The following is a 121,896-nucleotide window of genomic DNA, read 5'->3' as shown; positions in this document are numbered from 1 at the left end:
GAAATAGGTCCCTTGGTGGGCCTGGGACTCACAAGTCTGTCTGCTTGTGCTTATCATGAGTATTGGAAGTAAAGGTGTAGGCCACCACACCTAGTTACAAGATTTTTGTGTGATTCTTGAGAGTCCTCGGTCCCTTAAGGAGGAAGAGAACAACCTCCATACTGTTAAAAAAAACTGCCTATGAAAGCCTATATAAATGAAGATTAACTGAATTCGTACTTGTCCTAATTGCAGCTATTGTCAACTAAGCTTAGGCGTCAAAGACCCATCCTCAGCAAGCAAACGGATGCAGAGACAATAACCTCACAGAGCTTATTTCCGCTCAGTTTTGTTTTCAAATCATCCTTCAGCTACAGGGCCGGGGGTTCTGCAAGCCCCTAGGGATGAGATGGGAGAGGTCCGCAGGGTACCTCGCCATTTTAAGATCGGCCGCACGCACACAGGAGCGCGAACGCAGTCTCCAGGCGCGGTAACCAATGCCAGCACGTCTGCTCTTAGCCTAGCAACTCCGGGCCAATGAGCGGAGGGCTTTCTTTTGCCCTGTTCTCTCCCAGCCAATAGAAAATGTTCCTAACCCCGCCCCCTCTAGGAGCACAGAACTCAGGCCTCACTTCCGGGCCGCTGCGTATGTTGTCATAGCAACCATTTAACGTTAACTGGTTTGTAGTGTTTAACCTGGGGGCCTGGTGATTCCTGGGACCGTGCAGCCCTCATTCCCGGTCTCTTCCTGCGGCCGAAAGGCCAGAACGGGCCGGGGGAATCCGGCCTAGGCGTCCGCGGCGCCCGCTGCGAGCGGGATGGCTGCGGAAGAAGAGGACGAAGTGGAATGGGTGGTGGAGAGCATCGCTGGTTTCCTGCGAGGCCCGGATTGGTCTATCCCCATCTTGGACTTCGTGGAGCAGAAATGCGAAGGTAGGAACCAAACCCCGAACAAGCCGAATATAACCGTCTCTGCCTGCCGGGCCTAGGACAGTTTTGTAGAAGGAATTGCATACACCCCTTCCCGAGTGGGCCGTTCGTTTGCAGACGAGAAAGTGCGCACCAAGACCTCACCCACCCTGCTTGTCCTGAACACATTAGGCCTTAATCGCAGGTTCGTCCTGTCACTTCACTTCATCTTTCTACCCTGCAAAAGTGGACTGTTTGGGTAACCAGCATCTTCCCCAGTTATTTAGGAGAAGTGTCGTTTTTCTTCGAGTTGCTTCTGACCCATGAGATGTTGCCCTGTGGATGAAATGAAAACAAACATGACTCTTGCCATTGTATCTGCAAAGAAGGGCATTTGATTACTCCGGCAGGACCAAAGCAGGCAATAGGGAGGAAGACCTTTCTAACAAACGAGATATACAAAAGTGGAGTCCTTTTGAAGGATCATTATTGATGCTTTCTGGTCTGTTTATATCGTGTTCATATCCGAGTTTATATCGTAAAGACGAATTGGACTCTGTTCATAGAGAAGCAATCACAAACGATGTCCTACCCAACCTTTATCGTGGTTATTTGCCTATGCAATACTTGGAGGGTAGCAATATCTTTCATTGGAACTTGTGTCCTAGGTTAGAGGACTTAGGTTAGAGAGGACTACATTTGTTTGTGAAGAGCAGTTCGATAGGGCTGTGGTGAGTGAATGCAAGCTTCAGAGAACACGTTTTAGTGAAGGAAATCATTTATACACTTTTCCAGGATGAGTTGACCGTCTTGAAAAGGTAACAGGCGTTTGAAGTATCTGAATACATCTGACAGTGACTGTACTGCAGTGCAGGTTGTCTGAGATTCAGCTAACAAAGGGTTCTTATCCTGAATTGTCTTGCAAGACTTTTCTTGAACCCAAGGTTCTATGGACCTACCAAAGAAAGAATTTTGTTTGATCATTGAACCTTTTATTTTATTTTGTTAAAATTCAAACACCAGGCAACTTTTAAGGAGATTCAGAAAGCAAAGCAATTGACTTGTGTTCCTCTGTAGAATTTAGAGTGCTGTTAAGAGGTTGATGAGACACGGGAAAAGCCTGACCTCCTGCAGGAGGGATTGTGTCACCCATTGATTTTCATCTATCTTTGAGACTAAATCCTAAATAGAAATCATGTGGGGCATGGTTTCTCTTCTATCCACTTGTGTCAAGAGTGGCTACATCTTGGTAGTAACAGCACTAACAGCACTTTGCATTTTTTACAGAGAAGCAAAACTAGGGCTTACAAACACACCACAATGATGTGGTTTCAGAACTGAAAAGAGTTTAATTAGCATTTGTATTGAATGTATGTGAAGTGTCACAGAGGACAAATTGAAGTAAATAGAAGTGGCATCAGGAACACTTGGAATAACTTTATCCTTCACTTATGTGGGGCTGCTTCAGAACACTCAAAGATTAGTTCAGACAGTTCTTTGATATCAACATTTCAGTGTTCACTGTATTACCTTAGACCAGACACTGGGATACAAATGCTATCCTTGAAAAGTTTACAGTCTACCAAAGAAGGTACACAAATAAACAGTAAAATATAAAGTGTACATAAATGTAAAAAAAAAAAAAAAACAAAGAAAAACGATGCTGGAGCAAGAGTGTTTGTTGGCAGACCTGAGTCAACCCACAACCCACATGGTTGAAGGAGAATAGGCTTCTGCAAGGCCATTTGTAAGGTTATTGTATTTGTACTTAATTAAATGAGTTGTTCTTTTACGCTGTCCTATTATTTTCTTATAAATCTAGTTTTTGATGATGAAGAAGAAAGCAAATTGACCTATACAGAAATTCATCAAGAGTACAAAGAGCTGGTGAGTATTTTTCCCTTGATTTTTATTGTTTGAGATGGGGTATGATTATGCAGCCATGGCTGGTCTGGAACTCACTGTGTAGACCAGGCTGGCCTAGATCACCCAGAGCTCCATGTGGCTCTACCTCCCCAGTTCTGGGACTAAAGGTGTGTCCCACCACAGGGGCTCTGTATTGACTTTTAAGATTGTAAAAAAAAATTGCTTTTTAAAATTAAAATTCTTTGACCTTGTTTTTAAGATTTATTTGTTTTATGTGTATGTGTATTTGCTTGCATGTATGTGTACTATGCATGTGCCTGTGCTCACAGTGGTCAAAAGAGGGGTTTGGGTTCCTTATAACTAGAGTTATGGATGTCTGTGAGCCACCATGTGAGTGCTGAGAATCGAACTTGGGTCTTCTGGATCTGGACAGATGTTCTTACTTCATTATAGGAGTTCCTCCTTCCCAGTGGTGCTGACAGTATTTCTCTGAGCATTTTCTCACATGACTTTCCAACTCCTCGGTGTTAGACGCTGAGGAATGATTTACTGTGGTCATGCCGATGTCTTACTCTTACAGTTTTATTTAGCTGGGGCCTCTAGGCCAGTGTCTGTGCTCCCTTTCTTAGAGTGTTGTTGGGAATTTTATAGCCCCTGCATATTTAAAAGAAGGCAATGGGTAGAGGAGTCATGCCATGTTCATCTTCATAATTCTGGCTGGACTGTAGTAGAAGAAATTAAACTTCATGTGATTCTTTGCAAACAGACAAAAAAAAAAAAAAAAAAAAAAAAAAAAAACCTTCTAGTTAATTTATTAGTGAAAGACATTATTAGTTCTCTGTCTTGTATAATGGTTATTCCAAAAAGAATTCTAAACAGGCAGAATGACATTTAGAATTGTCCTATGTGCATTATAAAGGTTAATTCTTTTCCTTTTAGGTTGAAAAGCTGTTAGAAAGTTACCTCAAAGAAATTGGAATTAATGAAGATCAGTTTCAAGAAGCATGCACTTCCCCTCTGGCAAAGACACGCACATCACAGGTGTTAGCTTTTGTGTTTTACTCTGTTAATATTGAGATGTAACAGACATTCCAAGGCTTTCTTTAAATGTGTTTGATTGTGGAGCTATAAAAACTATTAGACATCAATCAAATTAGACATTGTGTGAGGTGGAGGCAGTCAGCTGCCATGGTCCTTCGTGACCACTTTAAGAAATAATATGAACTCATGGAATTAAAAATAAGCTTTCTGATTCCAGATTTGGGAATCACAAAGTTTATCCATGTATGTATGGGTCCATTTCTGTAGGACCCTGATAATTCTGTTGTTGCCTTTTCTCTATTTGTAGCAAATGTGCAGTCTCTAGTTCTGGGGCGTGGGGGGATGGGGGTTCCTTGTGGAACTATTTTTGTTTATTTTTATGTGAATTGGTGTTTTACCTACATGTGTGTATGCACACTGTGTGCATGCCTGGTGCCCGTGAAGGCCAGAGGGAGCTTTGACCCCCCTGGAATGGGGTTAGCGTTAGCTGTGAGCTGCCGTATGGGTGCTGGGAACGAACCTGGGGCCTCTATAGGAGCCACAGGTGCTTCTAACTGCTGAGCAGTTTCTCCACCTCTTAAGCAAACTGGACTGAGTGGCTAGTAAGTACATTTATATAAGAAATGTTTATTGAGCGTTCTTGTGAATTGATAGGCTGTTTAAACATGTTTGTTTGTTTTGAGACAGGGGCTTGTTGTGTAACTCAGGCCAGCTTCAAACCCATTGTACAGCTTGGGTTGGTCCTGAGCTCAGACTCTCCTGTTTTACCCTTGTAGGTTTGAGATTACAAGGGTCAGTCACCTTGCTCAGTTCCCTAGCTGCCACTTTAGACATCTTGTTGGTGTTATTTCCCTTTATCTTCTTGGCATCATTTGGCTTCATTCAATCTATCAGTGAAAAACCTAACAGCAGAGAAATGGGAAGTAGGCACTGCCCTGGGAGACTGAACATACATCCTAGGCATTCCAACTGCACGCCCTTGCTCGCTTTGCTTCCTGTCTTCTAGTAAATAGACTGACTACATTTGTTTAGCAAAACAGTCCATGAGGATTGCCTATTACGACATGCTAGGCTCTGTTTTCAGCTTTGTCCTTTTATATGTCCTGCCATCCATCCAGGCCCCTCATCAGCATGTGTGCACCTGGCTTTGCTGATACTAACTGTTTTAATTAGGGCTCCATCGATGTGAAGAGACACCATGGCCAAGGCAACTTTATAAGTAAAGGACAACATTAAATTGGGCCTGGCTTACACTTTCAGAGGTTCAGTCCATTATCATCATGGCAGGAAGCAAGGCAGCATGGCAGAGATGGTGCTGGAGGAGCCGAGAGTTCTACACCTTGATCTGAAGGTAATGAGGAAGACACTGGCATCCTCAGGCAGCTAGGAGGAAGCTCTCTAAGCTCATCCCCATAGTGATGCACGTTTTGCAACAAGGCCACTCATTCCATCAAGGCCACACCTCCTAATAGTGCCACTCCCTGGACCAAGTATATTCAAACCACCATACTACCCCCAGTACATTATTATCCTTTTTTTAGCCCAAGGAACTAAAAAAGTATAACTGCAAAACTTGTTTGCACCTTTCAGCCAGTATTGAAAGAGTCAGGGCTCAACATTTGCAGTAGTATTTCCTTTGAAGGGTTACTGTGAACCTTAAGAGATGATGTATGTCAAACTTTTAGTATAATGCCTGTGGGTGTTAAGTGGTTTCTAAGTAAATTGAAGCACTTCTTAATTAGCTGTGGCTATTTTGGTGGTTGATTAGCAGTGTGCTGACAGGCCAGGGTCATGGATTCAATCCTCTGTGGACTAGTCAGCATTATTCTCTGTAGAACAAGATCAGTCACCTGCTGCTGACTGGCAGCAGTGACTCAGCACTGGGCTGTCAGTACTCCTGAAATGCATCTTGGAGCACTGTGATGAGTGCTTCCCAGTCACTGCATTTTCACACATGATATCAGAAAATGAGTCCTAGTATGGCCAGTCTGGGTGCCTGAAATCCAGCTCAAGGAACATGAGTAGTTTAGGAAGTATTTTTTGTTTTGGTTGATCTGGTGTTGATTTTCTAAACTAGCTGCTGCTTTCATTGAATTGCACTGCTAAGGAGGACTTGCAGAAGGATGCTTTTGGTTTGTTTCAACATCATTAGGCCTGTAACACTGGTACTGCCATACTCATGTATTAAAGCAGCAAGAGTGGCAAGCAGTATAAACTAAAGCTTGCATACACGTGCACACAACTGCCTCCCCCCCAAAACAAACAAAACCCGACTTGCCTTGGTGGCCCACACCTTTAATCTTAGCACTCTAGAGGCAGAGGCAGGTAAGTTTACGAGTTTGAGGCCAGCATGGTCTATAGGATGCCAGGACAGAGAGGGCTACACAGAGACACCCTGTTTTGAAAAGCCAAAATCAAAATAGAATACAGCATCCCCCAAATATATATGTGTGTGTGTGTGTGTATGTGCATATACATATAATATATATACATATAATATATAATCCTTCTTAAAATATATACATATATTTGCATTTGTTTTGTATGTGCTCACATGTAAGTAGAGGTCATAGAAACACTTGGTGGAGTCAGTTCTCCTTCCATGTGGGCCCCAAGGATTGAACTTAGGTCCTTAGACTAGAGAGTGCTTTATTCAGCTCACCTTCAACAACTTGCTTTTCTGTTATGTGTAACTTGTAAAAACTTGTGGTTTTTTTAAATTGTGATTGTGCGTGTGTGCATGCACATAAAGGTTATAAAAAAGTGTAGTATAGCAAAAACCAGGTACTTCTCTATAGCAAAGAAAAGAAGTTTGTTTTGTTTTGATGTTTTAGTTGATTTACTTTTACTTTTGTCAGATGCAAACTAATACTGCAAAAGCATTTCAATATAATTTAGGAAAGTTATGCTTAATTTTAATAAGTGACATTATTGAGAAAAAAATATAGTATTTTCACTTAATTTCCAAAAGAACACATAACAGACACTATTATATATAAGTGCTAATTAATATAAAAATAGACTATTTTTAGAGCAATTTTAGGTTTATAGAATATTGAATGGATGTTTCATTTCTTAATATCTTATATTAGTGTAATATGTTTGACATACTATGGAACCAGGATCTATCTCTCTCTCTCTCTCTCTCTCTCTCTCTCTCTCTCTACATATATATATATACATATACACTGTTCATATATCCACTATCACAGCATCATAGAAAATAAAGCTTTCTAGGTCTGCATATTTTTCCCTCCTGGCCAATTCCCTGTCTCTTGACAATAATTTTTCTTTTCTTTTCTTTTCTTTTTTGAACTATTTCATAGCATTTTAAAATTAATTTTTTATTATTTACAGCAATTTAAAATTTAACATATTTTTGATTTTATTCTTCCCCTCTTCCAATTCCTTCTAGTTCCTCTCCCCTTTTATCTATCCAACTTTAAGTTCTTTCTCAAAAAACAAAAACCCCTCAAAACAACAACAAACCCCCAAAACCAAGTAAACAAAATAAAACTACACCAAGAAAGAAAACAAACTACCACACCACCATCAACAACAACAAAAAACCCAACACCTCAAACCCTACCTAACTGTAACCAAATAAAAGCACACACAAGAAAACCAGTGGAGTTCATTGTGTGTTGGTCAGCTGTTCCTGAACACACGTGAGGCCTGTCCTGGCATGGTTGGTCCAATGTTAGATGATACATTGGAGGAAACTGGTATTCCCTCTCCCAGCAGGTATAAGAGACAGTTCAGTTGTTCACATTCATCCTAGTGGCTAGGCCTTCCTTCCTTCCTTCCTTCCTTCCTTCCTTCCTTCCTTCCTTCCTTCCTTTGTTAAAAATATAATAAGATAAAATATAATAAGAATTAGGGCAGAAATAGACCAAATAGAAACAAAAAGAACCATTGAAAAAATCAACAAAACCCAGAGTTGGTTCTTTGAGAAAATCAACAAGATTGATAAACCCCTAGCCAGACTAATTAGAGGGCAAAGAGAGAGTATCCAAATTAACAAAATCAGAAAGGAAAATGGTGACATAACCACTGAAACTGAGGAAATTCAAGAAATCATCAGATCCTACTACAAAAACTTATACTCCACAAAATTGGAAAATCTGGAGGAAATGGACAAATTCCTAGACAGATACAAGATCCCAAAGTTAAACCAGGACCAAGTAAACCATCTAAGTAACCCTATAACACCTAAAGAAGTAGAAGAAGTCATCAAAAGCCTCCCAACCAAAAAAAGCCCAGGTCCAGACTGGTTCAGTGCAGAATTTTATCAGACATTTATTGGGGATATAACACCAATACTCTCCAAACTATTCCAAAAGATAGAATCAGATGGAATATTACCCAACTCATTTTTTGAGGCTATAATAACCCTCGTACCTAAACCACACAAAGACCCTACAAGGAAAGAGAACTTCAGACCAATCTCACTTATGAACATTGATGCAAAAATACTCAACAAAATCCTTGCAAACTGAATCCAAGAACACATCAAAACGATCATTCATCATGACCAAGTAGGCTTCATCCCTGGGATGCAGGGATGGTTTAACATAAGGAAATCCATCAATGTAATCCACCATATAAACAAACTCAAAGATCAAAATCACATGGTCATCTCACTAGACGCTGAGAAAGCATTCGACAAAATCCAACACCCCTTCATGTTAAAAGTCCTGGAAAGAACAGGAATCCAAGGTCCATACTTAAACATAATAAAAGCAATATACAGCAAACCAACAGCCAACATCAAACTTAATGGCGAGAAACTTGAAGCAATCCCACTAAAATCAGGGACTCGACAAGGCTGCCCACTCTTCCCCTACCTATTCAACATAGTACTGGAAGTCCTGGCTGGAGCAATTAGACAGCAAAAGGAGATCAAGGGGATACAAATCGGAAAGGAAGAGATAAAAACATCACTCTTTGCCGATGACATGATAGTGTACTTGAGTGACCCCAAAAATTCCAACAGAGAACTCCTACAGCTGATAAACAAGTTCAGCAAAGAAGCTGGATACAAAATTAACTCAAACAAATCAGTAGCCTTCCTATACTCAAAGGACAAACATGTGGAGAAAGAAATTAGGGAAAAGGTACCCTTCACAATCGTCACAAAAACTATGAAATACCTTGGTGTGACTCTAACTAAGCAAGTGAAGGACCTGTATGACAAGAACTTCAAACCTCTAAAGAAAGAAATTGAGGAGGATCTCAGAAAATGGAAACATCTCCCATGCTCATGGATTGGAAAAATCAACATCTTAAAAATGGCCATCCTACCAAAAGCAATCTACAGATTCAATGCAATCCCCATCAAAATTCCAACCCAGTTCTTCATGGAATTGGAAAGATCAATGTGCAATTTCATATGGAATAACAAAAGACCTAGAATAGTGAAATCCATCCTCAACAACAAAAAAACATCTGCGGGAATCACTATCCCTGACCTCAAGCTATATTACAAGGCAATTGTGCTGAAAACTGCATGGTACTGGTACAGAAATAGGCATGTGGATCAATGGAATAGAATAGAAGATCCAGAAATAAGCCCTCATGTATATGGTCACCTGATTTTTGACAAAGGAGCAGTAAACATTCAATGGAAAAAGGACAGCCTATTCAACAAATGGTGCTGGTCCAACTGGCACTCAGCATGCAAAAGAATGAAAATAGACCCTTTCTTATCTCCTTGTACAAAGCTCAAGTGTAAGTGGATCAAAGATCTCCACATTAAACCAGATACACTGAAACTATTAGATGAGAAAGTAGGGAAAACCTTAGAACACATAGGCACAGGAGAAAATTTCCTGAACAAAACACCAATGGCTCAAGCTCTAAGGTCAAAGATTAACAAATGGGACTTAATGAGATTGCAAAGTTTCTGTAAGGCTAAGGACATTGTCAAGAAAACAAAACGGCAACCAACAGAATGGGAAAAGATCTTTACCAATACCACATCAGATAGAGGCCTAATATCCAAGGTATACAAAGAACTAAAAAAGCTAGACACCAGAGAATCAAATAACCCTATTAAAAAATGGGGTACAGAGCTAAACAAAACGTTTTCAGTTGAGGAACACCGAATGGCCGAGAAACATCTGAGGAAGTGCTCCACATCCTTAGCCATCAGGGAAATGCAAATCAAAACAACCCTGAGATTCCACCTCATACCAGTCAGATTGGCCAAGATCCAAAACTCAGATGACAGCAGATGCTGGCGAGGCTGCGGAGAAAGAGGAACACTTCTCCACTGTTGGTGGGGTTGCAAGCTAATACAACCACTCTGGAAATCAGTCTGGCGATACCTCAGAAAATTGGATATAGTACTACCTGAAGACCCAGCTATTCCACTTCTGGGCATATTCCCCAGAGACACTTTAATACACAACAAAGATATATGCACCACAATGTTCATAGCGGCTCTATTTATAATAGCCAGAAGCTGGAAGGAACCCAGATGTCCTTCAGAAGATGAATGGATACAAAAATTGTGGTACATATACACAATGGAATACTACTCAGCCACCAGAAACAATGACTTAACCAAATTCTTAAGAAAATGGCTGCATCTAGAGAATATCCTGAGTGAGATAACCCAGTCACAAAAGAACAGACATAATATGCAGTCACTGATAGTGGGATGCTAACCCCAGAGGCTTGCACTCCCCCAGAAACAACTCACAGACTGTATGAAGTCCAAGAAATAAAACAAAACAAAACAAAAAAATATTTACAAAACAAGAAAACTTTAACTATTTCCATGTTACATTTTGTTTTACATGTACTTTATGCTCATTGTAACTATTAAGTTTTCAAGGCATACTTTCAAACCTTGAAAAAAATCAAGTACTGACTAAAAAATATATTCATATAGTTTTATGTAAAAATTATTTTAAAATCTGAAAAAAATGTACTGACGAAAATGTATTATTTTAAGCAAAAAATGTTTAAAATCTGTACATTTATCTTTGTTTTGAAAAATAAAGTTGTTTAAAAAAATATAATAAGAAAACAAACTATCGCTTCAAAGTCGGACAAGAAAAATCAACAGAAAAGAGCTCAAGAATTTGTACAAGAACCAGAGATCCACTTGTTCAAAGATCCACACTCAGGAGTCCCATAAAAACACTAAACTGGAAGCCATAGTATGTGGTCTGTAACTTTTTAGAAGCTTTGACATTAGTTATAGTATGTATTCAAGGCGTGTGTTTTGTTTGGCCTTATAAGAAATGGCCACTCTGCTTCCTAGCAGTGGGTTGAGACATATGTAGTTGATTTTAGAGGGTCTTGAAATGTTGGCGATATTAAAGGTTTCTGAACTGAAGTGTTTATGGCTGTGTGGACCTGTGAACAAGGCTTTACTACAGCCAGGATTCTAAACCTGCTCACTTCGTTCTCACTTCGCACTTTGCATGAGGCTGTGTGCCATCACAGAACACTGCCTCAAACACCTTGGCCAAATTAAAGACTATTTTATGTTATGAATTGTGGTATCTTTACTGTCAATAGATCCTGATTGTGCTTACAGAAACATAACAGTTTATAGAAAAAAAGATAATATTTTCTTATTGTTATTTTTTCAGCACATATCAAATTAGTATATTTTCAGATTTTATTGTTTTAGAATGTTTGATTTTAAAAATTGCTATTAGAGTTGCAGTGTTTCATAAAAACACTATTGAATGAATTTTGGCTTGAAATTAGGACAGAATTTCCAACAACTTCTGAAATAGGGCCTAATGGTACTTTCGCCATTTGTAGTACTTATTTATGTGGAATGGTATTCTCAGCATTGATGATTATAGAATCAAAACTTTCATCAATACCGAAGCAACCTGAAGTTGTATGTTCTCTAGTATCAAACATTCAACAGTGATTGATTTTTTTTTTTTTTTTGTAAAATAAGCACACCCATCTTATTAGTATGCAAATCTGCTCTTGCCCTTAACAAATAGAAAGTTATATTCATGGCACATGAACTTTTTGCTTTTGAATTTCTTTTCATGTGTGTTTATTTTGCCTGCATGTGTATCTGTGTGCCATGTGCATGCCTGTGTCCATGGAGTCCGGAAGAGGGCATCAGATCCCCTGGGGCTGGAGTGATAAGTTGTGAGGTGCCATGTGATTTCTGGGAACCAAATCTGAATCCAGACAATGCTTTTACTCATTGAGCTTTCTTTTCTAGGCCCCTGAATATTTTCCATCTTTGGAAATAAGGTCTCATGTATCCCAGGCTAGTCTCCAGTTCACTGTATAGCTGAAAATGACCTTGACCTTGATCCCCTTCCTTCCACCTCCCAAGTGCTGAGATTGGAGACTATCACATTTGGGTTTATGCAGTGCTGAGGACCAAACCCAGGGCTTTTTACATGCTAGATAAGCACCCACCAACTGAGCTATCCTCAGTCAAAGACTGGGCTGGAAAAATGGCTCAGCAGTTGAGAGCATTGGCTGCTCTTCCAGAGGTCCTGAGTTCAAATCTCAGCAACAAAATGGAGGCTCACAGCCATCTGTAATAAGATCTGGTGTCCTCTTCTAGTGTGTCTGAAAAAAAAAAAAAAAGAAATAGCTACGGTGTATTTATATGTAATAAATTATCTTTAAAAATAAAATAAAAAAGATTTACTAGCAGTAAATGTTTGATTTGATTTGGGTTTAAACTTTTTTTTATTATCTTTAACTATGTATATGTAGGTATATGTCTGTGTGAGGGTTTTGTGCACCAAGTCCAACTGCACTCAGAGGCTGAGGTGTTAGAGCTCCTAGAGCTGGAATTACACATTTTGCAGATTTTATAGATGGGTGCTGGGAACTGAACATGGGTCCTCTGGAAGAGCAGCAAGTGCTCTTAACTGCAGAGCCATGTCTCCAGCCCCAAACAAAAAAAAAAGTTTTACTTCTTCCTTCCCAACTAGTTAAAACCAAAACCAAAATCAAAAACCAAACCTATTTTATTAGGTAATTGTGAGTAGGTTATCTTTGCCTTATTTTTTATCTTAGTGGGGAAGATTCTGTTGAAGATGATGTTAGCTGTGGTTTTTAAACATCTTTTTTTCCCCCTTGAGGTAGGGTCTTGAGTAGCCTAGGTTGGCCTTAGACTCACAATGTATCCCAGACTGGCCTTGAACTTCTTATGGTCTTGCCTGTACATGCCAAAAGTTGGGATTACAAGCATTCACACCAAACTGTGTTTAACTGTCTCAGGTCCTGAAGAGATGGCTCAGCTGTTAAGAGCATCTACTGCTGTTGCAGAGGCCCCAGGTTTGGTTCCCAACATCCATGTAGAGTGGCTCATAGCTGTCTATAACTCTAGTTCTAGGGGATATGAACCCCCCTTTTTTGGCCCATGAACTTACACAGGTGCGTACACACATAAATTTTTTAAAAATAAATGTTGGAAATAGGTGATCTTTACAAGGTGAGGAAACTTATGCCTATTCCCATTTGCCAAGAAGGTTTTGGTATGTTTTAAAAGCATGAATGGTTGTCAAATTTTATCAGAGGCTCTTTTTAAAAAAAAATATTTATTTACTCATTTATTTAAATGTAGGAGTTCTGTGTCTACTTGCTAAAGAGGGCATCAGGTCTCATTATACTTTATAGATGGCCTTGAGCCACCATGTGGTTGCTGAAATTGGACTCAGGACCTCTGAAAGAGCAGCCAGTGTTCTTAACCACTGAACCATCTTACCAGCTGCAGAAACTCTTTTCTATGTTTATTGATAGGGTCAATGGCAGTCTTCAGTCTATATAGTGAGTTATTTTTAAATGTTGATCTACTTTGAGTAATTAGAAAAAAAAATCCCAGGTTGTTATTCTATTTATACATTGCTGAAATCAGTTTGCTAAAATTCTTTTGGGCATATTTTTATCTCTGAGCTTTAGTTTTTTCTTTCTTGTAAAGTCTTTGTATGATTTTGGAATTAGGGTAGTATTGGCCTCAGGAAATGAGTTAATATGCATTCTCTCTCTGAGAACTCTAGAAGAATTATAGAGAAGTAGTATAATCTCTTGCTCATTTGTTAGGTGGATTTTTTTTTAAACTCATCTTGACTTTTCTGTTTTATACAGTTACCAGTTATTTTTTTCTTTTGTCTTTCTTCTTCTTTTTCCTCCTCCTCCTCCTCTTCCTCCTCCTTTCCTTATCTTTTTCATTTTCGTTTTTCAAGATGGGATTTCTCTGTGTAGCCCTAGCTTTCCTGAAACTTACTTTGTAAACTAGGCTGGCCTCAAACTCATAGAGAACCTCTTGCCTCTACCTCCCAGGTCCTGAGATTAAAGGCATGTGCCACTACTCTCTGGTTGATTAATCTTTTAAGTAGGCATGATAAATAAATTTATCTGTCCATATCATCATATAACAGCTTATTATCATAGTGTGAGTTTTGGCAAACTGTGGTAATCAAGTTTGGGCACAAAGTTGTTACATCCCTTTTTGTTAAAATTTATTTAACTTTATTTATATAAGTATACTGTTGCTGTTAGACACACTAGAAGAGGGCATCAGATCTCATTACAGATGGTTGTGAGCCACCATGTGGTTTCAGGGAATTGAATTCAGGACCTCTGGAAGAGCAGTAAGTGCTCTTAACCTGTGAGCCATCTCTCTAGCCCTTATTACATATTTCTTTATTATTCTTTTAATGTTTATAGCTCAACAGTGATAGCCTATCTTACATTTTTTTATATCTGATCATACTGAGAATTCTTAAATATGGTGTTAGCTGTGGTTTTTATTTTTCTTACTTTAGTTTTCTTGAGATAGGGTCTTGAGGAGTCTAGGCTGGCCTCAAAATCACAATGTAGCCCAGATTGGCTTTCAGCAGAGAGCTCTTCTAGAGAACCTGAATTTATTCACATTAGGTGGCTTACAGCAACTGTAATTCTAGCTCCAGGGACCTTTTCTAGCCTCTAGGGATACCTGTACTCACATACACAGATGTGTTGTGGTAAAAATTAAAAAAAGGTTCTGTGCTATGGTCCCATGGTCTCTCTCCGCGGGACCTCACACACCGGGGAGCCACTACAATGTGGAACCAAGTGCAATTCCCTAGATGGTTAGTTACCAAGCCTGGCACCCACACATCTCATTCCACTGCCCAGTGCGCCCTCACCTCTCACAGGTAACAGAGCTGGAACTGCACACCCAGTAAAAACATGACTCAACAATCAGTAACTTATCAAACAGATTTATATGTTAAATTCTCAATCCACAATCCCTTTATATAATAACCTTACAACCTTTTGACAAAGTTATAAACCATCCACCTAGATAAGATAAGATAAATTGACCTACAGAAATCTATCCCTTAGATGGCCATTCAGAGCAGTACGGAGGAGATGGGACTTCTTTGTCTTCCATCTTGAATCTCCCACTTCTCCTTCTCATTTGAATATTTGCTACTACCACCAAGATCTGCACCTGTGGTGATTCCACCCAGCCCGAGCACAAGGCTTCAAGGCTTACCGCAGGGGCCCTCCTGCTCATTATGGCATAAAACACATAATTGCAACTAATAAAAATAAAACTTTAAAAAAGACCAGAACAGTTACTTTAATTCTTACTTTTTATTTTATAAAATGTTACTTACGTAATTTAATACTATGTGAAACAGTTGGTAGTATATTTGTTTTATTCAGAGGCAAACATTAAAAAAAATTATGTGTTTCTGTGTACCATGTGTGCAGGGCCTGTAGAGGCTAGAAGAGGGTGTTGTATGCACTGGTACTGGACTCACAGATGGTTGTTAGCTATAATATGGGTGCTTGGAATTGAATCTGGGTACTCTTAACTGTGGAGCCATCTCTCTAGGCCCAGAGACATTTTTATATCATAATATATTTAAATGAGGTTGTTTTGTATAATTAATAGTGTTGTTTCATTGGTACTTTTTTCTAAGTGACCTATAAATCAGTGTCCTATTTTACTACTATTTTACTATTTTTCAGAATCATAGAGTCCATGAAACACTGTATAAATGCTCTGTTCTTTTTATCGGTGGCTATCCAGGGTCACAGAGCCACTAGTGCCTATAGTTACATTTGATGTAGGCTTTTGGTATCAAGACTCTTTTCCTTCCCTAAGATGCCAATGTTTCTGAAACCTTAATGTTTTAATAATTAATTTGTAGAGATATGTGAACACACATCCTGTAAAGATAGTTTTTTATGTCTGAAACAGGGCCCAAGAATATGCTTTATTAACAATCATTTTTCCCTTGGGTCAAAGGTCACAGTTACAAGTTCAATCTTTAACTAACTGTTAGAAAATTTGTTTGACACTTTGCTATCAATAGCAGTGTCCATAGTGGGGCATGGCGGCTCAGACCTGTAATTCCAATATTTTGTCTCAGGAGGCAAATTATAATTGAGTTTGAGGCCAACCTAGGCTACAGAATGAGAACTTGTCTCAAAAGGCCAAAAATTAGACTAGCAATGCCATTTTAAAAGTTAGATAAAGTACTCAGTGTTAGTAATAGGCCAGAAACCCAGCCCCCAAAAGGGGTTCAGACAGAAGCTGTCCATATTGGCTTTAGTACTCTTAGCTCATGTTTGCCATCCGCTGCCTTCAGCTCTCTGAAGACCCAGGCAGAATTTAAGGAAGCATTGTATTTTTTTCTTCAGAGTGTACTCCTTGAAGATGCCACTGAGAACCATTCTTGCTTTTATCTTGTTACACTGCACATTTAGAATGTGTTGAGTTGGTTGGCTCACTGGGGAAAGGGCTCTTCTGTTTCAAATGGAATTCTTTGGTGAAGTGTCTGGCCTGGCGGTCTTTGTAAGAACATTGCTTTGCCTTCTAGAAAACAGTACCCTCTTGGTTACTTCTGCCTGATTTTGTGTGGTCAGCTTTTCCGTTCATTTCAGGCAGAGCTGAAAATCAAATTCTGCTAAGACAAGACCTGAGTGCTTCTTTGGGGTGTTTCTACGCATTTCAGTTCTTATTCTGCTTATTAATTAGCTTAGGAATTACTTTGTTCTTGGCAATATGTAACATTACTAATAGTTAAGGAAATATGTATGTAATATAATGATATTTTTATTATTTTTAAAGATTTATTTATTTTTATCTTATGTGTAAGGGTGTTTTGCCTGTATGGATGTCTGTGTACCACGTGTGTACCTGCTGCCCCCAGAAGAGGCTATCAAATCCCCTAATATTGGAGTTACAGATGTTATGAGCCACCATGTGGGTGCTGGGAATTGAACCTGGGTCCTCAGCAAGGGCATTATTGAGCCATTGCTCCAGTCTCACTTTAAAAAAAAAATTAATTATGTGAGTACACTGTCTTCAGACACACTAGAAGAGGGCATCAGATCTCATTATAGATTGTTGTGAGTCACCATGTGGTTGCTGGGATTTAAACTCAGGACCTCTGAAAGAGCAGTTATTGCTCTTAACCACTGAACCATCTTTCCAGCCTTTTCATAATTCCTAATCTAATATATATATATACATATATATATATATATATCTTATAGGATTTCATTTTTATTTGTTTACTTTCTGAATTAAATCCACAGTAAACTTCAGGAGATGGGATATAATTGGTCTGAAAACCAAATGTGGATACTGAGATGGCAGCGTTAGAAATGTGAGCCAGGTGGCTGTGTTTCCATTTAACTCTAGCTGGCTTGGAGAAGGAGTCTGTATCTGTCTCCTGGACGCTTGCAGGTTGAATGAGGTAGCTCACGAGAACCCTGTTTTAAAGGCTTAATTTTTTTTTTGAAGATGTAAAAAACAAATCTTAGTAGGGTATAGCTATGTACTCTGTGATGCCAACACTTGGGAGGCCAAGGCAAGAGAATTAGGAATTTGAGGCCAACCAGGGCTACACAATGAAACCCTATTGCTGTGGTTTTTAATCCTAATTTGTCTACTTGAGTCACCTAACCATGATAATGATGTAATATCCATGAATTAGTGTGCTGCTTTTCAGTGGAAATGATGATTTGAATGTGGATTAATTTAGTTTCCAGACTTAAGTCTTCATTTAACCTTCAGACTTCCTCCCACAGGCCATTTTGCAGCCTGTGTTGGCAGCAGAAGATTTTACTATCTTCAAAGCAATGATGGTCCAGAAGAACATTGAAATGCAGCTTCAAGCCATCCGAATCATCCAGGAGAGGAATGGTAAAATGCTCGTTAGGAGTCTAAGTACTAACTGAATTTGTTTTTTATTCTAAAAGTCTTAAACATAGTTAGCTACCTTTTATGCATTTATTTCAAATGTGAAAATCTTTGTAAAAGATTTAAGAAAGTAAAATTTCTAATTTATTATATGGCATCTCAAAGGAAGAAGACAATTTGATTTATTGATGCTTTAGTTTTGTGAGAGCTTGCTTCTTTGCTCACCCATTTTGTTAGTTTAGTGTCGGGCTGTTGTCACTGTTATGTTAGAGTAGGTGACTACTCTACTGCTTGTCACTGTTAAGACCTTAGTAGGAAGTGGTTCTGTGTCAGTAAGCACTGGGTCAGCCGTCATGGCTCTGGGGTGGGACCTGGTCGTCTGTATCTCTAACAGGCTTCCAGGTGTTGCTGGAGCTGTTGATCCTGGCCCCAGTAGTGGCTAGCACTTTCCTAGTATGGCAGCAGATTGTTTTAGTGTTTCGTGAACGTATGGGAGCTATATTTAGTTGTGGAGTTTGACCTAAGGGTGTGGAATGTGCAATATCTAGGGTATTTTTATTTTGGGGGAGAAACATTTGTGCCATGGTGCACATGTGTTGCTCAGAGGACAGCTTCCAGGAATGGATCTTAGGAATAAAACTTAGGTCACTGAGCCATCTCACCAGCCCCAACAAATAGGTATTCTGTGGATCTGAGACAAATAACAGAATGTTGTAGACTTTTGGTCACGTGAGCAGAGCCTTACCCTTTGGAGCCAGCCACTACCTTCGCTGTGCTTTAAAGTTAAGCTCCTTTTCACTGTGGGTCATAGGGCTGATATCTATTGTTAAGGGACTGAAGAATGTGTTACAATGTGGTTACTTTGAAGTAAATACATTTGGAGGAGTATGTCTTTTTTTGTTATTCTTCCATTCTTTGTTTTGTGAAGTCCTCTCTTCTCACTACTCCTGAAACTAAGCTTTAATGTGCTTTATGGGCTGACTGCTTTACATTTGTAAGGCTTTTTTGAGAGGACAAGTTTTAATAAAAGAAACAGTGAACTTGACCAGTGGACTATAGTTTTCCAGTTTGGCATTTAAGGAAACTTGATTTTTATAAAAAGAGCAAATACTTGTGCAGTTTACATTAGCTACATGTTTCAAATTGCCAATAATAGTGCACCCCAGTGAGACTGGTGTGAGCAACTAGACACCAGTCTCTGTCTTGTTAGTCAGGCTTCTGTTGTGATGAACAAAGCCGAGCTGAGGAGGACAGGGTTCATTCAGCCTATACTTTCTGAACACTGTCCATCGTGAAGGGACGTCAGGACAGAACTCAAACAGGGCAGGAACCTGGAGGCAGGAGCTGATGGAGAGGCCGTGGAGGGTGCTGATTACTGGTGTGCTCCACCCACAGTGGGCTGGCACCCATTAAGAAAATGTCCTGCAGCCAGATTTTATGGAGGCATTTTCTCAATTGAAGTTCCCTCCTTAGTTAACTCTAGCACAGTCTCTCACACGAAGAAGTCAAAATAAGGAAGACAAGTCCAGAGTTGGTTATTCTGGTGCTCAGTGATGCTTTTAAGGCCCTGACATCCGCCGTATTTATACTGTCATCCCTGCCTCTTTTCTTCTGCTTCCAGTGCAGACTCAGTGTTTTGTGAGGAAAGGAATGTTTCCTGTCTGAATTTCTTTTTGTAAGAAAGGTGACATTTCTTTTGAGCCCTCTGGATTGGGTCACTTGCCTTAAACTGGACGGCATAAGAACATTGTGATAGCTGAACCTATTCAAATGCCACTCTTCTGAGGTGGGGGAGGGTTCGATCTCTTAGTGATGGCTGCCTGATGACTGCATAAAACATGCATCATTGGAGAAGGGATGGATGATGTGGGTAATTACTGCTGTCAGCGCACACTATGGGGTGGTTTGCCCTTTGTCTAAATTTAAACTAACATTTGCATCCAAGGATTTGGAAATTTTATGTCTTGTAAGAAAAATCCAAAGGCTTTCTGGGGTTTTGTTCTCAAATGATTTAGAGAAAATGCAATTTTGATGACTTAAAGGATTTCATGCAGTTGCATTGTTCCTTACTGCTCTTAATTCTCCATAGAAAGGTTGCTAGGAGGAAAAGGATTTTATACCTTTGGCTGAGCAAAATTGTGCTTCAGAGTGATGAGTTTACACGTGTGAGTTTTCTGGTGTGATGCCAGCTGTGGTTTCCAGGTGAAGCGTACATGGATTTTTCTTCTTTACAAAGGACTGCTATTAACTCAGTACAGTGTTTAGCCCAAAATGCACGTGAACATCAAGGGAATTATGATGATAAAATTATGTTAGAGCTAATCCAGAATCGCACTGCATATTCACTTGCATGAAGAAATAGAGGGTAAAATAAAGGTGCACTCTGCTAGTGCTGTAGAACACCGAGAGCACTGGGAACCGCCTGCCTTATCAGGGAGCTACAATCAGTGAAAGCAACAATTAAAATGACTTCCTGTCAGTTTGTGTTTGCAGGGGCGAGGGGAGTGTGGGATGGGGTGTAGCACAATTGTGATTTAAAGATATTGCCAATACTGAACTTGATTCAAGGGCAGAGATAGTATCTTTATGTTCAGCACAAGTTTAGCACATAATAAACAGGGCCTTTTCACTAACATCATAGTTCAGATGGAGAACTTCAGTCACCCTCTAACCTCTTCTCACTTAAGGCTCCCCTTTAAAAGCAGGCTGTTAGCCTGGCTAAGTGGTGTATCAGTAGGATCCTCAGATGCAGTGTGACAGTGGAAGATCATAATGTCTGTGTTCTTAGTGCCATATAGTTTTCTCAAGTTTAAAAATGTTTTTAAGTTAAGTAATTGTGTGTGTGAGAGATAGAAATAGATTGGTTGCTAGAGAGAGAAAACATGAGTGCCACTATGATGTGGAGGTCAAAAAAAAAAAACAAAAAAAAAACAAAAAAACCTTAGAGTTCTCTTCTTACTATGAGGGTCCCAGGACTCAAGGACTCAAACTCAGGTCATTAGACTTGGTGCAAGGGCCTTTCCCTGCACAGCCATGGCTCCCCCACTCCAGCTTTTTTTTCATTTTTTTTTTTTGGTCCTGGGAATTGAGCCTATGCATCATACATGCTTGTTAAGGGTTCAACCACTGAGATACGTATTGGTTTCAGTCATTGATATTTTAGATAGTAAACACAAGTTATTACTTTAGTCCCTAAAAGTGAGAAATTTAAACAGAAGATAATTAAAAAGATAAGGCTTGGAATTTCTTAAAAATGATACATTGTAAACTAATTTGTACTTGATGGACCCTAACAGTGAGAAGAGTGTTTTCAGTTGAGTATTTGGTTTTGAGCAGGTGTGTTACCCGACTGCTTAACTGACGGTGCAGATGTGGTCAGTGACCTTGAACAAGAAGAGATGAAAATTCTAAGAGAGGTCCTTAGGTATGTGTTTTCAACTGTTTTTGAATGAATTGTTAGTATTGTTGTATATGATATGAATGTGTGTGAACATTACCCTAGAAAATACTTCTAACTAGCAAGACCAACAAAATGATTTTATAAAGCTATGTATACACAGCTTAAGTGACCCTTATCCAAATGCTCAATGTTTCAGATTTTGGAATGAGCAACTCTAATCAGAAAATCTGAAATCCAAACCTGAAACCTTTTGAATATTCTATTTCTGTGCCAACATTTTCTTATTTTAGAGCATTTTAGATTTCCATGTTTGATGTCCAATTTATATTATATTTAATTGAGAGAAAAATATTTTCATCTCACTTATCCTGGATCAGTCCATTTGAGATTTCCCTGTCCTCCCCACCCCCACACATCCTTTATCATAGGATTAAGGACTAGCCACCAATGGAATAAAACTCTAATAGAATCCATAATTGATGGGAAGGGTGGAGTGTGACCTGAGCAGAGCTGAGCAGAGCAGAGCTTTCCCTATCTGCTGGATCTCAGTATTAGAGGCCACTCGTGCTGGTGTTGCCAAGCAGGAGGTTGGGCATCTGACAGCTGAGGAGTGAGTACAAGAGTTGAGCTCAGATAGGTACTTGCCAATCACTTCTTCATCTCAAACAGATGCTTGGCATGGGGTGTGCCACCCTTTAATCAAGACAGGCTAGTAAGCATAATTTCCTCTTGTAGTCATTGTGGAATTTTGCAAGGGAAGGGTCAGAGCTGCATGTAATTTTTAAATCTGTGAGAATGTGTTTGGCTTAGAAGAGGAGGATACTTGTATTTACTGTGTAGAAAGATTAACTTAGTGGCAACCCAGTTCCAAGGCTCAGAACTTAGTTTAGGTTGTGGGAACATGACCCTTCCCTGACATACCCTGCCTTGTGGTAGGGGCAGATGGGAACTTGAGTTTCCAGGTGTGTGAAAGGAAGTGTATTTGTCTAGAGGACTGGTAAAGTTTTGACTGGTTGCATTGACTGACTATAGACCAGGCTGACCTTGAACTCACTGTAGCCAAGGATTACCTTAAATTCTGAAACCTTCTGCCTCTGCCTTCCAAGTATTGGGATTTATAGGCATGTCCCTAGTACTGGCCAGAATGAGTCTTTCCTAAAGGAGTTTGTCATTGAAATGTGGGTTTAGACCATTCATTTGTATGCTAACGTAAGAAAAAGCGTTAAGGATTTCAAATCTGTTTGTCGTTCAGCTAGAATTCATAAGGTGAACTGTACTGATATTCTGCTGTCTGTTACAGGGTTGTACAGATAGCCTTCTCTATCAATGTGAGTTCAAGGCCAGGCTGATCTTCATAGGGAGTTCTAGGACAGTCAGGGCCATAGGGAGATCCTGTTTCAACAAAACAAATTTACTTTTTATTTTAATTTTATTTTATATATTTCAGAAAATCAAAAGAAGAATACGACCAGGAGGAAGAAAGGAAACGGAAAAAGCAGGTGCTCATGGGTTGAAAATGAAGCAGAAGTGTATCTCCGTGCCATTGCCAATCATTAAGTCTACATTTGTCTTTTACTGTGAACATTTAAGCTTCTGTAGAGCACCTCAGAGTAGTCAGATTTTTCTTGGGAAGTCAAAGAAACTTCCCAAACTTTAAACATTTATCCTTCAAACTTTTGGTCTGTGCAGGTTCTGTGTGTGACATATGAATGTTTACATGTGTGAGTACGCATGCTTGTAACTGCACACACGGCCGTGTGTGTGTGTGTGTGTGTGTGTGTGTGTGTGTGTGTGTGTCTGTGTGTGTTGTGTGTGTTGATGTCAGATGGCCTCTATATTGAAGCAGGGTCTCTTGCTGAGCCCAGATCCTGTTTGTTGGGGGAATACCTTGTTCATCGTTTACTCAGGGATTAAAGGTTAGCTGCCATGCGTATCTGACTTACATGTGCTGTTTGGGGGATGTGAGCTCTGGTCCTTATGCCATGTGGCAAGAACTACCCACTGGGCAGTTTTCCCAGTCCATTTTAAAAAAAGTTTACTTGTTTGGCAGTTTCACCAATGTATACAATGTACTTTGATCATGCTCACTTCTGTATCGTCTTTAGTCCTTTCTCTTCCTAGCAAGCCCCTTACTTTCCCGAGTTTAATTAGGACTGCTTACATGAGAACTGGTGTGAGGTTACTTTCTTCATCATGGGCTCCTACACCAATGGGGGAAAATGGCACCCAGCAGTCATTAACTGCCAGTAGTTCCTCACTTAGGGCTAGGTCCTCATGAGCCTTTCCCTTTTACATGCTGGAATATTGATTTGTTCTTGTGTAAGACTTGAGTTCCTGTGTGCAGCAGCCATTTTATACCACAGAGAGTTTCACAGCACTCCCCCGTCCTCCAGTTCTTGCATTCTGAGCCTTGAGATGGGGTTGGCAGTATGATATAGGTATCCTGTTTCAGGGTGAACACTCGACAGTCACTTATTCTCAGTACTTGCCATGTGCTTCAACATTAAGTACTGTCTGTTTGTAGAAAGAACCAGGGCATGAGAGATGGCTCAGTGGTTAAGAACTTGCTCCTCTGACAAACTTCCCAAGTTCAGCCCCTAGAACCACTTGTGGTTCATAATGACTCCAGTTTTAGGGGATATCTTCTGGCATCCTTTTCTGACCTCCATGGATAGCAGGAGTACACACAGTATACATACATACATATGTATGCATACATACATGCTTGCAGACAAAATACTTATACATGTAAAATCAAGATAAATCCTAAAAAAAATATTTCTGTGACTGAGAGCAGCTCTAACCAGTGCTGTATTTGACAACTTATCCATTTAGCTGGACGACTCTCGTAGGTTCCCCAGCCCAGGACCTCCCCAGCTATGGGCTTTTGCTGAGGTTTATTGTACCAGGCATGAATTCCCTCCTGTGGAGTGGGCTCAGATCCAACCAGAACAGTCATGCCTCTGTTTCACCAGAGTGCTTATCCTGACTGGCAGGTCAGTATTGCCGCTTTCAGAGATCACTTCTGGATGTAAGAAAATGATTCTTTGTTTTGTTTATTTTTGTTTTTTGAGTCAGGGTCTTACTTTGTAGCCGTAGTTGGCACTTAACTTGCAGATCTGCATGCCCCTGCTTCTCAGCATGTCCCTGCTTCCCAAGTGCTGGCATTAAAGGTGTTTACCACCATGCCTGGTTCAATACATAATTTCTTATAAGAGCATACTTTATACATTCTTAGAAAGTAACTAATGGTGCTCAGTGACAGAGATTATACTTAAGCTCTGTGTCTTGAGGCTAATCCCTAGCCGTTTCTGCACATCCAAATCCAGAATTCTGTCACTTTCAATTTGTTCACTTCATATTAGTTGAGCAACCTACTGGTTACATTTCATGGTAAAGGCCCAGAGTATCATGTCAAAATAGTAATAACACTTATATACTATACTAGAAAATTCTTTATTAAAGTCCATTGTAGCTCTTCACTAGAGCTTGTCTTCATTACTATTCTATTGCTATGAGAAAACAACCATGACTAATGCAACTCATAAAATAAAGCATTTAATTGGGGCATTTACAATCTCAGAGGGTGAGTCTAGGACGATCATGGAGGGGAACATGGCAGCAGGCAGGCAGATTGGCATAGTGCCCAAGCAGTAGCTGAACTTATATCTTATCCATAGGCAGCAGGCAGGGAACAAGACTGGGCCTGGTATGGACTTTCAAAACCCCAAAGTCTACCCCAAGTGACATCTTCAGTAGAGCCACCAAAAGGAGCCAAGCATTCAAACTTAAGAGCCTATGGAGGCATTGTTATTCAAACCACCACAAAGCCTCTCCTACTCTTTGGAGTTCTGATTTATCTACGTTCACTCTACCAAAGAAAAATAAATAAACCCTGTAGTTTCCTGTACCCAAGAAAACTAAGAGAATTTTACTTCCCCTTTATTCTATTGAAATAGCAGGCATGGTTTGAGCACAGGCTCCCTCCAGGCTTCACTGTGAAGCAGGGTCGCAGTGCTTGGTTTATATGCTTCTAATAAGAGCCATTTCTGTGAGTGCCCATTCTGTCCAAGGGTAGGTCAAATATGAACTTGGTGGAGAAGGAAGCTCATTCTGTGCTCCCTGCTTTCTGGCTCTTTGCCTCTAATATTCCCTCCTGTTTTCCTGAAGGGAAAAGGAAACCTAACACAAACCACTGCAGTCATTTCTTTTTCTCTGTCCTTCTGAAGCAAGGATAAAGATAAAGATAGATCCTTGTATCCCATAGTGTCTCACACAAGCCTGCCTAACTCCACTGTACCCAGTGTAGAGAGAGGAGATGCTTTAGGATGGTAAGAGATTTATGCATTTTTGAGTACAGTTTTAGTAAATAGTTAAAGAAAACACCTGGGATTTTATGATTTTTAAATGTAAAATTGTATGAGAAAAATGAGTGTAAAAAGAGAGGACACAAGCATGAAAATATGTGTGCTGATATGATGAACCCCAATTATCTGTCACATAGTAACCAGGGGAGTAAGATTTAGGAATCTGTGAGTCACCTAAAGAGCTAAAAAGGATTTTTTCTTTTATTTTTAATGAAAAAAAGAATTAAAGCTAAACTAACTAACATTAGTTTATTTCCAAGATGAAATTAGTATTTCATTTAATACTTCTCTTCTATTTTGGTAATGGAAATAAATGAACTTGTGGCTTTGTCAGCCACAAAGTTCATAGCATATTTTATTTGGAAAAAATTATAAATCAGTGGTTTCTTGTGTATATTTTGGTGGATTGCTTTGAGTCACATGACTGCCAAGTTCCTTCTAAATAGCAAATCCTACTGCTATTAGTACCTCATGACTTAAACAGGATATTACTTGCCTCAAAAAAATAGGAGCTATAGGGCTGGAGAGATGCCAGCAGTTAAGAGCACTTGTACCTCTTCTAGAGGACCCAGGTTGAATTCACACCTCCCACAACCATCTGAATTTTCAGTTTCAGGGAGTTTGCTGCCCTCTTCTGATCTCTGTGCACACTAGACACACATGTAGTATATATGAAATACACATAAAAATAAACCTGAAAAATTAAGTAAGTAGGAACTATAAAATGTTAACATCTTTAAAATGTATGCAAAATACACATAAAAATAAGTCTAGGGCTGGAAAGATGGCTCAGTGGTTAAGAGCACTGACTGCTCTTCCAGAGGTCCTGAGTTCAGTTCCCAGCACTCACATGGTGGTTCACAACCATCTGTAATGAGATCCAATGCCCTCTTCTAGTGTGTTTGAAAACAGCGACAATGTACTCATACATAAATAAAACTTTAAAAATAAGTCTAAAAAATTAAGTAGGAGCTATAAACTATTAACATCTTTAAAGAGGGAAAATAAGATCTCCTGTCTATGGATCCTTAACTACCAAATTGGTCAACATTAATATTTTTTTTCCTTTTTAAATTGTGTTATGGAATCATGAAGTCATCAGAGGCTAAAATGGAAGAACTGCCAGTATACACTAGTGAAGCTGCAAAAATGAGTAATTCCCAAGGGGATAGTGAACACTTTGTACAGCCACCTTCAGGTAAGCTTGAGGTACTGCACATTAACACGTATACATAGAATGACTGCTATTCTCCAGAATGTAACTTTGTACTTAAAGTTCTTTGCAAGTTTAGTTTGCTTATAGGTAGGAAATACATAGCCTGAAGTAAATGTCATTTCTACATTTCTAAGTGAAGCTTGGAATCTAGAGAGTAATCAACAGTCTCTTTGAGTGAGCCACCAGCTTTTGTACAATGTCAGTAGTGTATAACATTTATACTGTGTGCTGGAAGCTCAACTTAGTGGGATATTAAAAAGTACTTTAAAAATGACTCTCAGGTAAAACTACATAATAAGAGGCAGATTTTTTTAGATGTTTAGTTGGAAATTATGTATGTAAAGGAAATGCTAGCAGATAAACTTGTTGATTATCTGCTTTGAATAGTTGGATTTGAATATGTACAGGAGAACTGCGACAGCACTGAATCAGGATCATTAATTCATTTCATGTTGTCATGGGTTTCCATGGTCTTAAATGTTTTCTCAACTGAAAAGAATATGAGGTAGATGTCATGTTCCTTACTTTTTCCTATTTTCTAAATTAGAAATTCAAGAATGTGTCTGTACAAGATTTCTGAGCTCTTAAGCGGTGAAATTATCATTTCTGACACTAAATACTATTTTCTTCTATACTGGCTGGCCTTGAAATCAGATCCACCTGCTTTAGCCTGGTGAGGTGCTGGGGTTAAAGGCATAGGCCACCATACCTGGCTTTTTAAATTGTAGACGTTTGTGAAGGTTTTCCTCTGTTCTCAGTTTTCTTACAGTATTCATTGGTTTTGAAGAAACTGTAATCTTAGTTTAAACTTGCTAGGAATATGGAACAGGCTTAACAGTTTATAAAGTTCCTTTTTGTGCTTTTATTATGTCTGATCATTTTTTTCATGTCCTAGTTTGTAAGTAGAAATGAGTTCATCTGAATCATATGTGTAACACTTCCTGCTTTAGTTATTTTTCTGTGTTTTAATGTGTGACCCAAATTTAATTTTGTGTTTATACAGACTTCCATGTACCATTTAAAGCTTGTGTCTGATGCAGTTTGAATACATTTTCTCTGTAGTGCTTAAGTGAAAAAATTTCAAGTGAGCATGGTAACGCCTATCTGTAGGGAAAAAGCCATCCTGGGTCACATGGAAAGCTCATGAGTAGTCTGGGTTATGTGGCAACTATGCCTGAAAAATTAATCAACCAGGTGTGGTGGTGTACTCTAATCCCAGCACTCACCAGGCAGAAGGAGGGCAGTTTCTCAGAGTTTGAGGCAGTGGGTTCTATATAGTTGAGTTCTAGACCAGGCTAGGTTACATAGTAAGATCCTGCCTCTAAATAAGTAAAACCAAGAAAAGACAAAATTGCATTACAGGCCATATACAGATTATACATCAATAGCAAAACATAATTTCAAAGTAACTTTTCAGTACTCTGTAAAACTGGAGCATCTGGTGTTCTGTGGATCACTCATGTAAAGAGATGGCACCCTAGAGGGAAGTCCTAAAAGAATCAAGTTGTTTGACTTGCATCTTTTTTGCCTTTCTGTTTATGTCTTCCTTGGTTCCTACTAAAATTAACAAATAGATTTGTTCTCTGATGGAGTTGCCAGAGATGGGCTGATTATTTCATTAGGCTTTCTGATCCATTCTTTAAAAACCAGGAAAGCTAATGTGCTTTGGTGTTTTGGCTCCACATACATTTCTCTTCTAGGCTTTAGACCTTGTATGTCCACATGTAACACATTCAGAGCCTGGAGTGTGTAAGTGCATGAGTTGAGTAGACATGGTTACATGCCAGAGCATCTACCTTCTCCAGTTCTGTGGTTCCATGAATAGCCATTTTAACTTAATCTGAATATTAGCAACAACTTATTTAAACTCATTAGAGACTTAACTTTCTGTGTCCTCTTGCTAGTTTTCTTTAATCACCTAATTTTCTAGTAGAAAACAGACTACAGAAACAACTCCACTGTTAATTATACTATACCCTTTGGTATAACAGACTACAGAATGCTTACATTACAAATGCTTTGAAGTTTCTCCTTGCTTTAGAAATGTTCACTTTTTTTTTTTAGTACATTGGTAATTACTTTCCGTTTGTTATTACAACCAAGCTGTTGCTGTTGACACCTAATGCAAGAGAAAATTTGTTTTAATTAAAGTTGTTATTGAAATGTACAGTCACATACTTGGAAGCAAGTTTGGGAACCAAAGATGTAATTTGTAAGGGGGATCAGTATGCTGTTTGAATTATGAAGTACTTTTATATTAATTATAAGAATTGTAAGTTATATCTTATTTGGTCTCATTGTTCACCAATAGAAGTTAAAGTGCATTTTGCTAATCAGTCAGCACAACCCTTGACAAGAAAGATGGAGCTGTTGCCTGAAACTTCCTCCCTTACACAAAAAGGTCTGAAGATAGCTGGCTTAGAGCATGCAAGCATGGAAGGACCAATAGCAGTAAGTGAAAGCTAACTTACTATGAGCAAGGCACTTGAAACCGTGCAAGTCATATACTTGTCTTTGTTATGATCTTGGAACTTAGATGTCTTGGCCACTTGTGTGAAGTTGAATATAGACCATTCCTTCTCTTATCTGAACCAGAATTTGTCAGCACTTGGAACAGAAGAGTTACGTCAACGAGAGCACTATCTGAAGCAGAAGAGAGATAAACTGATGTCCTTGAGAAAGGATATGAGGGCAAAGCAGATCCAGAATACTGAGCAAAAAGGAAAGTCTACCAGGGAGGCAGAGGTACGGCTAGTTTTGGTGTATCAGCTATGCAGACCAAGGGGAGTTGTTGTTTGTGCAAGAAAGCCTCCAATGAATTGTTTGGTTGATGTACTCAAATTAACTACCAGCTAGTCCAACAACTAAGTCTTCTCAGAGGAGTTTAGATGAGAATTTTGTGAGGCAGAAATAATCATTTCATTATACATTTTTGTTGACTTCCCTCGAATTCCTTAGTGTCAATGTGTCTTATTTCAGCCATCTGAAATGTTTGCAATGGTCTGTTCATACCCCACCCACACCTTCTTCATGCTTCTCCAAGAAGAGATTCAAGAAACTTGAAAAACTTGACTGTTGACTTTTAGTTTTACTGAAAATGCCCTCAATCTTTGTTATTTTATAGTATGTTGATTAATTTTAGACATATGAAGTTAATTGTAGCCATTTTTTTTTTTTTTTTGTCTTCAAGGAAATGACAGAGAAGCCAGAAATGACAGCAGAGGAGAAACAAACATTACTAAAGAGGCGACTGCTTGCAGAGAAACTTAAAGAAGAAGTTATTAATAAGTAATATGAAAAACTAGCAAAACAGAAGCCCAAATTTTCTTAAAAATAAATTATTTAATCCTTAAAGATTTAGTTTCAAGCAAATACTTGCTTTTCTAAATGCAACTGTGAAATAACTACTATTATTTTAAACAGGTAAAGGGCAAGAGGGAAGGCAATTTAACAAATGTCTGCAGAAACCCAGGTATGGTGCTGCATGCCTATAATCCTAGCACCCAGGATGCTGAAGTAGGGATCAGGAACCTCTCCAGTGTCAGAGCAAATTAGAGGCTAGCCAGGTTACATGAGTCTGTCTCAAATAACCAAAATAAATACATTAAAAAATAAAACGAAATTTTGGATGTTTTTCTCTGCAAAAGGGGCTACAGAAAGAAACTAGTTGATAGTGCATGCTTTCATTTTTATGTAGACACTGTGCTAAGCATGACAGGGTCCCAGCTTTCATGGGGCTACTGTTGGCCCAAAGAACCGTGTTATAAGGGAAAAGTGCAATGGTAACATGGCAGGCTGGCTATAGTGCCGAGAGCAAATAAGCTGACGTAAGCTGATGAGGTGGCTGCGTGGAGAAGAGGGGTGTGCAGTAGTTTAGGAACTAGAACATGTGACTAGGAGGGTTAGCATATGAAATGTGAACGGGGTTTGGGTAATGTAGAGCCTTATAGGAAACGTGGAAATCTACTTTCAATTTTAAAGGTATGGCTGCAAGGTAGACAGCTGTACTGGTGTAGTTTTGGGTTTATGAGGTATGAACAATCCATAGGTGATACCTTGGACACTGTAAGAGTTGAAGCAGGACATACAAGACTTGGAAAATGTGAAAAATGTAGGAAATTATTACCTTTTCTACAAAAGTTGTTATAAAAACAGACAAGAGGATCCACTGCCTGAACCTGCTGAGGAAAATGCTACTCACCATAGAGTGCTGGTCTTTATAAAAAAATCAAATCAGGCTTAGCGGCAAGCTCCTATACCCACTTAGTGATCTTGCTGGCCTCAAATGGGATTTTTCTAAAATTTCATCTTACCTGTTTGAATGTAAAATTATACTTTCTAAGTTCCAACCTTCCATCTGTAGAAAAACCAGTGATTAGAAAACACGCAGATCTGTTTCACATAACTTTTTATTAAAAATAGTTTTTTTATTAGGTACATGTTTACAGATATTTTTAGGACCTAAGGCATACAAATGTGTGCTCTGGCTTGAACTAGCTGAGTGGTGATAATGCTGCAAGCACCCCAGCCTGCATGAGGGTCGACACTCAGGACAGCAGCTATTGTGGAATCTTCCTAGTTGTGCCTTCCAAGGATCCTTTCATCATGTGGGTGAGCATATGCATTACACAACTGTTGCCTTTGGACTTTTTAAGAAAACATTCATACTCCCACTGTAAGAAATACTTCCCATAATAATGACTTAAAAGTTTGAAGTTCCTCAAAAGGAAAATTAAAGGAAGTCTTTATATGGTACAGTACTTTAGTTATATAACAAAAGAGTTAACAGAACAGTTTATAGGTCAGGGCTGCTTAGATTCTAAGCACTAAGATGGTAGAGGCTTGATAAAACTTGCTTGAAAGAACGCCTACTCATACAGTAACATTGACGTTGGTTAAAAGTGTCCCAGTTCACTTGTGATACAAGATGAAAGCTTGTTGTATGTGCACCTTTGCTTAGAGGTGAGAATGGCTTTACGCTGTTAGGTTTGCTCGAGGCTTATCTCTTGTGAGCAACACAAGTATCGCCTGACTGTGGTCGAGTCTTGCATAAGACTTTCTGACCTAATGGCTTAAAACAAATCTTTATGGATTTTATAAGCCTTTAAAATACAATGTAAACTGGACATATCTCAAAAATAGTTCACTTATTTTACAACAAAACAAACAGAAGCCTCAATTATGGAATTATAGGGTCACATTTTAATTCCTGAATTTTACAGTTTAGCAGTAATATCACCACATGTATACAAATGGTGTAAAACAAGTACATTGGTATTTTTAATACAAAATAAACATCTGTTTTATGGAAAAAACTATACTTCATATCTACACAGACAGCCCATCTTTTCCAAACAACAGCCAAAATTAAAATTAACTCCAAAATCTCCAACATAGGAAACTGCTTTTAAGCTATTCCAGGAAAAATGGACCCATAACATATTATAAAGCTGATCTAATGACTGGAGCTGGAATTGCTATTTTTAGATTCTTCTTTTCCTCAATCCATTAAATTGTAGTTTGGGGTCATTTTTCTCATCTTAGCAATGATCTTAGATCATAGATGAGCAAACTAACATTAAAATATTTACAATTAACTTGTTCTAAAAATAAAAGCTCCTAATAGCTTACCTCAATTATTTTAAGTTCATTTACATGGAATGTGCTTTTTAAATCTCTTAAAAAAGCAGCGTTCACATTACTTCCCTCCCTCCCCCCGGTCTGTGGAAAAGCTTCCTGGGCTGAACATGACTCTGATACTTAAGTAAGTTCTAGGCGCAAATGACTTGTACACAGTAAGTGCCACTTGACTCGGCACCATCACTGTTGGTCTTTATATATTCATCAGTAGCTCTGTAAAGACCCAGACCTAACTTTACCGAGAAAGCAGAAAGTGACTATACTGAAAACCCCATTCTAGCTACTCCCAAGTTGGTGAAGAGGACCATTTCAGAACATTGCCACTGCATTTCTTGGCTGCTGTTACCTCTAAAAATGTTGACTTTAAATTTCTATAAGAATACTATCCATTTGGAACCCAGCTTTTCCCTTTTTCCTTTTTCAATGTATTAGAAATTCTTGGTGTAGAGAAATTGGCATGTGCTGTTGCCTAGGGTGTATGTCCTGTCAAATACCAAAGCTAACTTTTGTGAAATCTTTAAAGAAATGGTCCCAACAATGTAACTTCATTTCTGATGACAGCTCAATTTGTTTTACATAGAAATGTCTTTTAAAAAGAGGCAACTGATTAAAACAACATGGCCAGCACCATTATACAAGCAATGTTATTGGGTACTGAAGTCTCACAATCTTCTCTAGATTGGACCCCGGGAACAACACTGCATTAAATCAACCCTTCTTCCCCCAAACCTGAGACTTTCTTTGCTGGGAAGCTTTCACCCAGGTTCTAATTATCATTCTTCATTTTTGGATAGCCCAAAAGGCAAACTCTTTAATTACTAGGAATTAAGTTCTTGGAAAGCCTGGTTCTTACACAACTACACTTTCCTACCTGGCAACCGAGAGTCTCTGCTACTCTGTGTGTTAAGTTCCATAAGAAAGCTTTCCCATTCAGACTCGAGCTCAGTGAGCAGCTGCAGCATCAGTAAGACCATGTGTTGGGAGTCCCCCAGCAAGTGTTCTATGAGCCAAGGCGAGGTCTTTTCCTGGGAGATGAGTCTTCTTCCTCATCTTCCTCTTCATCATCTGGATAGTCCACCAAGCCAACCAAACTTCCCTATTGAAGAATGAAAAACATTTTAATGCACATAAAGGAAAAAAACCAGATGAGCATGAAAACATGGTACAAATATCATCACTAAGATATCAGAAGCCATGTTTCTAAATAGCATATCTGAGATTAAGGCCGAATACTGAATTTCCTTTCTGCAACAGAGTACATGATAACCAAGTGTAGTTTCAAGCACACAAGGACTTTTTACTCTCTAATAGTAAAAACTTATACAGTAAGTTTCACTAAATGTGCTAAGCAGTATCTTACAATCATGGTTAAGTAATAGCAACATCTTATCTTGTTCATGGTTAAGTGGGAAAATGCCTAATATTTCTTAAATATAAAATTAACTTCTGGTGTTAGACAGACAGCATGTTAAGAAATTATCCATTTGCTCCTATTTTATTGAGCATCTGCATTTGGAAATAGGGTAATAAACACATTCTATACAGACTTATGCATAGATCTGAAATGATGCATGTAAGGTTCACATGATGCTTATAACTGCAATAAACTGGTAGTTTTCTTTCTTTCTTTAAAGATTTATTTATTTATTTATTATATATATAACTACACTGTAGCTGTTTTCAGACACACCAGATCTCTTTGCATGAGATCCCATTACAGATGGTTGTGAGCCACCATGTGGTTGCTGGGATTTGAACTCAGGACCTCTGGAAGAGCAGCCAATGTTCTTAACCGCTGAGCCATCTCTCCAGACCACTGGTAGTTTTCAATAGGCTCACATATAGCTAAATAAAATGCCAGCAGTGCTTTAATAAAAGTTCTAACAAAAGAAAATAAAATATTTATCCTAAAATTTCCACAATATTCAAGGTAAACCTCATGTATTTGCATGCAATGTTGGGAGTCAGGTTCTGATAACAATACATTTTCTTTCTTTCTTTTTTTTTTTTTTTTTAAAGATTTGTTTATTATGTATAAGTACACTGTAGCTGTCTTCAGACACACCAGAAGAGGACATCGGATCTCATTACAGATGGTTGTGAGCCACCATGTGGTTGCTGGGAATTGAACTCAGGACCTCTGGAAGAACAGTCAGTGCTCTTAACCACTGAGCCATCTCTCCAGCCCCAACAATACATTTTCATTCTTTAAAACTTTTATCTAAATTATCTTCAGCACACACAGTAGTTTATAGATGGAAAAGGAAGCGTTTGTGTAGAGTTCTTATTTTACATACCTTAGTGGCCGTCACTGACGTAGCCAAGTTTGTAGTTTTGGAAGAGGCTCCATTAGAACTTGCTGGTGTTGTCTGAGCCACTACAGACTTACTGTTTGTACTGTTTGTCCCATTAGCAGCACTGGGGGAATGGGAGAAAGTAAATTTGAAGCCACCAGAAGATGTCCTTTTGGGAAGGTTTTCCTTGTCTTCACTTTCTTTTGCTAAAGCAAAAGTAAAATGAGCCTGTATTAAATATTGCTAAATCAAACCACTTGTCAAAGTGACAACATACAACTCTGTCTTTGCTTTCTAAGAGTTGAAAGATAAGTACATGAACTTGTAGGGACCTGAACAGAACCAATCATCTTACAGTAGATTGTTTCAGTGTTAGCTTGGAAAGAAACTCTTAGTCGTCTGATTTCTGTTACTATCTTCCACTTACTAACTCCCCTCTAAAACTGTTCCTTCACAAGTCACCACTGCAAATACCTAAAGAAAACTCTTAAATAAGTTCCTTTACAGCATACGTGTCCAAACTCCTTTAGTCTGGTTAATTTTATTTTGACACATCTCCTAACAACATGCATGCAATAGTGGATGCAATACTTAAGTGTGGCCTTTGTTTCTTTTGAGACTGAAGAAAAAAGAACCTCTGCTAAACAGCACCTGTTCTGGAATGGGGATAGAGAAAGGCCTTGGGTTCAAGAGCTAGCAGTTATACAAATAAAAAGTAAACAATGTTCCTTAGAATACCAGTACTCTTTGTTAGCCTTGAGTGGTGCTCATCGTACTAATAGGAAATGAGTTAGTAGAGAATAGCTGAAAGAAAATATATTAAGTTACCTGAATGAGTTTCTAAGAAGAAATGCCTGAAGAATAAGTCATATCCAAGAGATAATTTTTGCCTTCTAACATATAAATTTCTATTAAATATTCAATTAGTATTTGCAGGCCAGTATTCTTTAGGGCATAAAATTATAGTGATTATATCTCTTGAGAGATACTAGTTATATCTTAGTTCTACATAAGTAGTAAAACTTTCCCCTAACCCCTTTGAGGCAGTATCTAATGTATCTCAGACTGGCCCCAAGCTTGGGTTTGTAGCTGAGGATCACCTTCCATTTCTAGTCTTCTGGCCTCTACCTCAGGAGAAGGCACCAACATGCCTGGGTTTGTTTTGCCTTTTTTGGAGATAGGGTCTTCCTAGGTAGCATGGATTGGCCTCCAGCTCATAGTGCTTCTACCGACTCAGCTCAAGAATGCTGGATTACAGGTGATGCCACCACGCCTAACTTTCCCTTTCTATCTTTATGCAATTTTAAGTAATAGCTTAAGTTTCAAAGAGGAAAATGACTTCTTCGAGTTCACTTTGCTCAGTCTGTAAATATCAGAGGTAGAGTGTTCTAAGCTTCAGTTACTTAATAATAGAAACTGAAAAAAAAATTATAATAGAAATCTTCAATAAAATTTTGGTAAAGATACAGTCAGGCCAGACCTTTTCAGAAATGTAGTTTATAGCAAATTTCTAAACAGTGGCCCACACTGTCACCACAGCATTTGAGAAGCTGAGATTGTGTGACTGTGAGTTCTAGGCTCGAATGAGGTTACATATTGAGACCTTGTTTTAAATATTACAAAACTGAGAATTTCTAAACTCAAAATAAATAGCATAAAAATAGTTTCAAGGAAAGCATTTAAAATATGAATATCCAAAATAACTTTAAAAGGGTATGGTTCACCATAAAATTTTTGTGCTTCTTGTTTTATAAACCTTGGCCAAATTTTCTCAAACAAGTAAAATGTTATTATTATGGTTTATGTGTGTTTGTGTGTGTGTGTATGGTGTTGAGGGTCAAACTCAGGTTGTATAATTGCTTTACTAAGTGAGAAGTGGTAATATGTGTAATTACAGATATGAGTACCTTTTTTAGTCTCCATAAATTTTTCATAACTATCTGGAAAATCATCCTCAGTCTTAGATTTTTCAACTGGTGTTACAACCTTTCCTTCTTCATCATCATCTTCATTAAACCACATTTCTTCATCCTCTTCCAAGGCTTTTGCATCTCTGCGAAATCGGTTACTACGCAATATAGATGGCACACTGTAGGAAATATGTTAGATGTTGAGTAATGACTACAAGGTAAACCCTGGTAAAGATGACTAACCAAGATGAACTAATGTAGTTTAAGGATGTACAGCATATGAAAATAATCTCAGCCATCACATAAGATGTAGCTAGAAATCTTCAAATGTTTTTGTATGTTATAAATTAAGATTCCATTGGCATCAAGTCATCATACAATTAATCAATGTGGTAGAAAGATAAGTTTGATCTATGCTAATGCTAATATAGAAAATTTCACAGGGTAGGATCTAAACTGCGTACAGTTTTGTACTTAATTTTGCTTGCTACAAATGTAATACACTTAAACAATACCTGTTCAGTTTCTGATTTTGTCTGTCTTTTTCTTGTTCGTATTTAGTCTTCAATCCTTTGAATGTCTGAACATATTCAATCGATTCAAGTGCTTTATAAAAGTTTTCAACTATATGTGCAGTAAGAGACTTGATATCTTCCTGTATAGGCACAAAATTCATATTTATAAAACAATATAAAACTTGTTGAGAAAAACAGAAACAAAAACTTGTATAGTTCCAAAAGTGATCAAAAAAGGTTTTTCAAAATCACCTTCTAAAAATAAATGTCCTAGATTCCTTACACATGAGCCAGGACAGGACTCCACAGAAAACTTGGAACAAGGAGAGGCAATTCACTGGAGCCCTTTAGGGGGCTATAAGGAACATTTGAAAAGCAATGGATTTAGTTTATGTCTTAGTGCTTTATACAGTATTTCATAATTTAAAGAAAACTTTTATAATTTTATATACAATTATCATAATCATATGAATATTTTACCATTTTACAAAAAGACAAAATTTAGGTCTTGACAGCTTATTACAGAACAGTATTAAGCCCATATATTCAGTACATGTTAATGGTTTCCTATTTAATGGCTGTCAAAACAGCCTTTTCTAAATACATAGTAAGCAGAGATTCCGAGGTAATCGACACCGCCGCTTGTTTCTAAGCTAAAACTACATGTCTACCTTCTTCATCTATTCAAAAATCATACTCTTGGCAAGTGGCAACTCTCAGAAATCTGACTTGTAAGAAACAAACAAGAGAGTGATTTTGGTTTTCCTCTTTCACATGGCCATTTCCTTGACGAGATGATTTGAGGATGTATATATGCACAAGAGGTAATCAGCTATCTCTATTATTAGCGCTTGCTCTCTCCAGCCCTTCCAATGAGACAAAGGAGTGCTAAAGCTCAAGAGCACAACTGCGTGCTGCTTACTGTCAATGCTACAACAGGTTCCCGAGTCATCTCTGCTGTCTGTTCCCCTCTGAAATACAAGGTAGTTGGCCTGATTTTAACCTCCCAGCTCTCTCATACTTAAAAAGGTAAAATTACATTCTACTGCCTACGCATCTTGTATAAAATTTTAAGGAAAAAATTTTTAATTTTTGTATTTATTATTACTTCTATGAGTTACAAATTTCTTGAATTTCACAATTTTCAATAGTGGCTTGGGGACTCTGACTTGGTACAATGTAACTACCACAAAGAAAGATTCATATGATCCCCAAAAGTGACCCTCCAACAAATAAACTAGTATCATTCTACCATCAACCATGTATAAGTAAGAATAAAAAGTGATTTTTAAAATTTCAGTTTATTAGAAATAGATCCTAAGACACACGGAATAAACAATTTCAAGAAAGTAGGAATGAAGAAATCAATCTTATTACATAGAATTATTTTATTTTTATATAAAACTACTTAAAGTTTACATATGATTCCTAAGAGATCTTAGTAAATCATAAACTTACCACTCTTATAAATTCAAACAATTCAATAACAGCTGAATTTAATAGATTGTACCGAGTTCCATTATCCAAAAGGGCATTTATAACTGGTTCAAAAAGATTTCCTTTGGTGATGTAACGATTATAAAATTCATCCTTAAGGCCAATTATTCGCCTCATGAAGCGAAGAGCACCTAATTAAAAATATGAGGTTAATGAATCTACTAAAATTATTTCACAGATATTTTTGACATAAAGCAATGTTTAAATCTTTCCAGAATAAAAAAATAGTACATTAACAAAAAAAAAAAAAAAAAGAACAAAAAAGATCATAATTAAAAAAAATCAGTATCTATAGAATCTCCTGCTAGTAAGACTTACAGCAAAGTTAGTGTTGCAGTAGGGGAAGCTTATTTGGGTGTTTATTTCTAGAGTAGGGATCTGTAGAGGCAGATGTTTGTGCTTAGTTTTCTTGAAATACAGTCAAAAGAGCTCTCAGTGACAACAGATGTAAAGTTTTAAGTGGTTTCAGTGGAGGCCAAACATCCCCTCCTATTCCTCTGCTCTTGTTTTGGAAATGTCACTTCTGAGTCAATACTACTTTTACATTGACACAATTTCTTTGATTATTAATTATGTATGAACCATAATAGATCAGACTGCATCTGCTAACAGCAGCAACAATAACAACAACAAAACCAACAAACAAAAATACCAAAAAAACTAAGCACTAAACTTGGCATTTCCTATTTTAAAATATTAAAAAAAAATTCTTCTTTAGCTTTTACTAGTTTAAAAAATTAGCAGTATTATTGCTAAAATGGGTCCAGAACACCAAACACTGCAACTTTAATCCTTTATTTTTATGTGTTGATACTTTAACATACTTCTCCCTTAGTTTAATTTCTTCTACAGATATCATTAGCCAGGACTTCCAAATTTTATGTATTTCTCATTTTATTTGTTAAGGATATAACTCCCTAAATGAAGAAACTGTACCCAGTATAAAATCTCTCTCTTTTCTCTCACACACTGACATGTGCACACACAGCATATACACATGTAAAAATTTAAAAAACTGAGACTGAAGCACTGGAAAGGCCTGAGCATAAAGGCTTTTGTTTTTGCTTCTACACAAGCTATTACTGTGAACCTAAAACTCACAAGCCAGAGCTACATGGCCTTGCTTTATGATAATCATGGAGAGCTTGAAACAATACCAAGGCTTATTAGCTACTGGAATTTCATCTCATCAGAATATATTGAGATTAATGGGTATAATCTACAATCATATTTAGGATTATTTATGAAAAACTTATCATGAGAGCACAAATCTTTCCAAAATTATTATAGAAATGTAATTCTAAACGAGATGAACTGAATACAGCTTTTATGTTATCATTAAAGAATGGTGATAAATAACTAAGAAAATTATGAAAATTAGGGGCAAACTCAAATGGCAGGCATTTAAATCTTTTACAGAAATACATAATGGAAAAAAACTGTTACTATTTCATCTGATGAGACTAAATAATAGATATTAAGGAAACAAGGCACAAGTGTTTTGCTAGTTTACTGCAAAGCAAAAATAGCATTTTCATCCGATTGTAAAGTATTTGATGAAGGTGTTAATATAGGTGGCCAGCTACCTAGACTATCATGTTATACTACAACCTAAAACATGTTTCATATTGAACATATTAAACAGAAATAATACTAGAACATATCAAAGAGAATGTTTGAATAATATTAGAACACAGAAACATTTTTAAACATGACAACTCCAAAAAATAAAAGGTAAACTGAATTTGTAAAAATTCATGAAGCATTTAAAAAATGTGTATGTGTTAGTATCCATGTTATGTTTGTGTGTGTGTTAGGTGTTAGTTCTCTGGAGGACAATCTCAGGTGTCATCCATCTTCTCTGAGACATGATTTCTCATTGGTGTGAAGCCCACAAGTTCGGGTAGACTGGCCAGCCAATAAGCCTAAGGGATCCTGCTGCCTCTGCCTCCCTGGAGGTAGTGTGCATACCACCAGCCCTGCACATGGCTTCTGGGGATCAAATTCAGGTTTTTGTTCTTAAAAAACCTCAACTGAGCCATTCTCCAGCTCCAATAAACATTTTTTAAAAGGTACATGGAAAACATTATAAGCAGAGGAAAGCAAGACTGGGATACCTTCTCCTGAAACATAGATCTAGTATTCAAGGATTCTATGAAAAACATCACCTGTACTTCATGTCAGATAAAAATACAAGTTAGGATGAACATGATGACTTGGACCTAAATCCCTTCATTTTCGGGTGAAGGCAGAAGTATTAGCATCATCCAGAGCTATTCAGCAAATCTCATGTCTAACAAGTTACAAGAGACTCTGTCTCAAAAAATTAATAAAAAGGCAAATTATATTAATACATGCAAATATCCTATCATGGAGAGGAGAATAAAACTACAACACATTTTAAAAACTATTTTAGATACTACAATAAAATTGGACAACAATTTTAAAAACTAGCAATATAGCTGGGTGTAGTGGCTTGACCTTAGCACCAGGTTGAGGCAGAAAGCGTTTGTATAAGCCTGAGCTACGTAATGTATACCAAGCTAGCTTGGGATTTCACAGTGAAGTTGTGCGCCCTTCCCCCATTTATTTCTTTATTAGTGTGGCATTACAGGGTGCTGAGGAAATGCCAAGTGCTTGGGAAAGTAACTTGGTAGGTAGGTAGATGTTAAAATTTAAAAAGAATATATAAAGACAAACATTTTGTCTACCAATTCTATTATGAATCTTACAGAAATACATTAGCATAAAACACTCTTGTACTAGGCAGCATATATTGGAGTAGTGAAAGAAATAAAAAGTCACTAATCTCTGCTTTAGAGAATGGTAAAACATCTGTGGAAATCATAGTATGAAATGTTATTTAACTAACTTTAAAAATAAAAAAATAAGACCAAATAATTTATAGTATTGCTGAAGGGCAGAGAAATGTACTAGTATGCTCTAATTTTCATAAAGACAAAAGAAAAAAACCTTTATGTACATATGAATATGCTTATGTATATTTATACAGGGACAGAAACAAAATAAACATTAAAAACACAGGCTGTTAACATTATTTAGGTTTTTGCTTGTTTGGTTTTTTTCTTCTGAGATAAGATCTTCACCCCAGGGATAAAGAAAGATTGAAAAATCAAGGCTACCTTTGGCTACATAATGAATTTGAGGCCAACACACGCATACAACACATGCACACACAAAACATGATAGTTTGGTGAAGCTCCAACATACCAGAACAGTTCTATAATGGAACGCTGTTACTGCACATGTGTTTTTTGTATTCCCAAAAAACCTAGGTTAATTTAACTCAATCTAAATATAAACAATATGCGTGTGGGAGTCCACTGCTTCTACTTCACGTGCTCTTGCCTTTCCAGAACAGAACATGAAGCTGAAGTACTTACTTTTTCAGCCACCTTAGTAACAGCACACATACAGCTAATAAGCCAGTAACATCATATAGGTAACTGGCTTTTACCTTTACTCAAAGTATTTCTTAAACCATTTTTACAAAAATGCTCATTTAAATTGTTACTTACACAAGGCCAGAAAAGTGTGCTTTGAGTTCATCAACACCAAGACTCTTCTTAGCAAGTCCTTGTTCATGATGTAGTTTTTTATGTGGTATGTATGATGTTCCACACAGAATGTGAGTAACTCTAAAATTAAGGCAAGTAGCTGTGCTGTTTGATAATTATCTAGAAAAGAAAAGTATCTTGTGAAAAATAAATATATATCTAAACAGAATAAATACACCCTGCATCTTAGAGCAAAAGTACATTTTTTATCATTTAAAAAGGGCATATACACAAATATATTACTTTTATATATGTATATTCTCAAAATATTATGTTTCAAGAAGGTTCTTGTATAAAAATGTAATAGAAAAGAACATCTACAAATGTGACAGAGCCTTTGTTACAATGACATATCCTAGCACTTCACCCATAATCAGTGCTATCACTGCAAACCTGAACCCATCCATGAAATGGCACAACAGAGAGAACAAGCCTCAGAGTTCTTGCCTGAAGTGGCTCAATACAAATTTCTTTTATACTCATTTCTGCACGTGGGTAGAGCACAAACATGGCTGTAGAGGACAGTATTTGGGAGTGGGTTCTCTCCCACTACCCAAGAGGATCTGGGAACCTACATGTAAGCTACTCTACCAACTAAACCCACTTAGAAGTCTCCTATGTGAATTAGCATTTTAAAATACTCATATTTAAGAAAATGTTCAAGTACCAAGCAAAAACTGTTTCACTGAGGTTTTATTAACAACAGTCTTGAATACACCAACTCCTGACATGTGGATACCTGAAACTACTTTTTGGTTATTCTAGACATTCTGCTTCATGAGATGACTTCAAATTGTACATCAAATTCTAATGTCCACCAAGGACGTAATATAGGTATGTTTAAAAAAATAACAACCCTGCCTACCCTAAGAAGAAATTACAGACCCACAGCCTCATAGAAAGTTAACACGGTCAACACCATCTAGTACACCTACTTTACATGAACAGGAACATTAAAATACCCCCAGCTCAATCTGTGTGTTCATGTCCCATGTGTATGGTGCCCATAAAGGCCAGATGAAGATGCTGGGTTTCCTGGACTGTCCAACATGGGTGCTAGGAACTGAACTGCCTCTCCGATCCATGCTTAAATGGCTCTCGAATGCTACTGGAAATAATGCAGCGTTCTTTCATTTAACAACATGGCCTTCACACAAAAATAAAAGTAGTACTTCAAACACTGGCTTTACATCAAGAAGAAAAAAGATTAAAAAAAAATTTATGTGCATTGATGTTTTGCCTGTTTGTGTATCTGTTTGAAGTAGGGCCGAAGTTACAGACAGTGGTGAGCTGCCAAGGGGGTGCTGGGAATTTAAGCCAGGTCCTCTGGAAGAACAGTCAATGCTCTTAACTGCTGAGCCTTCTCTCAGGTCCTGGAACTAGAAACCGTTAGCGTTTCTCATATTTTTCAAATTTATTTATGTAAGATTTATCTTATTTTTAGGAATATGTAAATTTGTTTGTGCACATGAGTGCAGGTACCTTTGCAGGCCTGAAGAGGGTGTCAAATACTTTGCAGATGACGCTGTCTGGAATGAATGCCGGGAAGTTAACTCAGGCATTCTGCAAGAGCAGAATGTGATCTTAGTTGCTGAGCCATGTCTCCAGCTCTACAAAAAGTTTTAGAAGGTATTGTTTGTGTGTGTGTATAAATTAAGCGGAGGTCAAAGGATAATGTCTCTTTCCACCTTCGTGTAGGTTCTGGGGATGGAACTCAGGTCACCAAGCTTATATGGCAAACATCTTCATGTGCTAAGCCATCTTTCCAGCTGAGGACAAAAGACATTTTATTTTAAAACAGTGATATGGACGCTCACCTAGAGGATTCTGTTTCCTTTGATAAGCTTGGTAGAAAGAACGTAATGGTAAACAATAGCTTCAATCGTAGGCCCATACACGGAATGCATATTTTATGGAGAAGCAGGTGATAAAACAAGTGTAGTCGTGTCCTAAAATGTTGCTTCTAACTGATCTTAGTCAATTATGTCTAACATACAAGAACTATAATAATGATTTCTCATCTTTTAGAGCTGGAAAGCTAGAACTTCTTTATAATAAAACAAATTTGTGCCTGAACTTTATTTTTATGTTAAAAATGTTTTTCTTGTCTTTTAAGTATATACTCATTAAGAAAAAAGAATCCCCATTATACTTTTAAATCATGGATTTATACTTACCAGGGCAAATTGTGTTGGTTTTGTTAGATCCAAGCATATTATCTTTAAAAAAAAAAAAAAATCAACTACTTCAGTTAACAGCATCTTACATGTACCTACTGTTTTACAGAATATAAATATCTTCAATCATAGTTTCTTTTCAGTTTTATAATAACTACTGAGTAGTTTGTTTGGTCAAATATTATACATTTTAATTGAATTAGGTAGAGGTAGATTATTGAAATACAGTCACAGTGAGCATGGCAGAGTGCTGCACACATTTAATCCCAGCCCTTGGGCGGCAGATATCTGAGTTTGAGGTCAGCTTTGTCTACACAGTGAGTTCCAGGACAGCCAGAGGCACATAGAGAAACACTGTCTCACAAATACCATCAAAAAAAAAAAAAAAAAAGTGAAAAAATAAAAAAATCAGTCAAAGTACTCTGACAAAAAAGTGATAAGAAACAGGTAATGCTGACACATTATTTTGCTTTATTTTACTCAACATTTAACAATCAGGATACGTGTCTGCATCACAAAATGAAACTACATAAAATACTGGATGTTTAAAACTTCAGAGCAACACATACCTTAACAATGTCTTTATGCTTAAAAATATGTGTCTGGCAAAAGGATAATTCTTAGAGCCTTAGAAGCTCATTTGCACAGGGAAGTACAAAAATGTATAGAAGAGCATTATTTACAGCCCGAGAAAGCTTGAGACAAATGTACACAGGAAGAAGAACACTAATATGAATAGAAAACTATGCAAAATTTAAAGCAACTAGCAAAAGACATCACTATGAATATATCTTAAAAATAGAGTAATACCTATAATAGAAATAAATGTAAATCAAAATTGAAACCCAAAAACAATACATAGCACACGCCGCAAGAACATAAACCAACACAAGAGATATAACTCTTCGGTATATCCTTAGAAACTCCACTGAGCTGCAGTGGGACTGAGAAATTGAGGGGGCAAATAGAAAACTCCAACTCTACAGGATTTTTCTAAATCAGAAAAGGAGTGTGTTAAGTTAGTGTTGATAAAGGATGTACATGCATATCTATTACTAGAATTAGCTATATTTTATATATGGCAGAGCTGTTAAATATGAACATTAAAAAACATTATTTTAACTCTCATACTGATACAAAAATCTTCTGGTATATGTATATACCTTTCCTTACTTAATTTTGTGGTTTTTAATAATTAAGCTGCAACATCAAAATTCATTTAAATTATTTGTAGTTTTCCATTAAATGCTCTACAATATGTTCATTTTGCTATCACTGTAATAATAGTAACAGCCTGAACTAAGCATGAAAATGTAAAAATACTTAGGGAATATGATCAGAGAACAATGAAAGTTATTAAATAAGGTATGCCTAAGTTATAAATTTTACTAATCTCATAAATTGTCTTGACTGACTCCTCTCACCACCTTTACGACAGTGACAATAGCCCAAACTGGCCATCACTACTAGGTAGCTAAGATGGCTTTGAATCCCTGACCTTGCCTCCACTTTTGAGTATTGATTATAGGCCTTTGCATGGCCACCATATCTTGCCATGGCTTCCTTCACTGTTTATTCTAATAATTGTTGCCTAATTAGATTCATACAGTTATAAATGTCTAAAAAGTTCTACATTCAGATTAGTTCAAAACTATCTTTGTCTCCATTCTGCTTTGATTTATAACTACAAATTAGCATTTGTAAGTTATAAGTATAATTTATGCAATGAATATGGAGAAGCAACAAAAAACACGAGAAGACCCTGTCCCACAAACTATGCACTGATAGTTCTCACCAAAGATACCCAGAAACAAGGACAACATGACTTAATAATGCACTTTATACCTTTCAGTAGTAACGTCTCTATAATATAAAGCACTAAGTAATACTTTATGGTCATTATAAGGAAAAAAACCCAAGAGAACTTACCTTTCTCACTCTTGTCTTCTGATGTGTTGGTCAAGAGTGGAGCTGTGAGAACATGCATACAATGGTTGTAGAAGAAATTTAAGAACTCACTCTTTTCAGTTTTCTGAAATAAAATGTTTAAAAGAATATGTCATTACCTTTGCATTTAAAAGGCATCTTCAAGAGTTAGCAATGAAGGTCATACTTTAACAGTACTTTAAGATAATGTGAAAGAAGCCCAAACAATCTAAAGTGAAAGAAGCAAACTCAGATACATAGATATCAATCTCAATTCCACAGATATGAAGTCTAATAACTCAAATTAGATAGACATCAAAGGGGGAAAAACCCAAACTCCACAACAGTAGAAAGTTTTTCCAAGGAAATTCAGAACAACTTTTTTTCAAAGATGCTGGAGATCTGAAGTGTGATGAAGGAACCAATCTCCTGAACAGTAAGGTAATCACAACTTATAGCAATGCAATGGGGACTTGGAAACTGTGAGGGTCATGGCTTTAAAATTTTATTTTCATTCAGGTTGCTATTGCTGTGTGTTTACACATGAATGTGGATACCTATAAAGGCCTGAAGGGGACTGGTTTCTCTGGTGTTGTAAACTGCCTAACATGGGTACAGGGAACTGAACTGTACTCCTTTCCTGCAAGAGCACCAAATGTTCAAACCTGCAGTTACCTTTCTAGAACTGGGAAATACGATTTTTAAAGATTTTAGGTGATTAAAAAAATTGGAGTATGACAACTGCTTGAATGTACTTTGATGCTTAAGCATTTAACTAGAATGTGCAAGGTCTTGAGGGCTCATTCCCACTCCTAAGAGTGTATGAGTGTGTGACTGTGTATGTGTGTGTATTAGGTAGGGAAGAGGCACTATTGACCTAGTTTTCTGAATCTGAAAAACTACTGAAGCAGCTTATCATTTTTGAAAAGATGAAATTTAAATCAGTTCCTTAAAGACTAAAAGTTGTCATCTAGAAAACAATTCCTAATTTCTATCACTGTTTTATTAAATAACTGAGCCTCTTATAATAATTTAAAAATAATGTATATTTTTTAATTATGAGAAAATTTTACTAGGGAAATGGTCTTTTATACTGAAATAACCACATTATCAACATTCTGGAATCCTTGAACCTTTCATGATTTATATATTTTAACAACCTTCAGTTTACATCAATTTTCTTGCTTTTTACTGTGATAACAACATAAAGCTGCCACTCCATCTGCTGTCTTAAAATACAATTCAGTATTAGTATGTTTAGACTGCTGTACACAATTAAAAAAAACTAGTTATCCAAGGAACAAAAACAAAATTTTCAATCTAATTACTATTTCTGGGCCAGTGAGGTGGTTCAGCAGTTAAAAAGAAAAACAAACAAAAACCACAAAAAAAAAAAAAAAAAACAAAACCAAAAAACAAAACAAAAATACAAAACCCCAAACACTTGCTGCCAGGTACGATCAAGCCTGAGTTTGGTAGAAGTGCAGAACTAATGCCTCAAGCTATCTATGGACCTGCAAGTATATCTCATGGCACACCCTCTACTCCCAGTAAATAAAGAAAAAAGTTAACAAGAAAAAAGGAATTAAACAGATAATGTTGCATCTATTAAAAATTAGTATGAAAATACTACTGCTTTTTAAATACAAATACTTATCAAAGTATTTGTTGTTTCTAAAAATTTTATTTTAAAACTATTTAAGATTGATTAGGCCAAAACACTTTTAATCTTGGTAGGAGTTCTTACATTAGTTGTAGCCAACATGTTCTCTGGATCAATTAGAGTACGAAGAAGTCCCATTAATTGGACAGCACCTCCTAGCTCAGGGTCAGTATCACAAATCATTTGTTCAATCACCACATTAATAAGAAGTATATCCTGAAAGAAAATATGTTTCCATAAGACCTGGATATAAGACAAACACACCAACTGAAAGAATAAAATTAGAGCATAGAAAAAAACATAGGATAGCTTTCTAAAAGTTTTACTGTTTTTCTAAAGCTCTGAAATGTTAAGAGTGAACACGAACACACACACACACACACACACAGAGAGACAGAGAGAGAGAGAGAGAGAGAGAGAGAGAGAGAGAGAGAGAGAGGGAGAGAGGGAGAGAGAGAGAAAGCCTGACAGACAGACCGACAGACAGAGAGGCTGTTTACTGTTAGCATTTAAGGTTTTAGCTCCAGCATAAATCAAGAGGTTAATCAAACACGATTACAGAATATGTGACCCTAAAACCTTTCATTTCAATCTTTAAACAGGAAACTCTTCCTGGAAAAAGGACTAGCAGTAACTTAGGAAGCAACTTTCCACAAGATCTGAGGACAGTTATATAAAGTGACTTAATACTAGGCTTATTGTTATACAAGTTTGTATTCTTTGTGTGTGTGTGTGAAATTGTGGAGGTCGAAGGATAATGTCTGCTTTTTACATTAATATGGATTCTGGGGATGGAACCCTCCAAAGAAAAAACATCCCCAAATCAATCAATCAAAGGAACAAACAAACAAACAAACAAAAAAAAACCCACTACCACAGTAACAATTCTAAACAGTTTTTTTTTTTTTTTTTTTTTTTTTTTTTTGGGATGGGTTCACATGGGTCTTACCCTACAGAGCATGTTAGAAATTGTAGGCTGGCCTTAAACTTGTGGCAACCCTTCTGTTTCAGCCCCAAGAAATGTTCAGATATGAGACACAATGCCAAAAATATGACTTTTTGCTTCCCAGCACCAAGGTTGGGTGGCTGACAATTGCTTATAATTCTAGATTCAAAGGATCTAAAGACTTGTCTTGGCCCCACAGTAGTACCTACTTGACATATATAGACAAAACTTAAAACAAATATTAGAAAAACAACAAAACAAACACCCCCTCCCCTAATCAAGAAACATGGGAAACAACCAAGAAAGACAGAAAGTAAAAATGTTAACAGACATTAAGACAAAGCATGTAAAACTATAATATACCTAGATGGTCACTGTATACACGCCTTTAATCCCAGCAATTTGGAGGCAGAGGCAGGCAGATTTATACCTTCACCTAAATGTTCACTTTGTTCCTACTACAGTTTAAGTGCAGATTTTTAAATGTTTTTTTTTTTTTTATAGTGAGACAATACAATATTTTTCTTATTATTCAGCTTTTAGTCTATTTAAGAGTAGGAAATGAATAAGTAAAATTATTAGTTATACTAGATCTGCACAGTTCCTTAGGGATTAAAATGTCAGCCATCAGTTCTATATTAAGAAATTTTAAGATTATGTTTGAGATTTTTTTCATCAGTAGCACTTCTCTGTGTAACTAAACTATGCAGGGCTGCTACTCACATCATCGCTCTGCTGGGCTTCTTGCATCACAAATTCCCGGACCATAGATGGACTAAACTCTACCAGATAAGAAAATATATCTGTAGCAGCTGATCTGACTTGCAAGTCATCCATGCCCTGGTAATAGGAAAACCAGGTTAGAGGGTAATAACAAAGGCTACCCTTACACTCCTCTCTTCTGTCTCTCAAATCCATAAATAACCTCTCTGATTTTTAATTAAAAATGAACTTCAATTTACAATCTGTCTTCCTTTTCTAAATGGATTTATTACCTCCCAATTTTTGGATTAAGACACCAAACTAAATCAAAATAACCTTTTCTTCCTTTCTTTCTATAAATGTTATCAGCTGGGAGCAGCTCAGTACTAATTTAATGACTTTTGCCATCCAAAAGAAATAAGAGTCAGCATGGAGCTGAATAGTGGTGTACACCTGTAACCCATTGGCAAAGGCACACACGCAGCATTATGTTCATATAAATATACAAAACACTTTATTTAAAATGTATGCTCAAGGTGATTATTTAAATTTTCATATGAACATCTATGAATCAAATCCATGTAACTGAAATCAGAGAACTACACCCTACTCTCATATGGAAGCTTAGGCCTTTGGTTCACTGCTTCATCACTCTCTACTGACTGGACTGGAAGGGAGGACAACTCACCCAATTCTATAAAAGTGTCACACAAGGAAAGACAACAGTTTTTGAAAAACCATTGCAAACACTGATGCTAAATGGTAACTGAAATCATTCCTGTGGTGACTTACTATCAGATCAATGACTAAATGATAAGTTAGTATTATTTAAGTATTTTACCATCCAATTTACAGCTTCAAAAGTACAGAAGCAACCATAATTACCATTACAATTTCAAGAGCTGGAAGAATTCCCAATTTTGCCAAGGTTTTGAAAAAAGCATCCCTGTTCTGAGGTTGCAGTGTCTGAGAAAATGCACAAAACTCTTTGAAAAAATTAACCTGTAAAGTAAAATAAAGTGGAAGTCAATAAACATGAACATAAAATTAAGCACACTATCAGATTAGCTACCAGAGTACAGAATTCATCATTCTGAAGGATCTTATCTTTTCAAATATCCTTGTTCCTCAAAATTTACATTTAAAAAGTATATTAGAAGTTAATCTGAGCACAGTGTCTTATACTATATAAATTACCAGAACTGAGGTGGCTGAAGTGGAAGGGTCAGTAATTTGAGTTCAACCTGGACAACAGTTGAGAAACTATGTCTCTTTAAAAACAAAGCACTGGGTAGACCAGATGGCTCAGAGGGTAGCCACTTGCTGTCAATTCCTAGAACTCACATGACAGAGAGGTCAACTCCCACAAGTTGTCCCCAGAGTTCCACTCATGCATGTGTACACCACCCCTCCAACTGTAAAGTATTAGTATGTATAATATATATATACACACACATATATGTGTACATATATAAATAAAATATATGCATGTGTGTATACACACCCACAAAAAAACAAAAGTCTAGCATCACATTAAAGGTAAACAGCTTTATTTCTCAAACACTGATCTGCTCTAAACAAAAGAATGTCATATAAAGAATTTGCATAAAAACATCCTACAAAAAGCGTCTGGGTTACCAAGGGAACTATAAAAAAGCACAGCAGAGTTTTAAGCACTGACAAGAACAGATGATTCTCTACTTCAAAATGAACTCACTCTGTAGACCAAGTTGGCCTTGAACTCAGATCTGACTGTCTCTGCCTCCCAAGTGCTGGGATTCAAGGTGTGCACCAACATGCCCCAACACCAATTTTAATTATCTTGTATTATTTTGTAAAATCCACAATTTGAAAGCAATATCAGGTTAACAGTATGTTACTTTCACTTCTAAATGTAGTTACCTCTTAAAAGAAAAGCAAAACAAACTCGATGCTTGTTGCAGTAATTATAAAAATGGTTGGTTCTCCAGCTACGCAGATAAACTCCAGTGGGAAGCCCCGCACCCAGGCTGCTCCTCTTCTATGTGGTCCAAGAGCCTCCCTGCTGTCTTTCAGCTGCTTTCACACCCTGTCCCTAGGGAAGCTGTTACCATGCCTGGCACTCGCGCACACACACACGCGCGCGCGCGCGCGCACACACACACACACACACACACATTTCAACTGTGCAGTGGACTTTGTGTGTCTTGCCACTGCATCCTCTTTGAACTCAATTAAGTCACCACATTAAATAACACACAATACTCATAACAACCTGTATTTATGCGCAGAGAAGAGTATCCACATCCGCTGCTATGTTGGCTCCCAGCTTCCTCTACTGCCTCCTCCTGGGTCCCTCTTGATTCTCCTGCTTTTCCTCTTTTTCTCTCTTCCTCCACTTTTCCTAGACTTTTCCCCACCTTGCTGCATAATGACATCATCCTACAGATGCTTTCTAAAACCTCTTTATAAATATATCAAAAAGTCTAAACATTTCTAAGGAACCAAATGATTTATTTTAGAAGTATTTTCCCTCTCATTACCACTATTATAAAATATCTGCAGTTCTGTCATGGTATAAGGCAAATTTCCCCGAGGGACAACGAAGCACATACTATCCTAAGAGTTTTCTGAAACATGTAAAAACAAGGAACTTACCAACTCTCGCCGCTTATCATCATCTGTAGCCTCATCTGTTAGTTGCGCAAAAACTTCCGACAAAAACTTCTCATCTTCCTGCACGAGAGGAAATACTGCTATGAAACACCAGCAGAACATAATTACTAAAATTATGCATATGGCTGGCACAAAGTATAGCAAACAGAGACCAAAATTCAAAAGCATTTTCAGTATGAAACTTGAAGTGTGAGAATGTATGTACTGCCACAGGACTAGGCTGGAAAACAGGAGCCTGAGAGGTTGACAGCGAATTCATTTGCTTTTCATTTGGAGAGATTCTAACTCAGTGTTTGTTTCCTTTTACCTGGAATACAATTCAGATGTGAGGATCTCACTGTCAGTTCATGTGGTACCAGAAAAGAACAAGATGAGCACACACACAGCAGCTGTGGAAGCTGCAGCAGCTGTGGAAGCTGCAGCAGCTGTGGAAGCTGGGTTACTGCAGCCTGTGCCGTCTAACGTGCGAATTTACAGAGCACTTTAACCTACTGGCAAGGAAAACTGAAAGGCAAATCACTATAGTAACTGCACTCCAATGACTCAGGTCTGTCTATCTGTCTGTCTGTCACTGACAGGTGTGAATTTCTCAGAGTGCTCACTAAAAATATATAGAGAGCATAGGATCAAACCCACAGTCTTGTGCATGCTAGGCAACTAATTTACCACCGAGCTACAGCCCCAGTCCAAGTGTGTGTATGTGTGTGTGTATAAATAAAATATAATTTAAAAATTTTCATCATTAAATTAATTTCGATGACCTTTTAATATAAATTTCTATGTCTAAAATGTAGGAATGATGTAAAATCAAATTACCAAATAAAAAGGATGCATTTTAAGAATCTGTCCTTTAAAAATATGGATCATCCATGAACTAAGGCTCTCTTAAACTGTTTCTGAAATAAGGTAAAGCACATATCTGTTCAAATACTGATTTTTCTGCTCTCATATCTTTTTTCAATTGGACAAGGCACTGTAATACTGATGTCATGAATCTCCTGTCTCAAGTTTGTGTAAACAATTCTTAACCATTTATGCTCTGCCTTGTCAATACAAACTGTTCACCCAATGGCTGGGCAGAAGAAAGAATAGGGCTGTACTTTTGCCAGCCAGGAAGAAATGGAGGGAGGAAGGGAGAGAGAGAGAGAGAGAGATAGATTGATCAGGAGAAGGAGGAGTTCATGAGAGTTAAGCTTGAGAACTGAACTAAATGCAAATACTGTGGGCATTTTGGCAGTGAGGTAACCAGATTATTTTAGGGGATTTAAGATAGATCATTTAACTGCCCAGGTATTAAGGTGAAGCCTGAAAATAAGTCTTGGTCTTGTTATTGGGAACTAGCTAGGATAAAGAAACACAGCAGCCATATTAATTTACTACACATATTTATATTAAAAATAACATTTAAACATATCTGAAGACAACGCCAGTAGTTTGAAAGTACCACAGAAAGCATCAGTGGGAAGCACTCAAAGACAAAGTATAAAGAGATAAACAGAGTTTTGAAATCAGTCTGACTCAGAATGGTGCTTCTTTATATATTTCATTGAATTCTTTTAGACATATATTATGGCTTAATACATTTAGAGAAAAAGCATCATTTAAAACCCACTTCTATAAAATGTAATTTCTATTACTTCAAGTGGCTTGTTCTAAAAATATAATTGTAGCATCTGCTAAGTTTGTACCTCCCCCATTCACATCCTCTAATTTGTTTTCTTTCCACATATCTCCTAGACTCAACTGTCATTCTTTCCTCAAAGGAGCAAGTTCCAATGTCTTAATAAATGCAATCTCCCGAAATTCTTTGTGTACAACTCAGCACTTAGGAGGTGACAGTGCAAGAACTAGTCATAAATGTAATCTCACCTCATTTTCTATGAACTATGTGGTACAGGCCAGAGATTGTGACGGGTTGGCACCAATCCAACTCTTACCTGTGGACACTAGGAAATTTGAGACTGCTCTCCTTTGTCATTTCTGGGACAAAGAGAAATTTAAATTTCCTGTTCTGAAAGTGATCTTATCTTGTAGCTGCTTTCTATAAAATAACCTTATTTTACTGGCTGTTAGTAATCTAATTTACAAAATATGTTTAAAGTACATTTTTCAAATGTGGGTCCAAGGGTTTTCATTTGTAGTCAAAAATTTCACATTAAGAAAATTCTTATCTGCTGGGCAGTGGCAGCATGTGTCTTCAATCTCAGCACTTAAGGGGAGGCAGAGACAGGCAGATCTCTAAGTTCAAGGTTAGCCTGGTCTACAGAATGAGTTTCAGAATAGCCAGGGTTACACTGAGAAATCTTGTCTTGAAAAGCTGAAAAAGAAAAAATTCTTATATTCCTATTATGAGCTGAGAGAAGGTCAACAGGTAAATATCAGAAGCTCATAGTCACACTAGTGCAGTGGTTCTCAACCTGTGGGTTGGGATCTCTGGGGTGGTATCAATGACTCTTTTACACCCGTCACAAACCAGATATGCTGCATATCAGATATCCAAATATGATTCATAGCAGTAGCAAAATTACAGTTATGAAGTAGTAACAAAAATAATTTTGTAGTTGAGGGTAATCACAACATGAGGAACAGTCTTAGAGGGTCACAGCATTAAAAAAGTTGAGACCACTGTACCAGTGCTTTCATGCATGTATACATGAAACATTTGGATTGCTGTTCTCTATCATTGGTGGAAGAGAAACTTAACTCCTTGTTCTGAAAGCGATCTTACCCTGTGGCAGCTTTGTATGCAGTTTCATTTCATACACACACATACACGATATGTAATATATAATAAATAATATGTAATACATATATAAATAAATTTACATAACATCAGGTAATTAACCTAACAGGCTATTATTTATATGTACTTTTGTTCTACCTCATTTTGGTTCAATGAGATACAATCAATGTGTTCAATTTCACCTAATTTAATGCAAGCAACATATTAAAACTCACTTAAAAAAAGATACAGGTATACAAACAACATAGCTATAATGATATCTGGAAACATCTAGTGTCTAAACATTTTTTTCACAGAAGCCTTGGAAGTCAGCTTTAGAAAATAAGCATTCAGTACTTACATATATGTGCTAGCACACATATACATACATCTGTACACACAGGTACAATTAGAAATAATAGAAATCAATTTTAGAGGGGAAAAAGAGCATTCAAAGATAACTGGCTACAGTCTTTTTTTTCTTCCCCCTACATTTATTGGAACTAATTTCAGTGTCACTGTAGGCATGTAAAAGATAATTAAGTAGAATATCCTAGAGAAACAACAGGTAGTTTATAATTAATAACAATTTCATGGATCATAAATAAAAAAATTTCTTGGCCAGGCATGGCAGCATAAGCCTTTAATCCTAACACTTAGAAGGCAGAAGTAGGTGGTCAAGTCTACACAGAGAATTTCAGGCCAGCCAGCACTACTAGTGAGATCCACTCAGCCTCAACAAAAACGAAGAACAGAAAAAAAAAAAAAAAAAAAAACACCCAAACCAAAATAAACAAATTTCCTTTCATGTTTTGCTTTATATCAAAAACTCACAAATAAAAAATTTAAATATGCAAAATGACACAAAATTTTGGAAATATTTATAGATTAGTTTATATAACTTATTTAAAGTTTTTTGGCAGCACTGGGGATTGAATCAGGGCCTTATACATGACAGGCAAGTTCTCGTTATCATTCCGCTACATCTCTAGAACTTATTTTTCAAATATAAAAACAAGTTGTGATTTACTATTGTGGATTTGGAAATCCTTCTTAAGTCAGGCAATCAACTGAAAGCCATTCTGACATCCTTTATATTAACTCCACAGTATGACTTTATTTCCAATTTTCTGAGACTGATTTTTCTGTCTGCAAGTAAAATAGCATCCTGAAATGTACAGTAGGTCACATGACTGCTCACATAGTGCTCAGGAGGCTACGAGGAAAATTAGAGAATTCAAGGCCAGCCAAACAATAACACAGAGAAGCCACAATAATACCAGATCCCATTTACCATAAAAACAACCTAACATGTGTTTAACTTTCCTTACACCCATCACTGAAGAATAATGAAAAAATGATAGGTAGGGTCCAGGAGTGGTGGTACATGTGTGTAACCCCAGTAATTTGGAGTTATTCTCAGCTACACTGTGAGTTCAAGGTCAGACCAGGTTTCAGGAGACCCAGGGCCAGTGAGATGGCTCAGTGGGTAAAGGCACTTGTTGCTAGGTCTAATGACTTAAGTAATCCTTGGGAGCCACATGTTGGAAGGAAAAGAACCAACTCCTAAAAGCTGCCCTGTCATGCCCACCCACAAAATGTAGTATACATGAACATACATAATAAATGTAATTAAGAATAGAAAATACCTGAAATATGTCCATCATGCTTTCTACATTTGGTAGAACATTTAAATACAACAAATCTTTATCACCTGATTAAATTATCAGAAATAAAACACTTGAAAATAGTTTTGAAAAAATTTACTTACCTGCAGCATGCTGACTATTTCAACTTTGTTGAAGAAAATAAAAGATGTAAGAGTAGAAAGGAAATTCTCTTCAAAAACAGATGGTGTAGGCAAAATGATGTCCTGAATATACTGTACCCTGTAAGTCTGATGTATTTTTTGCCTTAGTTCCGAGTCTGTTATTGGTATAACTTCCTTAAACTTTGCAGTTTTAGTCAAGAATTCTCTATGTCTTTTTGGCTGGGCCAAAGCAGGATCATATTCAAGGCATCCCACGACATCCATAATACACTCATCAGAAAACATTACCTCAAAAAGAGTTGCCTTATTTAGGAATAAGATTCCTCTAATAATTTCATACAGCTGGTGTAAGCCTTCAGTGTTTTCTAGGTTCTCACAAGCTTGGAACAGCTGCAGTAGTTTTTTGATATAGCCTTCATTTTCCAAGGCCAGAGCCAGCTTTTCCCTACGGATAGGTGAGGAGAGGACTGAGGTAACTAAGTCAGCAATCTCTTCAAGTTTACTGAGTTCACATGTGGGCAGGTCAATCAGATGACTAGTTTCTGGCATTTCTTCAAATCGTTCTTCTTCTGATTCATCGATGAGGTCCTGTGTGACTTCTACTGATGGGTCCTTACCTTGAACCTAAAAACACCCAAGAAAAGCTGGTTATCTTAAAATACAAAGTAAATTAACACTGGAAATCAAACCACAAATCACTGACCACTGCTTTAAGTAAAAATACCTTGAAAACTGAGCACAGCAGTTCACCTCTAATCTCAGTGCTTGAGAGGCTGAGGCAGTAGAATCAGGAATTCAAGGCCAGTATAGTTAAGAAAATGACATTCTCAGGAGTGGGGCAATGACTCCGGTGGTAAAATCCTTGCCATGCAAGCCTAAGGACCTTAACTCCTCAACTGGAGTCCCAGAAACCAACAATTCAGGACACAGCAGTGGGCATGTGTAATCCCACTGTGGGTGAGAAGACAAATGCAGGAGAAATAACAACAGAGGGCAAAGGAATGGTTAGATGATGATGTAATCAGAAACTCAATGCTGCAATCTCTAAGGCTAAGAGCGAGATTATACCAGATGCCTGAAGGGACAAAACCTTATTTATCAAGGCTATCTGTGCTTCTAGAACCTGACAAAAGAAAGCCTTATAAACTCTTGAGTGATACTGCTGAGACATCTTACCATACAAAGCAAATCTATTGACTCTTATATTTTTAGGTGCTTTTAACACCATACTATTATTGTACAACACTGACATTCTTGACTCAACTTTTATGTACATAAATTCTGCGATACTGATAATCAAATATATTGGAAATTTAAACGAAAGTATCTTGAGAATGCAATGTTAAAAGAAAATGACTGGCTTAATTTCAAAAAGAAAATGACAGGGCCTCTTTTTAGTCCTGTGTGTGTGTGTGTCTATGTCACAGTGCACACATGGAGGTCAGATGACAATGTGAAGGAGTCCGTTCTATTTTTCCACCATGTGGAGTTCCAGGAACTGAAATCAAGTAGGCCATTGGAAACAATTCTGAGCAGGTACTGTAAAGTACAAATTGCAATAAATCAAAGGGAAAATAGTAATGGATTTTTTTTAAGTATACACACACACACACACACACACACACACACACACACACACACACACACACACACACACACACAATTAAGTGGGAACCCCAGTCTGTGAGAGACCAAAGTGATTCTGTTTCCACCATGTGTTCTTGGGCTCAAACTTGGGTGATGAGACTCACAGATCTATGCCACCTACTGGCCCATGTTTTATTATGTCCACTTTACCTGGCTCCTTCAAATGTCAGGCGTATTCATACTGCTTCTACTGCTTCTAAATGGACGCTTAGTCAATATGTCTGTTTAAAATCTGCTTTACAGGGCTGGAGAGATAGCTCTGTGGTTAAGAGCACTGGCTGCTCTTCCAGAGGACACTGAGGGTAATGAAAGTAAGGTTGTCAGACTTGGTGGCAAGCATCTTTACCCTTTGAGATATCTCACAGCCCTCTTCTGTGATCCCTTAGGTGGAAGAACACTCTGGTCAAGGTAATGTTGTTACCCAAAGAAAAGTTTGGCAACTGTCCGTGTATTTGCAATGTCCTATCTTAAAGAGGTGACTGATTACATGGAGACATAGGACTACACATTATTCTATGCTAACAATGTGGTTTATGTTGGTTTCCATGGATTATGAGGATCCTGACGTCTGAAGGACCTGGAGTCTAAGGTCAACCAACCTTATGTGACTTATCTCCAGGGACCACCCTGGACACAATGCTTGGGTAAACTGCTCTGGTTGACAATGCTCACTGTGTTGCTATACTTTGGGACTGAGAGATCTAAATGCTGTCTGATGATATCCAGAAGAAAGACTTGGAAACTTAAGTATGGAACTCTCCTGGATCTTTTGCTCTATGCGCTTCTAATCATTTGGTGATTTAAATCTGTATGAGTTATTAGAGTAGTAAACTGTAATTAGAAACAAAATAGCTTTACTGAGTATTGCAAGATATTTGATCACACTGCGAACTCCAAGACTATGTTATTTACTGAACCCCACCTCGAAAAAAACCTGTTTCTAGTTGTGGTATGGCCCAGCCCTTTGCACACAGCTTTAATCCCTCTGGCTAGAATACAGGATGTATTCATGTTTAAAAGTGATGTCTTGTTGAGTTGCAGAGAAAGTGATGAGTCAGAGAAAGATCTGACAGAACAGGATCTACTTAACAGACAAGAAAAAAAAAGGCTACTTAAGAAAGTACCACTGAAAAGACAAGAAGAGAGAAAGGAGGCAGTGTTACTGGGAGAGTTTTACAGAGACAGGTTGTAGAAAGATAACAAGCTAGACAGAGGAGAAGACAGAATGAGCCAGAGAATGAGAAGGAGCTAGAAGATTAGAACAGATTGCTAGAACTAGTTTGAGGTCAAGCAGAGCAAAACGTCAATGGCCAAGAGAGAAGCCAGATCGAATCAGTCATTTTGGAGAGAAAACAGCAGAGCTAAAACAGCAGAGTTGAACAGCCAGAGTTCAGAAAGCAAAAGAAAGGGTGAGCTTATTCAGTAGTAAGTCTTAGAGCCTGAAAACATTGTAGCCCAAATAAGATTATATGGAGTCTAGAAGCGTGCAGGAGTAGGCCTAGGTGAGCAGACTGAGTCAGTGATCATCAAACAATTACATCCAGTGAATAAAAGTCACTGTAAGAGCTGAGTTCCTTTCAATCTTTTCAATCAACCATTGTACCTAAAAGTGGTCTTGTGAACCTTCAGAACTATCCCAGTAAAAATGTGAAAAACAATTTTAGTAAAAATTTCTATGACAGGGACATCAAAATAGCTTAGCAGGGAAAGGCACTTGCTTCCAAGTCCGATGACATGAGTTCAATCTCTGTTACCTACAGGCAGGAAAAGACCCCTGCCCAGTTGTATTCTAACCCCCATACATGTTTTGTGGCATATGTGTGCCCATGCAATACATATAAACACAAGTAAAAACATGTAATACTTCAAAAAAATTAGTACAAATATATGAAAGTCTCAGGCATCTGTGTGTGTGTGTGTCTATTCCAAGCCATATATTAAATAGTAAGGGCTGAGTATAATCTAATATTCTGATTACTAAAAAATATTATCTACCATATACATCTATGTTGTAGTATATAGATAAGCCAACATTGCGATTGTAAATAAAGTGTACATACCTTTCTAATATTTGAAGATTATCATTTAAAAAATACTTTTATGTTATCATCTATATTCCGAACAACTTTGTTTCCATAGTATTATATTATTTTTATTAATTTAGTGATTTTAATAGTTTTGTATTTCAAGTGTTTTTACAGAGATAAATGTCACTTCAAGAATTAGAATGTAAACTAAGACCAGAGTACCAAATGTTTGCTGAAAATACATTACAGGTAAACAATTTAGATCATTTTTTAGGTCTGAAATTATAATTTATAGAGAATTTCATATGCTAAAAACAGATGGCTTTTTAGAGGAACACATGACAGAAACATATGAGAGAAACAAAATAAAAATTATTCATAGGTTTAAAGACAAGTAACAATTTCAATTTTACTCTATGTACATTTTGAATGAATATATGAAACACTGTATTTGATCCTTTCATATCAGAGTTCCGTTATTTAATAATGTATATTACTAATGTTCAGTAATAATACCTAGTAAAAACTGTAAAAGAAACCATCCTGCTAAGAATTTGCTGATCCAGGGCTACACATCACAGGGAATAGGAACATTCACTCTGAATTTTTTTTTTTAAAGATAGCTCCTTGTGCTGTTTAGGGTGGTCTCAAATTCCCCCCCACCCACAAACAGGCACATCGGGAGGGGAGCACACGCGCACACATACAAAATTGGGATGACTACAAACTCTTGATCCTCTGGTTTTCATCAGTATCTTTGGCTACAATTTCTTGAAGTATGTGGCATAAATTAAAAACAGCCAAACAAAAATTATTATGATCAGGCTTATAAAACCATTTAACGAGATTTCAATTAAGAATCATTTGAAGAACCTGGGTGTAATAGTTCATGTTATCCCAGTCCTTGGGAGGCTAAGGATGAGGATCATAGAGAGTTTGAAGCCAACCTTACAGTACAGTGAAATTTGATCACAAACAGAATCACAGAGAAAAGCTCAAGTGAGAATGGTTACAGCCAAACAAAAATAAAATTAACTCATTAGAAATAAAGACCTGCACTGGGTAGTCATTGAAACTGATTTGCCATTTAAAAAAAAATAAGTATTACAATTCCAATTACCAAGTATCGTAATACCTAAAAAAATACCTAAGATGTTGAGGAGATATGAGTGGTACAATGTGGCATCATAAGAAAAGAAAATGGACATTAAGGAAAAGCTCAGTTGTAGACAAAGCATGGGTTTTAGTTAACAGTACTATTTCACTATTACTGTATCAATTGCAAGTAATGTTTCATATTAACTTAGCTGAGGTGCAGCTGAGTGTAGACATTGTCTGGAAGGGAGCTCCACAGGAATTCTATATACCATCAGCACATTTCCCATGCCCCATTTCCCTTCTGAGGTAAGGTCTCATTGCTTAGGTTGATCAAACTTCCTATGAAGCTGAGGATGACTTTCCACTTCTGATCCTCTTGACTTTGCCTCCTGATTGTTGGAATTATAGGTGTTTGCCATCAAGCTAGGCTTAATCAATGCTGGAACTGATCCCAGGGCTTCCTATATCCTTAACCATAGTGAGTTACACTGATAGCCTTATTCATATAAACCCCCCTAAAAATTACAAAATGTTGTTGTTGCTAATAATTTTAAGGGAAATAATCAGTTGCAATAGAGAGTCTGAGACTGAGGATACAGGTCAGCTTCCCAGAAATATCCATGTTAGAACAAAACTTTACACTATTACTGTTCCATCCTTCAATACATCCTTCTGAAGCAGAAAGAAAAAAATAAATAATGTACACAATTTATAGTTATAAAGATATAAAAAAACTTACTTGACAAATTTTTTCCCAAATTTCATCACAGCCAGCTTTTTCCTGAAAACTTAGAGCCAGATCATAGTTTTCAGCTTCTGACCAAACAATTAATGTATCCTGTTAAAAAGACAAAGATACTCATTACCAAACTAGAGAAAAATGTAATTAAACAAAAAGTCAAGAGAGAACTGGCAGTTAAAGTACATTTACCTGATAGTGCATATCTATAAAGAATTCTGCTGTGCCTTTAAAGTTTTGTAATATACTTCCAATGTAGGAGAAACTTTGATATTAAAAATGACACTGAGCAATTTTCTAAATCTAAAATAGGTTAGCAGGCTGTAGGTAAAACTCTTCTTGAGCAAGATTGCAGATACTCTAATCATCCATCTACTTTCTGCTAGCTGGAAAGTCAGCCATTCCATTTATCAAAACCTACATTCCGACCTTTCTTTTTAACTGTTTGTCAAGCATGTAAATACTTCAGACAAATACAGGTTTAACCCTATTTTGGCATACATGTGTGTGCATGTGCGCGAAGGCTTATTTATTTTTGTATGTTATTGTATGTGTGAATGTATGTTTACGTGTGTAGTGTTGTGAATGGCCCGTGACATTGTGAATACTTGGTGTCCAATGGTGGTGTGCAGAAAGCTTAGGAAGTCCAGCCTTTCAGAGAGCCAACACCTGCATCATTCCCAGTTTGCTCTCTATTTTCTGTCCATGGCATGAAGCATGAGCCTTGAGCTCTCAGCTGTTCTTATACATGCCTACTGCCACGATTCCCCACTGTAAGTGTTGGACTTATCACTGTAGGCCCCAATTAACCTTTCTGTAAGTTGCTTTGGTCATGGTGTTTAATCACAGAAATAGGAATGTAATACAGACACTGAAGAAACCTAATCATGTGACTATATTTTTTGGAATACTGAAGAATTTCGGAGGATGGACTAGAAAGAAAGTTGACACTGTAAGGAGAGCTTTATGGACTGTCATAGTAGAAGCCTCACACACTACTGCTAAGAGCTATGTGGACCATGGAGGCAAGGTTCAAGAGGTTTCAGAGGCCGACAATATTAACACCCGGGCTAGAGACCAGTCTTGTGGTATTTGGTAAGAGGGTGGCTGCTTTCTGTTCTGTGCCTAAGGCTAAATTAAAAGGTAATGAACTTAATTTTTTTCCTGAAATTTCAAGCCCAATCCTAACACTGACTCTGTGGCATAGTTATTAGTAATACTCTTATGCAGAAATACAATGAAAAAAAGTAAGTGGGATAAAAAGAACAAAATGTAAGTTTGACAAGAAAAAGAGCACTAGGAAACTTGTTATACCAAAGATTTCCACCACACAAATGAGCGTAAGGAGAGGCTTGATCAGTACTAGAATTAAGGGGTGGCTGCTGTCTTAGTTACTTTTCTATTGCTGTGAAGAGACACCACAACCAAGGCGACTTATAAAAGAAAGCATTTAATCTAGGGCCTAGAGGATAGAATGGAACCCTGTAGAAGTGAAGCCTGAGTTGTGTTAAGACTCCCAAATGTTGAAGACGCCAACCTAAGTCCCCCACTACCACACTAGGAAAACTGCAGTAGTGCAATGAATAAGTCTCATCCTGGGCAAACCATCTTTCTGATCATGGCATCTCCCCCATCAGGTAGTTGAAACTCTCCCTAGGATTGGGAGGTAGGTCAGTGGCAGACACATGTGCAACGTGCTGGACTTGATGATCCCCTCCACACGCTGTGGTACTACAAACAAAACCCAGAATAAGCCACGTCTTCAAAAAAAAAAAAACATTCAAGTTTAATTTTAAAAATAAACGACCCTAAAGACGACTAGGACCAGCCCATAAACAGCATCCTACTAAGTACTGGGCCAATGAATAAATGTGGATAGTCATACAATGCTGTCTTAAGTTTTGTTCTTAATCTCTTTATACTAAGGTGGTGGTCTCTTGTTGGAGCTAAAGTTCATTTTACGTTTCTTAAATGAGGATAAGCTTTATTAATTCAAACCTTACCACTAGCTCTAGATGTTTAATATTAAGGTTTCATTTATTTCACCCACTTTCAAGTTTATAAAAAAAGAAAGAAAAAAAAAAGCCCAGAATAGCAATGGAATGCTATTATGTTGCTTAAGAAATGGAAGGTAAATCTGCAAACTTTTGTTTACATATGTATTAGTGGAAGATGATGATCTGTAAGAAAACAGGAAGGTGATGTGCTTAGTGGCCCAGACCTTTAATTCTAGCACTTAGGAGGCAGAGGCAGGCACATCTTTGTGAGTTTGAGGACAGCTTAGGCTACATAGTGATTCTAGGACTGCCAAAGCCACACTGTGAGACCCTGTTAAAAAAAAAAAAAAAAAAAAAACAAACCCAGCCAACCACAAATAATAAAAACAAACAAAGAAAATGGTAATAAGGGTAACTGTTAGTAATACAAACCCGATGGAGTAGAGGTAGGAGAGACTTCAATAAATACTTTTGAATTACACATGCCAACACATTGCCCATTAAAAAATAAGCTTTATTCTGATAACCAATCCTCAAACCAAAAGATGAATGAAAGCCTGCTCAACTTCACACACTTTCTGGAAAGAACTATCACTTTCTTCACCCCAAACACTAGACAGTAATAGTAATAGTCACAGTCATAGTAACAGTACTACTACTAATAGTAGTAGTAATACAAAACAATAGTTTCTTCTTTGATGATAATCATTCACCATATTCTCTAGCAACTTCACGAAAACATACCTGAGTTACGTTTCTTCAAGTCTACTTACCAGACGCTCATTTCTTCTATCCTGATCATTTACAAGCATTCTCACTCAAAGCTTTTTGCTCCCCCACGCTCCTCTCATCTACTCCTCATGATACTGTCATACTGGCTTTCTTAAATGCTGTATCACTTTCATCATTTTAGGTCTCCAATAAGAATTTATAAAGGCACACTTTACACTTTTCTTTGGTACACCAAACTCTCAAACTAAAAACAAAACAAAACACCTTCCGCAAACAGACTTCCTGCAATTCAATCAGGTATATTACTGGTTATTATCGATTTCAGCAACCAGCACCACTACTGAGAATGAAATTCGTTTACCAATCCTAGCTTCTAATACTTTCTCCTGCCTACACCTGTGGAATACAAGCCTCTGCTTATAATATTTTGTACTGAAATATTCCTGCTTTGCATTCCCATTTGTAATCTTTCTGAACCTCAGCTGCCTCCACCGGAAATGCTTTCATGCATTTTCAGTAAGATCAAGGCTTCCTAATACAATTTTCATTAGCTATCTTATTCTATTATTGTTTTATTGAGGATTTATATTTTAAACCCATGAAAACAAAACTATGTTAAATATGCTAAGTTCTGTCCCTATAATTTTGACAATTGATTTGGTCAAGATCAGCAGGATTGACTTTAAGTTAAAAATCTGAAACATGCATCAGACACTTTGTTTCATGCTGTACTAGGTAATCATTTTCTTTTCTTCCCAATGTGTTTCCTTAAATACCTTAACCTATTGAGAAAGAACACTTCCTATCTATCACCCTTTTCAGTACTAGACATGGCAGGGAAGTACTGTAAATTACTGATAACCTTCTATAACTCAGTTATTTGAAACTTATTCTAATATATTTTAATTAAGCTCATTAATTTAATACTTTCGTTTTGGGAGAAACCCATGTATTCTGAGCAATTTACTAGTCACTTTAGGACTGAAACTGAATACTAAATAGTTACTCTGAATTTATTCAATATATCTTAATTTAGCAAAATATTCTATAAACTAGCCATTCACTCACATTTTAAATTAAAAATCCATCTGTTAATAATATATTTCTCTTAATTTTGGAAATAACTTTCTAGCATAATCTATTTAAAATCTCAAATGTTGGTAATGTGATAATTCTAATAAACTTGTTACTTAGTAAAAATGCAAATTGAGCAAGACTTTGATTAAAATAGGAAAAAAACAGTATATATTACAGAGAAATAAATGGCTGACTTACACTAGAAAGGTCCAGTTTAAGTAAACGTTAAGTAAATAAAACTGATGACTCCATTCAGGTTTTCATTTCTGTATTCACAGCATGCTTTTCCATATTCCTCTCATGCGCATGTATTGTATGTATGGAAACATCATAAAGATATGTACCCCTGAACTATAACTTAGATGTAACTAGTTGCAGCAAACACTTTCAGATGCCATAAATCTTTAAAATATATTTTTCTCCAATGTTTTGTACACTTAGCATATATATATATATAAATCAAATTTATCTGGAAGTAGTTTTCTTTTTTTCTTTTTTCTGAGACAAGGTTTCTCTGTGTAGCCTTGCCTATTCTGGAACTCAGAGATCCATTTAACCTCTGCCTCCTGAGTTCTGGGATTAAAGGAATGCATAACCCCTGACTGGCTTGGAACTTGTTTTCTAGAGAGTAACATTATATATAGAAGTGTGCTTTAAAATTTTTAAGTATTTGAAGAGCCACTGTATATCTTTAAAGTGCTGGAGTACTGTTAAGCCTCTGTTCAATATAGTCTTTCCATAGAAATAGTAGCTAAAAGATTACTTATACTCATCAAGAACAGTTATTTTAAGTAAGTATGAAACAAATTACTCATGACCAGGAGCACGCACTTACATGAGCAAATGTTCTTATCGTCATTTTACATTCATGCAGGTAGGAGAAAAAAACGACAAACTATCATTTCTTCACCAACAAGCAAAGACTCCCAAGCAGCTATCTTGTAAAAGTCAGTGCAGACACAGTAACTATGCTAGTTGAATTAGAAATTAAATTTATTTAAATGTCCTTAAATATATCTAAGATACAGAGAAACACTCAAATGTTCAAGACAAATGTTTTAATTGAATTCTTCACCAAAAAGAGGCATATAAAAATTGTCCAAGAAAAAAAGGCACCAGTTGAATAGTAAAATATATTGAAGAACTAAAAATGTACTGCACGAACAATTTACATCGACATTTTTACCATTAACAAGCTTTACAACAGATGTAATTTTATTTCTTCTGTGTAGTGTTATAGCATCCAATTACAGACCTTGAGAAAAGGTAGACTTGATGCTATAAATATAAACCTAAAATGTCTTTCCTTTACAAAGCCTGTCATAGTGATTTTATTTACATAACACACATCACACCACACCCACACACAAAATAAACCAAATGACTCACAATTGTATATCATATATCAGAATATAATACAGTGTTAAAAAAAAAACCTCCCTAAAGTAACACAAATCTTCAAAGTGTGAAAACGCAAATTTCAGAATACATGTAAAGTATGGTATCAATAGTGTAAAAGTTTAAAAACACAGACTACATATTATTTATGGATACATACATATGCAGGAAAGGTATAAAAAGCACATATACAGAATACACAGAAATTTCTGGATAAGGTCACCATTCGGAGACTAGAGAATAGACAAAATGGGATAGATACAAAAGAGATTTTACCTCTATCCATGTTAAACATTACAAAATGCTGAAAAAATATATTATGTTAATACTATTAAATCTGATGGTGTTATAATAAAGGGAGTCCATCATATTATTCTCTACACTATTTATTATTGATAGTATTTCATAATAAAAAAATAAAAAACATTCACAGATAAGAAAGGACAACTCATGTTAACTAATCAGAAATACTAAAACAGATTTTCTTTTCCAAAGTGACAATAAATATTAACAGGAAATGTTGCATGATTACCAATATGCATATTTGTAAAGTACCCATTTATTACATTAAAATATGCATACAATTAAAAGCAGAACTTAAAAACATCCTTCTCCTTGGCCAAAGGATCCAACTTTGCTCTCCTTGCTTTAAAAGCATCTCTGAATTTTTTTCTTAATGGTAGTGACTGAATACTCTGAATCTTAGTTTAAGCCATTTCTTTCAAAGGTGACTCAGAACAAAAGTTTAGTGTAGCATATATAGAAGAGACCTGGCTCACGTAAAAGACCAAAGAATACATATTACATTGCAATACAAACAGTGGCTCTATTAACAATCAACATTAAATCACCAATATAATAACTACTTTTCAGTTCTGAACTCTCTAACTGAAAGGAAAATACATATGGTACCTAATTTTAGTTACCAAACTTTTTTTCTTGTCTGGAAAGTATTCCCCTCTGTCATATAAATACATCCTGGATCACAGATGAAGTCTTTCAAATTAAAGATAAATAACTACTTGCCTGCTGTTTCTGATATGCAGTGTTTGGATTTATCTTTGACTCCAATAGTAGAGATCCTGAAAGAGTAAAAAAAAAGTCTCAAATTATAAAACCTTCAATAGCACACAACTCATAAACACTTCATGTCTCCTCACCTTCGGAACACCAGAAGCTACAGATGTATTGTAGCTTGCTCAAGACTAACAAAAGCTGTTTCCTGTCTAACAAAACAAATGACAAGGACCTGAGAGACTTACCATACAAATTATACTTATCCTTTTCCCTTGACCATGAACAGCCTCTCACATACTGTAGAAATTCCTCTAACTACTAATAAACTTAAGATTGTTATTCTTTTATTACCCGCATGTATTAGTTGCTCCAATTGGGCAGCTCTTGAGTACGGGCAGTAGCTGCTTTATGGCTGTCTTGTTTTTAATAATATTAAAGTGATTTCTATGAATTCTGCAATCAACAAATACAATTTTTCAGTCTGCTTTAATACTCTAACTTGCCGGGACTGTGGAACCCACTTTTTCACTCCCTACAATGGCAGCCTTGGAGGGATCAAAAAATAAAGATGTACGTTCTTGTGTGTTTCTGGCAACAGTCTGTACTAACTCCAAGAAAAAGTCCGTTTTAGTTTTCCCCAGCACCTGTCTTTTGGAACAACTGAAACCTGTTTTTAAGGCACTCAGAAAAGTTTCACTAAACCTTTTATACCAGACACAACCGGCAAGACTGTACCTAAAGCGGGTCAGGGGGTGGGGTGGGTGTCAGATCTCACGGGCGAGATTTCTATCTGACTTCCCACTCTACAACCGAGCGGGGATTGGAGGGGAAGGAGTGAAATCCTTAATAGGGATAGAGGCAGAGAACTGCGAGTCCACGTCTGAAGGAGAGTAAATCAAGGCCCAGTAGTTTGTTTTTATCTTAAAGGGCAGCCTCAAGACCAATGCGCTGTCCCTAGTGGTGCTAGTCAAGAGTACTGGAGCCCAGAGATTACACCTCAGGTTGTGCCGCAACCGATGCACTGTCCCCTATTCCACCGTTCCAATATCCTTACCGTCGGACTCTGCACGGACCAGCAGCGACATCCCTTTGAGCTCCTCTACGTAAGTGGAGGAGACGTGCCCGGTGCCTCGGTCGTCCCATTGCCGGTCTTCGTTCAGGGTATAGACCTTCACTCGCCGCCGTGTATCCGACATGGTGGCTACTGGCCCCACCGCTCCAGCTGCCACCTCCTCGCTCACCTCGCCCGTACCCCTCACTCTTGAGAGCCGGTAGTGGCTGCAGCGGCGGCGGCGGTGGCTCCGGAAAGGCCCGAGTTTACCATGGCTCCAAAGGTTTACCCGCGAAAATGGGTATCCAGAGCCACTGAGAGCCTTTCGCTCAGGGTCTCCGCTACCCCTACCTTCACCTCGGCGCACAACCACCCTCCCTTCTCTTTGCTCCCCAGAGCTCGCTCGCTCTCCCGCTGCCACCGCCCGCCGCGGTTATTACTACTGATCCGCCATCTTGTAACCCGACTCTCTCTGCCTTTCTCTTCCTCTTCCAGCAGGTTCGCACGGGCTGTCCTAGCAGGGGCTACGGTGGCCGACGAGTCCAATGCACAGTACCACTACCTCCGAACACGCTTCTAGAGAGTCGGACCTCGGCGATCTCGCGAGGAGTGAGCCGCCGAGATGAGACGCCTTAGGAGGGACTTCCTTCTCTTTTGGCCCCGCCTTCTGGCTCGGGAATCTCAGTTGGGCAGTGAAGTATCGCGATCTTTCCTCCCTGCGCCGCGAGAAAGCGTTTGTAGGAGGTTGCTGGAGAGATGGTGTTATTAAATTTTTTTCGGGATTTGTTGGGCGGATGTTGGGTGGCCGGTTGTCAACTCTAGACTTGTTCTCAACAGAACAGAGTCAGGCTGGGAAGTCCGAATGCGCGGACAAATGTAGGGATTCATTCTGTCAGCCCGAAAAGGACTGGGGCGGGTGGGGGTGTTTGTGTCTTTCGTGAAGATGGAAGGTCGTGCCCCTCACCTATTAAAATCCGTTATAGAATCTACGAGGCTTCTTCCGGGGAAGTGTTCCATGGCCACGGTGAGCAGTGGGCAATCTTAAAGTTCCACAAACGCTTTGACAGTTCTTATTTCCCGCCAAAGCGTTCTTCAGTTAGCTTCATAGCACCGACCATTAAAAGGCTCGGAGAGAGACCGGTGGCAGCGAAGAGGCAAGCGCAGGCGGGCGACCTCACAGTTCTCGGGGAGTTCGCTGTCTCGTGTGCGGCAAGAACGAAGGGTTCTCGGCTTCCAGTTAACGTCGCACGGTGCAGGACGCTCGCCAATGTGGTTCAGCTGCCTCTCAGTTCTTTTATATGGCTCCTCAGCTCGGCCACCAGATAGGTGAACAGGGGGCAGGTGCGCAAATTCGTCCCGCGGTGTATTTCGGGAGTTGTAGTCATTATGCTTGTCAAAGTGTGCTTGTGTTTTGACGAGATTAATTAAGTGTGAACTCATCACCAGTACGTTTAAAGGGGTGTCTTATGTACATAGTCGCTTGATTAAAAATGATTTAAAAATTTGATCTATCATTGCTTTTCTTTAGATGTATAAGGGATCAAGAAAATTACACTGGTCTGTTGCCATTTGCCTGTAATGATTGCACATGGAAAAACGGAGACAGCGTTTCATAGGCCAGCCTATGGTATGTATCAGGATTCTGCCTATGATAAGAAGACTTGAATCACTATACATAAATTCCTGATATTCTGTGATTGATATGTACAAAATGTACTTGGAGCCGGGGGAAATATAATTTATTTGGAAAAGCTTTCCACAGTCCGTGTTTGTATTTTAACCCAATGTTAGAGGACACCCAAGGATTTCTAAGCATCTTTTTCATTGCTCACGCTAAAGGACAAAAGAACCTTAGGTAGAGCACTGGACAGATCCTGGAAGCCCACGTATCCTTTAGAACAGAAATTTCAGGTCCCCAGAGCATTCTCTGTGGAGATAGTGTTTTGGCTCCACTAATCCTATGGACTTGTAGAAGCAGGGCAGAAGGCTAGAGCAGGTATGTAGACATGGGTTCCAGTTCATGCTGTAGTCTGGAAGCATCACTGTGCCACAGCCACACCTTTCCCAAGAGTCTTTTACAAGGAAACTACAACTCCAAAGGGTTGTAACCCAGATGAGCCCCTGATGTCCTTGGTCTTTACAAGTAATACCTTTATATGTACAAAATTTAAAGGGCAGAGAACTTCTGCAATGCAAGGTAAGTCTCTAGCTCCTGTTTCCTTGCTATTCAGTTTTTCTCCAGAAAACAGTGACTGTTATCACTTCCCACTAGAACCCCTCTCAGTCTCACTGTGTGTTAGGTTGGGGGCAGTTCCTTGGTGTACAGCTTATATACTTGTACACTTGATTTAATGCTACTATTACCATCTAAAGATATTAAATAATTTTTGAATTTTTCCCCCAATAAGTTTTATGCTGTACCTTATTTTAGAGATAGTTTATCATGTGCAAATTTGTGTTTATACTGTAGTTTTTTGATGCCTTAAATGACTATTTCCAAGACTTAAATCAATCCCAATATCTGTATGATGAAGTCTCTCAAAATGGCATATGTTTTGCTTATAACCTATAATGTCCTGCAGAATAATTTGTATCATCTCTGGATTACATTACTATATTATTTTATATACTTATATTACAACACAAATGCTACATCTTTTTTAAAAAAGATTTTTCATTATGTGAATGAATGTGTGTGTGTATGTGTGTACCAGGTTTTGGATGCTCTGGAAGTAGAGTTACAGTTGTGAGCAGCCAGATGGGTTCTCTGCCAGAACACTTTAACTCATGAAACATCTAATCAGTACCATATAGGCATTTAAAAAAATGATATTTATTCATTTGGTGAGGGGAGAGGCTGTCTTCCAACTTAATGTGAAAGTTAGAGGACAATTTGCAAGAGTCATTTACCTTCTTTCACCATATGTATCCTGGAAATTAAAGTCAGGTTGTCAGGCTTGGTGGCAAGCACATTTACCCGTAAAACCATCTCTTCTGCTTGACACTGAGATATTTTTGCAGGGGGAAGAAACAAACCAAAAATCAAAACCATAAACCCTTCTCAAAACCGTATGAGTTTGGTAGAATGCATCTATGTAATATGTATGTATGCTAATCAGTTTCACTTCTCTGAGGACCAGAACTTTCTGAGAATGATTGTGTGTGTGTATGTGTGTGTGTGTGTGTGTGAAATAAGTATTTCAGCTACAGGTATGGTCCAGCTAGTGATACAATGGCTGTCTACGGATGGAAGGTCCAAGAAAGAATCTAGTACTTTAGTCTATGAGGCTCTCTATCACAGCTGGTCTTCAGTATTTGGTAGATTCCTCAAGAAATAAGCTTCGGTGAAGGACTGGACTTGCCAGTGAGAACAAGAGTAGGAGCAAGCAGGTAAAGAGAGTAAACTTCCTTCTTCCATGTCCTCTATATAGGCTGCTAGCAGAAGGTGAGGCCCAGATTAAAGATGATCTCCCCACTTCAAATGATTTCATTAAGGAAAAATTAATTTCTGTGTAGCCAGGTTACTGTCTTAGTTGGGGTTTTATTGCTGTGAAGAAACACCATGACCATGACAACTCTTATGAAGGAAAACATTTGGGGCTGGCTTACAGTTTAGAGTTTTATGGCAAGAAGCATGGCAGCACACAAGTAGACGTGGTGCTGAAAAGGTGGCTGAGAGTTCTATATCTTGATCCACAGGCAGCAGGGAGAATGTGCCACTGGGCCTAGCTTGAGCTTCTGAAACCTCAAAGCCCACTCCAGTGATATACTTCCTCCAAGGCCATACCTATTCCAACAAGGCCACAAATTCTAGTATTTTCAGTTAGTGACACTCCTTGTAAGCCTATGGGGGCCATTTTGATTCAAAGCATTACTTGAACCTCTCCAGTTGCTTGGGTTTTAGTTAATTCCAGATGTAGTTAAACTGACAACCAAGAATGACCATCACAGGTGGTATACTAAGGCAAGAAAACAAGCAGTAAGATTGGATTTGGGAAATGGTTTTACTTAGTTTTTTGACACAATGTGGCCTCTTTTTGCTGACCATAACCATGTTACCTGTGCTAAATTTCAGGCACCTGAAAAATATGGCGGAAATAGTTAGACTACGATTGATGTATTTAGGATATTTCAGAGACTAAATCTAGGACCCAAGGGATAGACTTGAGCTTAACATATTTCTTGCAGTTTTAAGGGTAAATATAAGATTTGAAGGTCTTGGAACTCTATTTAAAGATATCTAAATGCTCAGCCTAGTCATGGTTATGTAACAAATTCTCTTGTTGAGAAAACATGAAGCCTTAAAATATGGTTTAGAGCCCCTTAGTGATTTTAGTATTGTAGGTATTTTTTTGGATCCTCAGACTTTGTGGATGCAACTCATAAATTCTTGTAAAAGCAAGCACGTTCTTTCCTGTTGAAAGTTTTTTACTACTTGCTGATAGAGAAACTTCTAGCTGTGAAGTCATGGTAACTAGGTTTAAATCTGTGGGGACTGTTGGGAAGATTCCACACCGAAGGAACTAAAATCAGCTAGAATGTGGTATTGGGAAGTCAGATCACACCTGGTATTAGATTTTCATAGTATTCAGTTAAGAGGCTTCAGAGACTTCATAGATATTTAGTCATAGCATAGACTAAAGGCATAGGACAAAAACCATTGCATGCTTAGCTCTTCAAAGCCTGGAAAGGGGATGGCTTTTGCTGAGAAAAGTGGAAGTGAGCTCTCCACATAGCAGCTTTGACTCCTGGAGAAGACAGGTATTTCCTGATAAGCTCACTTGTAAATCTTACTTGTTAAGTGGTTTACGTGGTAATCTGAAAGTGGTTTTGTTTTTCTCTGCTACCCCTTTTAATTTCATAACATTGATAAGACCACTAGAAGTGTTGAATAATAGTGGTGCTTGTTTGATTCCTGACTTTGACAGCCATGCCTTTAGTGTTTCTAATACTTAAAAAAGATTTATTTATGTATATATCATGTGCATTCAGGATCCTGCTGAGGACAGAAGAGGTTGTTGGATCCCTTGGAACTGTAGTTTACTGATGGATGCCATAAACTACCACTGTAAACCACCTAACTGCTAAGCTGTCTCTCCAGCCCATTTCTAATTTTTGACTGATATTTGCCAAATTATGGACATTACATACATTGAATCTTGTAAGTCACTTCTTTGGCAACTGGTGCTATGTTTTCCCCTCAATACTTTTATTATAACTTTTATCTTATAATTACCTACATATCTTATGCTTTTTGTTTTTTAGCATCATTTTCTAGTTTATGAATTCTTGGGAATTGTGGTAATTTTATAGGCATAATTTAAAAACATTTAACAGGCAACTGCTAATGTAGTTTTCATGAAACATGATGTTTTTTTTGGTACTCCCAGCACATGTCAAATAAAGTTCAGCCTTAATTCTAAACTGCTTTACTGTATACTCTTATCTTCATCTGCTTATGAAACAACTACTACTCAACAGTCTGCCTCTCCCATTTGTCATCATCCCTTAAAGCCAGGCTTACCTAGCAAATTCTCTATTAAAAAGCAATTCATATTCCACTGCTTATAAAGTTTTTTTTTTTTTTTCTTCCAGTTAATAGCTTGTTTTCTCTATCCAACTTGTTTTCTGGAAAGATTAGGTTGTACTATGTTCCCCAGACAAGAGTCAACTATTTGGGTTTAAGAGATTTTCCTGCTTTAACCTCCTAAGGAGCTTGGGAAGTGCAGGTGCCTGACACTGTAATCAGCTCTTACCACTATGAAATGAGTGTGAATGTGCAGAGGCCACAATTAAACCTCAGGTATCATTCATTTCAAGATAGGGTCTCTTCACTGGCTTAGAATTTGGCCAGTAGCCCCAAAGTTTCATCTGTCTTTATCTCCCTGGATGACAAGTGCAGGCCACCATGTTTGGATTTAATGTGTGTTCTGGGGATTGAACCCTGCTACGCCACCTATAATAAAAATACATGCTTATGCATTTAGTATGTGTATATGCATATGTAAGTGCCATGACATACATGTGGAGGTCAGGATTTGTGTGAGTCAATAATCTCCTTGTACTATGCTTCTTGGATCAAACTCGGGCTTGACAGCAAGTGCCTTTACCCACAGAAGCACCTTGCTGGCCAAACTTTTTTTTTTTTAAACTTTAATTTATTGTACATGTTTACACTTTCTTGACAGTATGTCAAGAGGTCAGAAGACAACTTGGGGGAATCAATTCTTTCCTTCCATTACATGGGCCTAGGGATTGAACTTAGATGGTCCAGACTTGGTGGCTATCTGCTGAGCCATCTTATTAGCCCTACTATGACTTAAAAACCATCAGAGCTATGATGAATATAAGCAACTCCAACATTTGGGAGGTAGAGGCAGAAAGATAGCTTCAAGTTAGGTCAGCATGTTTTATAGAAAACTCTAGGGAAGTTATGGTTACAAGAACCCTATCAACTTAATTAATAACTAAATTAAACAAGCTTCCAAAGGAAACAAAATATAACATACTGTAGCACTTTACTTATAAAACTGCATTTTTGTTTGTTTTTATTTAGTGTGTATGTGTGTGTTATGTTTTGCCAGGGTCTGAATTTAGGGCCTGTTAACCTTTTCCAGTTGAAAAGGAGAATCACTAGATTCATCCTAGGGCGGGAATTTCTTTTGGAGTATCTTAATGTCTGTTGCCCATTGCTCCCATACACAGACCCAATAAATTCACTTGTTGGTGAACTTGACTTGGATTGAATACTATATTGTCTTTCTGGAGTAGATAGATCAAAAACTTCACAAAAGTCTCCAACTGTTTTCTATAACAGCCATTTATATGTTGGTTGATACTTTCACTCTTATTTAGCTAGTTTTCCACTGATAGCAGATCTATTGTCTTTGCAAACCTCAGGCTAAAGTTAGCAGTGTAACTGCTTCTTTCACTTTTATAGTCTACAAGCTAATGAAGTAGAACTATTTTAGTTTCTGTTGACTAAGTCTTGCTGTCAGTTAAGTATAGGGTATAGGATTAGGTTGTGAAACAAACTCATGGCTGTGATACATTTTCACTTTAACTTACATTTTTATCCCAACAGTGAGTCTTTTATATTTTCTTTCCCATTTCTACTGCCTGCCATCTTATTTCAATTTTCATGAGAAAGCATTTGTCAAAGCCTGTTAAACTGGTCATGATTCTCTTTCCTTGGAAGTAACTAAGCATATGCTTGCTTGATTCAATGTTTTGAAAATATTACCTGCTATCAAGCTATGTAAATTTATTTTTGCTTCTGAATATAGAATACCAAATGAAGATGAAGACCTCTATTTGAAATTCTTTCTCAAAATGTCTTTTTATTTGCTTCCACTAATTCATTCAGGTCTCTTCTTTTAAGTATGTATTCATTGACGTGGCTCTGTATTATTTCATTTGAAACAACTTATCATTTGTCCTGGTGGAGTTGGTGGTTTTTTTTGTTTGTTTATTTTTTGTCAACTTATGTAAGCCAGGATCATCATCAAATGAGAAAATGCTTCCATCTGATTAGCCCATAGGCAAGTCTGTGAGGGCATTTTATTGATTCCATGCTTGATAAGCAAGGGCCCAATTCCTGGGGGTAGTACTGGTACCACCCTCCTTGGACAGATGATCCTGAATGGTATAAGAAAATTCTTTCTTCCCAAAGGTGATTTTGTTCATCATGGACTATACCTAAGCAGGACAAATTATTCCAACCCTTTACCCAGATGCCTTTATAATTTAAAGCATCTGCCACTAACTACATTATGTATTACATATTTGTTTACTAAGCATGTTAAAATGTTAGCTCTGCCTGCTGATATCACTGCATATGTCATAGTGCTTAGTTCATAGTAAATGTCGAATGAATGAATTCAGTGTTTGGCTAAACTGAACGAGATAGCTGCTTATGTTCATGCTTCTTAGATCCAGAAATTTAAGATGTTTAAGAAGGGAAGGAAAATAATCACATAAAACCCACAGTTTGAGCCAGGAAGACTGTTTGGCAGGTAAAGGAGCTTATTGTATTTGTTTCTTGGAACCCATATAGTGGAAGAGAAAACCAACTCCTATAAGTTGTCCTGATTCCCACACATGCACAGTAGTTTGTAAGTGCACAAAATAAATGTGAAAAAAATTGAACACTAATTTATGGTATGTCAAAATAAAGGTCATAAAGGAACAACTTCCAAGTACTATAAGTTTTTGGCATATGATAGTTTCAGGTTAAACTTAGAAATTATGAAAAACTACTAAATAAAGATGGGAGATGATCAGATGCTCTGGCAAGAGTGGTGGGCTCCTGACTTAAGCAGAAGTGAGGGTGCTTCTATTGTTGGTGCTAATGAGCTATCCCTTCAATTCTGTGGCACACCCCCTGGAGCTCCAAGAACTCACTTTACTTTTTCCAGATTGTTAGCAGTTTAGCATACCTTTGAAAAATAAGAGCAAATTTAAGAAAACCAAATTAAAATTTAGAAATCCTACCACTAAAGGTTATTGTCCCTTAAATTAAGGATATGGTGATCACTATTACTAAATAACAGTATATAAATTATAGAAATAATTTCATTGTTCATTTTTACTTTACTATTTCAGAACATGTATCAGTACTGTCTAATATGCTGTTTTACACAGAATAATGGTTATTAACTTATGTGAGATTTATAAAAGGAACATGGTCTAAATTATGTAGTGTTTACTTTTTATGGACTATTAGCATGTTTTAAATTATAGCAATGACCTGGGTATGGTGGCTCACTCCTTTGACTGATGTGGTGTGAGACAAATGGATTTCAGTTCCAGGCTCGCCTGGTCTACTGGGTTCTACAGATCCCACCTATCTCAAAAAAAAAAAAAAAAAAAAAAAAAAAAAAAAAGGCAATGAATTTGACAGTTATCAATTATTTCTAGATATTACATCCATAATCTTTATGTTGATTCCTCCTATTCTTACACTAAGAATATCCACACTGCCAATTACATACATAAGAATGACTTAGTTCTATCTGATGAGTGCATAATTTTTATATTAAGCAATTTAAAAAAACCAAATTCTCTAGCAAGAATTCCATTTATAGGAGTCATTTCACTGTATTTATGGTCTTGTGACCAATTTGAAATACAAATCATTAAAAACTGAATCAAATTAGCTTCTTTAATACCAATTAAATGTGTAATTGCTTTGAAGAAATAGGTTCTGGCTTTCAAAATGCTAAGATAGTAGTAGGCAAGCACAGCTGGGCAGAGATGAACTAAGGGGAGTGGCTGTTATGGCATATGAAGAGAAGGAAAGTATAAAAAAAGGTCCTTAGGAAGGCATAAATGATCTATTATTTTTCAATAGTTCACAGTTACATGAACAGAAAGGTAATCTTTCCTAAGATATAAAAATAGCTTACTTTTAATAAATAAATATTTATTTATAGCCCAAATAAAAATAAGCAAATATAGGTTACTCTTGAAATAAAAAAGGCACATGAAATAAGCATTTTAATACAAATAATTGCTTAAATTATATATGAATCTACACAGTAAGCAGGACTATTAAAATTTGTTTTGCAGAATATCACCATTGAATATCATTTCAAAAAGGAGTCAAGGGGAAGAGTTAGAGGATGACTGTGAAATAGGCTCTCCCATTACAATGCTGCTTCTATCATTTAGAGTTTTGAGAACAGTTGTAGCTGGAGACTGAAGTACTTTACGAGAAAGCCTCATTCTTCCATCAGCTGGATCACGGCCAAAGTATTTGACCTATGTTAAAGAAACAAAGTTGACATGTAACTTCAAAGATATTGAAATTTACATTGTCCAATTATGGAAGTAACTATCTGGTTAAGTAGCTGTTATAAAAAATAAAGAGTCCATGCATATTTCTCTATGCTTATAATCCAAGTACTTGGTGGCAGGAGGCTTGCTTGAATTTGAGGATAGCCTGAGCTACTAACAATGAATTCCAGGCCCACTGGGCTACATATAGTAAGATCTTATTTAAAGAAAACACAAAACCAACCAACTAACCAGCAAAAATTTAGAGACTTCTGGTAAACTAACTGTGCCTTTTAATGATCTCTAGGTTCTTATAAGACTATAAGATAAAAGTTATAGTTATGACTCATATAAGGGCCTATAAATCCAGTTACACCACTCACTTTCTTTACGACTCAGGGACTATTGCACTAGAGTATATTTTTCCATGGAAAAGGAAACAAGGGTGAAATGCAGCAGGCTTTGAGTCCCCTTTGATGTTATGTGGATGAATGCTGTGTTGGGTCTCATCTTTCCTTAAAGCTGCTTAAACAACAGGAGCACAGATTGGGAATAAACTCACGGCCTTAGTTACTCAGTTATAACCAGAACAGAATGTGGCACACCCAACACACCAGATTACAAACAACTTCTATTCACTGATAGAGGACTACAAGACAAGGTCAGTTTTATTATCAGAATTCTAGGTCCCCAACATTACCTTTAGTAAGTTAAAAAACATGTCAAGTACAAAGGTTCAACCACTCAAAGATAGAGCTTTCAACCATGTTATCAAGTCTATCACTAAATGATAGTCTGCACAGATCTAAAGGTTTTTGTTTTTTTTTGTTTCTTTTTTTTTTTTTTTTTGTGACTTGAGGGAAAGAGTCTTATTTTATATCCTTATTTAGCAAGTCTGTTTAAGCCACCATATATATAAAGTCACTTATAAAAGCTCTGTGCAGAGATACAAGTTACAAGTGTTTATTCTACACTTTCAAAAAGACTTGAAGCACAATTTACACCTTTAAAGATGATACACTGAACACAGGTACCTGAATTTCTTGTCCAACCTCTAATCCTAGGGCAGTGGGATGTTTAATCTGAAAAAAAAAAAAAAAACGTTAATAGTTATATATAATTAATAACCACAGAAGTAAGCATCTTTCCCCAAGTGAACAGCTATATTTTTCTGCAAAATCAAAAATGTCAAAGTAGTCAGAAGAAAATGAAAACTACACAAAACTCTTTGTAGATAACTATTGTTACTGCTTAAATGTCTAGTCCTTCAAATGTCTACTTAGTGTGCATTGATAAATATGGACTCAGGAAGCAGCTCGTTCAGTGTTAAGAATGAATAACTGAAACATTCTAAGTGAATATTCAAACTAGTCCTATGAAGAGAGCTGCTCATTTGTTTTACATCTCACTACTGCAGATGTTAGCGGCTAGGGAACCTAAGTGAAAGCCTATGTGCATTCTGTATGCTGAAACTATTAATAGGCAAAATACACAATTCTCAACAATTCAGTTGATTCCAATATTAATAGTTTTTAACAATTAGAAATAGATCTGGGCTGGGGAGATAGCTGAGAATATGAGAACACTTGTATAAAAATGAGGACCCCAGCATCTATAAAAAGCTAAGGATAGTTAAGCACATGCCTGTGACACCAGTGCTGTGAGGATTGAGGACAGAGATAAGATCTCTGGAGCTTGCTAGTCACAGCCTAGATGAGAAATGGCAAACTGCTGGTGTGAGAGACCAAGTTTCAATAGAATTAAAAAATGGGGGGAGGGAAGTCCATTAGGAGGACACTGATACCTTCCTCTGACCTCCATGCACACATGAACATATTAACACAGTGCACATCCACCACACACACACAAGTCAGGCTTTCCTTTTACCTTTCGTTGGTCAAGTTGTGAATTATGAAGTAGCACTGCAGTCATGTTTGGATACAGTTTTACCATTACTCCAGTGTCTCTACAAAAACATACCAGTTTGGTTAAAAACAGTAAGGATGTGTGCTAACAAAGAGAACCTATGGTCTTAAAGAAGAAGAGTGGCAAATAGATCCCAGGTCATATTCTTGGATATATTCTTTTTTTTTTTTTTTTGGTGACAGAGTATCTATAGTTCTTGAAATCACTCTATAGAACTTGTTGGCCTCAAACTCAAAAGAAATCCACCTGCCTCTGCAAGGCATTTGCCACCATGCCTCGCTTCTAGGATATATTCTCATGATTATAAAAATTATGACTATGCAACAAACATAGTTCTCGTATCCCCTCTTCCAGTATTTTACTCTCTGTCCTTCCTTTTTCCTGTCTTCACAGTGTTTGGGATTGAATCCAAGACCTCATACATAAGATATAATAAGCTATTATATCACATCCTGAGCCCAAATCCTTGTTTTCCAATAGAAATTTATGAATCATATTTGAGAATCAAATGACCAAGAAAGAGAGAAAAAGAGAAACCTGTGTTTCTCTTCAGGATTTATGAAATTTTGTTGTTTTAGATTTTATACATGTGAATGTTTTGCACGTATATATGTACCACATGTATGCCTAGTGTCTGTGGAGATCAGAAGAAGGCATTAGATCTCCTGGAACTGGAATTATATAGAGATGGCTGGGAAAAGTTCTCTTTCTTCTTTCTTTAGTATGAAAGCAACCAACTATATTGCTTATTTTTTACCTGTAATGTTAAATAGATTGTCCCATTCCCCCCACCTCCTAAAATGGTATTTTGAGGTAATTTCAGCTGGTAAAAATACTTTGAAGTTGAAGTTGACTTGAAAATACGTGTTAATTAACTATCAAACAATATGTGTAGAAACAATAACAATGAAAATCTGTATGTTTTAAGCTGTTTATGAAGAAAATTAAATTGGGAGGATATGTAGTTTGAAAATAAAATATGGTAGAAACTTTGGTTTAATGAAAAAATTCTGGCAGAAAAGTCTATTATCAGAACCATGATACTGAAAACCTACATAGTGGCATTAGAAAATAAAATTAGCTTCAAAAAAAAAAGTGTTGCATGAGGCTGGGGATGTAGCTTCAAATAGTATATTCATATACCCAAGGCCCAGAGTTTGATTCTTCGCACTGCATAAACAAGTCACAGTAGTAGAAGCTTAAGGATTAGAAGTTCAGAGTTGGTTGGAGAGATGGCTCAGCAATTAAGAGTACTGCTGCTTTCCTAGAGGACCTGGGTTCGGGTCTCAGCACCCACATGGCTGCTTAGATTGGCCTGTAACTCTAGTTCAAAGGGCTCTGATAAAGACACACACACACACACACACACACACAAATAATAAGCACACAACAAAACACAAAAAGGTGGTGCTAGAGGCACAGTTCAGTAGTTAAGTGCATTTCCTGGTCTTCCAGAGAGCTCAGGTTTAAATTTTTAGCACCTGCCTGGTGGCTCACAACCACCTAACTCCAGTCCCAGGCACTGCATGGTGGTAAACATACATGCAGGCAAAACATCCATACACACAAGAAAAAACAGAGTTATTCTCAACTACATACTGACTTTTAATCCATTCTGTGCTAGAGACCTTGTCATATACACAAATTTCCCCCACACCCCCTCACACACACACAGCTATTGGCATATGTTTAAATAGTATGTGAGTCTGGGCTTGCAGTATAAGTCTTTTAAAAGTGAACCTTTATTTTTTAATAATAATTACCTGATTTCAGTTATTGTAGCGGTATAAACTGCTCCAAATTCTAATTGTTGCTCTTGCTGTAAAGTGTAAAATAATCCATTAGACTAACAAAGATAACAGGAAGAACAGGGAAAAACTATCATAAGATGTATACTTACATCATCTCTGCAAATTTCTGTAATGAAGTCTCTTGCCTCATGCATTGCAGTAGGCGTTGGTGCAAATATGGAGAATGTTTCTTCATCAACCTGACTAATTGTCACACCTTTAAAATGAACCCAGAATCATGGTGACAGGTGGAAGGGACAAAAAAAGAGGTAACTTACTACATTAAAATTAAAAATCTCGGGGCTCTAGAGACGGCTCAGCAGTTAAGAGCACTGACTGCCCTTCCAGAGGTCCTGAGTTCAAATCCCAGCAACTACATGGTGGCTCACAACCATCTGTAATGAGATCTGATGCCCTCTTCTGGTGTGTCTGAAGACAGTGTACTTATAATAAATAAATAGATAAATAAAATTGTAAAAAAATTAAGTCTCATTACCAGAGGTGACTAATCTAAAAAGTAAGTGTGAGAATAGGGGAAGGACCTCAAAGCAGCTGTGTTGGGTTCCTTGTATGTTTAATGATTGTTCCTTAGTAAAGGGAATCGCTCACCAGGAAGCATACACTGCTCTGCTGCCAGGTACCTGCCATTTTACTAGGCTCTGTGGATAAAACAGTAAATCATGTCCTAGCATAGCAGGGCTGATTTTTAGGGCTTTTCTTTTACTCTTTAATTATGACTAGAAATTATACCAGAATACTTCCATTATCCTGTTTTATTATTTCCATCCTTCAGAATGAATAGATGAATCATGTCAGTTTCTCACTCTTAATACTGGTTAAAGCAACTCTACTTCTTGTTGTCCTTTACAAGCCCAAAATGGGTATTAGGCCCTCTAAACAGTGATTCTAAAAGAAACAAAACATAATTATATAACTATTTCTAGATTTTTTTTTTTTTTTTTTGAGAAAAGACTCCAATAAATGTAGCCTTAGCTGGATGTCTTTGAACTCATAGAGATCCACCTGCCTCTGCTCCTGAATGCTAGGATTAAAGGTATGCACTACCAAACATAGCCTCTGTATATTTTCTTTAAACTAAAGATCCTGAGTGAAACTAAGTCAGAGCAATAGAATTAAGAATGTGTAATAACCCCTTCAAGTAAACAACTAAAAGTATTTGGGAATTTCCAATTTAAAATGCAAAAGGAAAGGAGTATGATGAATTTTTGTCGTCTTTTCTTGTATCTGAAGCAGGGTCTTGCTGTGTTTGTCCTCCATCCTGCCATCAAATATACCTGGACCACAGGCATACCGCCCCCCCCCCCCCCCCACATGCTGCTTTGTCCTTGAATTTGTCCTTGGGGACTTACAAAACAGCCCCAGAGAAAACTCATAGTAAAAACATCATAGTTTCCTTCTGGTCTTTCTTTAATCTCTCAAATACTATTTCTGGAATAACACAGTAGAGATAAAATAGCAAACTTACATGGTTTGGATTTAATAATATCTTCAAACTAGAGATAACAACTCTTACCTGTCTCAGCCTGGAGTTTTTTTAAATGATATCCACCAGGTCCAACGAATTTTGCTCGTTTAGATAATGGAACCTTTACTGTTTCTGAAATGCAACACAGACAAATATATAAAGAAGGCAAAAATATACAAACCTAAATACATGTATAAGTTTTTCATTATGAAACAGGAGAAATTTGTTTGACTAATATTACTGAAAAATGTACAAGAGTATGTTCTCAAACTTAAAGTTTGGTTTTATTTCAATATAAAGAATTTAATTTTAAAATAACATGTAAGAACAAGGAAATTTTATGTATTGTGACTTTTGATACATGTATACACATTATAAATATATCTATTCTCTCCATTTTTTAATGGAAAGAATATTTAAAATCTTCTTAAGGGTTGGTAAGACAGCTGAGTCAGAAAAAGGCATGTGCTGCTAAGCCTAATAACCTAAGTTCAATTTCTGGGACTCATATATTGGAAGCAGATAACCAATTTCCACAAGTTGGACTCTGACTGCCAGACATACAGTGTAGCACATGCATGTTCCATCTACATATACACAAATAAGTGAATAATTGTAAAAGAATTTTTTCTTTGAAAATATTTAGCAATAATGTACTTAAATAGGTTGATTTTGTTAGGAGAAAAATGTTTTAAAATAGTAGTAAATATTTAAATATTAATATTATCACGCTATTAGTAATAATTTATGTCTTATTATATTATAATAATAATAATGTCTTACCTACAACTGGCCCATTTTCTTTTCTAGATGCTCGAGGTTTTGAAATTGTTTTGCTCATTGTCTGCAGTATCTCCTTCTTTGCCACTAGAAGAAAAAGCAACACAATAAAAACTGTGACTCTTATCATGTAAGTATGACCTGAAATAGTTTCTCTCAGTAATGACAGCTCTTCATATTCTAGCTATCTTAAAGTCCCTTCTATTCTTCATCCACTTCTCCAGACTAACTCAGAAAGTTGTGTTACTTTGTAAAATTTAAAATTTCACTATTCTTTCATTTGAATAGTCAATGTGATCAATAATTAAACCTGATCATATTGTTACATTGCCACAGCTCTTCCAGTTTTAATGGTGCTGGGGAGCTAACCCAATTCCTTATACATCACAGGTCAACATTCTGCCTGTCAGCTACACTGAATTTTGAAAGCAATATTGAATAGGAAGCTTGGTGGGACTTGTAGGTGGCATTAGCAGACTATACAGAAATGAGAGGAACAAGGCACACTGATTTACCTGACGCTTGTTGGATGGCTTCCATTATAATTTTAATTGGTACTCCGGGTAATTTAATATCAGCCTAATAAAGAACAGACAAAAATAAATACTGGCCCATGCTATTATTTAAATATTCTAAAAATGAAACAGGATGGTTTAAAAAAATACCTGTAATGCAGTTATTCCTTTATTTGTACCGGCTATTTTGAAATCCATGTCACCGTTGTAGTCTTCAATTCCCTTCAACAATTTAAGAAATTATAGTAAAATTAAAAAAAAAAAAAAAAAAAAAAAAAAAACAAATTCACCTATAGTCATTGTAGAAGAAATTTCAAATCCTAGCTCTGCAAGTAAGCTGTAGCCTCCAATGTTAAATGCAAGGAGCCACCTCTTCTGCTTGATTGCTCCACTGTACAAAGCTTGTCACTGCAAATATCACTTTATGTTTAGCTCATTCCTGTTTCTAAAAATACATAAAAAATTAATTTAGAATTATCCCTAAGGAACCAGTCAGGAAAGTAATATGTATCCTTTAAAGATCCAAGGCAAACATAGGAGATAAACACTGCCCTATTACTGAGATGCAGTGGCTCTCAACCTTTCAAATGCTGTGAGCCTTTAATACAGTTCTTCATGTTGTGGTGATCCCCAACCATAAACTTTTTTTTTGTTGTTACTTTATAACTGTAATTTTGCTACTATTATGAATCATAATGTAAGTATGTTTTCCAGTGGTCTTAGGTGACTCTCCATAAAAGGGATTTTTAGCCCCCCCCCCCAAGGGGTTGTGATTGAGAACCACTGTTCTAGGCTGAGGCTTCTATATATCTTTATTATTATTATTAATAATACACTAATAATAATAATAATAATAATAAATATTATGTATATATAGTTTTTGAGACAAGGGTCTCCCCACATGACCAAGGTTGACCTGGAACTTGCTAAGTCATCTAAGTTAGACTAGGACTAGTCATTTTTCTGCCTCAGCCTATGAAGATGTATGCTATTGTGTCTGGTCTAAGCATGTACTTTCAGATATACTTGTAAATATTTCAAACTGGGAATATACTTGCCAGAATATCTGTTAGCAAACGATAGTCTTCTATTTCACCTTTCTCTGGATTGTGTTTGGTAACCAATCCCACTGCTACTCCTGCAACAGCAGATGAAATTGGGACCCCTATAATTAAAAAGAACAAAAAAAAATGCATAAAACATGCTGAAAGTCTGTTGACATTATTTTAATATAAGAAGACAATATTCTCTGAATCATAAATTGAGTTGAAAAGGCCCTATCTGAATTCATTCTGATCCTTTATTAATGTAAATACCTATCATAAATAATATAAATAACAACATAATACTTGTAAAGCAAAAGGTAATATTTATACTTGGCCAAAATAAAATAAACTCTTATCTATGCTGTGCTATTTTGCTTTTGGATCCTTTTTCTAACCCTATATTTGCTAAATTTTCTAAGCCTGAACTTTTCAGTTCATTTCCTCATAGCAGAACTATTAATATAGCATTCTAGGAAATTTTTGTATACAACTATAAATGTAATCATAAAATCTTTAAATTCTTGTGAGAAACATGCTACGTACATTATCTGATATCTTGCCCTTTTAATTCATAACAAACCTACAGCACACTAATTTTCATATATGTAATAAATAAATAAACAAAAATTAACAAGTACATATCTATGTTTTTCTTATTATTTTGAGATAAGATTTCACTGTGTAGCTGGGTATTGATTGGGTTGTCTCAAACTTATCTTCTTGCCTTAGCCTGTCAAAGTGCTATGGTCCCAGGTATGCACTACCACGTATGGCTACAAACCAATTTAAACAAAGACAGGATCTCACTGTGTGGTCGTGGCTGGCCTTGAACTCAGAGACGTGTTTGCCTCTGCATGTGGATGCCAGAAGAGGACAATGGATTCCCTGGAACTAGAGTTACAGATGGTTATAAGACACCATATGGGTACTGAGACCAAATCCAGGTTCTCTGAATGAGAACCAGTGAGTCATCTCACCAGCTCCTACAATGGTATCCTGACCGCCTAGTCCTCCTGCATCTCTTGGCCAAGGCCTAGATTTGCTTAGACAAACTTTCCTAGAGTTCTCTATCAACACAGAATCTACTTAAGTAAATAAAAATAAAATATAAAATGCTTTAAGGTCTCGATAACCTGCTTTTATATTTTTGTTCATAGTGGTGATGTGATGCTTAGAGCATCCTGCATGTTAAGCAAGCACTATATCACTATTATACACTCAAAGTGGTGATTTGTTTTGAGTATGCTATGCTGGAGGACCAGAAGAGGAGGGCATCAAATCCTTTAGAGCTGATGTTATTCGCAGAAGTGGTACTACAAACCAAAATTAGGTTCTAGCTCCAAGCTGGAGGTCCTAACATGTTTAGGACATTGAGGTGGTTAGAATGAGAATGTCTCTCACAAGCTCAGTATTTGAACACCTCATCCTCAATTTGTGGTTCAGTTTGGGGAGCTGATTAGACATGCTGGATGAAGTATATCATGGAGGCAGACTTCTAGAGTTTACATACAGGACCCACTTCCAGTTTGTTCTCTTAGCTTCCTATGCCTGCAGCCAAACTTCTGCCTGCCACTGATGGACTTTATCTCTCTGGAATCATAGGATAAGGGAACTCTTCTAGTTTGCATAAATTGCTTTGGTTATGGTGTTCTTATCATAGCAACAGAAAAGTAAATATATATATATTCGGTTCCTAGAGATTCAGTGCTCATAATGAATGAGTCTACTCAACTCATATTAAAAAAAACTTGCTTAAGGTGGACATGATGACTCATGCCTTTAATCCCAGCACTTAGGAGGTGAAGGCAAGAGAATCAGGGGTTTGAAGCCATCCTCAGCTATATATATATATACTTAATTTGAGGCCAGCCTAGGCCACATGGAACTAAACTGCATACTTTTTCTTGGCCCTTTCTACAGTTCTTGATATTAATTCTAATCAAATTCAATATTTTACATGTATTTATACTTTTTCATCTTTTTTTTTAAGAGAAAACTTTAGTGGGTGTGGTGGTATACTCTTAATCTCAGCTCTAGAAGTGGAACAGAGGCTGGCAGATCTCTGTGAAATCAAGGCCAGCTTGATCCATAGCAAGTCACAGGACAGTCAGGATTACATAGTGAGACCCGATCAAAAATGATTAGATTTTACCACTTAATACATTAGTTACCATCCCTTTTTCTTTCTTTTCTTTTTGAGACATGTCTTGCTGTGTAGCTCTGGCTGGTCCCAAACTTGCTATCTTGCCACCAGTGCCCGCTGGGATTACAGCTTCCCATATTCCCTTTAAGTTAATATCCTCTATATAGGGAGGCTACTGTTGTGGAAAGGGAATGTGCTGCTGCTGAAGCATCCTTTAGGTATTTTACCTGGTAGCTCTCTGCTATGGCACCTCTCTCCTACACACTGATTAAATTAACCAGTCCTCTTTGCTTATCCTTCAACTAGTCATAGATGATGAATCTATTATTTAGTATAAATTTCTGCACCATTTACACAAAGATACCTACACTGATAAGATAGATTTCTAGACAACAGAATCTCTTCCACTGAATTTGGAATATTTTAGTTGTTTTTTTCCCCCAGAAATACCAACAAAGTGAATTACAGATATTATTTCTCTTTAATATCTTCGGGCTCCTTTCTACAGCCACTTTCCATTCTAAAATAAACCAACCCCACTCCCTTTAAAAGAGATTTTTATCTAGTTACTATATGTGTATGGGTATTTTGCTTGCATTTATGTCTGAGCACCACATGTGGGCCTAGAGGCTAGAGGGCATAAGATATTCTAGGACTGTAGTTACAGATGGTTATAAGCTACTACTTAAGTACTAGGAACCAAATCAAGGTCCTCTCCAAGAGAAGCCAGTGCTCTTACATGTGTCTTTTGTGAACTCCTTAAGAGTCTTATGATGTCCTACAGTTATAGAAAGTGTAGTCTTGCAAAATCAGCAACTGCCTATACCCTCCTGTCAGTCTAAACCTGGAATCCTTTTACATTTCCTTAGACATATCTTTATCCTGTGATCCCAGCCACTTGGGAAGTAGAGGCCAGAGGAACAGGAGTTCTAGGCCAGCCTAAACTAGATAACACTCTCTGAGGAGGAGAGTATTTTATCTTTCAGTTAATCTTTTGTAGGGTTTTTCTGAGATAGAATCTTACTTAGTCACTTTGGCCAGCCTTGAACTTAAGAGATCTGCTTGTCTCTACCTCTGGAGTGTGGAATTAAACCATGATTTTAATCTTAGCTGCTCTTATTTTTCCTTTTAAAATAAGACCTTAACTGAGAAATGCCACCTCTATGAAGACACATGACTTTTTTGCTCATCACTGGCTCAAGGACTTAGATCAGTGTTTGGTTTATAGGTATTCCATAATGAAGATCTGTAAGGTGAATGAGTGAAGAACAATAGGAAGTTTAATATGTGTACCTCTGCTGACAGAACTGGGAAAAGATCATTAGCAGCTTTTGCTTTGGCCTGTTTCAAGTTTTACTATTTCTAAGTAACAGTAAAATATACTCACATGACTGTTTCATTTACTCTTTGGATTATCCTTTCTCGATTTCATATCTGTGTTGTAAATGTTCAAGCTTAACAAGAAAAATCATTGTGTATCTTCTATAGTACGTTTGGGTGCTTTTTCTTTCTTTTTAAGTAGCACCGTAACTGCCCAAAAGGGTTCTTGAATGCCTCTCTTTTAATGTCACAGACTCTGGGGTGGCATCAAACTGTTTTCAGTATATACCTTCTTATATGATTCTGTAAATACTTTTGGGCTGCTACTGTCTCTAATATAGTGGCTACTATAAACTGACTCAGAGACTACATAGTTACTTTCTCTCATGGATTCTAATGCTTTTGTTTACTAATTGAAACTGTTTTAATGACTAAAATCAGTTCTGGCAGTCTTCACTCGTGGAAGATGAGAAAGTATTGGGTCACCAAGGCGAGTATTTATAATTGTCAGTGTATTATACATTTCCAGTGTCTTTTAGCTAAAAATAAGAACTTCAGCTGATCTCTTTCTGATGTAATTATATTGTGTCTGGCTATGACCTTGACTTCTATTAAATCCAACCTAAACAAATCTTATATTCTGTACTAATGAAATATATATGTAAAGTGCTAACAGTTTTGAGACATAAATTACTTACCCGCATCCATTAATGCCAAACTTCCACCACATGCAGATGCCATAGAAGACGACCCTATTGGGAAAGGAGAAATAAAAAAGTACCACATGTGTTGTAAAATATTAATTTCTTAAAGTTAGTGTTGCTTATTTCATTATAAATATTATACTTGAACATAAATAGTCATATAGTCTTTTCCTCCTTTGTAAACTCACTTGATGGGCTGGGAGATGTCTAAGTGGGTAAGAGTACATGCTGTTCAAGTATGAAAACTTGAGCTTGATTCTTAGCACCCATTTAAAAAAAAAATCTGGGTGTGTGGCCAAATGTACATGGACCCCCAAAGAGGCAGGAGGCTCACTGGGGCTTGCTGGCTGCCAGCCTGGCTGCAGGGTCAGTGAGAGACTCTGTATCAAAGGAACAAGGTGGAGACTGATACAGTAGAACATCTGATTTTCTCCTCTGCCTTCTGTGTGTCTATACACACAGTTTGTCATTTGCAACCCCAGGACTCACACCTACACTAATATAAACAAATAAAGATATAAAACATTAAGTCATCCTCTTTTAAGTTATAAAAGAACAAGGCTACTGAGAACAATATGGTAACTACTAGCCAACAAATAGTTACTTAAATGAATTGAAATACGTTTATTTTCTCCACTGAGTAATGTACAGGATTCCCATTATTACAAATAATTTTATTGTGCAGTTTTGCTGCAGAGATTCTGAACCCAAGACATTCCCAGAAGGCCTAGCAATATTTCTGTTGCCTTAACCAGAAGGTACAAATACAGAAGCCCTAGCGCTCATTGGACCAGGAGTCCAATCCTAATTAGTGAAGAACAGAAAAGTTTTCAGTTTAGATTCTGAGCTAACTTTAGTCTGTTGCTTTAATTTATGAGCACCCGATGTGACTGCTAGACAATGAGACACTCTGCTCACTCTGCCTCAGTGAGAATCCCTAGTCTTCATTCATGGACTAATTTATTCTACTTAACACTGTCCTGTTAGCTCTGTGTCTCTCTTGGTGTCTTTATCTCTGATATGAAGATTGATTGATGGATCCATCTGTTTTGGCTGTTACTCTCTCTAAGCTTAACCTTCTCTGTTGCTTGTTTATGAAAATTAAAAAATAACCCAAATAAGATGTATTATAATACATAAAAAAAAAAAAAAAAAAAAGAAATGCTTGCTTTAGAGTGCTTTCAAAATAACTTAGTAGGTAAGAACAGATCAACTTAACATATTTTTTCCTGCAGCTGGCTTGAGACTCTGGTAGTAAACACGACATAACATAACCTGAGAAAAGTTAAGACTGAATCAGGGAATTTCATCTTTTCTACTAGGAAAGAAATATTGCAGTGTCATACCATTTGACTCGAGGACTTCAGATGTAACTCTTATGGTAAAAGGAAAATCTTTGGGAATCACAGGACACAAAGCTTTCTCAGCAAGAGCACCTGAATCATAATAGGAAACAGTAAGCAAAAAGTACTAGGTTTCTCTAAGACTACAACATAAGCTTAGGACTGTACTCACCATGTCCAAGTTCTCTTCTATTTATACCAGTAACTTTCCCAGTTTCATTGGTTGCGTAAGGAGGAAACTTGAAAACAAACACATAAACACATGTTAGTGACATGAAAAGGCCTCAGATACATTAGGAAAACCATAAAACAAATTACAGTGCAATAGAACCACACTTTCATTTTAAAGAATATATCATCTATCTGCTGTCTGTCCATCAGTCTGCCTGTCTGTTTATAATCTATGTATGTATGTATGTATGTATTTAGTAGGTCCCTGAAAAAAAGCAAAGTATATATCATACTAGTAAAATCAGCTATTTGTATTGTATAAGTAGATTAGAGGGTAGGAAAGGTTATAGAAATTTAATTCACTTAAAGATTTATTTATTTTTATTTTATTTGTATAAGTGTTTTTTCCTGTATGTATGACTATGTAAATGTGTGCTGGTGTCTGTGGAAGTCAGAAGGTGTTGGATTTGGAGTTAGGACTGATAGATCACATATATATAATAATGGGCAGACCAAAGAAAGACACATGGAGATCCACTATTAAGTTCTTTTAATTTTGCTGTCCTAGAACATTTTCACAATAAAAATGCTGGGGAGAAAATTTATCTTACCTCATAGTGCAACATGAAATTTTTATCTTTTACCCCACTATAAGAAAAAGAAATAATATTAAAACCATTAAAAAATAAACTTACTTTTTAAAACACTAAAAATGACTTACGAAAAATAGTTGAGTATTAGCAAGTTGGTTGGAAACAAAAACTTGAATAGAGGATGAATGGGAATTCTTTTGCTTTTGCCTTAGTCTGTCTCTTCATATGTTGTTCAGGATGGTCTCAAACCCCTCACTTAGGTAATGCTCCTGCTTCAGATACAGGAGAAGCTGAGAGATGTCTTCCAACAGCAGGAACTTACAACTGAATTCTAGATTGATTGAGGAAAACAATTTTCCTTCACCCCAAAAAAGGCCTTTTGTTCTCGCTTTCTAGAGACAGGGTCTCCTATATCTAGGATGCTCTCCAGTTTGCTATGTAGTCAAGGATAGCTTAGGCTACTGATCTTCCTGCTTCTACCTCCTCAGTGCTGTAACTTCAGGTGTGTACCCCAAGACCGATTTAGGTGGTGATGGAGACTGAATCCAGGCTCTTTTATAAGTTAGGCAAACACTAGCAACTGAGCTACATACATCCCCAGTCCCTGAAGTGTTAATTTAATATGTTCATAAAAAAATGGGGTTGGGGTAGGCACCAATCCTGAAAATATCAGGAGTTACTACCATCAGTTGGGCAGTAAGTTTATTAGTCTTAGGACCATGATGCAGTAGGGCTAGAGAAAACAGTATCTTAAATGGATGAACAGAGTTTTTAGGAAGTGGAAGAAAACCAAGTATTTCTGACCACAAAATTACAGTATCATTTGAAACTAGACATGGGTTTTTCATTAATAGTCTCTGGCTTATTTTTAGCACCTGGACTTCACTCATATATTTGTTCTTTCTTTTGTAGTACAACATTTATTCAAGATTACCTTAGTCCTGGAGAATGTTTCTAGGAACATAAGTTAAATGTAATCACAGTTTAAAACAGTGTCTTCTAAATGTGTTCCAAATCAACAATTTAGAAGAAAATATGGTTTACCATGCAATCCTAACTGTGTAAACAGAAAAAATGAAGTGTGCTATATAGGCTATAAAAGTAATAACGAAGTTGGTTATGGTGGCTCACATCTATAATTCCAGCACTCTATAAACCTGAGGCTAGCCTAGGATACACAGAGGCCTTATCTCAAAAGAACAAACAAACAGAATAGCAATGCACTTTTTTGCTACTGATGAGACTAGAATAAAGTATCAGGATACATAAAAACGACCAGTGAAAGAACAAAAATATAACTTACTTCATAGCTGTTATAATTTGATCCGACTTAATACTGGATTCTAATGAATCAAATGTAACAGTACAGAGTACCTTAAAAAAAAAAAAAAGAAATTCCTTAAGCTTTAAAATACGAACAATAAAGACTAAAACCAAAAGCCAAAAGGAAATATGTGAATGAATATATATATATAAACTACATGAATATGTAGTTTTGGTTTGTTCATTTGGTAATTGGTTTTTTTCATTGTTGTTTTGGTGTGTGTGTATTGGGGATTGAGCCAAGAAACTTGAATACTAAACACGTGCTTTACTACAAAGCTACACTCCCAGACCAAACTAAAAATACCTGATAAATTTATCTAACTCTTCTTAAAAAAAAAAAAAAGGAAAATAATAGGTACCTACTTTTCTGACCCTTGTAGTCAGGAGTGATGCTCAATAAAGAGTATAAAGGAGATGGACTGTGGTGATTTGCATATGCTTGGCCCAAGGAGTGGCACTAATAGGAGGTGTGGCCTTGCTGGAGGTAGTGGGGTGGGCTTAGAGACACTCCTCCTAGCTGCCTGAGAGTGTTCAGTCGGTTCCTGGTTTCCTTTGGATGAAGATGTAGAGCTCTCAGTTCCTCCTGCCTGGATTCTGAACCTCTGAACCTGTAAGCCAGCCACAATTAAAAGTTGTTCTTTGTAAGACTTGCCTTGGTCATGGTGTCTGTTCACAGCAGAAAACCAGGAGTGGGGTATTGCTGTGATAGGCCTGACCATGCTTTTGTTTGGAAGAATGTGGATTTTGGGACTTTGGAAAGGACATGGAAGGTTTTAAATGGGGCTTAATAGGCTATCCTAGTAGGAATATGTAAAGACTTTGTTACTGAGAGTGACTTGAATTATGCCCACTTGGCCTAAGAGGTTTCAGTGGAGAATTTCAGTATGTGGCCTAGAGACTGTTTTTGTAATATTTTGGTAAGAACATGGCTGCTTTTGCCCTTGTCCAAAGAATCTGCCTGATGTTAAGGTGAAGAGATTCAGATTATAAATTCTGTTGTAAATTCTGTTGTATGGTTATTAAAGTTCACTCCTTATGAAGAACATTTTAATGAAAAGGAGCAAGTTGAGAAAGGAAAAATACAAAATATACAAAGGGACACCTGGAAGTGAAATAGAGCTGAATCCTGTGTTCAAGAGTATTAAATTGAATTAAGAGGGAAATGACCTTGGGGCAAGATCCTACCCAGCTAAGTTTGCTCCAGGCATGTACAAACATTTAATCCCAGTTGGCAAAGACAAGTAGATCTCTGAGTTCAAGGCCAGCCTAGAACAGAGTAGATTCTAGGAGTATAAAAGATTAAATCCAGGTGTGGTAGTACACACCTTTAATCCCTGGAGACAAGCATACAGATCTCTAAATTTAAAGTCAATCTACAGAGCAAGATCCAGGACAGCCAAGCTTATGTAGTGAAGGAGTTAGAAAAGAGTAAGCTAGTGATAATGTAATAGAATGGGGGGTGGGGGGTGGGGGGGTGTTCCAGCTTATGCAAGCAGCAGAACTCAGCATCTTTGGCATGTGGCTCTGACTTTATCTTTAAGAGGAGAAGGAGGCTACTGGGACAATTGACACTGGTTAGCTGGAGCTAAGAAATTAGTAGTGATTAAGAAGAGACCAGAACTACTTAGGTGAAATCTGGGAAATGTTTTCTGAGAGCACAAAAAGCTGGGTTTAGAGACAGCCAAGGTTCTGTACTTGGTAATCTGTAAAAATCACAGAAGCATGAAGGTGTCATGAAGAACAGCTGAGGCTTGGAACTGTGAGAGGCCATGGAAGGCCATTGGTGAAAGTACAGCCTCAGTTGTATTTGACAATCCACGACTGAAGAGGTCATGCAAAGGACTTGAGGTGTAGCACCATGAAGTGAGTGCAAGGTGAAGCCTAGTTGCAAAGACCACAGTGTATTAGAGATGCTAGTACCATGGGATGATCACTGAGAGCAACAGCAAGTGTAGTGGATCAACCTGAGCTTGAAGTGCTACAGAGGGCAGAGCTGGAGAAGTGAAGCCAGCCCTTTAGAGGATCCCAAACATTGAAACAAGATGTTAAAGATGCCAGAGCTGTGGGATACCTGCCAAAGAAAGCTGCTAATATGGAGTGCAACCAGCTCAGGAGGAGAGTTTATTGCAGTCAACAAAGATGATAAAGGGGTTGAAGATCTGAAGACTGTTTTGACATTAGACATGGAGATGGCAGAGTTTGGAGTTTGCCCAGCTGGCTGACTATCTTAATTTGGAAATTACAGTTAAGTGTCTGGATGGATCTCAGAAGAGACTCTGAACTTTTAACATTGTTGACACTGCTATAGACTATGGGAACGTTGGAAGTTGGACTAAATGTACTTTATATTATGCTATGTTTAGGTATGGCCCCTATAGACTCATGTGTTTGAACAAGCTTATGGGGGGCCAGGGAGTGGAATGTGATGGTTTGCATATGCTTGGTCCAGGGAGTGGCACTATTAGAAAGTTTGGCCTTGTAGGAAATGGGGTGGGTTTGGAGACCCTGAGGATGTTCAGTCTGTTCCTGGCTTCCTTTGGATGAATATGTAGAACTCTCAGATCCTCCTGCCTGGATTCTGAACCTCTGAACCTGTAAGCCAGTCCCAATTAAACGTTGTTCTTTATAAGACTTGCCTTGGCCATGTTGTCTGTTTACAGCAGTAAAACCTTAACTAGGACATGGATTAATATCAAAACTCAAGATTTCAGAGGCTAATATTGTAAAGTTCAAATGCAGATAAAGATCAAGTCATGTGTATAAACTGGGGTTTGTTACTGAAAAGGGTTAATATCTAAAATTTCTAAGACATTATAGCAAAATAGCAGGTATAGTACTATGAGCAATGTTAAAAATAGAAAAATAACCATAAATACTGATCAAGAAATCTGAACATAAAGACAAAAATTGTCTTGAACTAGTGCCTCAAGTCACACAACTCTAGGTGAAATGACCTACATGAAAATAAGGGTGTGCAGCCCATCATAGGTGTGGTTCATATGATGATCCCAGCCACTGCTTATTATATAAGAAGACTCTCACTAGGAAGCAGGGAAATACAAGCTAAAGCAACAAGATTCAACTCTGTAGTTAACAAAAAAGAGAGTAATGATTAATGTAAGGAAAAGAGGCATAAAGCATTATCCTGTACAATACGGTATAGGTAGAGGTAAATAAGCCAATGGATACTAGAACCAACGTAAGTACCACAGAACAGGTATCTACATAAAGAAAAAGAGTATGACAGGTTTGCAGTAAATGTAGAAAACAAGGATCATGAATGGATCAACAATGACAATACACCCTAAAACAAGGAGAACAAGTAACTTGGTTCTTTTAATATTAAAACAAAAATTAAAATATCCAGCAGTCCTGGAAAATGAAATAAACTTATAGAAACAAAAGCTGTTTCCTAGACAGAGATATCAGGAAGAAGCCACAGAGAAGCATGAGGATACTTTCGGAGCCGACTGGGGTTTGATTGTCATGTTGTGAGCTTTCTTTTTGTGGTGCTGGGGATTGAACCCAGGGCTTCTAATATGCTATGGCCCTGTACCAATATGATGTTCTTTTAATTATGCCAAATGTTTTCCAGATATATAAATTTAAACACATCAAATCATACAATTTAGGTATCGGGTTAAACAGTACACTCAAACCAGTGAGGTAGGAGGAGAACAAGTGTGAGTCCAGCCTGCGCTGCAGAGAACTACATAGTGGGGCTCCAAAACCAAAACAACAAAAACTACATACAAAAATTCTGTACATGTTAAAATATATACTTTACTGCATTAAGTTATGCCTTAACAGTATTTAAATTATATTCATAAACACAATAAAGCCATGCAGTGATGAGTGCTTCTCTGGGCATTCAGAACTCAAAGGAAGGCAGCTCATGCGTTCCAGACCAGATTGAGTTACATAGTGATACCATCATAATACAACATATCAGTGATATCCTGTCTTAAAAAACAGTTGGGCACAGTGGTGTGCATCTATACTTCTGGTGCAACTATGAAGAGATAGGGGGCAGATAGAACAGAAAGAATCACCAGAAACTTACAGGACAGCTTTCCTGGCAAATATAGGTGTAAACAACAAGAGCTTCCTAGATTTCAAATATGGGGACACACACACCACACACACACACACACACACACACACACACACACACACACACAAATTTACAGTATCTACACAGCAGAAATGATACATTTACTACCTGTGTTTGTCCTCTCTGAAATAATGCTGATCCATGAAGTGTTTTAAACATATCTATCTCACAACTTATATTCCTAAGTGAAGTCAGATCTCGTCCATCACACCTGGAATAAAGCAATAAAGCCATATGTGAAGTCAGAAAAATTAGATCTCTTTATCTCTACCATTAATTGATAAACAGCTAACAGTAACTTGTTAGAATCTTAAACACTAATATAAACACTTGGTTTCCACTCTATGTCCCACTGAATCTATGTCTGGAGGTGTGTAATTTATCCATCATGAGAGACAGCCACAACCACACAATCCATATACTTGCTAATAGGTGCTCATTTATAAAATTATTATCCCTTACTCTTCAGTTGAAGCCAGTTTCTTCCTTGAAGCAAGCTGCTACTTTCAAGGTATCTTGCAGATGCTTCAATTTGACCACAGGAAAATATATTTACCTTTTGTATTCATTCAAAATAATACTTCTGAAAACCTCCTTTGCAACAACGTTGAAGGATTCTATTATTTCAAATTGGTCAACCTCTGGAAATTTTTCTATAGAAAAGAGGCAAATCAAAACAAAGGCTTTATCTTTTTGGAAGATAAGTTCCCCAAAGTTCACAGCATCAAATCAAGTATTGTGCGGATAAACCAATGGAGACAGTCAAACATTTAGTTCTCAGACAAAGCATTTTAATCAAATGCTCTTAAGCCAGTTGTGTATGAGTTTGGCTTGCTGTTTTTGTTTTTTTTTTTTTAAATATATCAAAATCAGGATTCCAAGCTTGTTCACAAGCTCTTAGTAAAAGGGACAGACAAAAGCCCAAGCTATTTTAGAGACAATTACAGGTAATGGCATTAAATTCAGCAAAAGAATTTTTATTTTAAAATCTGGAAAACCTTCCCACAAGAGGGCACTTTACTGTTGGTGGAAAGATGAACAAGAACTTTAAGTCAAGCTTTCCTCATACTCAAGTTGTTACAAGAACGATATGATAAAGTAAGATACTGTGTTTAGTGATTATGTGGAGTTACTCTAACCACTGACCCCTGGTGATTCCAGACAATGTTATTAATAACAACAATAGCATTATGCTGACCGATGACTGTGTGCCAGGCCCTCACTTAATCTCCATAAGCCAGGTATTATTGGTATTATAATCTTACAGATGATAGACTCAAGAATTTCTTGTAAATGTTTTTTGTTTTTAGTATTAGAGACTGACTGCACATAGGCTCATGCATGGTGGGCAAAGAAACACTCTACCACTGAGCTATCTCCTCAACCATTGGTATTGTTTCTTGAGTTTTGAGACAGGGTCTCTACATAACCCTGGCTATCCTGGAATGTAGACCAAACTGACATAGAAGTAACAAAGACTTTCCTGCCTCTGTTTCCTGGGTATTGGGATTAAAAATGTGTGTGCCATAATGCCTGGCTGCTTTTTCATTTTTGACTCAAGAATTTTAAAGAGTATTTTTAGATTTTCAAATGAGAGGCTATAGGACAAGTACTTTAAGAACCTGATGCAAATGAGAGAGGAACATTGTACATTCATTATTTCCTAGGTGCCAACTCAAGTAAAGCGTTAACTATACATCTAGAAGAGAATGTGACAGTCACCCCATGATCTAACATTACAAATTTAAGATAAAGCAGAGGAACTATGAGAAAAACAAATTTTCAAGGTCTTACCACTAAAACTTGAAAACAAATCTGTGTATATAAAAAAACAAATTATGTCTTTCTTTTAACACCTTTAAACTGAAAATAGAATTTACCCTTTAGATGTTCCTCTGTATCTAATCTTATCTTGTTAACAGCTTCATCCCTGGAAACCTAAACAGCATTGACATTAGAGTATAAACATAACATCCACATTTCTGTATTGTATGTTAAATGATAATACATTGTAAGAACAAAAACCAGTAACATTTCTGAAAGATTAAAACCTGATTTAATTAATTCAAATATGTATTTGCACATTTCCTTAAAATGTATATTAACAAAAAAATAGCAAACAAGTAGACTTTGACTTAGCTTTATAAAGAGAAGTCCATTTGGAGCTAAGAGATTAGGGCTACCAAGAAAAAAAGCAGGATACATATGGGAATGTGGGTGTGAGCTCTGAAAAGAGAACTACTTTATTTAGTGTTTGTTAGAGATTTACTATCTACTGCAGTGGCAGTGCTGCCAATCTGCCACAGGGCTTCATGAAAGCTGGACAACTGACCCACCACTGACCAAGATCCCCAGGCATGGCCAGAGAGATTTGCTTGTTTGTTTCTCACAGTGATATTTATCTTTATTTTTTAAATCTTTATTAAATTATTTATTTACATTCCAAAAGTTGCCCTCTTCCCTGTCCTCCTTCCCCAAGTTCTCCATTCCATTCCCCCAACCCCATCCCTTCCCCCAATCTGTCCATCCACCCCATAGAACTAATAGCACAAACAAATTTTATGAGTTACAACAAAGTTAATCTTAAAACTTAAGGTATACCTACTTTATCATGTTCATAATCTGTAAAAACTGCATATAGTTTCTCCATAGCAATTCTATTAAGAATAAAATAAATATTAGCAAAATAATATTTGAACTATGAAGTTTTTATAACTGAAAAATTATTAAATAGAAATGAACTACAAATTAATAAGCACTTTGCAAAGCTCAAATGTTGCATGTCACTGCTAATGTGCTTAATACTTATAACCCAGAACAGATTTCTTTCCACCTTTCTGGCAGATCAGACACATGCCACCATGCTCCCCTTCCTCTTCTTTGCTCATTTATTCCAGCTTAGATTTACTCATATTTGCTCAGTACCTCCATTTGCTCTAAGCAATGCTAGGCACCATCTAAGCAATGGGTGCAGAGTTGGTTCCAACCCATTTCTCCAACAGTTTCCGAGATATTAAAATACCACGTTTTATCCTCTTTTCTCTGGATATGGAGAGATAATGGATCTGATTTTTAAACAACAAATGTCTCTTCATTTAAGATTTAAACTATTAACTTGTATTAGGTTTATGCTAGAACTGGCCCTTACCCTCCTATACACAACAGATATATATTTATGGTAATGATTGAATGCAGGGCAGTGCTGCATGTAAAGCAATATCAGGTGCATTTCCTTAGAGGAATTGGGACCCAGTGACTATGCCCGTCTGCACAGGTGTTCTTACGTATGTGTGTATTTCACAATCTCTGAAGAAGGAGTAAATATCTTCTGTGGTGTCCTCTTGGCAACACCCATTTCTTTTACCAACTGCTGGATGCCCTGAATTATCTGCTGTGTATACTTCACCCCAACTTTGATAGCGTGGCAAAAGTCCTGCTGTAGAATGTTTTCTGCTGAGGCTTCCAACATAACTAGTTAGAGAAAGGAAGAGGATAGTTACTGTTTTAGAACCTTTCATCAGTAGATTATTTTTTAAATGAAAAACAAAGATGCAAATAACAAAAGAAGAAAGTACAACTTGCAAGTAAAAATCTAGGATGAATATATTTAAATTATTTACCTATTTGGCTTTTAGGTGCTCCAGCAACTATTAAATTTAAAGTGCTGGAAGACATTTCTTTCCTTGTTGGGTTAACGACACATTCTCCACCGATCATTCCTATTCGTACTGCCCCTAAAACGTATTAAAATGTTGACAACTGTTTAATTAAAACTTGCAGCATTCACAGTATTATTCTAATACTGGCATCAAACCACTGTCTGACAAAAGCATGAAATTTCTACTTCTTGCATGGTTAAGTTGGGGTCCAGCAAACACCCTATCCCACCCCACTTTGTGGGGTCAGTGGGATGCTCTGGATACTCAAGTCAACCACTTGCACACCTATTTGATTATGCTCTTGCTTTCCTCTATATGCAGACTGTTCTGTCAGAAGCAAATGCACCCCTCCCACTAATGTACCACTTACACACTAGCTACTTTGAGAAACTCTACCTGACAACCTGCCCTTCTGTATCATTTTCTCAGCGCCTTGTCCACGTCCTTACAGTGTTACTGTTTGTAAATAAATACCACTCTCTTTCCCTTATTCATGCTAAAAGCAAGAGCCTCTTTATTCTCTTTACTGCTAGTACTCAGATGGCCTTTTCTCTCAGTGCTTAACCAATTGCTATCAATGAGGACACTTCATAATTACAAATATTAACCATTTGCAGACTAGATGGTTGCAGCTTACAAGAGTTATAAGTTACAAACATGCTCATTTTATCTTGAAAGAGTAAGTACTCTGGTAACTCCCCACTGTAAAGAATGAGAGAAGTGGAGCAAGAAATCTAGAAATGTAAAATCGATTAACTTTGTAACAGGGTTACTGGTAACAAAACCCAAAGCAAGGATGAAAATGCCTGAAAGACCTGCAAGAAGTCTTAGAAGTAATAAATCATCACCAATAGCATGTTCATTGTTATTGAAAGAACAGTGGTTCATACTTTCCTTTTTTTTTATTGGATATTCTCTGTATTTTCACTTCAAAGGTTATCTCCTTCCCCCAATCCCACCTCCTCCCCCTCCCATTGCCATCATGAAGGTGCGCCCTCTCCCAACCTTACAGTTTAAAGTTATACTTTTAAATTAAAACTTACCAACAGGTCCATTCCAAGGGATATCTGATAAGGAGAGGGCTACAGAAGCTTTAAAAAGGAGAAAAATAAAATCCTGAAATTACAGTATTTCATTGCTTTAACAGAAAATCAGCAGTGATCATTTTTGTTGGTATTGTACTTACCACCATTAATTGCTAGGATATCAGGCTCATTGATGCCATCTACTGCCAGCAGATTACAGAGAACCTGGCAATAAAGGAGACAAATTAGACATACAGGCAACAACTACAAAAGGCCCTTGATGTTGCAAGATTATTATTTAAATTGGCAACTTGGCTTAAATATAATACCTATATGTTCAATGTCCCTTAGAGTTTGGCTATCATTTAACTAAATCCTTGACACTAGACATTTAAAACTTGAGTTTCCTCCTTTTTTTAAGGATATATGGTATGTGTGGCTACCAGGCATTGTTGAACCCAGAGCTTTTATTACCAAGCTATAGCCCAGTTCTGTTTCTTCACCTTTAGTGAGAAAATATACAGCATCTTCCTAAGGGGCTTATGTGAGAAATAAAAATGCAGTATGCTACAAGAATCCTGTAAATGTCAGCTATGTATGTATTACTATCAGTTTACACTGCAAGTTCTTAAAGAACAATTTTCTTGAGGCTCTGATATCCTCTCAAAGGTTTATTTACTTAGTGCAGTTATGTAAAGTGGTTACCTAAGTATGCCTAACTAAAGTATATGATCACAGAGATTTAGAGGCCTAGAAATAAGCTGTGACAAGCTGGTCATGATGGCTCACTGCTGTAATCTCAGCACTTGGAAGGTGAAGGCAGACAGACTGCCATGTGTTTGAGGTTAGCCTCGGGTAGGCACAGAGTTCAAAGCCATCCTGAGCTATAGAGATTTAGATCTTGCTTACCAAATCGAAACTATTAGTTATGTTAGTTGCCTTAGTGGACTATTATAAACGTGACCTACAAAGCCCAGATAACTAATCTGGCAACACAGGACTATCACACACCATCTTTAATGTACAGTCATTTATTTCTTAATGAAGGGCTTTTTAGAGTCACATTCAAACTTCCTAGAGCGTTCCCAAGAGTCACTTACTCCTATTCATAATTCAGGTGTCAGCTTAAAATGATACCAATCACATGGTTTTTCAAAGTACTGCCTTTTAAAATGACTTAGAATGCATAAGACCATCAGAATTCTTTATAAAGCTTTCTCTAAAAAGAATTATAAAACTTAAGTAACTTAAAAAATATAGTATCTGGTAACAAACCAGCATTTACCTGAGTATCATAAAAATAGCCAGCTGGAAAGAGAGGTCGAATTGAACGATCTGTCAAAAAATACAAAGATATTAAATGGTTCTGGAAGAGCTGCTTTAAAACAAAATCTATTGAAATAATAAGCTAGCTGTTGAACATGTTACAGATACAAAAAGACCAGGTGTTAAGCATTTATAAACATCAATACTTTCATTAATATAGACCATTACCTAAAACAGTCAAGGAAGAGACTGAAGACCAACAGCAGACGAAAAGAACATAAACCAAACATTTTTTTGGTTTACTGTGACTGAGGAATACATGTAAATATAGACAAGCTAGCAATTATTGGGTAGAAAAAACTATAAACTACAAACGATCCCACAATATTTGCAGATGTCAAAGATTTGGAAGATTGACTGGTGATATAACTTAGTACTACACAGTTTGCCTATCATGTGAATAGCTCTGAGTTTTACCACCACCACCTCTCCCTCTTCCTCCTTCTCTACACGCTCCTTTTCTTTCACAAAAAAAGATTTAGAAGATGATAGCTATACTTTAGTAGTTGATAAATACAATGTTTTAGGAGTTACTAAGTTGAACATAAAAAACCATAACAACACAAGAATAAACAACAACAGGTGTGGGAATGGAATCCACACACTGGATAGAGTCATTTAGCCAGTGTTTACTGACTGCCTCTTCAACAGGCTGTACTAGGAACTGGGATTTGGCAGTGACAAAACACATTTTTCCCTCTCATGAAGGATACTTCTGAGTGAGGGGACAGATAGTAAATAATGACAGTAACAGCCATTGAAGGCAGCTGAGCAGAGGGCAGAACAGAGAGAAGTGAGCTGAGCACTGGCACAGTGGAGCAGGGAGCACCTCTGCTAAGAGCTTACCTATTACTCGACTTGTAAGAATCTCTTTGTCAGAAGAGCCAATCTCTCTTCTAAGGTAGTTTGTGGGGATTCTACCTGCTGCAGCAGCCTTCTGTCTGTAGTCCACCTGAAGTAGCAAAGAATTAAGGTTAACACAATTCCTTTTTTAAGAAACAGAGTATATCCCAAGAAGTGCAATATAAGTATTAATTTTCCTGAGATTGCTAACAACATATTCTAGACTGCAAGTAGATATTTGCTTTTAGCATTCTTTTAAAAACTTCACAGGAAGTAAAGTATATAGAGTACTTCAACCAACTAATAAAAAAAGGCCTTTCACTTAACAGTCAGATGACTGCCTAGTCCACTACTTTCTACAGTAGCTTACCTTAACCAAGTCAAATAGTGCCCCTTCCCCTGCTTTCTGTGCACCAACCCTGTGAGACATAAATTGCCTTCTGCTTATCATATTAGAAAGACACAAAAATCCTAATGAATTCTTCACTTAACATATAGCTGCACACCCATACTGGAAGAAAACCCACAAAAAAAAAAAAAAAAATTGCTTCCTTACTCCTACTCCCACCAACCTCATCAAGCTGGATGTTCTCAAGTAAGCTCACTCTTAATTGACATGCAGTCTCAAACATCTAAGGGCCTTCCTTTCTTGTATATAACTTCATACACTTGAACAGGGCAGTACAAATTCTGTATATATACCATTCTAGAGGCTCATATAAATAAGCAAGTACTTACCACCAATGGCATGAACTGGGAAGGTGAAGGCTTTGTTTTGCTGACTGCTGTGACCATAACTGCAGTGTCACCTGACTTGATTGAACATATAAAAATACCAATAAATTTATTTGAAATAAGACATTAATGTGTAAACAGTAATCCCACTCCAAATAAACTCAACGGAAGATAACTCTCTGTCTCTTTGTTTCTTTCTCAATAATGTCTCATTATGTAGTCCTAATTGGCCTGGGATTTACTATGTTGACCTCAAACAGAGATCTACTTACTTCTACCAACAAAGGTCCAGGGCACTGGGTTTAAATGCTTTTACCACCAAACCTGGCTCAACAAAAGATCTCTTATTTCATGTGACTACAACTAGTTCAATCTTGATCCTTTCTATCTGACCAAGGTCAGTATTAGAATATTCACTGATGTTTTCACATGAAGAAATGGCTAACAGCTTAGTCACATAAATGAAGTGAATCATGTTTTTTACTCTTTAAGAAGAAATTCAGACTATAAGGAAAAATTTTCAAGAATTCCAATGAAAAGAATAGTGAGAACACTTTTTTTAGAAAAGCATAATGGATTTTTCAACAGACTATAATACAGCCCACAGTTTGGAAGAAAACTTAGGGGCTACTTAATATCCATGACAATGACTTTGGTGGCCTAGCATGGTTCTGACACTAGAAATACCCTTACTGTCTGAACTAGTTCCAATACCACAATGATGACTTATGGTGCTACAAAGATACCCAGTCACCATGATTAAAGCAAAGACTGGTTTCCTACCTGTACCACAGCACAGCCATCAGCAAATCTTGCCAGTTTTCCAGAGGATATTTCTAATTTTCTGTTTAAAAAGAGACATTTTAATACAAAACGACACCAACACAAGTCTTTGCTTAGTAAAAATAATTGGAGAATCTAGAAAACAAAAGACAAAACAAACTAACAACAACAACAAAAACCCATGCAGGATGAAAGGCTCCCAATTGTCAGGAGAAAATAAGTATAAGTAGGAGTTGTGATGATTAAAAGCACAAGAGAGTTAAGTGCAGCATAAAGATGACGGGAAAAGGAAAAAGATGCATCTGGAGAAGGAACATACGTCAGGGAGAAAATGGGATTCCTAACTATTAACGCCCATTTAATTAATGACTCAGCTCAGATGATTAATTCATCTGTATAAACCTAACACACAAACTCTTCTCTTCTTCCCTGTTAAAATAATTTTAAAATTCCTCTAATCACTTTATGGAAAAAATACAAATTTTGGAATGTTGACTACAAAGACTTTGATGTTCTGATATATAACAGTCTTTTGTATGTTAAGTTAAAAATAATAAAAACTATCTTTTAATAAATAGCATTTTGAATGCTTAAAACTTTAATAATAATAATAATAATAATAATAATAATAATAATAATAATAATAATAATAAAGACTTTCATGCTCAGCAGTGGTGTCAAGACACTTTAATAGTAGGAAAAACAGTCTTTTGCAGTCAAAGATGTCAAGATGGTCACATATTCCATACAAAAATAAAAACTCAAAATAGACACTATTTCTTTTAGTGCAAAAAAAAAAAAAAATTAAAACTCTTGGGGAAGATAAAAAACAGTAGGAGTAAATCTTCATAAATTCAGACTAGAAAATGTCTTATTAGATATGACATCAAAAGGTCAAATACAGAGACAAGACGTATGTCATGCAAGTATCGCCTGTCTAGAACCATCCAGAAGGCACGGATGTATAAACACCTAAGTTCTAAAAGTAAAAAGATACCACCTATAACTTATCAAATAAATTGGGAACATATATGTGAAAACATGGATATATTAAAAGAGTAGAAGAACTCAATAAACACAGCCAACCAATAGAGTGACACTCTCACCTGGATACCATAGAAGGACATCTAGCAACACCAGTAGTGATGAAACCCTTGATCTGCTGTTTGATCGCCAGCTATATTTCAAACAAGTGATAGGCAGAGTACTGACTATCCCTAAGACTTTAGCTGAATTTGGTCCCTATTGGTTGGCATAAGGCCCTCAAATTGCTGTAGGTCTTCATACTCATATGTCCATCTAGACCCAGTTCTGACCCTCAACTCTTCAGCTGAGCTCCACCCCTGGCGTGGCCCAATGGACCTCCAGCAGCTTTCCAAATGGGACTACCAGCAGTAGCCTCTCAGTATGTGTCTTAGCTCTTTGCCTCCAGGCCTTTCAAAATCCTTGAACTATGAAGCATCTTTAATTCTGTAGTCACTGTTTATAGAAATATCCAGACATTTATGAAATACATAGGTATTATTGTGCAAGGTATAATGAGTAATCTGAGAGTTGGTATTAGTAATTGATGGTGGAATAAAAGAAACCATGTTTGTTAACAATCAGCTTATATCAAAGGAAATTGGAACTACCTGGCAAATTTCGCTAACAGAATTGATATAGTATGTGAATCTATTGTTATTCAATGAATTCTGATAATGCAGAAAGGTAGAAAAATTTTGGGGGGAGGGAAGGAGGTACATGTAATTTTGATTGTTCCAAAAAAGTTATTAAATTTATGCGTTTTCTTTGTGTTGTTCCCGTTGTCTCATAAGAATGTACTCTTCAATATTATATGTATAAAATATCTTCGAATACATTGAGAACCCATACTGCATAGGTAGCCTCTGGGCTTTGGAAGTGGGCACTTGGGAATAAGTGGAAGAGTTCTGAAGTTTCCATATGCCAAACCATGTGGATGAATGCCTACCTAAATACTCCGAACATAAGACTGATACAGTGAGCAAGCAGAACAGTGATGGGAAGAGTAAACAGATGCCAGGGGAGGACAGAGGCAGCCGCCTGCCACTCAAAGTAGAGCTGCGGGGAAACCGTTTGTTTTAATTATTTAAAATGTTCATCCCCCCCACCTTTTGTTAACTGAGAAATTTACCTTTTTGACCTTTTGTTGGACGGTAACTGTACCTCCACTATAGGTTCAACAGGACTATGTGCATCTTATAACTGGCATTCAACAAACTCCGGCTCACACTGGCCTCGGTTCTGGCCATCAGTGGTACTGGGTCACGGACTGACAACGCATTACCTAGAGGTGGTAGTGAGTGGTACGCTTCCTACTTCAGAGCTCGAGGACTCAGGAAGTTCACTGCAGGGCTAGGGGGAAGGCAAAGAGGCAAAGGGCAGCGGCTAGCGTGCGAACGGGGAGGGCCCGGGAAGACAGACTTTAAATCCGGAAAAGGAAATCTCGACCTTAGGTTTGGAGTAGAGAGGTTAAAAGAGACTTTGGCTGCTGGATTCCTACCCTGGGAGATTTCTGGCTAGCTGGCTACCAGGGTTTGTTGAACAGGACACCGCGTGAGAAGTCCGCGAACTCACACCGTTCCTCACCTGTGTCCCAGGTCCACACTCACTGCTCTGGACCCGGTGCCGCTCCACAGCGCTCGCGCCTGCAAATAGCTGCGTGCTCGATTTCGCCCAGGCCGGCCAAGGGGACCGAGGGGACCGCAACGCAGTGGTCGGAGCCACAGGCACAAGCAGCACTGCCTGCAAGCCGCCATGACACCCAGCGCGCGGACCGCCCAGCGGCGCCTCATTGGCCAGCCTGCCTGTGGGCGGAGCCGGACGCAGTTTCCTTTTCTTGGAGCCTGGAAACTGCCGGGAAAGCAGTCTGTGCGGGCTTTCTATGTCGATGCGATAGGGTCAAACCACCAGGATGTGTTTTTTTTTTTTTTTTTTTTTTTTTTTTTTTTTTTTTTTCAGTCAGCCCCCCACCCCGCCCTTATCACAGTGGAAAATAAATAGTCCCTTTAAAACATTGTATAGATTTAAAGAAAACCCCTCCCGCAGTGTGGGTGTGATCAGGTTTAAAAGAAAGTCTTATAACAACGTGTTTAATAAATATATGTAAGAGTAAATAAGTACTGAACAACCCCTGCTTATTTGGTTCTTACTTAAAGATCTAGGATTGTATCTGTGGAAGGTCATGGGAAGAGTTTTCCCTCGCCCCCAGCGGCAGCCACCTGTAATTCCAGCATTCAGAGGCTGAGAATGAATTCATGAGTCAACCTGACTTGTTAGAATTTCCTGAAGGCTCTAGGTTCAGCAAGAGATCCGACCTCAAAAAGTAAGTGGAGTGCTATCAAGCAAGACGCCTTACTTCATACATTTGTACTCATACACACACACACACACACACACACACACACACACAAATTCACATAAACATAAACACAGATGTTACACACACACAAACTTACATACACAAACTTACACACCAACATAAGCAAATCAAAGCGGAAAAAAAAAAACAAAACAACAAAAAACAAGAAAAAGCTCTTTTTTTGAGAACCCCTTGAATAATTTATTCTTCATTCAGTTGTGAATGCTGGAGAGGTGTAGTAAAATGAGGAGTCTATATTTCCTAATGTCAATCTAAAATAATTAGAATAATAGTAATTTTGAGTCATAAATTCAAAAGCAAAGCATTGAAGTCAGAGCTTTTTCCCCTCATAGTGTGTGTGTGTTAGTCAGCTTTAGGTTAGCATAAAGACAAAAATTAAACTGCATCAAAATAATACAATTGCAAAATGAAGTATAATTTGGTTTATTTGATTTGAAATTATATTTATTTATTTTAATTTTTTCTTATTTCTCTTTTTGAGACAGGTAGCTGTCCAAACACAGCTAGAATAATGCATCTACAGCTTGCTATACATTTGCAGACACTTAACTAACTTTTTAACTAAAAGTGTCAGCATACACAGAGACATATAAGAAAGAATACAGCCTGCTTGACTTTATGAAGCACTGCTTTGGGGTATGCAAGATGGCTCATCCTTTTTCACCAAGTCTGATGATCTGAGCTTGATCCTTAGAACCCATATGGCAGAGGAAGAAAACCAACTCCAAGTGGTTGAACTCTGATCTCCACGGGGAGTGTGTGGACACTCAGATATGATATAAAAAAGAAAGCAGCATTGCTTTATATCACAACTAGGCGGTACTCTCTTCATCACAAACACAATGTGTCTTCATGCTGATTAAATTTCAGTAGCTTCCCAATTTTTGTTGTTGTTGTATTTTTATTTACATTTCAAATGTGATCCCCTTTCTTGGTTTCCCCTTCATAAACCCCCTCTCTCCCTGCCTCCTCCTGCTTCCTTCACCTACCCACCCCTTCCTGCCTCCCTGCACTGGCATTCCCCTACACTGGTGCATTGAGCTTTGGCAGGACCAAGGGCTTCTCCTCCCATCGATGCCCAACAAGGCCATTCTCTGCTACATATGCAGCCGAGCTTCCCAATTTTTAAATAATTTGTTATAACTGTTTTGTTATAAATAGTTTATAATAAAAGTTTCTCATGGTTCATAAACATTGTCTTTTCTACTTGTTTTTTATGAGTTTTTAAGTTACCAATATACTTATCTCTACCTCCTTTTTATACTCTGAATAAACGGAATGTACCTCTTGGCAAAGTGCCACTCATTTTCATGCCTCAGTATCTTTGCATGTATGTTTGTTGTTTAGTACATGGACTCTCTCATGCGTCAGCTTCGAGACTCAGCACGTAATAAGACCCCTCTTCTTTCCCCAGCTGGACAAGTAAGAACAATCTATGCCTGACATTCTAGTTTATTGATTCATTTGCAGAAACACTGATTGTGATTGTGGGGGTAGCTATTGTGTAATTAGTTTAAGTACAATAAATGCTAGCCATGACATGACATGGAATTGCCTGAGTTAGAATTTTACCATGTTCAGCTTCTAAGCCTTGTGACTTAGGCCAGCCTTTTCCTCTATTTTCTCCTGTAAAGCAGGAGTGATGAGACCTACGTCTTAGGGTTTTTGCAGATCTGTATGCAATCATTCTCACAGAATAAAGTTCTTCCTCTCACACAGAGAGGCTGCAGCATTTATTGAATAGATGCAGTATCTGTTGGTCTGCCAACTAACAGATGGGGGAGGAGAAGGAAGGAGAGGAAGGAGTAGAAGGGGGGATGGGAGGGGTAGTAGAGAGGGAAAAGGAGACTGAGAAACTGGGAGGAAGCCTGTCATAGAGAAGAACATGATAGTTTGAATAGTTTTGGCCCCCATAGGCTCATGAATTTGAATGCTGGGACCACAGAGAGTGGCACTATTAGGAGGTGTGGCCTTGTTGGAGTAGGTTTGTCAGTATGGGCTGGGCTTTGGGGTTTCTTATGCTTGGTCTCCACTTAGTGTGGAATGAAAACCTTCTCCTGGGTGCCTGTGGAAAACAGTCCCTTTCTGCTACCTGTGGATCGATGTGTAGAACTCTTGGCTCTTTCACCACCTCACCATGTCTACCTGCATGCTGCCTTGCTTCCTGCCATGTGGATAATGAACTGTACCTTTGGAACATGCTGATAATGGGACCTTTGGAACTGTAAGTCTGCTCCAATGAAATGTTTTCCTTATAAGAGTTGTATTGATCATGGTGTCTCTTCACAGAAACAGAAATACTAATAAGACACCATGTCTTATTCTAGTCTCAGGGATAGGTTGCTGTCACAGGGCACAATCCTTGCTTTTATACCACTTAATCCAAGTCAACCAAATAACTACACAGATAAATTAGAACCTGGTTAATGCTAAGAAGAAAATAAACGTGGTCCAAAGAGAATAGTGGGATAGGGGAGAAAGATTTTTCAAATATGGTGACAAGGAAAAGTTTTCCTAAGAAGTAAAGATTTAAGCTCAGCAGAGGATGAGGAAAAAAGCAACTCAGCTTTTCCAAGAGAGGGATGACTGACCTGTGTTATCAGGGCTGTTGCTGGGTCAGTTTGGTTTCTGTGAAGATGGGAATAGCTGGAATAATAGTTGAGTGTAAGAGATACAAGGCTGGGGAGGGGGTTGGTACAAGGCTTGGGAAAGACATGGGAAATGTAAGTATGAACTGATCTAGAGTCTAAGATGGTCTCCTTGGCTCCCAATTTAGAATAAAGCAGAGGAGGAAAGAAAGATAAGTGTAATGGTCAGTAGCAATGTGGCACCATGGACCAATATGGTGGTAGAGGTAACAAGGGAAGAGGGGATTGTTAGCAGTTGATGGGCTGATGGATGGAAGGAGGATTTAGAGCTATTTTAGATGGTCAGGAAGGCAGTGCCTAAGAGAGTATCTGTCAAGAGACATAATCCTAAGACTAAAAAAACTAAGATAATGTAAATATAAAAGTAATTGTCATGTCACTGACTTCACAATCTAGGGGTCGGTATAACATCACCGAGAGAGATGGTAGAGAGAAGAGACCCTGGATCTGAACACCAAGGAGGCAGAGATAGAGCTGATATGGATGCAAGCAATGGATATGGTATGGATACATTCTGCTGAGTATTTCAAAATCACCTTCAGTACATTTCCCATGCTTCCTCCTTTATGGAGGTACAACACTCCAGCTCCCTGGCCTTCTTGATTTTGGTTGGGTCTGACAACTGGGGGAGGCACAAATGAGAAATCAAAAAAAAAAAAAAAAAAAAAAAAAAAAGAAAGAAAAGAAACTGAACAAAAAACCCTGAGGGCTATAAATTCTTTTAATTTAAAATTTTATTTTTTGAGAATTTCATGAGTGTGAATGAATTTTTAATAAACCTTATTCATTAGTAATATGTCCCAGCCAGCCCTGAAACAACCAATTCAGAGTTCTACAGATTGTTTAATCAGCTCTTGCACAATTACTGGGGCATTAGCCCAATCTATATTTTTTCTATAGGCTAGACTGTTAATTTATAGCTTCACTCCCCAAATATTTGCTGTTTTAATCTCCCTCTGGTTACTTCTGCTCCAACAGTGGAGGAGGGGACCAGATTTCACTCAGACATGCGCTCATGTCCATCAGATAGAATGGAGATATCCTGCTCTCTTCATCTTCCTCCTTCACTCTCCTTCATTTTCCTCCCCCTCATGTGTCTCTGGGACCCCTCCATCCTGGTAACTGAAATTCTACTTCTATTCTCCCCAGTATTGACTATAGCCACTTTCTTTACCAATAGCTTTAAGCTGGGAGGCAGCGTTTGCATAGCAGCACTTGGTGTACATGACGATCTGCTTATGGGATCCACCAGATCTCAGGGGCAGTATTTAGCATTTGAAAACATAGCAGCACCAGACCCACTTCCAACATTTCCCCACCTTTTTTCTAAATAAAAGGTTCTCTTACAATTATAAATGACACCCAGTAAGAACAATTATGAAACAATTGTGAAAACTATTCGGTGAGATGTACATTAACAAAGTCTGGTCTGTCTGTATTTGGCAACTTTGGATAAAGTAGTCCATTATCTGTCTTATCACAGTGAATTCAGAGTTTTGTATCTAATAACTTATATTACTAACCTAAAATATTTTTAAAACCTAAAAACAACTTCTTAAATGCTAAGCAACTTAGGTTTAATTGTGAGACGATCACTATGTAGTCTTCAACTCCATCAGAGAACTGAGAAGGAGTAAATATTACCTGTGTATGAAGTACGTGTGGGGACGCAGCTTCCAAAACTATGGAGATGACAGAGAGCGTTGGCTGCCTGAACAGTCCTCAGAATTTTTCTAAAACATTAGAGCATCTATCTTCAGCCTCTGGCTCAGAATATTTGACATAGTTTTCCATGGAGCAGGAATTATGATGGGCTAGCCTACCTTGTTCTTGCAAAGCTTGGCAGTCAATTTCTCTGCATCTATGTTTGTCCATTTTAGACAGCATTCTGTCTACAGTTGAAGCAAGGGCAGATTTTGCCCAGTGGCAGATTGTCACACTTGAAGCAAACTTCATAAGGAGGTTTTCTGATGCTCATCATTTTCTTTGAAGTAGAAATGGGAGTACTGCCAAGGGCAGATATGTCTCATTGTCCAACAAAAGTTTAAATTGATAAAATCATCTTAAAATGGCATATTCTGTGAGTCTCTGAGGTCTTTGAGAACCATCTATCTATAGTATATGTTAATAGGCAAACTTTGTTTCTAACTATTTGCTATCTGTTCAACCTTGAAAACAATTTTGTGATAAATTAGTCTAGTATCTAATATGACCATAAGTTTGATTGACTAACTATTACTTGGTATTACTTAATTATCTTAAACAACTTGTAATAGCAGCTTTTAAAAGGACTAAAACTTACCGATTAGACTAGACTGTTGCTATTGAGTCATGTTTGATGTTTGGGATTGACTGCTAATATCTTTACAATAAAGATTTGGAATTGCCCCAAAAGACTACTTCTAAACAGGTCCCCATCCTCCTTGTCCTGTTAACCATCTTTCTTCAGTACCTCTGGTCAATGGGCTTTAAGGGAGGCTAAAGCATTTAAGAACCTTAATTAAAGTAGCTTTTGAAAAATCTAAGCCTACAGAGAAATCCTGACTGGATGAGTATATAAGGTTGGATGAATTGAGGTCATCTGGGGTCAACAGCTTTCTTTGAAGCTGTCATGGAAGCAAGACTTTTACTAAAACAGCACAGTATGTTCAAATAGGATTTTGGAACAATATGCTTCTGTGTTCTAGCATTTTAGAAAGGTGAATTTTGTCAGGGCTGTTTTGCTGGTTGTTTTCATCATGAACATATAAGCTCTAGCAAGTAATATACAGTTCTGTAGTAACATATGTATCCAATGTGCAAGGTACACAGATCAGTTAAGGAAGATGTTTTTGTTCTTTGAGCAAGTGAATAAAATCTATCTTTTTTGTCGATTCTTGATCTTGAAGCATAAGCCATTGGTCTTCAGGAAAAAATTCCCTGTGCCTATGTGTTCAAGGCTCTTTCCCGTTTCTCTTCTATCAGTTTCAGTTTATCCGGTTTTATGTGGAGGTCCTTGATCCACCTGGACTTGAGCTTTGTACAGGGTGATAAAAATGGATAGTTTGCATTCTACATGCTGACCATCAGCTGAACCAGCACCAATTGTTAAAAATGCTGTCTTTTTTCCACTGGATGGTTTTTGCCCCTTTGTCAAAGATATAGTGACCATAAATGTGTGGGGTTATTTCTGGGTCTTCAATTCTATTCCATTGATCTATCTTCCTGTCTCTGTACCAATACTATACAAGATTTTATCACTATTGCTCTGTAACACAGCTTGAGGTTAGGGATGGTGATTCCTCCAGATGTTCTTTTATTGTTGAGAAGATGTTTTAAATCCACTTCTTGCTTATCAGATGTGTTGGGGTATCCAGGACTTGCTGTGGTGGTAGAACTCGGTTCTGATGATGCCAAGTGGCCTTGCTTCTGTTGCTTATGTCCTTGTGTGTTTCTCTCATCATCTGGCTATCTCTGGGGTTAGTTGGTCTTGCTGTCTCTGACTGGAGCTTGTTTCTCCTGTGTGCCTTTGGGCCTGTGATCTTAAAAGTGAGTGTGCTCCTGGGAGACCAGCTCTCTCCATGCAGGATTTGGGTAAGGAGGGCTGTGGGACACCCTTAGTTCTGGGCACAGAAGGACACGGGAAGGATCTTGTTCCAGACTGCTCAGTGGTTCCTGTGCCCTGTGTGCTTCTGGTGTGTCCCTCTTTGGACATTTATTGGAGTGAAAGTAGGGTCTCACTTGTGGGCTTAGGAGTGAGAGAACGCTTATGAGACCAGCTTTCTCCCGGCAGGATTTCAGTATGGAGGCCTGTGGGACAGCCTTAGCACTAGGTGCAGATGGAGACCAGAATGATCCTGTCCCAGGCTGCTTCGAGGTTCCTATGCCCTGTATGGTCCTGGCGGATCCCCACTCTGTCAGTTTCAATCTGTAAAGGCCTCTCTACAATAGCCATTACTTCTGATCAATGTGCACTCTTAGAATCAACCTTTTCAGAATTTAGGGCAGAAGCCCATTGGAACTCTGAATGTACATCAATAGTTTGGTGCATCAATATAATAAACATATATATTCTCCAAACTCTATAAAATGAGACATATACATAAGTAGAATCTGAATTCTTAATTCAATGTCTTTATATGTTGCTATTCTAATTCTTTGGGCCTTTGTAGATTTTTCTTATTTGGGGCTACCTCGTTGGTGTTATTGTAAGTTCCAGATTGAATTCCTCTGAAGGTTCCTTATTCTCACTCAAAGAATTTTCCAATCTTTGTTCTATGTTGTCTAATCTAGCATCTAATATTTTAGTCTCATTTTTCTAAGTCTGTTTTACTTTGATCTTTCTTTTGAAGAATTATAGAATTACAGTTATTATTGAACATATTATTATTTGTATCTTGACAATCAAAACAAATGAGGTCAAAATGACCTTTATTTATTTATATTTTTACAGTGTTTTACAGCTTTGGACAAGAGAAAGTATATCTTAATCTCTCTATGGTGACTTATTTTACTACTTAAATTTTTGTAAATATTTTTTTACTATGTTCAGTTTGTTTATTATTTATTTATAACATTCATATACCTTTGAACAATTTTTATTTTTCTCTCTTTTAGAGACTTTATTTTTTTATTTTTAAGGCAAATATTTCTTTCTATGAAAATTTATCCTCAGTTTAGAAGTTTGAAGCTTTGGAAGAAAAATTTTTTTTTCTTTATTTTCCTCCTCCTGTGTGGTTGTAGGTCCTCAGACACACGTGTGTGTATGTGGCAGCTCACACTGCCCCCTCAGCTCAATTCAGAAGACTGCTCCATTGGCTCTGTCTCCTGTTGGTCCTGGCCAGGCCTCTTAACGCACCAGCTTCTGTGGGTCTTTAGGTCGTTATCGTAGGCATCTAATGCCGCTGTTCTGGGTCACACCTTTCATGCTTCCTTTCCTTCCCACGGTTTTGAGAAGTTGTGTGGCACTGATATGCCTAAGGCTCCAGTTTGCTCTTGCTCTCTCTTAGAGGGATTTAGCTTCCTGTCAGGCTAATGTGTCTCTGCCTGAATCTTTTAGCCACTTTATTTTAACCAATAGCTTTAAATTGGGGGGTAAGGTTTACATAACACTACTTAATCACATCTTGGGGGCCAGTACTTAGCATTTGAATACATAGTAGTACTAGACCAACCCAAAACACATGAGTACCATATCCACATCATTTCTACCCCCTCCAACTCCTCTGCCCCCCTCACTCCCTCTTAAATTATTGACCTCTTCTTTATTACTGATAAACATTACACACACACACACACACACACACACACACACACACACACACACACACACACACACACACACGGCCTGTTTAGTCTATTTAGTGTGTTGTTATGTTTATGTGTTTATGGCTGACCACTTGGGATTGGATATCCTGAATGGAGTCCTATCTCTGTAGGAGAGTGAATCCCTCTTTTCAGCAGCCATTGACTGTCTATAGGAGAACCTTTATTCTTTGCAATGGCTACATTTCTCTGTCCCTGTAGCTCTCGCTAGGTGGTCCTATTTGTTTGGCTCACTTCTCCAATTATTCTACTATTTCTTGCCATCACAGTTCCATGTAGAGGTATTTGAGTGCTAGTAAACTTCCCAGTGTCTGTGGACCCTGAAATTTTAGGTATCTGGCTTAGATACTCTGATAGATTGTAAACATTTTTTTTTTTTTTTTGGTCTTCTGTAGGCCAGAAAGTACAGGGTCTTGGCAGTATCTTTACATGGGATGGAGAAAAAAACTGATGGGTTCATGGGACTATTCATATTGTTCAACTTTATCAGTTTTGCTGTTATAACACCCTCAGTAATGCTAAAAGATTAGGATGATCTTTCCAGATCTAATGTAGCTTAACCAGAAGCCAGGACTCTCACACAGTTCAAGGCCTCTCTCCCATTACTTCAGTGTGGCTTCCCCCCCCTTTCACCAGAGACAGTTGGCTACCAGCCTGGAGGGAAAAAGGGAGCAGAGGCAGAGATCAGGATTTGGATGGCCATGAGTAGGGGTGGAATGACCTTCAGAGACCTCTGCAATGAGATGAATCTACTTTGTTTCAGGGGTTAGGGTGCATAAGGGTGGTTTTTTTTTTTTTTTTGGTGGGGTGTTATGAGTAAAGAGGGCTAACTGGCCTTGGCATCAAGTGGCAGGAAGGACTGATTGGTTATAGTATAGTTTCTATCATGCCTGTGGAAATCCAGGGTGGGATGTGTGTGCTGAGTTAAGCATCATTGCAGAGGGTTCTATGCAAGGTCACTTTTCTGACAAGGATAGTTAAGGCCAGCCACCTCTGCTCAGGAACACTTGACAGACAGACAGACAGAGACAGTGAAGCTCCACTGAGAAAAGGAGTCCTCTATTATGTGCCAAACTCATAAAACCATCAAATAATGGGGGATTGCCTCCTTAATATCAAAGTTTCCCACAGTTCAGAGATGTAATGTTATTTTTTTCATGTTTCAATAGAAGTATATCTCCTGCTTCATAAGTTTTAGTGTTGTTTTAGAGTTGGAATTCAGGAGAAAGAATCAGATGAGAGAGGAAAGGTGTCTGTGTGTGTGTGTGTGTGTGTGTGTGTGTGTGTGTGTGTATTGTGGCATGTATTCATGTACATGCATATTTGTGTGTAGGTATATGAGCAGGAAGAAGCCAGAGGAAGATGTTGAATGTTCTGCTCTGTGCAACACTGAGGTTAGAGGTACAAATTGCCAGGATCAGGTTTACATGGGTGCTTGGTATTCAAATTCAGGTTTGCATGCTTGTGCAGACAGCATTGTTATCCAGTGAGCTATCTTCCCAGCTCTTCAGAGGATTTTTATTTGACTAGTACTGGCTACTTTTCATGTCTGTTATCAAAGTAGACTTGCAAAGGTTGTCTGTGCTAATGTGGAGTTGTCTTTTGGGATTACAAGCACAATCTCCTAATGTGAGCACTGTCTGGATGTTCTTTTGTAATCTTCACAGTCTCTCATCCTCATGGTTTGCTTTAACTCTCAGCTACCAAAAGTGACATACTCCCTCTAACAACACCACATCTACTCCAGAAAGTCCACACCTTCCAACAGTGCCAGTTCCTATGAGCCTATGGAGCCATAGTCATTCAAGCTATCACAAGTAGTTTCCATTTTTTTTTGTTTTAATTTCTCTCTCTCCATCTCTCTGTCTCTGACTATCTCTTTCCGTGTGTGTGTGTGTGTGTGTGTGTGTGTGTGTGTGTGTGTGTGTGTACATACATGGACATGCACATCACATGGCACATGTTTAGAGGGTGGAAGACACCTTGTAGGAGTCACTTCTCTCCTTCCATAATGTGAGTTCCAGGAGTCAGGAGCTCAGGAAGTCAGCCTAGTGGTAAAGCCCTTCTCACTGGTCCAGCAGTGTCTATTCTTAGATGTACCTGCTATGGTAACTTTGGAGTAGTAAAGACAGACCTTTATCCAGATTGGTTTACATGTCTGTGAGGATATAAAAATGTTTGCTGCTTATACAGTAAGGCTTTGGAGACAACAGGACAAACTGTCAAAACCTGATATGAGAATAGTTTAAAAGGAGAGATGAGACTGGTCTGCAATTTTTATTATGAATTTAGGAAAGGGCTTATGTAAGGGTCCTATACATGCATGAGCCGAAATTCTGTGGTGCCCACAGGTGCAAAAGGAGGAAGGATGTGAACTTTCATATCAGATTTCCCAAATCCCAGGGAAAGGAAAGAGGAAGTAATGAAATTTATAGATAACCAACAACCCAAAATGGGCAGGTGGTGCACACTTGTAATTCTAATACTCACAAGACCAAGACAGGAGGATTTATGCAAGTCTGAAGCCATAATGGAATAAATAGGGAGTTCTAAGCCAGACCAGTGTACAGAAAAGACCATATCACCACCAACAAAAGTGTTCAGCAACAAAATATCAAAATGGAATTAAATTTTATGATAGAGTTCCCTAGTACTAGGGATATACACCAACTATCTGCAACTTCTTTTGCTGGGATAGCTCCTTTCTCATGCCAACATAGTGGATGGCTTAATAAATAAGTGAGTGAATATAGGGAGGAAGATGCCGATATTTTCTTCATTCTTTGTCAGTGGTGCTCTTGGGTTTCCGTTGCTTGGTCTAGTGCGGGGGTGGGCTGGGTGTGCTCTGTCTCCATCATGTGGAAGGTAGAATGCAGTATTATCTTCTTATAGGATGGCAGCTCTCCTTTACAGTTCTCTTTAATCCCACTACCATACACTAATGTTCTCAATTAGCTGTCATGGGTGCTAAGCATTTATTATGAAGTCTTACTACTTTACATTTTATAGAATGTTGGGAGCAGCATTTTAATCTGCTACCTGCTGCTGTGGTAAAACATGATCAAAAGCCAATTAGAGAGCGACTGTTTCACCTATGTTTCTAGATCAAAGTCCTTCATTGAGGAAATTCAGGGCAGGACCTCAAGGCAGGATCTTAAAGCAGAAACCACAGTGGAGCATTCTCTCCTTCCCTCCCTTCCTCTTTCCTTCCTTCTCCCCTTCTCTGGTGTGTATGTGTGTGTGTGTGTGTGTGTGTGAGCTTTCTTATACCACCAGCCAAGGTATGAAACACCTGCAATACCTGCAGTGGACTGGATCCTTTTATATCAATTATCAATCAAGAAAGAGCCCTAAAAACCAAATCTGATAAATGCAATTCCTCAATTGAAATTCCTTTAGATTCCAGGTGTAATATTGATAGCTG

The 121,896-nt window shown here is 37.5% G+C and overlaps 3 protein-coding genes and 1 long non-coding RNA gene across 4 annotated transcripts; 2 read left to right on the top strand and 2 right to left on the bottom strand.

Annotated features, from left to right (window-relative positions):
* The first annotated feature begins 633 nt into the window (after positions 1–633).
* Positions 634–30,480, top strand: CFAP36 (cilia and flagella associated protein 36). The gene is made up of 10 exons (XM_080925030.1): positions 634–912; positions 2,711–2,775; positions 3,694–3,795; positions 17,839–17,953; positions 21,287–21,374; positions 22,798–22,849; positions 26,813–26,915; positions 29,245–29,384; positions 29,529–29,678; positions 30,124–30,480. The coding sequence occupies exons 1-10, from the start codon at positions 798–800 to the stop codon at positions 30,223–30,225; spliced, it is 1,032 nt and encodes a 343-aa protein (XP_080781156.1). The 5' UTR covers positions 634–797; the 3' UTR covers positions 30,226–30,480.
* Positions 30,481–31,372: 892 nt separating this feature from the next.
* Positions 31,373–70,112, bottom strand: PPP4R3B (protein phosphatase 4 regulatory subunit 3B). The gene is made up of 16 exons (XM_080940452.1): positions 69,716–70,112; positions 68,671–68,726; positions 62,441–62,539; positions 56,930–57,553; positions 52,419–52,496; positions 50,667–50,783; positions 49,803–49,919; positions 48,218–48,349; positions 46,474–46,576; positions 44,545–44,586; positions 42,329–42,487; positions 38,751–38,920; positions 37,293–37,432; positions 36,775–36,956; positions 34,871–35,073; positions 31,373–33,669 (listed from the first exon to the last, which is right to left on the bottom strand). Exons 1-16 carry the CDS (start codon positions 69,855–69,857, stop codon positions 33,574–33,576), a joined length of 2,460 nt encoding a protein of 819 aa, XP_080796578.1. The 5' UTR covers positions 69,858–70,112; the 3' UTR covers positions 31,373–33,573.
* A 1,190-nt stretch (positions 70,113–71,302) lies between these two features.
* On the top strand, positions 71,303–88,037 carry LOC308419369. The gene is made up of 3 exons (XR_013974991.1): positions 71,303–71,339; positions 85,502–85,601; positions 87,762–88,037. It is a non-coding gene; the product is annotated as an uncharacterized lncRNA (long non-coding RNA).
* On the bottom strand, positions 78,817–110,023 carry PNPT1 (polyribonucleotide nucleotidyltransferase 1). The gene is made up of 28 exons (XM_080936020.1): positions 109,728–110,023; positions 107,118–107,178; positions 106,338–106,412; positions 105,603–105,708; positions 104,716–104,765; positions 103,592–103,655; positions 103,449–103,496; positions 102,367–102,480; positions 102,031–102,217; positions 101,352–101,403; positions 100,627–100,684; positions 99,303–99,399; positions 98,855–98,957; positions 94,610–94,680; positions 93,325–93,361; positions 92,715–92,781; positions 92,546–92,635; positions 91,194–91,247; positions 87,045–87,151; positions 86,137–86,208; positions 85,987–86,050; positions 85,475–85,558; positions 84,740–84,823; positions 83,316–83,422; positions 83,179–83,234; positions 81,377–81,455; positions 80,524–80,571; positions 78,817–79,474 (listed from the first exon to the last, which is right to left on the bottom strand). The coding sequence occupies exons 1-28, from the start codon at positions 109,931–109,933 to the stop codon at positions 79,316–79,318; spliced, it is 2,400 nt and encodes a 799-aa protein (XP_080792146.1). The 5' UTR covers positions 109,934–110,023; the 3' UTR covers positions 78,817–79,315.
* Between the last annotated feature and the right edge of the window lie 11,873 nt (positions 110,024–121,896).

This window comes from Micromys minutus, assembly GCF_963924665.1.
Source record: "Micromys minutus genome assembly, chromosome: 1".
Taxonomy (NCBI): Eukaryota; Metazoa; Chordata; class Mammalia; order Rodentia; family Muridae; genus Micromys; species Micromys minutus.
The sequence above is the reverse complement of the archived record's forward strand: the minus strand, read 5'-3'. Positions and strand labels throughout refer to the sequence as shown.

What these genes read in the sequence shown, in the direction of transcription:
- CFAP36 (XM_080925030.1), top strand. Translation starts at nt 798, where the DNA reads ATGGCTGCGGAAGAAGAGGACGAAGTGGAATGGGTGGTGGAGAGCATC. An exon ending in ATTCTAAGAGAGGTCCTTAG is followed by an intron (nt 21,375 to 22,797) that starts GTATGTGTTTTC and finishes TATATATTTCAG; the next exon opens with AAAATCAAAAGAAGAATACG. An exon ending in AGTCTACCAGGGAGGCAGAG is followed by an intron (nt 29,679 to 30,123) that starts GTACGGCTAGTT and finishes TTTGTCTTCAAG; the next exon opens with GAAATGACAGAGAAGCCAGA.
- PPP4R3B (XM_080940452.1), bottom strand. Translation starts at nt 69,857, where the DNA reads ATGTCGGATACACGGCGGCGAGTGAAGGTCTATACCCTGAACGAAGAC. An exon ending in ATGATAAGCGGCGAGAGTTG is followed by an intron (nt 50,784 to 52,418) that starts GTAAGTTCCTTG and finishes TTTACTTTACAG; the next exon opens with GTTAATTTTTTCAAAGAGTT. An exon ending in AACCAACACAATTTGCCCTG is followed by an intron (nt 42,488 to 44,544) that starts GTAAGTATAAAT and finishes TTTCTTTTCTAG; the next exon opens with ATAATTATCAAACAGCACAG.
- PNPT1 (XM_080936020.1), bottom strand. Translation starts at nt 109,933, where the DNA reads ATGAGGCGCCGCTGGGCGGTCCGCGCGCTGGGTGTCATGGCGGCTTGC. An exon ending in CAGATTATGAACATGATAAA is followed by an intron (nt 100,685 to 101,351) that starts GTAGGTATACCT and finishes AATGCTGTTTAG; the next exon opens with GTTTCCAGGGATGAAGCTGT. An exon ending in TGAAGTCCTCGAGTCAAATG is followed by an intron (nt 91,248 to 92,545) that starts GTATGACACTGC and finishes CTTTCCCAATAG; the next exon opens with GGTCGTCTTCTATGGCATCT.